The sequence below is a fragment of the Motacilla alba genome, chromosome 5 (genome assembly GCF_015832195.1).
Source record: "Motacilla alba alba isolate MOTALB_02 chromosome 5, Motacilla_alba_V1.0_pri, whole genome shotgun sequence".
Classification (NCBI taxonomy): domain Eukaryota; kingdom Metazoa; phylum Chordata; class Aves; order Passeriformes; family Motacillidae; genus Motacilla; species Motacilla alba.
In genome coordinates this window covers 6233837-6373704 of record NC_052020.1, presented here as the reverse complement: position 1 = coordinate 6373704, position 139868 = coordinate 6233837, and the positions used below count along the sequence as shown (strand labels likewise).

Here is a 139868-nt window from a genome sequence, read left to right as displayed (position 1 = left end):
ACTATACAGTTATGCCAGGTTACAGGCATTGTAAAAAGATGTTTATCCAAACACAGCAAGTTTTCTTAATAGTATCCAATATAGAATGGTCTTTCAATTGAATTTTAAAAGCCCCTTTTTGAGATTTGTGCTTACCTATTTTGGAATGTCCCGATGCTTCACGCGCTCTGATTTCCATTCTCTTCCCTTTCATAGCTGCTTGTAATATTAACTATACACCCATAAATAAAAAATAAAAAAAATCTCTTGCCTGAAGGAAGTTTACTGTGTTTTCTGTAAAAGATTGGTTCAGGGAGTTGAATTCCACTGGACCACACACGCTTGCAGGAGCAGTCATAAATTTTGCAATTGCAAGCATGGTTAAATCTTTTATTTATAAGTTGGCGTACCTTTTATTCTGTCAGAAAAGAGTGAGGAGAATGTACTTCTGGTGCATCTGTCTTAATGTCAGGAATGACTGCCAGTTTACAATTTTCAAACAGTTTGTTGTAATCTCAAACACCAGTCTCCAGCGTGAGCTCCTGGGTACTTAAAGAAGCAAACGGAAACCCTGTCTTGCTATAAATAGAAGGCAAACATGTTTTGATAAACTAATTTTAAAAGAACCTTCATTGTATGCAAAATATTGTGGAGAAAATACAGATTTTGAAGGTCTATTTAATTACAACTGGCGAACAGAGGGAGCTGGACAGATTGTGGCTTTTAATTCTCAGCACTGCCCACGGGGGCTGAGGAAGCTCAGCTCTCCCAGAACTGATTATAATCCATCTGACGTAGCGCTGCCATCTCCGAGATTTCTGAAATATGGGAATTCTGCAGTACAGCAGCAACAAAAAAGATTAAATCTGCTCACAGGTCCAGGTTCTGTGGCTTTTAAACTCTGTCTGCTTGGCCTGTGTGCACGTATGTGCATGCAGGCTGATAATTCAGAATTAAGCTCTGTGTCTTCATGTTTTTTTTAGGTTTTTTTTTTTCCAGCTGCATCCCTTGATGTAATAAAAGGTATCATGTCTCCCAATAAATCTTGCCTGGCTTATATCCTCAGGCTATTGTAACTACAGCAATGTTAGCTAATTTGCCAGCTCTTGCATGTGTATTTCAGCCAGGCTGTGGAGAAATATAAAGTATTTGATGCATTATGTGATTCACTACATGTTAGTATTTCGATTATTTTCAGTGTGGCTTCTGTAAAGAGTTGGTAGCCAGGACAAAGTAGGAGTAGCTGGGGAAGCTGCACAGCAGAGGTCATGAGTAGCAGGGCTACTTGTTTGTATCTCAGGGAAAAAAAGTGCACTTTTGCAATTTCATTTTACATTCTGCACATGAAACAATCAAATTTAAAAAAGCTGTCTCTTCACAGCTTTCTGCATTGAGTAGCTTTCAAATTATTAATTAATAGAATAGGAAATGTTTCTGGAAGACTTAATTTGAATAATAAATAAGCAGAATAATTTACTAGTCACTCTTTGCTAAATACATACTCAACAATTCCAGTTAAAAGCTATGTTCTGCTGCTGTTCGGTGGAAGTTGTATGTGAAGTTTTGACAGTAAAAATTACCAGCAGGAAATGCAAAAGGCATTCAGTAGCTCCATTTTTATATTACATACAAAGCATTTTTCTACTAGTAGTCTTCCTAGTGAAATAACATGGGAGTCCACCCAGGTATTAGGCATAATTTAATTCTTTCATTTATTGCAATGTTTATAATATCAGTTCTTTACTGGCTGAAGTGAGCCAGGAAGAATAGCTGCTTTCTTCTCTTGCTTTTTAAAATGTTACCACAAATCTCCAAACTCTTTTCTCTTTTTCTCCAATGTTCAGAGAATGCCACAGATAAATCAGAGTAGAGTATCCATTATGGGATGTATCTTGATGATCATTTACCTCTCAGATGTCCTTCAAACCAATTTGGGCTGAAATAAACACTGGAATTTTCTGTCCTGAGTGCTTCAGCTATGATTTCTCACTGGCTAACTCAAATGAATATCTTCTCATTTGGCTTCTTCAAGTCAGGAGGATAAAAAATGAGCACTGTCAATTGAAAGCACTCTAAATAGCTTAACAGCCATTTCCTTAGGCACTACCTTTTACTCTTCATTTTGTCTTGATTCCAAATATGACCTTATCTTTATCATTTGTTGACTACTTTCTCAGATTTGCAGCCTCAGAAGATGAAGGTGCCTTCCTGTACCCAGAACGGCTCCCACAAAACTGCCTAAAATAGGATTTTGGAAATGCATCACTATAAATCATTAAATATTTGCACCACGGGGGGCAGATATAATCACCCATTAGGTGAGTGGTGCTTTTCACTGCCTGGCCTGGAGAAAAAAGGAGTGTATTGATGCTGCTGAGTGAAGCACTGATCTTTGGTTTTGGTTTTTTTTCACTGTTCTAGGTACAAACACAATCCACTCCTTGAGAAGATGAAGGCATAACAATGTTCTCAATAGTAATTAATACCAGAAAATGTTGTTTTCTCAGATTCTCATATGGTCTTTAATAACCACAATAGGCTGTACATAAATGCACATGTGATTGTCATTTATAGCCAGGGACCTCAAACTATTTTATGGATGTTAATTGTGAACCACATCCAGTAACACATGTAGGGGAAGAAAATTTATTTTAGTTTCATTTCATCTTTCTCTGAGTTTAAAAGTCCTTTTGTTTTTTCACAAGCACCTGGGGGTATTATGAGCAATTTAGGGATATTTCTTAAAATCACTTTTAATTTGAAAATTAGAGCCCAACACTTAACCCTCAAATCCCATTTCATAAACCAAGAATATAAAAACCTGAATTCCTAATTTGAGGTGATTTGTCAAAGATCCTAGAGTTTAAATAAATCCACAAAATTTTACAATGTAATGTTCTATTTTTGTTTATACTTTCTTGGCAAAAACCACGAGCATTTAAGCGTCCTTGTAGAAATGCTTCAAAATTACAGGAATTACAGCTGCAGTTTAGAGATAGAAATTGCTTTTGGGAGATGCACTGGACAGGAATGGCTTCTGTTTGTCTGGAAGTTCTCAGCTACACTGGCAGAATTTTGGGGGAATTGCCCCGTGCGGGTGCCCAAGGTCATCCAAGGCACCCGGATTTTTACTGGCGGACTGTGAGAGCTTGGTGCTCCTTCTCTGCAGAAAAATAATAGAAATGGCATGGCTGGCTGAAGAAAAAGGAATCAGGATAGCAGAGACAGAAAATCCTTAGCAGAGGGTTGGGGTCAGCCAAGCTTAAAGAATGTGAGGGTTTTTTTTTGTTTGTTCCTTGTGGTTTGAGGGAGCAGTAGTGCCAGCTCTGAAAAGGCAAAAATTGAGTGTGGGGGGAGATTTTGTTGAAGGTTGCACTGATTTACACATGCAAACAAGGACAGAACTGGTTTCCTGCACCAAGGCCAGGAAGGTTTTTTTTCTGGAAATCCCCTAAAATGCACACTGAGTGCAGGACCAACATTATTTGCACCGTTCCCATCTTTTATGACCTGTACACTCCATTAGAGGGGTAAGCGATTGCTGCTGTGTATGACCAGATGTTTGATTTGAAGACCATTCATCAAGTTTCCCAAGGCAAAAGAAACATTAAGCAATTAATTAAGATACAATACTAGACTCGTAAGAGAGTTCTGACTGCACTAATTAATCAAACCACGTAGGAAAATTTTGTTTAAGGAGCTCTGAAGCACTTTCTGACATACTTCAGAGAAGGAGCTGGAAGTATTGCAGAGGAGAGCTGAACTATTCAATACACCCATCTTGTACTCACATCTGCTGCCAATATGATGGATTTTGTGTTTTAAAGTCATGGTGAAATCAAGATATTTTTTGTAGTCACAAAGACCTTTGTAAAAAGCTGCACTTTGGTGAGGCAAGAGAAGCCCACCTTCCCCTCTGCTGAAGCTGAAGATAACTGCTTTGAATTTTGAAGGTGAAGCCAGGCTACTGTTTTAAGTGTTAATTTGTAAAGAATATGTTAAAGGGGAAATATGTAAAGAATATGCAGTTAGGAAAAGCTACATCATGATTATGCTCATAATTTTTAATGCTTAATGCAAGAGCATCTAGGATCCATGGTTTAAAGGCCCTCTCTTGGGGACACTGTACACTTCCTGATGAAGGAAATGTTCCTGTGCCACTAGCAGAATTTTAAAACTGCAGAAGATTTCTTCATATTTTCTCATGATGGGCACAGGCAGACTCTTTGAGATCCTTCAGATTTATATAAACAGGATAGCAACTTTCATTTGGCACTGGAGGCAACAAGGACTGGTCTGTTAGCTGATTCTCATTTGAAAGCCTCTTCAAACCAGCTCTAATTTCAGGACTCCTGTTTTTGGGTCTGTTGTATGAAGGTCCTGGACAAAGACCTGCTGTGGTCAGTCATGCAGGAAATAAAGTAATGGAAATCAGATCAGATGATTCCAAGACTTTATTTAAGAAGTGTAACCATTAGGTATGGACATACGTGAGAAAATATCTCTCTTGACACATTAGCAACTCTAGCAAACAGGAAAATTATAAAATATTGGGGTAAATTTTCAGACTAACAGTTAAAAAGTGAATGGATGTATTTGGTTCTTGGTTATTGGAACACATTTTGATTGGTATGTCAAGAGACTTCCACAAACTCACCTGACTTTTCGGGATAGGTATTGGCTGGAGAATATGCCTATGTAGAAGACTGAGAAAAAATTCATTAATCAAAAAGATGGGTAGCACTTGAAATTGAAAATCGAGCGCCTGCAGTTATTAAAAATTAAGAAGTACAAAGTTTCAATGTCCTGGAAGATCTTTGACAACCGAGGCAGCAAAATGGATGGGGTTTTGTCAGGCTGAGTCAGATGGGAGGGCAGGAACTGAATTGTGTGGGCTCTGTGTGATGCACTGTGGCTGTCAGCCAGGGGCAGATCTGCAAACTCAATCAAAGCTGAACCAACACCAGCCAGCACTAACAGGCAAGTGGTGGCTGCAGCAGAATTCCTCCAAAACAGGTGAGCATGAGAGTAAAATGTCTTTACAATGGTTAAGAGCAAGAGAAAAGAAAGGAACATGACTGGGAGGCTGGCTTGGCTATCAGCTTGGGAAAGCAGCCAGATGTATGTTTCCATAGAAACAAAAATGACAGATTTGTTTAAATGATTGCTTCAGGGCCAGAGTCTTCCCTCAGTGCCCAGAGAGGGCTCCCTGGCAGTGGATGGAACAGACAGGTGCCAAACTGATGAAATCATCACTGCTAATGAAACCATTAACTGGGAGGGAAATCTTGCAGGGGAAGCTGATACGTTTGGAGAAATAAACAAGCAATGCTCATCCATCTCTGCCAGGCTCTCCTTTTGAACTTTGCTAATTGGTCTAATAAAAGGTATTACCTCTGACCACAAAGGTTATCTTTTTGCCATTGATAGATTATCATGGACCAAACATTACCATTAACAACAACAAAAATAAAAGGTTACTATCTAGTTTCAGCTGCTATTTATAACACTCTTTTTTTCCCCCTGAGATCTTTAGATCTCTTAGGAAAACTTTGGACACCAATAATCATGAGCCAACTCAAACTGTGACCTGGCTATAGGAGGGCTGTTATAGTTTGTTAGGATACGATTAAAAAAAAAAACAACCAAACAACAAACCTCCAAACTTTTTATGCAGAAAGATCTCATGCTACCCTTATTCTCTTTAATATTTAATGGTTTCAGATTTCCAGTCTCAAGCAATTTTTTTTGTCTCTTAAGTCACAGATCTCAGAGAAATGTTGTATGAGACTGATAGCTGAGAGGGCAGATAATTTTGTGATCATTGTTCAAATTAAATAATGTTGGGTTTTTTAATCACTTATTTCTGCAGTATTTCAAACTTAGAAACATGATAGTGCCACATTTGAGGAAGGATTAGGGCATATCCCAAGACATGAAAGTGTGAAATGAGGGAATATTGCATCAGGAGATGGTTGGGAAGGTTATTTTCACCATAGCAGACATACACGTCTATACAGCTTACCCCAATTGGTATTAATAAGTTGATTTTTTAAAGGTCATGCATGTTGCATTCTCCTGAAGTTAAATCTTAGATAACATGTATTGGATGGAGCTACAGTGTTCATTATTTCATGTTGAGGTATTCAATTTTTTATATTTTTAATTTAAAGTCTGTGTCGCTGGAGAACATTAGTTCTGCTCCAGAATATTTATCAGGCTAAAAGGGCAATATTGTCATATGCTTAAATAGTTTTATTTTTACACTTCCAAAAATTTTACTTTTTTTTTGGATGAAGTAAAAAAAAAAATTCCTTGTAGCACATCTTCAGTAGATATTTATTTCTTTGAAGTGCATGCCATCAAGGAATTATTTCTCTTTCGGGGTAAAAGGTGGGATTGAAGGGGAGGAGAAAGAAAACAGGGAAAATCAAATCTGGACTCAGCAAAGTTTGCAGCAAAACTTTCAGTGACGTGGTTGGGACCAAAATTTCATGAAAGTTTCTAGGAACATTATGAGTAACTGAATATTATGCCTTTTCATACTGTTTCTATGCTAAATCTGCTATGCCACCTTGATCCTGTAAGGTTTTTTCTCTTGTCTTTGATACTACAATGATTTATGTAACACAGTTGACTTTATATTCCTGTACAGTCAAGTTGAATTAATTGATTTTGCTTATAAGATTAGTAAGCTTTCCCCTCTTACCCTTGCAACATGAAATATTTGTGGCTTTTATGTGTGCACAGCCAATACAAAATCCACATAAAACCAAAAAAAAAATTCTGATACAAGAAAAAGCTGTTCAGTATAAAGGTTTTGTAAATTTCAGAATGAACATAAAAAAATAAAATCTGATTTATGATTAAAGATTGAGATGATTAAGCCAGGACTACTCTCCTGCTATTTTAAAATCCTCTTTCAGTAAGCCTCTTCCATCCTTCTGCAGATATCTTTGTGTGGTCCTCACTTCAGTACAAATGGAGATGAAATTCAGTCATATGAAGTTTCTTTCCTTTCATTTTCTCTGATGGCACCGTTGGCACAATTTGCTTGCTGTCTTTTGTTATTCTGCCTCCCTTCCCAGCTTTGATGTAAATGAGTGCAGCAGCAGCTGCCGCTCAGGTTGGCCCTTCCAGAGTGGAGTGTGTAAAGAGAGAGTGCTGGGAGAGTGCTGGGAGCCTGGGATGTGAACTGCCCAAATCCCAGTCTTCTCTGGAGCCCTATCTTATCAGTCAGATCTCCACCAGCACACTGACATGTCTAGCAAGGCAGCAGATAAATCTGAAATCTCTTCCCTTGTCTCAGCTGAGAGCTCCGTGCCCCACGCAGCAGCGCAGCCTTCCCAGCAGGCTGCAGGAGAAACCATAAACCCAAGGAATTTGCATTCCAATCACGGTTTGCACAATCACTGGCTTTCTTACGATTTTGGCGCACGCCAGTCCATTCTGACCTCTCACCACCTTTCACAAATCCCCGCATGCATCGCATGCATGATTCCAGAGCAGGAAATCTCTGGCAGATTCCAGAGCAGGAAATGCATCAGGGCCTTGGCTGGGAAAGGCACGTGCTTTGTTGTGGCAGATCTCTTTGTGGCCCCTGACATCCAGTACAAGTTATTCTGGAGCAAACGAGGCTCCTCTTGGCTCAGTCTGTTGGTTCTGTTGTTTGGATCTTTATCCCAATGAATTCCAGCTGATCTTTTCACGAGGGCGAGCAGAAGTCCCCTCTGTTCTCTGCTGGAGCAGAGCACTGGGCTCTGCTTTCCGAGGGCACTGGAGTGTGTGCAGGAAACCTCCCAAGATGAGGAAATTCCGAAGTCACTCCCAGCATTCTGTCACTGCAGAAAAAGGAAGCAGTGATAGCCTATGATTTGTCACAAGACAAGAAATAACCTTTGAATATTGGTCTCATTAGGCACAGGCTTGTTGTTATGGAAATGTTATCATCTCAGCTGATGCAGAGAACTGAACAGGGTCACAGAACAGTAATTAGATGACATGCCAGAATGAAAGACTTGGGTAAGAAATAGTCTTTCAGGAAGAGATTGCTGGCAGGTTTCCCAGGAAACTTCTAACACAGAGTTGCCTGATGCACCCAGCTCCTTGATGCAGTCCACAGAGCACAGCAATAATGTGTAATAATAATAACAATAACAATAACAATAATAATAATAATAATAAATTAAATAAGAATATAAAATTTTATTTTAAAGTCTAATTCATTTAATAAAAATTATTTTATTTTATAAAAATATAAATAAGCAAATTAAATTAATAAAAGTAAAATTAATAATAATAAAAAAATTTCCTGCTTTCTGAAGGAGGATCTTGGGATCAGTACCATTCACCAGATCCTGAATGCACCACATTCAGCTAGGAGATTCTATTCTCTACCTGTCCCATTTAGGAACAGGTAGACTTTATCCTGCAGGCTCTTGGGGCTCCAATTACGATACAGAAACCTTTCAAAATGTTCAGAGTTTGTGAATGAGGTGATCACACTGTGTGTATTCAGTGTTCAATACATGCAGAAAGATGGTTGCAGAAGGGAAGATTTTGAAGTTGGTGCTTTTGAAAAGCTCAACAGAAGGCATTGAAAAGCAGAAAATAGTTTCTAAAGAGATGGAAGATTAGGGTTGTTAGCATGGGAAAAATCCTTTGCTGTGCTAAGAAGAGCTTTGTTGAATGAGGAAATTTTTTAACCTCATTTAATGAGCAAAGAGAGCGTTTAATTAAAACAAACAGCAAGATTTGATTGTTGAGAGTAACATTTATCTGAAAGTTAAATAATATCAGTGGGCTGAAATTTGCTGAATGGTCCTGCTCCAGCTCTGTTAGGAGCTGTTTTGTCTGCTGCTGCAAGAGGCTGTAATAGAATCAGATCTAAGAGTTGTGTGAGAGTTTAGAGACCCTTACAGGTACTTGTTTCAAAGGCAGAGGTGAAGAAGCATTCAATGGTTGTGAGGATGCATTCAATGGTTGTGAGGATGCATTCAATGGTTGTGAGGATGTCTCATAAAGCACAGTGCGTTGATTTTGAAAGTCTGCAGCTGGGTCCTGGTTAGGTTTGTAGGTAGCCAAAATGAAGAAGCAGCATCCTGTTCTCTTCCTGTCCAGTTCAGTCTTTCTTCCTTAGAGCAGGCACAAGCAGCATTCACAGCTTCCAGAGGGCTAAATGCTGCCTTAACTATTTTCCTGACCTTCAGTGAACAAGGAAAATGTTTCTATAGTTTAAAAACAGGCTTAGCTCAACTTTAAGACTTTCTTCTGAGGTTAAAAGAGCTTTGTGCCTTGTCTTTCATGCCATTCAAAAGACACAATGATTTGCACCAACAGAACAGCAATTTTGGTGCTCTTAGCAGACTGTTTCCTCATTTCCTTAAAAATGCCTTCATAAAACTCTTATGTGAGGAAACCAGGTAGGAGAACTTCTGTGTTGCCACTGTCCCTTTTCCAAGCCTTCCTCATGGCACAGGATGTTTAAAATGAAATTTTTAAGCCTCTGGAGTCCCAAACTGACTGAGTCAGTGGTTCCTGTGCAACTTCTATTTCAACTAGCAGTGCTTAAATACGTGTAGAACACCTGGTAGTAGTGTGCCAAGTATAGGTATTTATCTACAAAGAGCCATTTTTTTTTCAGTTTACAAGCAACCAGAATATGTTGATTCTTATAAATTAAACAGTGCCAGGGAACTTCAGTGTTTATCAGAATATTATTTTCTCTATTGTCACACTTTTCAAAAGGTCTCCTGCTGCCTTTTGGCCTGAGCTCACTGACATTTTCCCAAATAGGAGCTAAGCAGGATTCAGGCATCGGTGTTGGTCAGGAGCCTTTCCAATCTGCCATCTGAACGGAGCCTGCTTTGGCAGGGATGGGAGTTTGTTGGTGTGACATGAGCCATTCCGTGCCAGGTGGCCTGTGGGCCAACCAGCAGGCTTGTGCATATTAATTTATTAGCATAGCAAAGACATAAAGTTGGGTTTTTTTTCATTTTCTTGTTTTTCTTCTATTTTTAAAAATTAATTACAATAAAATTCAGTTTCAAATTTTCATTAAAAAAAAATGTCAAGGCCTTCGGTTTCAAAATGCCAAAATTGAAAGTTGCAGCATTAATACACAGCATCTGTCTGTTTTGTGTTGAAATCACTCAAGAATTCACTTGTGTGCAAATAAAAACTCATTTCCTCTGAAATGGCTTGGAAAAAGTTTTAGTGCTCAAAATTCTTCCGAAGCATGGAAGTGCTTTAGCTCCCACAATCCTTCATGTTCATAATTTGTTGTATGGAACAAGAAAAAGAACAGAACTTTTCCATGATTTTCTGTGACATTGACCCTTGGTAAAATGACAAATTCAGAAAGATGTGAAAGGATAAAATAACAGACATGTTGCAGGGGGTAGCAGAAAAACCAGGTCTGCTGAAAGAACATGAGAGAAGCAAAGGCTGCACGTGGTTAAACCAATGTCTGTGATGGGGAATGACACTGAAAAGCCTGGAATTCTGCCAGCCCTGCTCAGGATGCCCGGGGATGGAGTCCCTGCAATTGGAATGTGCTGGAGATGGAAGATAAGCCACGCTTGAAGCACAGCATCAGCATGTACACAAGCATGTGCAGACATCCAGGTGCTGTAACTTGACCCTGCTTTTGGGGAGCCAGGAGGAAAAGTCCATGTTAGCCCAAAAAATGCTCTTATCTGTCAGGCAAGGGTATCGATGCAGGGAGCCCCCAGCCAGGGAGCCCCCAGCCAGGGAATAACGTGCAGTGACTCCATGATTCAGAAGGCTGAACAAATGCTTTATTAAGCATTTTTAATATAACATGTAATATACTAAACATATCTATTATATGACATTCTACACTAAAACTGTATCATACTATCGTGACCCTTACCAGACAGCCAGGGCACAGCTTTGACCCAACTGGCCAGTCAATCCAAACAACCCTCAGCAGAATCCAATTAATGAATCCCTTCTGGTAAACAATCTCCATAACACACTCCACATGTGCCAAACAACAGGAACGGCAAATAAGAAATGTTTTCTCTTCTTTCTCTGAGCTTTCTCACTGCCTTCCCCAGGAAAAATCCTGGAAGAGAGAATCATGTCCCTCTCCGTTCAAAGAGTATGTGAATAACACCGGTTGATGTTTCTTACACAGAAAGATGTGATGGGTTAGGTAAGGTGAAACTCATTAATTTGCATTTTTTTATTACAACAGCCAGTGAGTCCCTTTGCTCTTCGAATTTGAGGATCTTTAGTGAGCCAGCTCCTAGAGTGTGGCAGAACCTCCCTCTCCAGGGAGTAGAGCAGAGTCCTAAATATAGCTGAGTCTGGAAAGTGTTTGGATGTCACTGGGGTAGGGAATGTTTTATGAGGTTTCCATGTATAAATAAAAGATGAATGCAATTAGTCCTCACCATAGGATATTTCCTTCTATGTGACCCATATTTATTTTTTCCATGGCTTTCAGCAGGAGATGTGCCGTCAAATGCCTTTTGAATATCAAAAGGTTTGAATGAGCTGCCATAAGCAGCTCCATAACCTTTTATAACCATCTTTGTGCAGAAAAAATTTCCCTTTGAAATCCATATTGCCATTCTCTTTCAGGTTATTACTTCAAATATGCTCTGTAACCCTCTGCTAATTAGTGATTCTAGCTTTTTGGGTAAGCTGCAGATGAACATGTAAGTCAGGGCTATTTTGGTCCCTCCAGGTCAGGGCTGCAGGCACATTACAAACACTGTGGCCTCATCTTTTGGACTCTCCACACTTCATTTGTGCCAGTGATGCTCTCATGATGATTGTCACAGCCTCTGAATTCATGCTGGTTTGAATCTGGACCACGAGGTTAATTCAGAGCCTAAGATTTTCATGAAGCTCCTGGTAGCCAGATCTGCTCAATCCCTCCAGTGTCCACACCTCATTTTCTGCCAAACTAGAATAGGATCAGCAGAGTTTTAACAGTATTAAACTACTGGTGTAAATTCCTGCTTTTACTGCTGCTTAATCATGAAATCACTGGCATTAATTAGAAATGCTTAGAGTCCAAGTGCAAGCCAAATGTTTTCTCTAGGAGGTAACAATTGGAATGAACACCGAAGGATAATGAGAGCAGTTTGGGGCATGTTCTTACAATTGTGCTCCTCTGTGACCAACCAGTTTTAGTAAAATTGTGCACCATCACCCTTCCAGAAGTTCCAAAAACCCCAGTAATGGTGTTATTGTGCACGAAGTAAAGGACAGTTGCTGGTACCAGAAGGGACAGTGACTTCCCTGAAAAGAGCTGGCCTTCCCACTCAATTGCAGAGCTCTGAAATCCATCTTTCTTTGGAATTTCTCTCCTCCTGATCCTAATTCCTTACTTGAAACAATAATTGCCTGTTTCTGATATCACCACCTCTGAAGCCTTAAGTAATTATGAGTAAGAAATCTAGAGGCAAGGGAACATCACATTAGGGAATAATTTCTTTTCTCTGGATTTATATTCCCCTATAACAGATTGAAGACAGAAATAGCAAGTCACAACTCCAGCTATCACATGAAAAACAAAGTGGGACATGAATGATAAAGATCCAAAATTCTAGGCATTTCAGTGAAAGAGAGTTTGAATGAGAGCTTTGAAGGAAAATGATGATGCTGGGTACTGCTGACCCTAGGTGTGGATTTTGGAGTGCCATTATTCAATTTTACAGAGGAAACCAGAGTTTCATGCCATTTTTTGATAAGAAGCAATCTCCATAGAAGCATTACCTAGTGAGGCTGTGCAGTGCAATACAAATGCATCACACTGTTTCAGATTTCCAGTAATTGTGCTGCAGCAGTGGAGCAGCCCAGTCTTCATGTCTGTAAATAGTGTTGTCCAATTAATAACCTCAGTGGTTGTGATCCTCCAAAATCCCTCAGGCTGATGGAGAATGAAGCAGAAAAGAATTCCTTCTGTAGTGCTGAATAAAAGAGACTTAAATGGGGGAAATGAAAAAGACTTTATATAATGTGGAATCATCATCAAGTGCAGCGAGAGCATTTGTCACAATGGAAAAATTTGTGTGTGCTGAAGCTTTCAGCCTGTTTCACTCATTGTGCCTCACCAGTGCTACAAACCCTTAGATACTGCTGAGTAAATTATGAATTTTTATTTGATTTTGCATTTGATTACCATGCATTACATTGTGTATCTCAGTCACCACAATAAAAGTGTTTCTGGGTATCCCCTGAGTCTTCATGTTTTTGAGAAAAGGCAAGAGAGTTTTAGGCTGGCACCACTGAACACAGATGGAAAAGTCCAAGTATTTAGACAGGATGGAAACCAGATCAGGATATGCCTTGTGCTTTTTGTGGAAAAAAAGAAGAGAAATTGATTATGCAGTCTATGACTTGCTGAGACAAACTAGTGCTTGTAGCAGAAATAAACAACAAATAAGCCCAAAAACATGCAAATTGTAAAGATTCTTTGGAGGTAAAATCAATTGACCTTCCATAATACCAGCGCTAACTTGGAAGCACTTGTAGATGACTGAATTTCAATTATCTAACAGAGTAGTAAAATATTTGTATCCTGGTTTTTCAGAAGTAAAATGGGGCTATATTGAGACAAGAATTCTCAGCTGAGTGAGATTTTTAGCTCAGCTTTGTAGCACAAAGTGTTAACAATTCCACAATCACTTATTATCTTCATAGAATGTTGTATCACTAATTTAATACCATTTATCCAATTTATCTGTATCACCTTGAGTTACGGTCCTGTCACAGCAGGGCTTGAGATTCTGTTTTGTTTCATTAGAACATGTTGGCAGCTTTTGAGAAAAGGTTTGTTTGGAGCGAAGGGAAAGCTTTTTCTTTTTTTGACAAATCCTTTGTGAAATGCTGTCAGGCATTTGCTCTTCACTCTCTTGTGGATGAAGCTGGAATTTTGCACAAGGGATTCCCACTGTCTTTTTTTCCCCCCCCCCCCCCCTTTTTAAAATCAGTGTAAAGCATTAAATACCTGGGAGCTTCTGGCTTTTTAAATAAACTGCTGATTCAAAATTAATTTCTCCTTACCTGCTCTGGGTTCAGATTTCAGATTTCCCATGGACTCTGATACAGAGATTGCTTTTGCATTTGACTCTGCTTGAAAAAGCTGTGTCCAGAGCTGCTGGGTAGGACTCCCAGCATTTTTACAGATGTCTGTAATCACTGTATGTTTATGGTACTTCTTGCAAAATAACCCACCATCAAAACGAAAACACTTTTACATAAAATGTTCATGTATTTTCCTTTTTTTGGATTTTGAAATGAGTGATTGCAATAAGGCCTGTTTAACAGTGGTGAAATTTGTGTCATCATTCCAGTCATTAAAATTGCCATTCCAGCTGGTAGGAATTTGATGTTTTTTTCAGGGCAGAACCAGTAAAAACTTTAGTGCTCTTTGACGAGCAGAGACCCAGGCAGACTGAGCAATATGGCTTTCAGGAATTCTTTCATGGCTTTCAGGATTTCCTCTAAAGAACCACAGAGGTGGATGTGGGGATGCTCTGAGCATCTGTGTCCCTTTGTTCTTCCAGCATCCCATGGAGCTCTCTGGAGTGAGCTGGGATCCTGAGGCTGGGTGGTGCAGCTGAAGGGGCATTGGAGATGCTGATTTGGCAGTGCACCAATCTGGTGCACTTCTGCAAGTTTTCTTCTGCGAGTGACTTCCCAAATTCAATTCCCCTCCCACATAAACTCCACAGTCTCCTTACAGAATAATTTCTTGTGAGCTTTTAAGAGAACTACTCCACAGCAGCATTAAACTCTATTCCCACTTTTATTTAAATTAATCCTGATAAATCTAGCTATAATTCCTTCCTGCATCAAGGGGTTTTCTTTCCATTCAATTTATGGCAATTGCAAATTTATATAATTAACTGTATTTCTCTCCCTTAAGACTATACCGGTGTTATTGCTGTGTTGTAGTCAAATAATTTTGTAGTGCTTTAAATACAAGTCAGCAAGCACTGCGCATCCCTGATTTCCCTCCTTTTTTCTTTTAATTCTGCTTTCTCATTTGCTCTTTCTCTGCTTTTCAATTTGGGAAGATTCATCACTACCATCATGAGGTACCTGCCTTGTTTTTCTGGGTTTTTTGGTTTTTTTTTTTTTTTGTTTTTTTTTTTTTTTTTGTTTTTTGTTTTTTTTTTTCAGTAACAAGTTCCAGAATAATTTGGTAGTTGCTGAGCAAGTTGTGTGTTTTACATGCATTAAATTTCTCTGAGCAATGGTGTGACCATTCTCATTTTGCAAGGCAATGTGCAGCTGAATGGAAGCATCACGTTTTGGGAATTCCTGCAGGGGGAGATGATTCTGTGTTTGACTGATTGGTACAATCCTGCACATCTACAGAGAAGCTTTCTAAACAATCTGGAAAACCTTTTTCTGCCATTCACCAACACAGAATTTCTACTGCCTGATCACACTACTGAACTTGAACTGGTAGATTGAGTGATGTAAATGTGAAAATGAAACCACAGTGAGATCATGCTATCATATAATAAACTGCTATCACATATATATATATATATATATATATATATATATATATGGCACACATCTTGAGATATATTACCAAAGCACTGTGTTTCTTCATCTGGCATAACTCTGCCACTGCCTTTGCTTTCCTGGACTATTTCTAGTATCAACTGCAGTTAATATGCCTTCCACCACCCCTAGATTCCACCAGTGTTCGTTCACTTCTGGCACAAAAAAAAAAAAAACAAACCTGAAGAGAGGAAGTGCACTAAGAATCAGAAGTGAAATTAATTGAAATTCATGTAAGTTAAAAAAGTTAGAAAGGTTCTTAACAACTTTTTATCTAAGAGGCAGAAATAAATGTTTTAAGTTCTGTTCACCAGCGAGAACAGGAATATAGTTAGCATTCTCCTGTTCTAGCTGTTCTTGATGCTGTCATAAATTATGGGGGCTTTTTTGGGTCTTTTAAGTGTAAATTATAAAACAAGACAGAGGAGGTTATGCAAGTTAAGTAGCAGAAAGGCTGCTAGCTGTAAAAATCCTGGCACAGAAACTCCCAGGGATTTCAGAGTCAGAGGGGCCATGAACACCAAATATTTGAGTTAGAAACTCACAGATTTTGGGGCACAAAATCAATAGCTTGAAGGCCAAGGTGTGGTCAGAGCAGTTGTGTAAAAATCACAGGTGAGCAGCTTCATCTCTGAAATTCCTCACAACTCCATCACACCTGACAGCATTCATGTGTCCATAAACCTTGCTGTGCATAGTTCTTCAGCATGGAACCCAAACCCAGCCATACAGCTTAACTTGAAGGGTTTCCTTCAACTCATTTTAATGCCAAAGATGATCTGTGAAGTAACCAGAGAGCACAAATGGAATCCCCTATTTGCCATAAACGGAAAAATTGAAATGATTGGAGGCTGCATTCTGCTTTCATTGAGAGCAACAGAGGAAAGAGGTCAAAATCAAAGGGTTCTGTGAGAAACCAATGAGCATGTGCCTGTGTGAGTTACTCTCTGCCTGCGCACATCCTTTGGGATAGCCTGCCTCTGGGCACAAAAGAATAGCTGCCTTTGTGGCAGGGACCCGAGAAAAGATTCCCCATTTAAAAATTCATCAGCTGAAAGTAAAAGAACATTACACAATTGGATTATTTTCATAAACTCTTGATAGCTTAGTGATTATTTAGCTTTTAATGCTGGCTGGCTTTTGTTTACCAAAAATCTGTTAGAAATGCATAGTTCACACCAACTTCTTTAGTGGCCACAATGATCTTCCCCATTCTTTATATTCTGTCTCAATGATGATTAGTAAATGTGTTCTCAGTAATGAGTTTTTTCTGAAGACTGAGATATCACAGAAGAATCTTCTGCAATTCTGGGTGATGATCTCAGCATTTTCAGAACTGTGAATTCCTTGTCTTTCCCTGCACAACTGTGCTGTTATCTCTGTTCTGGTGAGATAAGAGGAAAAACCAAAGAACATGTCAATCGAGAGACAGGAAAACTGGGAGCTAACGAGCTTCTTCCCATGGGCCTTTTTACCTCAAGACCACTTTTCCACCTGACTTCCCCAACATTCACCCGCATCCCTGCCTGCAGGGCTCTGAGACGCTGCACACATCTGTTTTCACATTATCTCAGAAGGAGAAGGTGCAGGTTGGCAAATTTTATGTCAATCGCTGAGAGCTTCATGGTGTCTAAGCAGGAACCTGTGCAGAACATCACCAGTGGGGAGGCTGGCATCACTGACAAAGTGTTCTAGACACATGAGGTCTTCCGGGGGAATGGATCCAAGGGCAGGTGTGCTGCTGCAAACACTCAAAAACTGATCAGGCTTTTTTTGTGGGTGGCCAGAGCAAAGAGAGCAGTGGTATTTCCTCTGCCTGAGCTTGGCTCTGTGTTGCAGAAAACAGGTAATTAAATTATGGGACTGTTCAGCACGCTGGGTTTCTCAGATGTCCTGGAAGAGATTGGTGGCAGATTGCTATTAGGAGAGCTGCTCCTAAAAATCAATTAGCTGGTCACTGAAAGTGATAGTAAGAGAATGTGAGCTTTTTTTTTTCCCGGAGGCTGTGGATGAAACAGCTTGGGAACAGCTATGTTTCTGCAGGTGTCCACCTGTGCAAAGCTAAGGGAAATTGAATTTGGAATTGAGTGCAGGAAACAAGGTCTGGGGTTCAATGTGCTTTCTGAGTATTTTGCAGAAAAGCTAACAAATAGTGGCTTTTAGAGACCTCCCTGAGATCAGATGGAAGGTGACAGCTGCGGTTAGGAGGTGTGATAGATGGTCCCTGTGGAGTCTGAGCCTGAGCACCTTCAGAGAGCACTGAGGTTTTTGTTCAACACGTGCCTGTGAGGCCTGAGGCAGCTGCAGCTGGGCTTGCAGACGTGGTCTGAGCTCCACCAGAGTTGCAGGAGCAGCTGAAGTGAGCCAAACTTATGTGACTAAGAAAAGTGGTATCTGAAATAATAAAGTGCTCTCCAAAAGTGCTCTCATGGTTAGATGATGAAGCCAACACAGCCAATTCCTCTGGAACGTTTCTTGCACTCAATGGGAATTTATATCCCATTGATACTCCAGGCGTAAGTGCCCAGACGATTTTGATTCCAAATTTAAAGAATGCTTTATGTAATCACTGGAATTGATATGGCATCTCAATATTTTGGAGGCTATAAAATGCTGGGATATTCAGCTTTACAAGTACTATTGAAGCTGTTGCAATCAATAGCAATGATTTTTAGCTTGGTGTTTGTTGTCCCTGTCTAAATGTGTCAGAAATGCATATCACAAAAAAATTAAACTGAACAAACATTTTATAATGCATGTTTTTGGTGTGGCCAGACTCTCCTGGAACTTTTGTTGGATCAGGACCAGCCAGCACCTTCCAGGATCAGCCTGTGAGTTTGCACAGAGCCTTCGTGAGCAACTAAAGCAACAAAAAAACCATTGATGACAGCCTGCAGCAAGTAAATGAATGATAGCCATAAACAGTCACATCTATTCATATGTCCTGTCTTCTAAAGGTTTCTGGTACCATTTTGATTAGGACAAGAGAATGAGAGCCATGCCCATGCGAATGCTGCACTCCTGGTGTGCTGCAGGTTTTAATGCTGCAGCTCTGAATCACAGTGAAATAAAAAACCCACTTTCAAGAAGACAGTGAGGTACTTGGAGTCTCCTGTTCCTGTGCCTTTGAGCCTCTTCCCCTCTGTCAAAGTACTTAGCAAATGACCCCATAAAGGTTGGTGAGGTGCTCAGAAACCATTGTAATAAGGATTATCTAAGTACACCCTCTGAAAACACTCCAGATCAAACCACATGGAATATGGGGATGATTTAGATACACACACAAAAAGTTTCATGTTGCTGCAATATGAACTGAAGGGTCCAAGGTTTGGCTGGCTCAAAGCTGCTGTCTGCTCTGAAGTTTCCTGTAGTTTGTGTTTTATCTACTTAGAGGCTCAGAAGATCTTTCCATCCTCTGGACCACGAGGGCTAGTTCATACACAGCCCTGACTTTTGCTGCTGAACACACAGAGCAAAATCTGCTTTTCAAAATCTCGTTGAGAGGGAACGTGTGGATGGAAACAGTGAGAAATTAACCACATGGGAAGCTTATTTTAAAGAGAAGGGAATGTGTACCTGACTAAATACAGAGTGTAAATAATTAATGCTATATCTGTAGAATAAACAATAATAATGTACATCAGACTGAGACTGCCTGGGGGTCCTGTAAGAGCTGTGCTCTGTGTGTGTGCCCCATGGGAACGGGAGACACCAGCAGAGGTTCTGCATTTCATTAGAGCTTTTAACTATTTTGTAGATCTCAGGCCTGCTGGGATAAGAGATTGGCCTTACATGACTTTCTCAGATGAGATGTGGTGTAAACAGGTTTCTTTGGCTGGAGTTTCCTCAGTGTTTTCCATGATACTGGATGTTCCTGTGTGGATGAGCAGGCAGCTGGCAGCTCGTGTGTGCTCTGGGCAAATGCAATGCGAGGCATCCTCAGCCCTGCTGTAAACTGATATAGGTCAGGTGTAACAGTGTGGCTGGGTTTGAAAAGACAGGTGTCTGCTAAGGAAGGCAGGAGCCTCCCTTGAAGTGGAGAATGCAAACCCCCTCCTGCTGAATTATTATAATTTTGAAATTAAGGGGCTCTCAGGCAAAGATATGGGAATAGGAATAACAGTTCTTTACTAGAAAAATATATTTAAAGAAAAGAAAATAAAAATGCAGTAATACAAAACAGCACTGCCAGAGTCAGCAGAGGAGCTGACCCGCTGTGGGTCAGGGTGGTGGCAGCAGTGCCATTCCATGGTGGCTCAGCCCTCCTGCAGGGCCAGCTGTGGCTCTGCTGGAGCAGGGATCCTGGACAAGGGGGGAGTTTTCCTCTGGAGCTCCAGGGCTGCTGGACATGGGCCTGCTTTTCCTCTGGGAATGCAGTGGGGAAGAAAGCTGCTCCTCTGGGAATGCAGTGGAGAAGAAAGCTGGTCCTCTGGGAATGCAGGGCAGAAGAAAGCTGCTCCTCTGGGAATGCAGTGGGCAAAGGCTGCTGTGCTGTTCCCAGGGTCAGATTGTATCCAGGTAGGAATGCTTGGCTCCTCCCCTGGGCAGAGCATCTCCCATGGGATGGTGGAATTTTCTCAGCCATGCAGGGACACTCCGTGGCCATGAACAGCAGAGATCTCCTGGAGGGAGGATTGGCTGTGGGAGAGATAAAGAAAAAACTGCCCAATGAACAGCAGAGAACTGCCCCAGCTCTGACAGATGGGGTCAGAATACACAGCCCCAGCCACATCTTCCAACCTAAGACACCATGGTAATATTCTGAGAGAAGTGGATAGAAACTTTCTTGTTTGTTTTTTTTTTTTGTTTATTTCTATCCACCCAGGACGTTACAGAGATTATGCCCTGCATTTAGGCAGCTGATGAAATATTTCATTTAACAGATGTTCTGAATACCTATCAAGCATTGCAGGATCCAGAATCTAGAGCATTTCCTTTGCTCTCTTTTACTTACCCGTGCATCGAATCACTAGAACTTGATACATTTTTCCTTGTCCTGTGTTAGCAGGACCTGCTGTGCTAAGAAGAGCTGGTCAAGATCAGAAAGTCAGGATTAGTTTAGCTAATTTCTCTGATTATTTCATATAGTAATTAAAACCAACTTTTTTTTCCCAGCAGCAAGAGGAATACAGTGTCATCTCCTATCAGCATTTCATTTTTATAGTGGACAGAGGTAGAGGAGACTTTGCTGCAGCTGCTGAACATGTTTAATCTAAAATCTTTGGTTATCTCCTTTTTTTAGTTTTCACTCACTCAAAGCCATGACGTGGAAGTTTCCACCACTGAGGATGTCCACACCGTTAATGTATTCAGCACTGAATAAAGCTAAAATCCTCTTTATGTCTCTCTTTTAGGTGTCTGTAGCTGCTTTTTTCGTTCAGAGGGAAAGATTCTATAATTAGGAAATAAATTTTTCATTCTGCTGGTACACTTTCTTTGGGTTTCTTATTCCTCAAAAGTAAGGAATTGCTTGGAAATGTTTTTAAATGCTTGTAAGTATCACCACCCCCCCCCTTTTTTTTTCCTTTTTTAAAGAGGTGGTAATAGAAGAATAATTTAAAATACATTCATGTATATAAATAACACAATTTTAGGCGTTACAACATTCCTTTAAACTTTCTGCCAGTGACATACATTTTGGCTTTATTGCTCTGCTCCTTCCTCTATGAATTCCCCATGCTTTCAAGGTTCAGAGGGTGGAATTATGCTCCAACAGTGCTCAAGGGGCCCCTGCTAGTCTTTGATTATCTTCTTTTCTGGGTCAGATTAATAATTCATACAATATTTCTCTTGAAAAGAAATATGTTGCCTGTCATCTCCTGTCACCTTTTTAAGGTTTGTTTCAAGCCTCTAACATGACTGAGGCCGGTATAAGTTCACTAGAGGATTAAATTTCAGGAAAAGGATAATTACTAGGTTATACAAGCAGGCACCAAGTAAAGAGCATTCTTAAGTTGGATTTGTTTTCTGGATCCTCAGCTTTTAGACTGAGAAGCATCTTCTCATGGAAAGTGATGGAATATCCATTACATGAGGCACTTAAAATGCAATTGATAACTTCTGATGAGGAAAAAAAAATATCACTGTGGGGAATAAATTTGTTCCATGAGAGAGCTGTAGAGACAAATAAAATTTGCAACATATTTGAGGGAAGCAATGAATTTTTCATGCATCCTTTATCTGGCTGCTTTAGGCCATTTCATTACTCACAAGATCTTGTTCATGTTCTTTGGGGTACAAAAGCTATTTGATGTAGATCCTATATGTTTTAGTTTTAAAAGACGGTGTTTGATTTAAGAAAAAATAATTTCAGTTTACCCCAATTTGTGACTAAGTGAGGAAATCCATTTTCAGGAGGGAATGTAATGCCATAAGCATGGATTTGAACTGAACACTTTAAATCAGAAAATGATGCCCAGGGATCCTGGTTAGCTTTACATTGGTTCATGGGGTTTTTGGGGGTTTGGGGGTTTTTTTGTTTAGTTTTGCCCCAGTTATGCTCAGTTTGCCTGCAGTACTTGGGACAAAGTGTTTGCTGAGCCCTTGCCTGTTGCCTTCTTCCACAAGCAGAAGAGGCCAAGTGTGGCTTGGCAGTTTCATTGGGCTCGTCATCCTCTGAAAGTGATGCTCAAGGAGAGAGCTCTGGCCAGGGATGAGACAATCTTGTGTGGGTAACATCCATGGCTAGAGATTATCTTGTGTAGACAACATCCATGGCTAGAGATTATCTTGTCTAGACAACATCCATGGCTAGAGATTATCTTGTGTAGACAACATCCATGGCTAGAGATTATCTTGTGTAGACAACATCCATGGCTAGAGTTTATCTTGTGTAGACAACATCCATGGCTAGAGTTTATCTTGTGTAGATAACATCCATGGCTAGAGATTATCTTGTGTAGGTAACATCCATGGCTAGAGATTATCTTGTGTAGGTAACATCCATGGCTGAAGGAACCATCCCTGCAGGGAACAGAGGAAGAAAAAGGGTTGTCCAGCCCCAGACGTGGCAATGCTTGCTGAAATCCTTGTCAAATCATGGGATTTTTATGACTCTGGGAAAGTCAACACTGTTCTGTATCCCTGCCTATGTTTTTTATATCCCTAACCTGTTAATCTGATTTATAACACATTAAAAAACCTATTAATCTTTCTTAACATAAAGAAATAAAATATTCAAATTAATATCAAACAGAAGCCTCCATACCAAAATAAACAGATGTTAAAATCACTGGGATCCTATGAGAAGTTTAAACAGAAAAAAAAAGTAGTGAAAATCCTATACCTCATAAAAAAAAAAAGTAAAAAAATCTCTATTCCCAGAAATAAAGATAGTTTTAAAGATAAATAATAAAAACAGCTCATGTTTAAAACAATACCCCATAAGTTAAGGTAACCCATAAGAACAACTATGACTAAAACTTATAAAAAAAAAGAAAAACTTCACAATTAAAAATTTCCCCCAAACAACTACTATGCAAAAAAATTTAAAAAACACATGAAAACTAATTTTTTTCCTTGGAGATAAGTCTCCATAACATTAACAAGAGAGACTTCTCTCCCTAAATAAATTGAAGAAAAACTATTCTAAAAATAGTAAACTGACTAAAATTTTAAGTTTTGTTTTTTACATTGTCATTAAGAAAACAAATTATAAAGAGAAAAACAGTATTCTAAAAATTTTATTCTAATTCTTATTACTCTTTCTTTTAGTTACTGTTTATAAAGTTTTCTTTATACCCTTTTAACATTTTAAACCTACTTTAACTTTCTCCTAATCCTACCTCACAACAAAGAATAAACACAATCATAATTAACCAAAACTAAACCCACCACACTCATAAATACATGAAGCAAAAAACCTCAAAATTAACAAAATCTCAAATTAACAAACCAAAACCACAACAACTCTGTACTAGAAAAATTGGACTGTTGGTGTTCTTCTTCTCCTAGAACCATGGCCCTGACATGGAAGAAGGCTTCTGCTTCAATGCAGTCATGCTTCACTCTTTAGCCAAAGAAAATGGTAATTTAACATCACCTTAAATCTCAATATCCACATCTAAAATGATTTGGAGCACTTTACATCAAATTGAATCAAATAACTGGAGTATGAATAACAATGCAGTGCCGAGAGAAAGTCTTGCTGTCTCTTGTTTCAAAGAGAAATGAATGTATGGAGGGTAATAATGTTAATATTTTCTGCATAGATAGTTGATGAGAACTGGGCTTTTCTTTCACATTCCAACAGCCTGGGAGAGATTAATTTCTAAAATATCAGCAGAGATATCAGCATAAAAAATACTGACGTGGGAGGGGCATAGAATTCCTCTCTTTTTAAATGGTATGGATATGGTTAAATTGCAGATGAGGGACTGAAACCTTTTAATTTAGCAGTGAGGAAAGGTAGATGGGGCTAAATTACTCTTTGAGGCACAGATTTGAATAGCACTGCACAATCACACTGGGAGAATGGCAACAGGACTTGCAAGGGAAGTATTAAGCACAAAGAAATTTCTGTGGCAACAGAAAGGCCTAATCATATATGTAAGAACTTAATCTGTGGCAGAGCTTGAGACAGCTCAGACTGCATCTGGAGGAAAAGGAAGTGGCTTTGAGATTACCTGTGCTTCATTTTCTAAGGAGAGCCCAGGAGTTTTTTTGAGCACTAAAAGCGGGAGCACCTGGTTGGCATGAGCTGGGATTAAAGGTGTCCCTAACCACAGCCTCCAAAGGACTGATCTGGGTAGAAGTGCCAGTGTTTGCTGTGATCCTGGCTCCAAATACTTCCCCTGTTCTTAAATTCTTACTGTGCTAGGAGGGTGAGGAACAACTGCCAGGAGATTTGTTCTGCCAGTGTTGTATCCTCTGAGGATCTCTCTGAGCTGGGAGAATCCCATTTTCAGACAGGTTTGAGAGCTTTCTGGAGATGTTTAACCCAACACACCTTTGCCTCACACCAAGTAAAACTCCACCTTGCTGTTCCTTGCTGGACCAGATGCAGAAGGAAGGTTCGTGTTGGAAACAGTAAAGGATGCTGTGGATGAAATCTCCGGTGATTCATTAAAATGCATGTGTGGGATGGAAAAATGAGAGTTTTTTTCACTATGACCCCCCTGTGTCTCTGATAATTCCTTAATTTCCTGTATAGAACTGCAATTATCATCATTTTAAAGTCAGCAAACACACTGGAAAAGGACAAAACTCTCCCTCTCCCTCCTGTTCTTGGTTCTCCCTTATACAAGTATTTTGTGTTTTGTACCAGATATTCTAACATTCTTTAGAGGACAGCAACCCAATGATGATTACATGGCTCTCTTGCAGCCAGTAAATCTCCTGAATAGATTAGTACAATATTTCCTATAAAAATGCAACAGGAGCAAAATAAAGTCAAGCCTTTTTACTTTTCTCATATGACAGCCAGTATATTACTGAAATCAGGAACCTTGACACTACATAAAAGAGGCAGCTTAGATCACAACTTTCTCCAGTGCATTTTATTCAAAGCAGAATATTTCAATGAAATACACAAAAGTATTTACCAGAACTGCAATTTGAGCATGTAAAGCTGTATTGTCAAAAAGCTCTCAGCTCACAAATCAATCTTAGGTGCAACGGCTGAGAGGCCTTCACTCTTTGGAATGCAGAATCCATTTTCAGGAGAGTTCTAATGGTGATCACTACAGCACCAATACACGTTTCAGGAGGAAAATTAAAACCACAGGATTTCTACCCTGCTGCAATTTTTTTCTGACCTATGCATTTGCTATGCTTCAAGAAGGTTTTCCCATGTGGCTAATACGTAATTTCAGGGTTTCACAGAGTAATCCCCAAGGCTCAAATGGTAAATTCACCCCTTGAGTTATTGTAATGTAGTTTCTCTGGAAGAAGCTGCCTTGCTGAGTTTAACAAAACTCAGACCATAGAAACAAACAAGCCAAAAGAGGTAAAAAAAAAAAAAAAGGAAAGAGGGGTTGGAGGTGGTTAGAGTTATTTCACAGGAGACCTATCATTTGTGGTTTTGAATGTAGGCTCAAAAGGTTTCTCTGTTTTCAGTCTTTCGTTGGTGGCAGTTCAAAAGCAGGTATCTTTTATGAGAGAATATGATTTCATTTCTAATTCTAAAGACTCAAACCATGGCTTGTTTCATTCTAAAATCTATTCTCAGCTTTCACCTGCCTGAAAATGTGAAAATAAATAAAACAGAAGAGATGTTCATACCCAATCTTTTTTTGCAGTTATTTGTGCTTCTGCTTTAGGCTGAGATTCTGGGGTGAGTTTTTTTTTTTGGTAAAGGAATAAACTCTGTGTCTGCAGCCTTGCAGGACAGGGAGAGGCCTAATGGATGGCAGAATTAATTACAGGTAGACCTTCTGTGTTGTATGATATTTTGCTTAGTAAAGGCATGTTGTTCAAGATCAGTGGGTATTACCCACTATGTAGAAGAGGAAAAAACAGAATTATTGACTCTCAACTCTGTCTATTCTTTGATAAAACTATTCTTTGCACATGTTTATGCTTATACATAAACAGGTTTCCTCACCACTCATGATTCAAAAATTTGTGAAGTTTAGGTTCTATTTACAAAATTTGATATGATCCTACCAAAAGAGAAAGTTAAGAGAATCCTAGAATAATTAAAAAATCAAGAAGCAATGTGCACTTGATTTATTTGCAAGGAGTACATTTGACAGGTGATGTGCAGTCATAGGTGAAAAAGGAATGCTATTTATTTGGTTGATATTGCTATACTGTAAGGACTGGGCTATGCTCAAAAATTAATTCCTGCTTGAATTTACAGGTTTTGGGTTTTATTTCACTTTGTTTAGGGTGTTGTTTTGTGAAATTAATTATATTTAATGCTTGCTTTCTATGTTTGCACACTATTTTTTTGCACACAATTTTCTGTTTGGAATCACAAGTTGTCTTCTCAAAATTTCACAGCTGTAAATTTGGGATCAATGATTTAATAGACTTAGACACATGAAAATAAGATATGAATACCTTAAATGCACTTTTAAATTATCTGACACTCTTCATTTCTCCTGGTTTCGTTGATGACTAGGTCTGAAAATTTAGTAGATACATCTTAAAAAGGATTTGAAAATGCCTTTTAGTTCACATTCTAAAATGATCAGAACATTTTCTGGTTTTGTGAAGAGCATGCTCAAATGGCAGCAAATTGTAAACAAATTTTAATTATACATTTAAAAAATTGAACTAACCAATAAAGTAAAACAAAATAAGTTCAGTAGACTAAGGGGGAAGACAGCTCTCTTGTCTAAGTGCTAAGAGATGAAAATGTGTATTTTAAAATGCTGGATATAATTTATCTTGGAACATATGTCAGTCGAGACGGGATGACACATCCGTTAAAGAGAATATCCAAATTGCTGCTCACAATATTAAAGTCACAGTTCTGTTCCAGCAGATCTGTTTAATAATTTCCACGAATCATATTTCAATAAATGTTATGCCCTTATTGATGGTGAATGTTCTGGTGTACAGCTCTGGTCTCCAGGCACTTGGCTTTCATTGACAAAATTTGTTTTGATCAGGTCTTTCCCGTCAAAGAGGAAAATATTTGGTCTCTGACTTCCTGCATATGGATAGGCAAGAAGAAAGTGGTGATCACAACGTTGCATATTTTTATTCTTTACTGAATTTTTCATAAACTTCTATTTTTCTGCCTTCCTGAGCTGCTTATTACCTATTTGAAACCATTCTGAAACTTTCTTCAGCTTCTGCTGGTGAGTAGAATAATGTTTAAATTGCAGATTTTGGCATGATTGTGATTGTCAGCACTGAGAGCTGCACTTCAGTGCTGTTTGAGGTACCAGAAGTGGGTAAGTCACAGCAGCAAAGACAGACTGTTTGATCATGAAGTAACACACTCTCTGATGTGTGTGGTGAACTGTTTTCTGGTTGTTTAATAATCCTTGCTGTTAAACAAACACTGTTAATCATCTTCTGAGTATCTATTTGCCTTTCACAATTAACTGTAGTAAAATCAGGGCTGTTTTTCTGCACAGGATCTAAAAACATTTTGTTACGTGACATTTTTTGCGGTGTGCAAATAGAAAGTTTATCTGTATTTGTCCTAATTAGAATTATTTCTGGAGACCTGTTCTTTGAGCATTGAAATCACAGCAATATGACCTACTAGCCTATTTTAAAGAAAAGAAAACGAGGTGGAGTTGCCATTACAGTAAAAACCTATCAAGAAATAGGGTTTCTTTTATTCATGTGCAATGATATGCAAAGATGCATTGAAGCTAATTGGCTTCCTTTGAGAAGCAGGCTCAGACGATTAAAGGAAGGTGTAAATTATCAGAAATACAAAGGCTTTTGGTAGATCTGACAATCAGGAATAGCTCATTTCATCTGGAGTGTCAAAAGCCCACAACAGCTTTTAGCCTGAGTGATTAATCCCTTGAGGTTTCTGTTGGGAATTACAGATCCTTTCCTTTCACAGATCCTTTCCAAAGACCTTGCTAATAACAACAACACGCCCTTCCATCCACACCTCAGCACAGGGATGGGGGTTCAAAAGTTATTAGAATTATTTCCCTTCACCCCTTAAAGAGTGCAAGGTGCACAGATAGAAGGCACAGAAGGCTTCAGAAATTCAGAATTCAGCTTCAGCCTGTATAATCAAGCAGAGAGTAGTGTCAAATCAGAAGCAGAGTGTTTATCTGATGAAACGCACTCCTCTCCACAAATCGTTGATTACTCTTTTCTAATGAGAGCTGACTTGGGATATTAGCCAAGAAAAACCCCTGTTTCCTTCACTGGAAGTTTAAAGAAAAGCAAATGTCTTTATTCAAACCCATTTGCGGTGCAAGAAAAACGAATTTTTATCGTTGCAAAATCAGAAAGGTTTGAGGAGAAAAAAAGAGATTTCTGCACTAACTGATGGTGTTTTTTAATCTAGTGATAAAAAGTCAAAGCCGAAGATTTCCCTTCTATACATTCAATTTAAAATATCCGAATGAGAGCTATTCCTCCATAATCTTTACTTTTAGACACACAGCAATATGCATTGGCTGAAAAAAATGCAGACAACATGAAGAATTATTTCACCAGATCACTACATTGCTGAAACTCCAAAAGGTTCAAACTGAAGTGTTTGAAAACCATCCTGTAGGCTAATTGTGTTTCCTCAGGCCCCAAGGGAACACATGATGTCTCCATGGCAACTGCTCCTTACTTTTTTTATTTAGAAAAGTGTTTGTGTATGATACTTCACATATTGTCAGGTATAGGGAAAACGCAATACTGGAGGATTTTAATAGTCAGCAGCTTTTCCTTTTCCAGTATTGCCCTTAGTGTGGATGTTACAGTTGTGTTTTCTGACCCTAAATGCCTTTTCTTAATGAACTATTCATTGCATTTTATTTTCGCCTTGCAAAACACTTACCTGATAACAGCAGAAAAAAAAAAACCAGATGTCTCATTTCCTTGCATCATTGCAGTGACAATTCAGCAGGTTTGAGCTGCCCCTCCTGTGTGGGCAAGGCTCCTGTTCATTTAGCAGAGGTACCAGAGCTGAGGCAGGGATTGGCACGGGCACCAGATCCTTGCATGACGAGCCAGAGTCTTTCTGATTTTTTAATCCATGCCTTGTGATTGGTACCTGGCTACTTCACCGGCTACAAACTGCTGCAGAATTAGGTCTGACCTACTGAAAAGGGAACCCGTGCTCCTGGGAGTGAACGGGAACCTGCTCTCTCTGATGTTCAGGCTGGCACATTCAGGAGATGAACACCCAGAGTCTGTATTTGCCTTTCAAATGAACTCTCAAAATGACTGCAAACAGCTCATTTTACCCCTGCAACTCAGCTCCTGCATCCACAGGTGGCATTAATGATTTGTTTTTCCAAAACACTGCAACATCTGCACTTTTGCAAGGAGATGAATTACAGCTCAAGGCTTTTGCCTCTTGCTGAACACGAGCCCACTGGCTTTCTGGAAATATTTTGCCATCCTCAGTCCTTGCCTGCTAATGTTTATTTACACTGGTGATGGCAGGGCTCTGTGGCCATTTCAGTCACCTGCACAGCTCTTGTAGTTGCAGTCATTCCAGAGACTTACTCAGCAGTTTCAGTTTTAGCTGCTCACTTTTGTCAACCCCCTCCTTTTGCTGCAGCTACAGAACTGTAGCAGAATTGCATTTCTTTGTATTTGACTCAGACCAGGTTGAAGAGTTCCACTACCTGGGCTTTAACTCACAGCTAAACTTGTGCCAGGACAGGCAAGAGATCTATTTAACCTGTTGATGTTCCCTCCAAACCTATTTCTACAGCTTTCTGATACTTCTCAATAATGATATTTTTAATTTTTTTTAGTTTTTATTTTTAAATTCTTACCTTACTGACAAAAATTTTTCCCTTCTAACATTTGACTCTGAAGTTTGTGTGCATATACTCAACATAATGGCAGGCCTTAAAGCAAGAATTGATTTAGATCCTTTATGGAATTGAAGTCTGTCCTCTCAGTGTCCCATTCTGACTCTTCCCCCTCTCCTTGAGGAATATGATCCCAGAATGTTGATGTCTACACTGCTGCTGTTGTAGTGGTGGTGTTTGGATGCATCAGTGAGGAATATTTTTAAGAACATTTCCTATTCTTTCAGTCATGCTTCAATAAATCAAGGAACTGCAAAACTGCTGTGTGGCCTTGACCAAAAATAACACACTTCAAGGACCTAACACAGAGAAAGCAGGTCCCAGACAGTTTGGACAGTATAAAATGCTGGTCCAGATTAATCACCCAGTAATGACCACATCTATAAAGAATTTATAATTGGTTTTATATGGAAAATATACAAACAACACCCTTGCCCCAACTATGCAAGAGTAATAATTACTTCATAATTGGCATCTGTACAATAGCAAGCTGCCAGTCTAAGTTCTAGCTTGTCTTGAGAAGAACTTTCAGTCTCTTGTGCTAGAGGAAATATTGGAAGGCAGATTTAGCCATGCATTTTGTGCCAGCTGATCCAGGCATTTAAGCTGCCTCCATTCAAACAGGTAAACAAGTTGCTTGTGGTTTTTATTTGCACAAAAAGCGCAGCCACAAATCTGTACCTTGCCATGAAACTGAACACCAGCTACTTGTTACCAGCTGGCAGGAGAGAAAAGTATTGGCTTCAAACATGTTTAGTGTAGTATTTTGGATTCATTTTCCCCCAACAGCAGTAATAAGGAGGAAGGTGCTGTAGAGTGACTGCATCCATTCATAATGGCATTGCTTCTCCCAAGACCTAACAGCAACAGCACTGCTGGCACTTATTGAATGTTTACCTTTGATATCACCAAAGAGATGAGCTATAATTTCCCAGGAATATTACAAACACATAGTAACAGTCCCTGCTTGAGACTCTCAGACCTTTTACATCTAATTTTGATCCGTTCATATGCCTGACTTATTGCAGAAGACATTTCTTAATATTTGACATCTCCATTTATGAAGTCTTCCTTCAGATCAGGAGCATTCAGAGCTAAGGCTTCAGCTTTTGTTTTTTTTTTTATAAAAAAAATAAAGTATGACCTGCTGTAGGAGCTTTTGGTGCTCCTAAAGAAGCCCAAAGAGAACAGGGGAGTTGCACATTATTTGTCAGATGGGTAATTGTAAAAACCCTAACACTGACCACACATCTCCTAAAGGCTTGTGTCTGCAGGCAGAAAACCTGGTAGGGAAAATCTGGCTTTCTTCTGGTGCATTCTCAGTGCAGAATAACAATAGTGCAAGGTAATAATAGAGAATCTGCTTTCAGAATTAATAGTCATATCTACTTCAGGTATTTTTAGTGATCCTGATTGGTTCAAGGTCTACAGAAATGCTGGGGCTTGTCCCTTATATTATAGAGGATGTTTCCAAAATGAAAGAAAAAAATTAAATTGTGTAGAAAAGAAGTGAAAATGTGAAGCATTCCAGAATGAATAATCCTTTCCCAGTAGCAATTTTAACTCTTTTGGTGAAAATCCAGTCCCAGAAGCACAAACTTGACTTCAGCAAGCATTTCAAGCATGGCTCTTACACTGTGCTGAGCCCTCTAGGCTTAACCTGAAACAAAAAGAAGTTGAGTAGTCGATGGAAATCTCTCCTTCTTGAGTAATATTTGTATCAGGCAGGATTTTTCAAGTTAAGAATTCAGATACCAATCAAAACATTAGTGTGCAAGGTACAAGGAGGAACGGTCATTAATGTAGGTATGAATTGAAGGGATGTGAGTTAGAGATACTGAAAAAATCAAAATTATAATAAATAGGAATATAACCATTTTTTCTAAGCAAAAACTTCTGTGGATTGCAAACAAACAGCACTAAACTTTGGGGCAGTCATTGTGGGAGAGTTGTGATAGATGGTGGCAGGAAAATGCAGAAAATGGAGAAGAAAGGGTTAAATACAGTTTCTTTTCTCCATCACTTTATTAGTTTTCCATTCCTTTTGTCCAGGTACCCAAAATGATAAGTTGATTTCTATGATTTCCATTAATTGACAAATAGCCCTAAAGAGGCTTGTTAATGTTAGGTTTAAGAGGAGGTTTATGGAAGAAATGTAATTATGTGGTGACATCTGGATCTTAGCTTGGAAACAACACCTGAAGGACCTTCACTATTCCTGCCATTATCCCACACAATTCATGGGTACAGAAATACCAGGGATTGCAACCAAAGACATTTACTCATAAGAAAAAAAAAAAATGTTTTCCATAAATAGACATTCATTTAAAAAAAATGGCAGGAAAGAAAACACAGAACTCAGAGAAACAGATTGCTTTTATGGCTGTATTTTTAGCACTTTTCATGAGTGACAATGGCTGTGGAAAAACAGCTTCTCTAGCACACTTTTTCTCAATATTATGTGTCTGTGAGTACAAATTTACATACAGGGCTAATAGGGAAAGATTTTTAGGGTGGCATCAGTCATTTAGTGCATACATTAATTCCCATTTAAACTTTATTTGATCATGTCTTTTAAAGCTACATTTCTCTAGAAAGGTAATGAAAGATTGTTTTTTTCACTAGTCACAAATATCATCTGCTAATTTAAACCCACCTGGGGTTGTTTATTCTGTACCATGGAGGCACATAAAAGCTGATATTTCCCATTCTCTTTTTTGGGAAAGAAAGAAGCATATTTCTCCTGGTGTGCCTGGAGATGAAATGGAGAATCAGAAGATCCAATTGATCCCACATTCCTTTCAAGGTGTCACAACATCCTGGATGGCAGGTCAGGGTTTAGGGAGCACAGCAGAGTCCTCAGTGCATGATTTGCACTTTTCACTTCTGAAATGTTCTCCTTTGCTATTGTAGATATATTGATTAAACTGAGAACATTAAGAAAACTCCTTCCTCCTGTTTACCAGCCCAGGAAGAAGCCACTCACATGCTCACTCATAAATTGTGTGCATTCCAGTTAAGCCAAGTGAATAATGGATTGAATCAAGGACCACGGATACCATAACATTATGGTTCCTTAGCATCAGAGACCATGGAAGCTAAGGGAATTTTCCAGGAGAAACAGACTGGAGGTTTTGATGCAGGTTAATCTTTAGAACCAGTACAGGCTGCATATGTCATAAACTAAAGCAGCATTTCATAAACAGCAATTTTAGTTTATTAGGTAGAGTAGTTTAATTTTGGCATCCTGAAATAACAGATGAGACACTTTCCTCCATTTCATTTTTATATGAATTTATACGACTCTGCTTTTTTTTTGTTTCATTTATTTTGGAGGATTTGCAGATCTTCTTTGACAACCCATTAAAGCTGTCAGGAATTTTTCTACATCATTGCCTTTAATTCCAGTCCTGTCTCATTTTTTCCCATCACATTTTCCTCTCCTCTCCTCTCCATCTCTCTTGCTGTTGTCTACTTTTTTTCCTTTACGGCTCTCTCGCTGCTTTGCTTTCTGATTCATTATTTGAAGTAAAACTTTCTCCATATGATGAAGAATCACAGGCATGAATAACACGATATATTCTTTCCTCCAATACAGGCATTTATCCCAAATGGCAGCCAGGAGCTTCTGAGTAATGTGTTCTCAGAGTATCTGTTGAATCCCTGTAGCTTCAGCAGAACACTGATTACTTCTCTGATAATGTTGTTCAAACTCAAAAGGACTGTCAGTAATGTAGGAAAGATAAGATAAGTGGAAGGCCACTCTGAATTTGATGTGAGGAGAGAGTGCACTGGAACAAAATAAAATCCCTTAAAAGCAAAGCCTCATAAAAATAAACAAGGCTAAAACTGGGGGTGTATTTATTATGGAATGTGCTGCAGAGGCTCAAAACTTTGATATTTTTACTCATGCTCTCTTGAATAGCTGGGAAATACATCAAATAAATGCTGTTTATATCTGACAGAGACAGGCAGATAAATAGATTTCAAATGTCTGGAGCGATGGGAGCTGTTTGCAATCACGCCCCTGAATTTGTTGCACTTAGATGGGACAAGATTTTCGGAAGTAATGGGTAGCCTTGAGTGCCTACATTCTGATGTCACAAGGGGACCTGCTCTAAGATCTTGCTGTAAATTGCCTCTTTCCCTACACGTATTCCCAGCTAGGCACCAAAAATAGAAGCCAGCTGAATCAGTAACACCTGTTAATTTGGCTTTAGAAGGAATTCTCATGGAGAAAAGTCTCAATCTGCTCACCTGGGGATTTCTGATGGGGAAGGGTCAGGATAAAGGGTTTGATAACAAAACAATGGGGCTGGAGAGAAGAACCAGCAGCAGTATTAATTATTATTCCTTCAGTGGTGTCCCTGTGCTGCTTTGGCAGGAGAGGGGCAAAATGTTTCCATTTCATAACATGTTCTCAGGGAATAAAGGGACAGAACATTGTGCAGTGCAGTTTCTACAGGTATTATTGTTGTTTTTAAGGAAGGAATGGGATCATTGCTGGCTTAAGCATGATTTATTGCTTAGATAAACATTAGTTTTAGAGGCTGTGAGATTTTAAAGGAGTAAGTTGTTGGTTATAGTTTAAAGTAGTTGTAAGTTTTTTTGTTATAAGATAATATATAACTTTCTGGTTTAATGGATAGATGTTACAAAGTTTGTTTTGTTTTCTTAATTTATCACTTTTACTTAATTTTGCTGTATTGCAGATACTTTTATTTCATAGGTTGTTGTTGAACATATACATGTATATTTCTATTATAACTTTTTAACTCTTAGCTTACTTTATATAATTACACTTCTACATCATAAACTTTTCACTGTCTTAATATAGTTTTTAACTTACTTAAGGTATAATTACAACTATAGAGGCATAAGTTTAAATTTTTTTTACTGAATGTTTGTGTATTTTCTTTTCACATCCAGACTCCAGGGAGACCTTCCAGCAGCCCTCTGGTGCCCAAAGGGGCTACAAGAAAGGTGGAGAGGGGCTCTTTGCAAGGGTTCATAGTGACAGGACAAGCAGCAATGGCTTTAAACTGACAGAGGGCAAGGTGAGATGGGATATTAGGAAGAAATTTTTACTGTGGGGGTGGTGAGGCCCTGGCACAGGTTGCCCAGAGAAGCTGTGGCTGCTCCTTCCATCCCTGGAAGGGTCCAAGGCCAGGCTGGATGGGGCTGTGAGCAGCCTGGTCTGGTGGAACCATGACAGGGGGGTTGGACCTGGTTGATCTTTCAGGCCCCTTCCAACACAAACCATGCTGTAATTCTGTGAATTCTGTGATTCCATGACTCTGATGCAGAGGTTGAAAGGTTAAAATTGTGAGGTGGCAGAGATTCCCTGTGGCTCATAACAGACCTGACAGAAAACATTGATTCTTTGCTGCCATCCATTCACTCTACTTCTTCCCATGACTGTGGCATATCCCTCCAACAAGGATGATTCACACAACCTAATAATGTCTTTAAATGAGGATTTAGTTTTTTAATACTGAACAAAAAGAAGCACTGCAGTCCTTTGTTGATTTCCTATGTGCTCTGGACCTTGTATTTTAGGTATGAAAATAAACAAACAGGTTAAGCAAAACCATGTTAAGCAACTTGTTGAGCTATTATTTTATAAGCTGAAGCATATATTAAACCAGGTTTTATTTTTGCTCGTTGTAGTAAATGGCAATATTCCCAGCAGTGTTATTAAACACAAGAACAGGCCAGAAAGCTGATTATGCCTGAATTAAAAGAGGGCAGAATAGATTATTCTTTCATGAACTTGGAGCTTATTTAAAACATTTTTTTTTTTATTTGGGATTTTGTGGTTGGTTTCTGATTTTGTTTTGTTTTTACTGAGGTAGCCCCGTGCTGCCACTCTTTGCATGAAAAGTGCACTAAAACTCGATTAAAATATTTTAATGAGTCGCTGAGGGACTGCACTGATGCCTTCCTGTGTTAGATTATATGCAAAAGGAGGGACTGTGCCCTGCAAACTCGGTGCTTAAATCACAGTGTAGAGCTGCAACAGGAATTGTTTGCTGCAATTAGGGAGCAGCAACAGTTTGAAGGGCAGAAACTCCAGGTTAGCCTGGACTAAGAACCTTCCAGCAAACCCCATGGAAATCTTCCCTCAGAGACTGGATGGAGTCAGCAGCACTTTGTGCTTTCTCAGCAGATGGCCAGAAGGTCTCCAAAAATTAGATCTGAAGGAAGGGCTCTAATTCTGCCATCTCAAAGTCGTGGCTGTGACCAGGTCACAGCACTGCCCATGGAATCTGCCACGAGAGCTCCACCAGACGCCCAAAACTGCAGAACATTCAAAATGTACCAACAGAAAGGGCAAAGTTTATTAGAAGTCACAAATTCAAAAATCATAGATCACGTCAAGGCCACATGAAAAATCTCCTGAAGTCTAAACACAACTAATATGGATGAGTTAATTTACTCTCTCATCCTGAATATTCTGATTTTTCCAGATACTTTCTCAGAAACAAAGTGAAAGCTGAGATGCTCACCCAGTGTCTTGGTTCTGCCTTGACTGTAAGGAAAAATTCTGAACACATAACACTGATGAGAAAAAAAAAAAGCTAATTTTTGTGTCATTAAAAACCAGAATGCATTTAAAGGCATAACAAAAGCATTTGGATGGAATTTAGGTGCCCAAATCCATAGCTGCTGTTTTGAATCTTTCAGTGCTGATGATACATTGTTGTGAGATTTGGGAAAGGATTAGATCTGTGAGATGACAAGGATTTAAGTAACTCTTCAGAACTGGATGAGGAGAATCAGTGTCTGAAGAAGACCTGGATACCCAGTTATATTTTACATGAAAAAGATAATGAACAAAATACAGAAAAAGCCTTGGACTGCAGCTGACCAGATGTCTGCTGGAAATACAAGAGAGAGGAAACAGTCCTGGATGGTCCTGACTGCACACTGGCAGGTCTTGCTCAAATAATAACAAGTTATGCAGGAAATATCATAAAATTACACAAATTCTCTAAAAAACCATTGCCTTTAGTTTTATAAGTTTCCAAGTATTTTTAGGATTTTTTTTTATTACTGTTCTTAGACATTGTCAGTAATTTAGATAATCATACTTGTACAAAATTTTGAAGATTATAACTTCTTAAATGATGTTTATTGTGTTATGTAAATGTTCCCTTTTCAAATTTTATAGTGGCTTATTTACAATTGGGCAAACATAATGATGGGTTATTGGAAATATCTCAATTTTCTCTGAATTTGTTTCAAGAGTAATTTAGATTAATGAGGCAAAAGCAGCCTTTTTAAAATCAGTTATAAAAGTTTCTTTACTTTTCAGTTTCAGTTTCTTTACCGTTGCTGGCACCCTCTCCACTTTACCATCTTGACAGAAAAAAAAACCATCTGATGGGATTCCAGCTGAAGGTGTGGGCATCACTTTACACCTGTGAGGCAGCACAGGGTCTGAGCTCAGTATCAACACCTTTCATGGAACTTTCATGGGCAGGCTTGGAGCTGGAGCTAAGCTTTTTGCATCTAAAGTCCATTTTCAGGGGTAGGAAGCACTAGACACAGACTCTGAGCTGCGCCACTTGGAAATGATCTCTCCTTGATCTTCTGTTCCCTGGTTTTGTTGAAGGCTTAGAGCTTCCAAGCCAGTCGTGTGAATTTGTATGAAAACTCTCATTTGCATGTGTGAGCCATGCAAAATTCATGCTGCACAGGTGTCATCCCGGGGGACATTTCCTGATGCATTGGGCAGGATGCTTCTTGCTCAGAAGATGAAATAAATGGTTGATCCTTTGAAATACACTTTTCTAGGGGAGATATGATTAGTGGGACACATTTTGCATAAATTCTGTGTGTCTGAAGGAGAAATACACTTCCAATGAAAAGTATAAATACCCAGGGAAAACCTTCTATGTACGTGCAGCCAAAGGAGTTACAGGAAGGCAGAGGAAGGAGGAAATTACTTGCAAAAGGATGTGTGAAGTAAGATTATTTTGGAGATGAGAAATAGACCTGTACTTTGGAGATGAGAAATACACTGTACTTTTCTCAGCACTTCCCAGGACATGTCCTGTGTTTTTCATTTTATTGGCTTAGGGGAAATGCTTTTATTTCCAGAACACAAACCAAGGCACACAAGAGGAATGCCCAGAGTAGGCAGTGCAGAAGGAAATGTCAGGGACTGAAGGCAAAATACTCATATCAGATTGCATTCTTTTGTCCACACTGATACTGGAATTCATTCATCCAGTTCAGTAAAACCCAAACCCTCATCTTTCTAAAGCCACCACGGGGCTTTTTCCAGAGACACAGTGAATGATGTGAGGACTCATGATAGAAGAAGGTCATCTTCCTTGACTGGGCTTGTTCAGCTTCCTCCACATAATCAGGAGTGATGCCCACCACTCCTGACACCAGGATGTAGGAAAACATGTTTCTGACTTTATTTAATGAAAAAATATAACATGAAGGAGAATTTGTTTAGAGGATTACCCGGGCTGTGATTTATAGTTAAAGATAGATCAAAGGAAATACTGCAAAGCTCACTTCATTTTTTAAAGATAATATTTCTTGGTCAGGTAGCCTCAAATTAAATATTGCAAAGTCTCACCATTTTCTTGTGTAGAAGATGCCACTATAGATGGATTTCTATTTTGTCTGGATTTCCCACCCTTCCATTTCTGATGTGTTGACATTAGGGTATTTTTAGGACTTCATATTTTCCTGGTTTAGTAGCATCAGAGTGCTGTGAATAGCTTAACAATTCACTGGAACTTTACAGTGTCTTAACCTGAGAGAACAGACTCCTAATTATAAGCTAATTACCAACTGAGCCCTGCTGGTTCTCACTGGAAATGGGGCATTCCTTTACATCCCTGCCTGACATTACTCACAATTACTGTAACACAAGCACAGCCATCAGTAGGGGGATGCAGAAATCTTTACATTGGAGGAAAAGAAGTCTTTGTGCCAGAGATGATCTGCATGAAGGACAGATAAGGGAAATTTTACCAGCAGCAGAAGGGAAAACACTAGAAACTCAAGGTCCCACACAGCTTGTCCATCAGCTTGCAGGCACTGGTGATGCTGTGAAGGCTCCAAAGGCCCATCAGGGGAGGGTGGGTGCCTCCTGCTCTCACTCTGCTGGTTCTTTCCCCAGGAGCCCCGAAAGGGAACGCTGAGTTCTCCCTGCAGAGCATCCCTGGCACAGGGCTGCTTCAGAGCTGTCACACTTGGCACAGGAATCGTGTCAGGAGGTGGAAGGAGATCAAGAGGGTAGCAAGCATTTGTTTTAAGCTTTTGAAATACCAGTCCTTTGATTTTGCACACCTTTTACACACCAGTCCTTCGATTTTGCCTGACACACAGCCCTGGGCAGCACGAAAATGTGTGTTTATGCACCCCCTCTCCTGTCCTGTTCCTTCGGTAAGCAGATCAGAACGAAGAAAGCTCAAAAGTTTTATGAGTGTCTGATGTGTCTGTTTGGTTGTAGGAAAAAAATTTAAAAAAAAATGAAAGTCAAAATTGGGATGTCTGGGCAAAATTCTGGAGCAAAAAGGCTGTGCTGCCAGGCTGAAGTTGTGATGGCAGATGCAGATTGGTGCCCAGAAAATAGGTTTGGGATCAATTAGCTTTTATCCCACGTACCTGCAGTGGATAAACCAGACTTGATTTCACCCCTCAATGAACAACTTGGTGATTGTATAGCCCTCCATGAAGAACAGAGATAAAAGGCTCTGCTTGGAGCTCCAATCTCCATAGAGGAATTATGCTTTCCCTTAGTTATTCAATAAGCATGGTGATTTTTCACTTGGAAACAAATTTTTGTAGGTTCAGGAATTTGGGAATCTGTGCAGTTCCATTTATGGGCAGGATTAGATGGTAATGATTTAATTGATGGTTGAGCATGCAGACAAACCATGTGCAAAAGATCTTTTCAATAATTATATCTTTTCATGGAGCAACAGGTTTTTGTAATTTAGGTTCCAGACAGTAATTACAAAGCAGATGCTATTTTAGGCACAGTCTGCAGCACACCCTTGGTACTTACTAGGAAATTCAAAACAAACCCAAAGCCACTGCTGGAACACTTGAGGCAGAAAGGTGAATTAAACAGAGGTAATGTGGAATCACACATGAATTGTTATGAGTATCGTGTGTATTATTATGATAACCTCCATCTGGGGTCACTGTCATGGAGCATGAATGGTTTGGGTGGAATGATTTATTTTTTTTAATGTATTGCATCAAATCTTCTGTGTCAAAAACTCAGGTTTTGTTTGCAGGCATTGGATGTGGAAAAGAAAGGATGAATTGTTTCCTGGTGTGGAGGTTTGACCCACAGGAGCTGCTCCCTGCATCTACCAACACCTTACAATGCAAACAGAGTACACAGATTAAAACTGAGGCTTGTTAGCAAACTGGGAAAGCCATTCATGTGACAGGATGTTAGGGGAGTGGGGTGAGAGAAATAATGCAGTTTTGGAACAAGATAATGCCATACTCTGAGAAACATGAGGCATTTTACTTCTGTGAGGAGCCAGGAATTGTCAGCACTGAATACAGGGTGTTTTGCCCACTGAAGCGCTGCTGACTCCTCTTAAACCCTGAAATGTGGGGTTTACTCAGGTGATTTACAGCTTTCTTTTTTTTTTTTTTTTTTCTTTGTCACAAGTAATTACCCTTCTTGAAACTGTTCACAGCAGGTGCCAAAGGGGGAAGGAAATTAATACAGAGCTGTAAGTGCAAATCCCCTTTCTTTAGAGTCCCTTTTTCTTAAGGACAGCAGCATTAGAGTTTGCTGTGCCTTTGGATTAAATAAAAATTCCAGAAGATATTTCTCATTTAATTGTTGTCATTTGGACAGCTGGATGGTTGTGTCTGTTCCCCTGAATCTTCTGGTAACTCCTTTTATAAACACAGCTCTCTCACTTGTCTCTTTGCTCTCTGTGTGGCTGAACATTACATCAGACAGGTGTCAGAATGTTCTGACATCTCAGGCTGTGTTATGGCCTCAAACATTTTATTAAGATACTTATTCAAACACCTGGAGACACCAAATGTTTGATGTCTTCAGGAACAGACATAAGTAGCTATTGATTTTGTGATTTGCTGTCACCTTGGATTTTGCAGCATTCATCAAAAGTGTTTCAGGCCTGGCCATTACTATTAACTCATTAAATTGAAAACTGGCAACTTAATTCTGTCGTGTCCTCACATCCTGCAGCAGTCCTGACATCCCTACAATTTTGGAGTGTTACCTGAAGAGCAAACACACGCCTTTGTAATGAAGATGTTATTGCTGTGAGGTGAGTGGCAGATGAAATGTGAGTGAAGGCTGAAGCAGCTCATTACCAGCCCTGTCTGCTGGACCTGGGCTCACTGGGAGAACTCACATGTGAAGAATGAGAACAGCCGAACCCATCTGTCCAGGAAAAATCACTGAGGATGAGGGAAAGGTTTTGAGGATAGGAGGAGGCAAACCAGCAGGTATCAGAAGTAAAAAAAAAACCCCAAATAATAGTAGTAGTAATAACAACAACAACAACAAGAATAATAATACCAGCTGACAGTTAAAATGAAAATCTGTCAGGCATATATCTAGATACAGCTTGGAAGTTATTTCTGCTGGCAGTGGGATTTCCAAGGCAAGTGGTCTCAGATCTTCTGAAAAGCCACAGAACCTTTGAAGGTGCAGCTGAAATGTGCTGCTCTGCCTTGGCAGGGCAGGGGCAGAAAAGGGAGTGGGGCAGAGTGGGGCTCCAGTTCTCAGGCAGATTGGAGGAAATGGAAAAGCAGTTCAGCAGAGCCCCACACCAAATCTTAAACATGCTCCTGATGAAAGGAAGGATTTTTTTTTTTGAGAATTCTCAACCTATTATTTGGAACAATAAATTTTTATTTAAGATGGATTTATAGTAAGATTAGGAGGAATTAACTTCCTGTCCTTCCTCATCAAGAGATGATGCAGCTCCAATGTCATATTGGAAATTGCTCCTTCTGTTTCAATCCACTTTAACTTTTCAAGTAGTTTAAGTAGTGTAGAAAGGGAAGAAGTCTTGGGGCATTTACAAACAATTGGGTAAAGAGGCAAGAAATGAATTAATTTGGGGAAATCTGACAGAAAGCCTTAGCTCCTGATAAGAATAGCAAAACTTATTTTATTTATTGTCCAAAATTGTATTTCTAATTGGTTCAGGGCCAGACTTAAAAAGATGTTCTGAGGACTTACTGTTCTTTTCCTGAAATGTGGTCTATATTAAACCCACTTGAACTGAAAGGAAAATGCCAACATGTTTGGAGAGCTGAGGTTTTGAAGTGAGGAAATACCAATATCAAAGGTTATCTTCTGGCAGATGTAAGAGATATTTCCACCAGGACAGCAAATATTTGGACTTGAGTTTCACTAAAATACAAAAACTGATTGGTGAGTTTGGAATTTTTTCTAAGCTATGTGACTATTCTTCAGATGCTATCTGTTTTTTTTTTTAACTATTATTTTATGTTGGGAACGATATATTATTTTTTTTAGGAAGGTAAAAGTTATTGAAAAGGATCCAAACTGTTACATTTTGAAAAGATGGTTATTAAAATTATATTCCATTTTCAGGATGGAATGGCTACCTAATGTAGCTGAACTCTATTTAATATATTGCTTTAAAACTTCTTTTGTGTCAGTTACCAGAATATAAATGATAGGATTAGAGTAACCTTCTTGAAGCAGAATTTTGCCTGCTAAATTGAAAATGACAAGATAAAGGTTCAGTATAGAATTTGTTGTTGTTATTATTAAGAATGGTCACTCCAACAAAATATTTTTATTGACAGTTTTATCTTTGGGTGAGGATCTAACACTAGTTAGCTTATTGACATTTCTGATGCTTCTAAATGGTTTTTTAATATGAGACAGCTTCATTCAAGCTTTTTGAACCAGACTGTGCAGGCACTTCTGATGTCCTGGAACATTTACAGATTTTCCTACATGTGCTGGTATTGGAACATGAATTCACTGAATGTTTTTTGGCAAGTTATGAAGTGGTTTAAAGCCCTGACCTTTTGGATGGTGTGGTGGGCTAGCTTGAAGTGTGTGGTTAATTAATATGGGAATGATAAATGCATAAGTGCACCCAGAGAATTATGTGATTCTATTTAAATGGCAATATAAGAACACCAATCAGGGAGAAAAAACATGCGCTGCTTACATGAGAAACCTCTGCTAGGGCCCACTGTGACAAATTTCAGTGACAATATTGTCAGAGGTGACAGGAATTCGTTCTCAGAACAAGACACTCTGATTTCCTTCCCCAGAAAGGTTACTTTTGGAGTCCCCAGGTTTCCTGACAGGATCCTGTCTTTAGGAGCAGAGCTTGCAGCCCTGTTCTGTGCCTCTGCTCCTTGCTGAGGCACTGATTTCTCTGTAGCAGCTCGTGTCCTCAGCTCTTGGGGGACATCCCTGCACTCCCGCTGCTGTCACTTCTGGCACTTCTCAGGCTTGCTGTGTCCTCACCAGGCATTCCCCCTGCGGGAAGTCACAGGCAGCAGCCAGCAGAGCTCCTCACTAACCAGCAGAGCTCCTCACTAACCAGGCGCCTCCCCTAATTTCCATCTCACCGCTGATCAGCTGGGCGGGATCACAGGGTTTCTCAGGTTCAAGGCTATGTGGGATGTCCTGCTATTGATCAGGCTTTTCCAGGGAGGATTCTCAAACTTTGGCTTGCAGTCATGAGCAGGCTGTTGCAACCACTGTCCCGTTTCTTTTCAAGTCTGTAGGCTACATATGAAGACTTAAAGGATGATTCTGCTGGAAAAGTGTCTCAGAAGGAGAAATGTGTGGGCCTGTTTTGACAGAGGAAGAGGCTTTTGCTTGCTTATTAACAAAGAGACAGAGACGTGCAAACCAGTATTACTGAAAGACATTAAAAACAATTTTGAAGTTCATACACCTCCTCTGCTGAGGTGTATTTTATAGCAACATATGGGACAGAGAGGGATAATTAACACTGCATTCACTGCCAGGGACAAAATTCCTATGGATGTGTCCCTTGCCAATCTTCCACCTCCCAGTACCCCAGCAGGAGTCTACCCAAGGCCTGAAGGTGTTCCCACTGTTAAGGACAGCACCCAGTTCAAAACTACAGGCTTGTTCTCATCTCTTTCCCATGCATCTGGGATATCAGATGTTCCCAAGAAGAGAGCAGAACGGAATTAATTTCTTAGTGGCACGGAATATTGTTTTGTGTCTTATCCCACGTGTCAGCAGCCCTGCATTAATGTGGCGTGTGCAAGCAGGCCAGATCTGCCAAATGAGGAGAGACTGAACTTATCCCTAAAGACACAAAGAGGTTCTTAATTAGAAGTCATGTACAGGCAGGGATCTTGCTGGTGGATATGTAAGTTCAGTAGGTGTAAAAGAGAAGGAAAAGGGACAGGAGTGCTACCTTTTTGGGCGCAGTTTGTGTGGTCATACAAGATATATTTTTGCTCTTTTCCATTTGTTTCTGGGCTCTGCCAGGGAGCCTCTCAGAATTTCCTGGAGCTACATGTCAGGTGTTGACAGGGGGACTGCTAATTTTGCCAGCATGCCATGCTAATTACTAATTTTGGTAATTTAACACAATGTCACTTGATAGATGCACTTCTGTAGCTTCTTGATTTTCTTCTTAATATGAAACATAGATAAGATTCACCACTGGCTGTCAAATAATTTTTCTGCCATGATGATTGTGGACATGGGATGAAACATGAGGAGGTTTCAGTATCCAAACTCCTAAATTATGTGTGAGTGCTGTAAAATTAAAAGCTTTTTCTCTCTGGCCTCATGTACTTTATCAAAAAATGTTATCTGTGGAGAAAAACTGAGCAAAAACATTTCCAAAGTGTTTTCTGGCTTTCTGAATAATGAATTGAACTTTAATATTTATTAAATACAAAATAGTAATAAATTACAATTGCACAATTTCTTACAGTTTTTATTAAGATCAAAACTTATTTGTTCAGACTAGATTTATATAAATAAATCACAGTACATTTTTACTTGTGTTCAGAAGATTGTAATACATATTACAAAATTAAGAATTTCTTTGTCCCTCAAACCATCACTGCGAAAAGAATCATGCATTATTTCTACTAAACAAACAAAATGCCCACCTAATTGAGAGAGCCTTGATACAGGTACGGCCCTGCTCTCCAAAAGTAGACATGAAACATAGAGATACCAGGACTACTTATTGAACAAGAAATAATAAAGTATAGTACAATGTTGATGTGTTATCAAAACCAAAAGTATACCAAAACAACACACCTCTCTTCACGCACCTTTGCAATGGGTATCGAGGATGGCAGCTGGCCGGCATGCAACCGAGTAAAACACCTCAGTTTTACAATGTCTACGTTGGAGCAGAAAGGAGGAGGAACTAAAGAGCCCAGACAAAACAAAGGAACAAATGAAGAGCCCAGATGTTTGCAAGTCCTCCCACCACCTCCCCCTCTGTGCGCCACCTTCGCTCCGCGGGTGACGCCTTCCCCGGGCAGCGCCGCCACCGCCCTCTGTGCTCCTCCAAGGAGATGGATGTGCTCCCAGAGAGCTGCAGGGCCCTGGAGAACTTCCAGCTGTGGTTCCTTGCCCAACCCACTGGATTAGAAAAGAACTGTGAACACAACTCCTGCAACTAGCCGGCCTTGGGTGCCGCTGGAATAGAGCTGGCACCTGGCACAGCTAGGCTCACGCGCTGCCAGGCTGTCACTTCAGCACCGAATTGTGGTGGCACTAATTGCAGCAAGATTCAAGGTGCTGCTGTCACCAAGTCTGTCCTGCTGCCCTTTTCTGCAGCACAGGGGGCTTCTATTAAATTCTACAGTATTGTGGATTACTTTCACTATATGATTTTTTTTTTCTACTAGATAAGAGAACCATTGTTTTCTTTCTTGATACTGAGATGCTTTTTTTTTGGCAATGAACTGTTCTAAGGGGGAAAAAAGCATTTCATCAATGACGCTTCAGATGGAGTCACCTGATCAGCTTTCTTCACTTCCTTCTGTTCAAACAAAATGTATTAACAACAAAGTCATTTCAGATGGATTTCTAGCTGGGTCAAACACTTGAAAAATATTTTTCAACTGAATTTCCTGGTCCCCATTTATTGTTTGTTACTTTTAAACCAAAAGAGTTTTCAGCTATTTTTTATTTCAGTTTTAGACACGTTCCCTCAGTGCTGGAATGTTGCTAGGTGATAAGCACGTAAATCAATACATCTCTTGTGTCTCTGGCTTTGGGTGCTCATGTTAATATAACTACATACCATGCTTGGCGTTTAAAACATATGAACTAAACCAAAGTAAACCAAATCAAACCAAACCAAACCAAAGAATAAAAACAACCCAAAACCCCCCTCAGCAACTATCCCTCAAGCCAAGAAGGGTGGACTAAAGCAACCTCTTTTTTTTTCATTCTTTTGCATTGGCCTTTGCTGTTGTTTCATTTTATATTGATCCAGGAGTTCCCCTATGAGTAGTTAAATTGTACCTCTACGTAACAAGTGTCTCACACATGCTGCTTTTGTGTTTTATGGATCTGCTGGCATGGAAAACGGAGCCATGCAATGGCTGGTAAGAACAGTTTAAACACTGGGTCTTCTATGCTACATATTGGTTTTCTGTTCTGGTAGTCCCTGCTTCCCCAGATTGAGATGAATGTTTGCTTATCCACTGCCAGGGCAATTTGCAGGGAAAAGTGAAACAAAATAAACAGCAGTGCTTTTAATGTCTTGTGATTTCGGTGGAAGCAGATAAAGAGATATCTGAGCACTCAGCTGCAGAGGAGATGTGCTGTGAGGGTTTTGTCATGGGAATATCAGGCCACTGTCCATGGTACTCGGCCTCACTGTCAGTAACTCTGAAAGTTTTCCCATTGCCACTCATTGCTTTTTCACAGAACAGCACCTGACATGGAGGCTTGTTATGGAAAACTAGAGGTAACAATTTAATAGCACGTTGTTAAAGAGCAAAATGGGATTAAAATCTTGCTGAGATGCATTTCTAAGCGATTTTCTTTTCTATTTTCGGGTTACGATACTTGTCATACAGTGTGATAATGCATTCACAGCAAATAAGAAAATAAATTAGGGTTTCAGCTTTGAAATCATTCCTGTGAGTCTACTGGTAATTACCAATGAGAATCATAGTTAAGAGAAAAAAAGACTGAGCAGCATTGGGACCATAGCTTTTCCTGGGTTTCCAGCTGAGTTTGTAGCAGAATTATCTATCCTCTGGTCCTTCCAGCAGGCTGTGGTATTATTGTAATACAGTCCAAAGACAGCAGCAGTCCACTGGCCAACCAGAACCAGAACAAAAAAACATTTAGGGTCTAGGGAATATCACTGGTTAAGTGGAGTATAAAGGTGAAGAGTGAAGTATCCAAATATAGAAAATATCTATCACTCCATAGATGCACTACTATGATAAGGCAGGTGTTTGTAAAAAGCACATAGTAATGCCACAGCCTGAGTAACAGTTTGCAAGTCATGAGCAAAAATTAGGAGAATTCAATAAATTTAGGAGGTTTTCCTCATCTCTAAGCCTTTGAAGTCTGCTGGATTCCACTTTAAATGCTCACTGTCACAGAGATTTCTTTCCCTGTTTTAGTAGAACTCCATTCAAAATAATTCTTTTGATGCCAGACTCTTGAGCGTTAAATAAACTGAGCATCGTGATAAAATAGAAGAACTGCAACCCACTGGCAATTATTTTTTCAGCTGATGTCCCTTTGAGCTGCTGGGGACAAATCCTAGAAAGGCTCCTGCACTTTTCCATGGACACAAATTGAGCCTGCTGTGTAGGTGTTTTCCCTTTTCCCAGCAGTTTCTGTTGCTAATATTGCAGTGGGAAGCGTGCCCACTCTGCGTTCCAGGCAGAGATGCAATGTAGAGTGATTTGTCCAGGAAATCAGAGAACTCCACTCCAAGGAAGAGCTCCTCCTCCTTTGCTCAAGCCCACCTCCCCTTGGTGTCTCCTGGGTAAAGAGCACAGGATTCTGCCTGGGGGGAGGCTGATGCATGGACAGATACGCACATTGTCATGTACCACTGGCCCCCTGATAGAAAGCTGGAGGTGCACTGAAACAGTTTTGCCATGGCAACATTATTTTCATTCTTTTGGAAATGCCCAGTGGTTGCCCTCCTGAAATTGTGCTTGGGCAGGTTTGGAAGTGCTGTTTAGTTTGCCAGGTATACCCTTGCCTGTGGTAGATGTATTCTCCATGGCGTGTCATGAGATTTTTGAGAACCACTGTGCTTACAGGAACTCTCATTTATACCTGCAGCATACATTTACAGCAGATCCAAGATCTCCTGCAAGTTCCATGATATTCTTTACCCACAAGTAATTCTGATTTTGTGGAAGATCCTCATTGGTAGGTTATAAAACTAATTTTTTAGACTTGAGATCAAAATGTTAGATATTTCTTTAAATCTATGCATGCATATTTGTTTCAGCACAGTTGCAGGTCCAAAATGCTTGGTGAGCACTCATCACATACAAGATGTGAAGCAATGTGTGTGCACATAAACTCATCTGAACTCTATCTAATGACCAGGGCTCCCTCTCTGTAAGTACACAGCAGACAGCTGTATCGTATAAAACATCCATACTTTGCATTTTCATCTTTTAAAGAAGAAATTCCCATGTAATGACCGGAGTCAAGTTCTCTGAAGAAGACACTGGAGGATGAGAGAACTCCATGCATGGCTGAATGAGTGGTGAAAAACTTATTCCAGGGTCTCCTGCTTTGGGGTACAAATTTCATTACGTGACAAAATGCAGTGCTTTGATTCATTTTCTTTTAATGGTCAGAATTTGTCAGAATTTACAATATACCATCATGTAAAACAGCCCTGCTAACTCTACCACAAATAATAAAGGAAGTCTTCACAGGCACTATATATTTGGAACAGCATTTTCAGACGACATGGGGTGTGTGTGTTTGTTTGTATGATCCAGCATTGCCACCTGGGACACGCTTCCAACAGTTTGCAGCGTCGTGGACACGACTCTGAAAAGGTTAACTGGAAAATCATCCACAAAGGTTGAGGACTAACAACCTCCATGTTATACAGATGGTTATCTCCCTTCTCAAAGAACACACTGTCATTACAAATACCATATGCATCTTGTTCTCACCCAGCAGAACTTTTTTTAGAGTTTTTCAGATTTGAAGGATTTCTGCAAGGAACCATCAGGTGAAAGGAGGCACCAGCTGAGACTGAGGACACAACTTGTCATTAAAAAAAAAAGTATCAGATGGCAATCATTCTTAAAAAAAAAATACTTAGAAAGCTAATCATTCACAATACTGCACCTTTTTTGCAAATACAAGGACAATATTTGTTGCTGCTTCCCATATTTGTTGGTTTACATTGCTATCATTTTGCTTGTAAACCTGGGTTATTCTACTGAACAGAAATGATGACTCGAATTTGGGTAATGCTTACGACCATACAAATAATCTATCAGTAGCAGTAGTGTCAGCTGGAGAATTAATGCTACAAGTGGATAACATCACGCTATTTGAAACCAATAGCTCTTCACACAGTAGAAGACTGAGGGTCCTATTCAGCAAATACTCAGGGTCCTATGGCTGTGGCCACAGAGGTTCCAGAAGCTCTCGCTGAGTCTAATCCTGATTCAGGAACCAAAATGATATGCTGTGTATGTATTTCTCTGCACAGCCTGGATGCGCTGGACACCCTCCCCCACTTGATTCCTGGGAAGGAAAGAAATATGTCTCTGTTTAGCTTTCATTGACATGAAAAGCAATCCACAGTAATGAAATCTAAAGAAGTTAGCCAGGCATGTATGAAAAGAACAGGATGCCTGTGAAAAGGGAAGAGCTGTCAAAACCTAATTGTGGGCTCTGGCTGCAATGAAATTTATCAAAGAGGGAAGACAGGTTGGATATAAGGATGTAGACAACTTCTGCTAAGAGACACTTGTTGTGCTCTGGGCAATAGTAACCCTTACACCACACCTCGTGTGCTGTGTCAGGACATTCCTGTCAACACCAGGCTGCAGCTGAGAGCTCCCAAAAGCCCAGGTCAGCATTTCAAGCGTGGCACTTCAGCCAGCATCTACCCTGTCACTGGGGGCACAAACACGTGGGCAGAGCTGCCCCACTGCTGGCAGCAGCTGTGCTGAGAAGGCATCGAGCCTTCCTCCTGCCACACAGCCTGTGGGCACTCCCTGCTCAGACTGTGCCACTGTGGCACCAGGAAACACCATTCCTTATGGACACAGGACAAGACTGTGGGATTCTTCCCAGCTTGCAGCATCTTCATAATGCCTGACAATCTTTTCTGGAGCTGCCTATGGCCAGTGCTCAGAACCAAGCAGGGAAATCCTCAGTGGCACTGTGGTAACACAGCTGCACTCTGGTGCACAAAGTAAGCTCAGAGGGGCTGTGAACTGCCTGCCTCCAAGTATTAGTGCCCACAGCATCGTTCCTGGCTTCATATGGGTACTGTGCTCTTTCCTGTCTTTCAACATTGAGACCCATGACTCTGGGTCTGTTCATGAACAAGATACTTCCCTTTGACTGGGAGCACTGCCTGACTCAGCCAGTGAGAGCAACAATGGCAGCAAGTCATGGTAACTTTAGGAAGCAATTTAGTTTGATCTTTGATGAACTTCTGTGTCTCATGAATCAGGATTAGTGTTCCCTGTATTGGGGAGAGGATTAGACAGAGGGATTAAAAGGACATCTTTACCCCACTGGACTCTGTGGAATAGCCCCTGAGGATATGGCTAAGAAAGAGTTCAACAGGAATGCCAAATTTCTGCTGAATAGGTTAAAAGGGTGAGGAAGCCTCTTCGGCAGCCATCCAAGCGCAGAAGACCTGCATAACATTCCTGCTGAATAGGGCCCTAAAGACAAAAAACAAAACAAAACAAAACAAAAAAAAAGCCATAGGAACCTTGAAAAGCTTTTCTGATTTTGTCGCTTTTTATGAGCGCCTCAGATCTCCAAAGACACTTAAACATATTTTTGTCAGTGCAGTTAGGCATCCTTTGAGATGTGCTAGTGCCATGGATGATATATTCTTACAAGAAAAGAAGTCAAATGAGGTTGTTGTATATAAAAAAAATAAGCCCTGATTGTTCTGTAAACAAGGTCCATTGCTTTATATCAATTAATGGTGAGAGCTACACAAGATCTTATTTCAAAAGCAAAACCAAACCCTCGAGTGTGTAATGTTTGGTGTTTTCCTGTCCGTCTATTATAGACAACAATTACCTTCTGTCTCCCTAAAATTGAAAGGACCAGACTTAACTTGTGCGTCACACCTCAACTTTAAAGCCTTTCCAAACCCCTTTCTAGGATTTACCTCATGCACGCGGATCTTGGCTTTGCTCATAAAATTTTATCCAACTTCTAAAGCCGTGTGGGAGAACATTCAAGATCATTGCAAGGGGGAAGCAATGAATCAGAGCCTTACCTCCACAAGAGGATGCCAGTGAGCGATGGGCTTCCGAGGGTACGAGAGCATTTCGTTCCAGTGGTCGCGACCTAGACTCTCTGCGTTGTTGCCTACTTGACAGACTCCAATGACCTCATTGTGACCTACACTGTGAAAATGGTCCATAATATTTTTTTCTTAAAATTTTACCTTTGGAACCACACCAGTTGCATATTTCATCAGAAACCTTACCCGTGGGTTTTTAGGATTAATTCTTGCCTGGAGAACACAAAGCACTAGGAAATACGTAGGCTTGCTCTTTGTGTTTCCCACTGCTCAGAACAATTTGATATTTCCCCCCCTGTAGCACACAAAAGGTTCTTTGCCTGTGTTCTGTAATTAGCTGCAAAGGCAAACAGGCTCTAAGATACAGCTTTATAAACGGAGCATGTGTATGTAAAGGCTTAGCATAAACAAACTGAACATCAGTGCTTAAATGCCCAGTTACCTCAGTTCTGCCAAACACATCTGCAGCTTACTGATGTCAGTTATGGATGCAAATCTCTATTTTAAAACTTAGTAAGGAAGTTCTGCCTGGCAAAACAAAAAATTTGGAGACTTCTACCAAGCTCAACCTGACATTAATTCCCCGCTAATAGGGAAAAAAAAGTAACAACTTTCTTTCTGGGTGCAAATCCAGCGTGCAAGACTTTATCAGCCAATATTTGACAGCTACAGGCATCTCACCGGTCATAATCCATAACAGCTATCGACAAGTTAATTTGGTCAATGTTTTCTGGAGGGACGTCAAAGACTATGGCTTCATTGTAAACGGGATTTAGGGTGTTCCTCTTGGTGGAAGTTTTCCTTTTTTTCAGCCGCCTTCCTTCACACATTAAAGAAACCTTCACGTAGGGATCTGTGTGGGTCATAAGAACAATGCAGATATTTGACAAATGCAAATGGAAAGTGAAGGGAGACTTCTTGTGTGCCCATACCTGCTTGCAGGATTAATCTCCTGGACCTGACAGGAATTTGAGCTTCTCTGTCCCCATGGAATACACGGGAGGCAGTGCAGCTTTGAAAGCTTTACCTGGCTGACTGCTTATAATGAACTTTTTAGGTTCAAGAAGCAACTTGTTGTGTACCAACTTCTCAAAGGGTATTAAAATATCCACTGAAGCATGTTATACATGACTATTTTATACAACAGCCTGTGTATTCAGCCTATTTATAGCAGCCTAATTACTTGTTAGATTTGTAGGACAGACAGAAGATGACAATGTTTTTCACAATGGGATTTACTGATGTATGGTTAAATACAATTCAAAGTGCAACAATTAGTGGCTTATATTTCTCAAGAGAATTATAATTATTTTTAAACTCCTGAATATAGCAAAAAAAAAAAGCTATTTCTTTGTAGCTCCTTTCTGAGCTCTACAACTCCCTGCTAGTATTTAAAAGTAATCTATGAAATCTTATTTATGTTTATACTTTTTAGTGTGGGCTTTTGAAAGGGTTGCTGAAAGGATTCTGGGATGATCACCATTTTCTCCACATGCCAGCAACAGCAGAACTGGCTCAGTGGCTCTTGGGGACTGTCAGAGAGGGCCAGTCTGCCTCTGTGTCATAGCTGTAAAAGTCTCCTGCACAAATTCCCAGTGTTGGGAGTGTATTTTGGCCAGCTTGTTTTACTCTGAATTGCAGTGGCATTAGAAATAATAATCTTGCACTCCTTTTGAGAGAGCAACTTGTTTTAAGCTGTTGCTTGGATCTAAGCAAACTAAAATGTGTTATTTATTTCTCATCAACTCCTGTACTCAAGTAGAGCTCACAGTATAACCACCCCCCTCACAAAGAACATTCTGGGATTTGACAGTGTTGAATTCTGTGTCTTGGGACGGAAATGGGACTGAAATCCTGACTGAGCATCAAATTCATTCCTACCTGATGCTCCTGTGATATCCATTGCCTTTAGATTTCTTGCCTTTATTATTGTAATAGTTAGTCTACCAGCTGTTGGAAGGTAGCAGAGCGAAAACATAAGGTCACCAAGATCCACGTTATCCTGTTCCAAGAAAAGAAAGATAATGTGAAGCAATAATAACAATTTTTCTACTCCTAGCAGGTTTTAAAGATAAAAATATACCTTTGTGGATCTACAGTTATGCGGTAAAAGCTGAATTCTCATTCTGAAACATATCTGAAAAAACCAGCCATCCATGTGCATACAAAATTCAAGTCACTCTGTTGCTAGACCACCAGAGTTCTCCAGGGTAAATGAGGTTATAGTTTCTAGCAGTCCTTGGAGATGACAAACATTTAAACGATGAGGCACCCTGTGAGGGACTGGGAAACCTTTGTTCTATTTTATGTATTTCAGTGATTTGCCTGTTTCACAGACAAGCAGCCACAAATGTCTGCGCCTTTCTCTGTGGTCTGCAGGAGGAAACCCACAGAGACAGTCAGAAAAAAACCCCATGGTTTGGGCAGGACGAAGCTTTTTCCAACTCTTAAGTTTGCATGAACTCTGGTGTGACAGGTCTGAAGTGTCTATGGCAATGGGACAGTCCCCACCAGAAGAAGTGTAGGAGTTATTATTAATTGTTGATCATAATAATTACAACAATAACTTCCTGTGCCTCACACAGACAAGCTCCCTTAAGTAGATTTATCCATCTCTTTCATTGATAGAGTAATTTGCAACCCTTTCCTGTGTTGATGACATCAGGATTCCAGAAAAGTACTAGAAAATTTGCAAACCCTGTTTGTAGTTACAAAGCATCACTGTTTTTTTTTAAGAGGAAAATCCAGCTCTTTCATTTAAAAAATAGCAAAGGAAGGATTGCATCAAATGATTTCTTTGATTTGATTTGCATTTTTTGACTGAGCCGTGAATTCAGACTTTCACAGACCTGCTTCCTGTAACTTAATAATTCATTCTTGACTGAAAAAAAATAATTACCTGATCCTTGAAATTAGCAATTTCAAGGCCACATTCCAGGGTTTATAGGGAAGGGAAATGCAGCTGTTCTGGAGTATGTTCATCTTGCTTACTTGGCTTTGTGCAATAGCTTCTCTTCATCTTTCCCAAGCTGGTTCCTTCTCTGTCAGTCACCAAAAGCTGAAGGGTGGTGGATGACATAGAAGGAGAGGGAAAATACCTGGAAGGAGCCCCTAGCACAGGTTTGTGTCCGAGGCAGCTGCTGCCCACACTGATGCCCAGAGCCTGCGCAGTCACTTTGTGTCCCTCCATGAGTTCGCAGGGGACATAAGCAGGACAGAAAGCCTTGCTGGCACACAGCTGCAGAAAAATGTTGTGTCAGAAGGTAATTCTGCTCGGTCCAACCCCTTGCTCAAGAGAGGCACCTTTGCTTTAGCTCACAGCTCACTCAAAGGAAAAATCAAACAGGTACAGTCACTCAAAAGTGAGTTCTTTCCTTGTGCTGTCATTTAAGAGATGCAGTCAAAGAAGGAAAAGGCTGATATTATGGGCCATTTGTCAGGAATAACCAGCTTTTAACCCTATCACCTTTTCCATTCTGAAGATCAGTGCTTCAGGGTGGCTGAGAAGTTAATAAAGGCTGGGACAATATCGAGGTGGCTGCTATGACTCAGGCTGTTTAGTGCCTCTTGATAGCTCCCTTGGAAGCAAACCTGCTGCAACAAATTGTGCCTCAGACTCACTTGGTGAGAGGATCAAAGTGCTGCTTGGGATGCTGTGAGAAGTCCTGCAGGTTAAAGAGGTGTCAGCACATCCAGGAGAAATTTCTCTTGGCTAACACCTGCCCTGATCATTACAGGAAAATAACTGACCTCTGAAATTTTACCAGTGACCAGCTGGAGCTTGATGCCTACAACCAGGGAAACAGGAAGCAAAGTTTTCACTTGTCCTTCCCAGTGTGAGGGCAACTTCCATCACGTAAATGTACTTCCCCAGCTCGGAGGGGCTGAGCTTCACAGCTGTGAAATTCTCTCTTGTGCTGCAACTCTGAGGGGACCAGAATTTCATAAGCCATTTAAAGATGTTATTGACTGAAGCCATCTTTTGGGAGTTTGTCACTCTTGCAAATATTGATAGGTTGTTTTTCCTGAGTTGTTGAATCAGTCAGGTTTTCCCTGACCACAAAGAAGCCCATCAGGCATCTGTTGTTTTAACTGTGTATTTTGGCATAGTTCAATATTGTCAGCTGTGACATATTTATATGTATAAATATGGACAGTTATTGATTGGGGGTTTTACATAACTTTTTTGTAATTTATTTCTGTATTGTAGAATATCCTTCTTACATATTTTGTACTACATTATGTTAGACACTCAGTACATTATTACTTGATGCAGATATGTTTTGTTTATCTGAATACAAAATTCAGAGCCATACTCCATATTCAACTCCAGTGCTCCACGTGGTGACTAGGAATTCATTCTGTGAGTACTGTAAATTTACTGCCACTACCAAATACAGAAGTTTCCACTCCAGACTTGATCATCCTGAATGAACATCTAAAAAAAAATATTATCCAATTTTTATCAAGAAGTTTATGGGTAAATGAATTATTATACAGTTGTTTTAGGAATTGAATTCAAATGCTAAGAAAAACCAGAGAATCATAGAATGTCCTAATTTGGAAGGGACCCATAAGGATCACAGAGTCCCACTCCCATCCCTACACAGAACAGCCTGAAGAGTCATACCCTGCATATATAACTGCACAAATGAACTGCACAAATGAACTGCTTAGGAAAAGAATGGATCACTTGTGTTGAATACAGTATTAGGAACTAGGCCATAACATGCTTACCCACAAGCTTTGCCTTACAACTGAAAAATAATTGTCACCTGCACAGTGATGGGTTTTGGTTTTTTTAGCAAATGCTGTGATATATATAATATATGTGTGTGAGATATCTATATCATCTATATCTATATCTATATCTATCTATCTATCTATCTATCTATCTAATATATAATAATACTTTATTAGCTTCTTGAAAAACTACACTGGACAATATATGGGAAAAAACCGAGTTATACTGGAAACAGAGCCTGTGATTTCTTTAGTCTTTTCCAGTTGTAGAAGTTGTAGGTGTTGCAGCAATAGACCACAGATGATTGTGAGACTGTCTGTTCACAAGCCAATGCCTGAGAATGTGACTGGGCATTCTGACACACTGAGAAGCTGAAGGGCAGCTTCCAGGCAGCAGCAGGGAAGAGACACCTTTTGCCATGTAAATCCTTCTCTCAGTCTGAAAAAGAGGCCCTATCTTCTCATACTTTCATTTTAAATTGTAGGAAATTAATGGCTCCTCCATCATACTGGCTACTTGGAAAGGTTTTCTAAAGTTTGGAAAGGATTTTTATAACAGAGAGAGCCTTGCCCCATGCCCTGGCTGTTCCTCCCTGTCTTACCCCTATTTTCTCTCATCAAAGGGCAACACTGAAAATTGTTACAAGCAATGGGTCCTCAAGGTTCAGTTAGAAAGGTTTAATGAGGGGATGTTCTTCAGAGAGTCCCACCAACTTTGACTGCCCCCTGTGGTGGTGGACCAGCAGCCAAAGGCCTAAAAGCCGAAAAACAGAATCCTGACTCGAGCCGACAGAAGCCATGAGAAAACTGACAGCTCTTCCTTAGCATTATCTCTGGCTGACTGAGGTATTATTTGTTCTTTGGCTTCTTTATTTACTATTTGCTTTTCTAATGCATCTTGCAATCGCTCCATGAACTGCAAGTATGGCTCTGTAGCTCCTGGTTTATGGCCGCGTGGCTTTGAGCTGGTGTGGACATGTCAGCCGCTTTCAATATCACCTGCAATCCCAGACCTTTGGCCTGCTGTTTCACTGCCACAGCCCCCAGAATCTGCACGGGTGTGTTCATCTCTCGGGGGGATACAGGCACCATGCTCTGGCTGGAGAGCAGCCCTGTCACAGGCATGACCCTCACATCCAGCAAACACAGCTCTTTCCTGCAAATGCAGCTTTCTGACAGAACCAAAGTGAATGTATCAGAGCACAGAGAGGATTAGTGCACACCTTCACAAGTTTAGAGTCACTGAGCTACACAGCTTAAGCCACGGATGTCACTAAAGGTGTGCTGTATTTGCAAGAAATCACTTTGAGGAACAGAATTAGCAAGCGTAGAGGGCAGGATCTTCTGCAAGGATTAGTTCCTGTTTGAATTGAGTGCTTAGGCATTACTGTGTACGCTCCACAAAACTACAGGCACCACAGGCATTACACTGCCAGAGGCATTTTGGAATTCCTGCTTAGGAGAAGATTTCATAAATAGTGTAGGTTATCAAGTCATGCACGCTGTACTTTCCAAATTTGTGCCTAACCTCATGCAGTGTGGTTGTAATACCACACTGGACGTGTTACAGTGCAACTGTGACAGCTCTAATATAACCAGACCTAAAGGCTGGTCACTTTTATGAGTAACTCAAAAGAAAATAATCAGAAGATAATTAAAATGAAATTCTAATTTACTTATATGTACATGCTGTGTATGATTTTTCTTTTGGTCCCATTCAGCAGGAAGCATAACTAAATAAATATCCTCTAACAAACATACCACTCTCCCATTGTCCTCAAAACCTGCCCAGGTTCAGAGGTAGAAGCACAGCCTTTATTTTTAATCTGGAATCTGCCTGTTCCTGTATTCTAAAAAAAGGGAAACAAGATTGGGATCAGCTTTGCTTTTGCACCTGGGGTGAGGGCTGAGTGCCTTGATGTCGTGAGCTGTACCTTACAGGGAGACTCTGATAATCCCACCTGGATTTGTCTCTGAGCCCTTGCTGTGTTCCTGTACTTCTTTATTCAATGGAGCAAGGGCATGAAGCTTCTTCCTTGAAAATGTCCCAGTCTTACCTGGGAGAGTTCAAACCAGAGGTGTAAATCACAAGGTTTGCCAGAAAACTGCAAACGGGATGAATCCCATAATCCATGAAACCTCAAGGTCAGTAAGATTGCTGTTAGGAGCATGGAGACATGCCCCTCTCTCATATTATGCCTCCTCCTTGCTCTGTTCCTGGTGGAAATACTTGATACATTATAAAAGTCATATTTTTTTTACCAATTTTCAGTGGCTTCTACTGAAAGGGTTATCGTTCCTGCTTTTCCCAGAAAACATTTCAGTTTTTCCCCCTTGTAAAACTAACCCAAAATAAATACACCTTTGAAAATGCTGAACTGTAACAGTAACTCTAACAGTAGGCTTTTAGTCTATAATCACACATGATTTATAGTTTTTAAAATGATTCAATTTTGCTGGAGATTAGCCTGCAGGATTAATCCCTCCCCAGTACTGTGTCAGCAGCTCCATGCTGTTGCTTAGTGAGTACAACTCAGCATTTTAAACAGGGAGATGTGTAACCTCAAAGAGGATGGTGACTGAGGGCCCTGAAATGGCCTCACCTTTGATGCCTTTGAGGCTGCATTAAGCAGCTCAGGCTGGATCAAACCTCCCCAGTGAAACCTCCAAGTCACCTGGTTGTTAGGGATATTCTGACAAATGGGAATGGCATTTGGGATCAGAGCTCTCCTCTGCCTTCTCATAAATACAGCAGAGTGCAGAAAATGGGTATGGTAAAGCAGGCAGCAGGGGATGGAAGAAAACAAGACAATTTATATAATTCTGCTTCTGCCTCGGATCTGGAAGGAGATTTGCTGTCCCCGAGTTAGGCATTCATAAGGTTTGTGCTCATTTCTTTGGCAACTTGAGTTTAGTATTTCGGGAGCAGAGAAGCTGTGATGGGCCTGCACCACGCAGTGCCTGTGCCACTCTAATTAAAGCATATGTCTCAATTATACCAGGTTCCTCCCTTCTCCAGCTATAAAAAGACAGACACTACTTTTTCACTTTTCTGCTATGTTGCAAAACTAATTATGGGTTGTGAGGTGCCCACATGTATTTTTATGCATCTCACCAAGCTAACATTAACTGGAGCACTTAGCAGGCACTGGTGCCCTTGCTTATTTCCTATTAAGTCAGTAACTCTGGAGAGAGGTTTTCGAGGCAGAAGTGGTTTTGGAGATTTGCTAAATTCCTGCTGCTGTGTCAGAGCTGTCCAGCTCAGGTCATGGAAGCTCTGCACGCTGCCTCCTGTAGCAGTTGGACATGTCTCTGCAGAGGACACAGGAAAAGAGGAGGAGAGCAGAGGTGTCATGGAATGAGAAGGTGTGATTTGAATTCCACAGAAAGGACAGATTGCCCCTATTTTATTCAAGTCTCTCCTTCTTCTCCCCTCCAAGCTGAGGAGCATTAGTTGCATTTTAAACAACAATAAAAAAAATATTCCTAGTTATTTCCAAATCTTTCCTGGAATTAAGGGAATTATAATGTTCCAGTGCAAGATAAGTTTCACTGTACATCATTCTAATATTTGCTAATGAGGGGATTTGAATTTTGCAAGGATTTATTTCAGAGGAGGTTCACTCAGCTAAGGCAAGGATGAGTTAAGTACACTAGGTATATGTGTTAAGCCCAAATGACTTACACATGCTTTAAGTAGTGTTATCTGCTTTTTGGGATATACATTTATTAAATTACTTATCTGTGTTGAGAAGCCTGGGATAAGATTTGAGTGATAAGATACTAATTCTGCTGAGGAACATGTCCAGGACATAATTATTATACAAATCCCATAGACAATAATTTGCTTGGGAATGACAGTAAAGCTGAAGTATCTAACATGAAGAATTTGTGAAGTTAGCTCTACTTTTTTTATAATTTCATCAGAGTCATTTTGAGTTATATCTATGAGAAATATATACCGATAAAAACTCTTTTGAAATGTTGGATTTTAATTGAATTTGCATGTGACTAGAAGAGTGCCAGTTGCTTCTCATTACACATTTTGAGATGAATAGAAAAGATATGACTGGAAAATTCTATTTTCATGACATCTTAAATCAAAGAAATGAACCCTAGCAGAGGAGATATTTATTAATGCCTGAATCAATCCATATCTACAGAGATGTGATTAAGTAAAGTAAGTGGAAAATGGGAATGGCCTATCTTTTAGAATTATTCTTTCAATACATCAATGTCAGGCTATATTTCATGTTTTAGGTTAATTTTCAAGGGGTACCATTTTCTCACTGTGATTTCATTCTTTCAAAATTTTATTTCATTGTCTCTATTTCTTTTCTTTATGCTTTTCTTAAAAATGAAAGCAAATAGGCAAAGGAGCCTTTTGAGCTTGGTATGTCTGATTTCACTTGCTGGGAAAGAACATGAATAAACAATTCAGGAGCTTGTTTTCACTGCAGTGAAGGAATATGAGAAAGCTAAAGTGTTTGCATGTAATTCACTCTGGATTTTGCACTCACAGTTTCCTGAGCATTTTGGCAACTTCTCTATAAAGACAGCATCAAAAACAAAGTCAATACCATATCCTCTGTCTTCAGAGTGTGAAGACCTTTAACATGGATTTTTAGAGTTTGTGTTTTGGGGTTTTTTGGGTTTTTTTCCTCTCCTGATTCCATTATCCTTGTGTCATGACTACTTTTCTTTAATCTAGGCCACATAAGGAGGATTCTCCAGCCACAACTTTGTGCTGTGCCAGTCATTCAAGATGCCTCAGAAATGAGGCATGTGGGAGCCAAAGTAGGAGCCTTTCACTTCACGAAAACTCCAGAACAAATCCAGTCAGTGCCCTTGAGGAGAACATACTCCTAACTTTCTCCTGCCACCATGTCCTCAGCAGAATCAAGGACAGAGGCCTTTTCTTGTAGGTAATCAATGTACTTATCTCTCTAAAGACCCAACAACTCCACTGTCATCATTTATATCGTACAAATAAGGTGGCAGTGATTAAGTGAAACTTTCCAATTGGTGAGCTGCATATGATCCTTGGGATGCATTTACAGGATATATTTGTCCTTAGAGTCATTTAAGATTTTATTGATAAATTATGCTGTATTAAGATCCTTTTATAAAAGCCTCCATTCCATGGGATAAACTTTATCCCATACCTGTTCTTAAACATCTAAATATATATATGTTCTTAAACATATATAAAAACATGTATATATATATAAACATATATATGTTCTTAAATCCTATAGATTTTTACTGGTTTTGAATCCTTTATGCAGATTTGCAGCTCACAACAACTACAGTGGTTTGCTGAATCTGGGCCCAACAGTGAATCTAATGAATTATCCTGTAGCTATTGAGATAGAAATAATGTCTTAATTTGTTCCAAACTAAATTGATGAATGGCAGAGATAGTCTGAATTGAGCTAATTTAAATTAGCAGAGACATGACTGCAAAAGCTGGAGTACTTGTCCAGTTTGTGTGTGTGTGTGTGCCTGTGTCAGAAATTGATTTCATGGGGAAAGCAGAAATGAGGCCTTCTGAAAGTGAAACTTCTGTAGAAAGTTAATAGACATCATTTTTAACTCCCTTATCAGTTATTAAGGAAAGAGTCTAGAATTGGTTCTAAAGTCTTGCTAGTTGGCATTGTTGGCCAGAGAGAAAAGCTAATTGAAGTTTAAGTTTCTCCTTGCAAATTAAACTATTCCTCCGAAAGTTATGTTAGTTTCTTGAATTGTTACTGCCTTTTTAAAAATTATTCTGTGACTTGCCACTTTCTAGAAAATGAAAAGTTCAGTATAGATTTAATAATACAAAAATTTCTGCCCTGGCTCTTGTTTTCCAGGCTGCCTTGGATAATTTTGGCTGGTGCTGGGAGGCAGAGTGTGTTTATGGGTGGGTGTAGGACAGGGAAGGCTTGAAAAGTAGAGGCAGTAACTGTGCCTTGATGATGGAATGTACAAAAATGTCACAACCTGTGAGACATGAGTTCACAAGCTGGGTGTTGTGGAGAAACTGGCTTCTCCTTTTCTCCCTCCTTGAGGTTTCCCCACCTCATCAGTGCTCACACCTTTGGGATGACACTTCCAGAGCCTCCTGAGGGTGGGTTTGCTTTCCCACTGCTAAAGCTTTAAGGGGAGCACTCTGGCACAGAGCTGAGTCAGACCTTTCCCTCTGCAGGGAAGGCAGAAACGTTGACAAGCTTGGGAATAGCAATGAAATGCAAATTGCCCTAGACAGGAATACGTGTTTGGAGGGCATGTGCTTTCTCAAAAGGAAATGAGGAGGGAGCTTCCACTGGGAAAAATAAAGAGTTTTGACGTCAGGTGAAGGTGGTAGAAATGGAAGGACAGGTAGGTCAGGCAGACAGGGAATGTTCCACAGAGGGCAGTGTCACAAACTAGTAGAACGCTGCAGTCTGGAAAACTGGGACACTGACTGGATTTGTTCTGAAGCATTCATTGCCTAAATTAAGGACAAAAGTTTTTATCAATGTCCACCAGCATCTGTCATGCGAAAACCAGTAATTCTTCCACAGGCTGTTACTCATTTGGATTAGACCTCTATTTTTTGTGAAAGAGTGGGACTGAAATGACTAAAGTGAAGCAGAGGTTAATGGCACTGTAGGATGCATTACCTTAAACCAGTTTAACCTGGGGGGGCCAACCTTGCAGATTAAAAAGAAAACTTCTAGTGAACATCACAGAGATGGAAAGAGATGAGACAATAAACTCCCATAGTTTCAAGGCTAAAGGCTGGTTTGTTGTATGAAGGAGAGGCTAAATTATGTGTTAAGTGTTCAGTATCTCTAGGCAAACATGAGCTTGAAGAAAATGAAGCAGCAAATCCATTCTAATGCATAAAATTATTTCTACCACGAATTATTTGCCAGTTACCCTTTGCTTCCATTCTGACATAAGCTGAAAGATATGTTCAATTATCTCCATATACCACTAATAATGAAAATTTCAAATACATCCAAGAAAAATTGCAAGGGAGAAAGCTGGTTTTAAAAGGAAGTTAACTAATCAAAATGTTTTAATCCAAAACGTCTTGCCTGTTAATTTTTTTTCCCCCTAGTGTGTTAAAATGAAAATGTCAATTTAAACTGGATCTGTATGCAAATGAATGGATTGGCCTTTCACTCTACCTTGAGTTACAATGGCTGCACGTGAACTTACAGCTCCACTAAAATATGAATTTCATTCTCAGTGCAGGCATTTTGTGTTGTGCAAAGCAGCTGTCTGTTACATCGTGTATTCTGAGCACATCACTCTGAGGAGAGAAACTAAGTACCTGGGTAATGCTGCAAAAAGATGGAGAATGTCAAAGTATCAGGGAAAAAAAAGTTCTCTTCAGTTCTTTTCAGTTGTGGATGTACACACGTTCATTACCCTCACATTTTATGTTCTGTACTGACTTTGCTCCTCAGGCTTAGCAAACAGAGTTCACAAAATGGATAATAAGGAAAGGCCATTTTCACAAATCTGAATCTACTATTAGTCTACGTTTTCTCTACAATTTTCCAGAAATCGATACAGAAAAAGAGAGTAGTGCAAATAGCACTGTGCTTGAAAAACAGAAAGCTAATGTCAAACTCTGTGCTGCAGTAGCCTGCCATTTCTAGACATTTTCTCTGAGATATGTTTATTTTTTTTTAAATTTAATCAGAAGTCTCTTCATAGATTTTTTCCATCTGCAGTGGAATTCCACTCCAGGTGTGATTTCAGGGGGAAGATGTGGTGGCCCGTGTAAAGAATGCAGAAGCTGGAGGAGCACATGTGCCTTGGCCCCTGCAAACAGGCAGCAAAGCAGCCCTTATACCCTGGCCCCTTGGATACCCCCTTCACAGACCACAAAAATAACTTCATTGCCATTAATCCAAACCCTGTCTGACCATTTAAGAATTCTTCTGAGTGGAACAGGCTGCCTAGGGAAGCGGTGGGGTCACCAACCCCTGGAAGGATTTAGAAGACATGGGGGTGTGGCACTCAGAGACAGGGTTTAGTGGTGGCCTTGGCACTGCTGGGTTAATGGCTGGACTACTTGATCTGCAGGGTCTTTTCCAACCTAAACGATTCTGTGATATCAGGATATCAAATCCACATTCAATGAAATCCCTGGTGCACCTTTTCTCTGTCTCCCTCTGATCCTTTTTGACTTCTCATCCCACTAAAAAAAAGTAATACAAGTGTTATTATCTAAGTTGGACTTTACAAAAGCAGTATTTTCTGTGAGTAGCTCCTTTTAAGTTCAGTGCCAATTCAGCATGTGGGGAAAGCAGCATCAGCTTATGAATCTCTTTCTCCTGCTTTTTATTTCCTATGATTTACAAAGGGATTTTCTTCATTGCTATTAAAACTTTGTTGTTGTTTGTTTTTTGGTTTTTTTTTTTATTTTTTCACTTTTCCTAGGCATCCTTGTGATTCTAAGGCCAATAATCAAGTGTCTTTCTGCTGAAATTTCTCCATGTGTTTTGTTTCTCTGGACACAATTTTGTCGCGTTGTGCCATGCATGCCCTCAGGTCAGGCAACACTGAGGATACTTCACATGAAAAAAGTATTTTTTGCTGCCAAAAAGCAACTTCATTTGCAGAGTTCCCTGATGCTGAAATTCTGCTACCTTTGACTTGGTTGCTATTAAGTGGTGCCACTGAATACGAAAAAAAATACATTTTCTGGTCTGTCACCTGTGTAACAGTAACGTAAATAACAGTAATAGCTGTGTAACACTAACAGAGCCAGACTCCAATGCACCATCCACAGAAAGCTTCCCCCACCTGAGAAAAGGGTGAAAAGGGATCATTATGACTCAAAACCACCTCTGAGAGCATTCCATGTCACCTTCCATTGGAACAAATGCACAACTAAATTTCACAACATGCACTGCACTGGTAACACTGCTATATGAAACTGACCTCTTTCAAAGACAGACAAAACAATTTCCATGGAAGTTTCATTTACTTCTTCATATGGGTAATATAGAAAAGAGAATATCTGCAAATTTCAAACTGAAGCAGCCAAGGTAAAGAGAATACTGCACTGCTGGCAGTATTCTACTAATAGATGGGGTGCAAAGGTGTGCAGTTGTAGGGCTTTGATTGTCCTTGCACAGCCATTCCATCTTAATTGCAGCTTAAATGGAAAGATAGATTCATGGGCTTTAAACCTATAAAACTCAGTTATTAAATATGTCAATATGGATGAAACTCCTACATCTTCAACACTGCAAAATTATCCCATTTTAAAACTTAGAACCTCTCTGGTTTCCAAATACAAAAGGAATTAAAGCAGTAGCGGGAGGAAGAAAGAGGATGACAAGAAAATTAATGATAACCAGACAGCATCATTCCAGAAGTGTGGACAAGAGGACAGTCTTCATCCTTTGGTTCTCAAACCATGCTAAAAAGAAAATTACACATTTGAATCAGGAGAGATGTTGGGGTTTTGGTGATGGCTTTTTTGAGGCATGGGGAGGAAACATGGGAGACAATGCTCTTCTGTTTCCTCCTGGAGGTGCTACAGAGGAGTTCCTAAGTCTGCAAAACCTGCTGACTGCATGTCATGCTGAGATGCTGTGGGTATCTAACCCTGCCAGGGCAAACCTCCCTGCCTCACCTCCCAAACCAATGCCATGGGATCCAGGGTGAGCCACTTCCCTCAGGTAGTACCAGGAACATTTCACTGCTTCTCGTTATCTTCACTGCTGGTGCTGCCCAGAAGTTCATGCAAACCCAGCTGCCTGCTTTTCTTCAGAGACAGCTCTGGACTATTGTCATTAGGACACAAATTGACACACATTGAGATTTATGGATCTGGTCGTGGAGAATTTATGTTGTGTATCATCCCCCTACCTTACAAATAAACAGAATATTTTAATCATGAAGCTGCTAAGCAGTTTACCAACCCAGCACTACATCTACTTAGCAGTGTACAGAAAAAAAAATGAACTTTAAAGCAAAACAAAAGTATGTGAGGGAGCTGAAGGAAGGTGAAGAGAGAAGACAAGAATCCATTTTAGAAAATGCAGACTATGAAATTGAGTGTATCATCCATCCAGGTGTCTAGAGCATGAGCAGGGGAAGATGTGATTGTGCAGAGTGTGATAACAGCTCTTTTTCTGTAACACTTGTTCTCTATCAGATGTGTTCCTGCCTCCCCATTATATTTAGACGTGCACTGGAGGCAATTTTAGGGCCACTTCAGTGAGCATGTTTTTTCTCCTAAAGAATGCACAGAGGATAGTGTAAGATGTGAGATAAAGAGAGCACTAAATATAGAAGTGCTTTAGTGCTTTAAGTCCATAAAGATGAGTCAACAGAACCGTCTCCTCTTAGCAGATTTTTCTTCTAACTTGTTTTACCTTACACATGCTACATGTGAAACATACCTAGAGAGGAAATTTACTGTTTTCTGCAGTTTGTTCTGCTCTTCCTCATGGAATTATGAGTGTGGTGAGATGCCCAGACTTAGAGCTGGCTAAGACTTTATTCAGAATAAATGGTATTATTCAGTACATTCTCACTTATGGGTAGGGGAAAAAAAGTAGCACTGTTAGGCAGCTTGTGACTTAAAATCTCAGGGTCACTTAAATGCCATCTCAAGTTTTCAGTTTATTTGAATCAGTTTGATTTGTTTTGTAATTTAAATAATGTGATGTTTTTAGATGAGAGTTGTAAACTGGCTTGTCCTAAATTATGAGTATACTTAAGAACTTTGTTCATCTGATTTTGGGTACTTGATCTGATACCTTAAAAGGGCAAAACTTCATTTTTTTTGGAAGTATGATTTTGAAAGAATTTAGTGTGCTTATCTCTGACCGTCCTGACTCAAAACTGTCAGAAAAGAAGGATGTGTGTGCTGATTTTGCACTGACATGTTTCCCAAAATAAGTAACTTTTGAGAAGAACATGATGATGGGGATGAAGACAGTGAGCATCTAATGAGATAGACACATTTTTTTGTTTTAAATATCTGTATTTTGAAAATAGCATTGAAATGCTATTTCAATGAAAAAAGCATTGCTGTTACAGATGGGATGAGAAGCTTTTTATATGTTCTTTTGGGATAAAATCTTGTGCCAAATGAAGTGTTTTTCATGGCTTTCCCAAGACTGTTGATGCTCTATACATTAAGTAAAGAGAAGGATTTGGAAAAGGAGTTGGAAAATGAGAAACAATGCTGAGCTACCAAAAGAGATGGGTCAGGATGCTCACAGCAGAAACTTTGGGGGAAAATAATCTGTCTTCATTCCATCAGGATGGCTGCAGCCAGTCAGAAATGAAGAAGCAGATGTTGAACTCAGGTAATTTCTGATGGAGAGAACCCTATCTGCTTTCTTCAAAACCAAAGTTGAGATCTCGCTCACATTTTAATCATCAGATATTGGGGGAGGAGGACTACCTTCAAATCTTTGTTGAGTAGGTCACAGTCAGATGTTTCTTTTGTGGAGAGGATCAGAAGGCTGGTAATTTGCTTATTCTTCAGTTCTATTGCATTTCCTGATGCATAGCTCAGGCTACTTGTTTACATGATTTAATTTGTCTTTTTGTACTGTTTACAAGATACTATTTCCAGACTACAGCAGGAGGATGTGCATGAAATTTGAGCTTCAGTGGGAATTCTTTCCCTGACTTTGCAGTAGAGTCAGGATCTAATCCTGAGCACTGCTCATTTCTACCTGCATAAAGTGTGGTGGTCCCAACAGAGTGAAGTTTATAGTTAAATTAGCATTTACTGTAAGATTCTGGGCTCAGTCAAGAGCAGCTATTGAAAGGTTTTCATTATTTTAAAGTGATTCCTTTCTTCCTGATGATCACAAATATCTCTCTAGGGTGCTTGAAACCAAAGTCTGCTGGTTTTTTCTATAATTTTTGTACACACTTTTGTTTCACTTTACTGCATACATATTTATTTTATTGTTGGGGTTATTCAGAAGAGTTTCAATGCAGATCAGATGGTTGATTAAATCACAGCTGGCTTTTAAAAATACTTATAAAACCCCAGCATGCTTTTAAAGAGAAAACACTTATAGAGTTCAATGAATTCTGAAAACAGATGTACAAAATACAGTATGGAGAATTGTTCTTTTGTTATTTGGAGTTAACCTTCAAAGTGGTTCTCCTATTCACTGCTCCTTTCCAAATAATCCCACTAATTTTACTGCAGGAAAGAGGAGATGTTAGGTAGGGGGGGCAATGACTTTAGACACAGTCTGAGGATGTCGGTAATTGGTTGCCTGCAAGAAAGGGGATGTTTTCTGATGTTGTGATAAAATGCTTTTTTTTAGATGTCAGGTTTGTCCCAAGTATCTCAACTTCTATTTTTTTTAGATGTCAGGTTTGTCCCAAATAACTAAGTGGGGGATTTTTCCCCAATAGTTCATATAATCACTGTGAAAACCTCCAGCTGTCAGTTGTTTTCTGCTTCCCTGCCCATCACAAGCAAGATCCTACCACTAGTCAGGAATCCTCTTCCAGATGGTGTATGTAGCTTTAATTTGAAGATTGCCTGGTGAAGGGAGTAGTGAATGATTGAGCACTCACTAAGGTAAGAGGTAGCTTGTGACTCCTGTTTTCTTGAGTAAATAGAGCAAGGTGTTTAATCAAGCAATGAAGGGCCAGGAGAATGTAGCTACACAAATCTCAAATGTCATGATAGCACAGACATTGCTAATGCATTCCCATCATTTGAGCCTGTCACTTCTCCACAGTACATGGTGTGAAATGCTCACTCTAAATCTCTGTTAGGGAGCCACAGGAAGGCTCAGACACTGCAAAAGCCTCTCTGCCTCATTTACCCCTGTGAATACTTCCAGTAACTTCAGCAAGACTAGCTACAGGGGTCATAATATCCATGATTTTAGAATTGGAGTGTGCACTGAGCATGCATTGCCTTTGTGAGAACCAGTGCAGAATTCAGAGATTTGTGTGTCTGTCATTTAATCTTCCCCAGGCAAGCACAAAGCGATGTTGCCATAGCCTGTTGGATTTTTTGCAGGGAACACCACACTTTTCATGTTGTTCCTGATACACATATATTCAGAATGCTTAGAGAAATGAGCGCACATGACAGGAAATGAAATGAAACAGTGAATAAAAATGAAGTTCTCTGCTGCAAAGGCGTCATAAAGCTGGGGCTGATAAATCTCGAAGAAAAAGCTTTCAGTCAGGTCCTCAGTTCTGCTGTTGTTTCTTTAGCTCAGCTCCCAGAAAAATAGCTCACTTAGCATGAAAGAGTGATGCCTTCTGCCCCTCTTCCCCTGGGTGGTTTGGCTGCCTATTTTTCACAAAGTGAAAGAATGGAGGAGCAGAGCTGTGGATCTTCCTGCAATGACCTGAGCAAGGTTGTCTGCAGAGAGAGCCCTCGTGCTCTGAGGGGCTGTGACTGAACATAGCAAAGCTGCCACAAACCTCGTCCTCCATGGCCACCCAGGGACAAACAGGGCCTCCACAATATCTGGAATTCTACTTCTCACAGCATGACAGAATATTCTGAGTTGGAAGGAACTCACAAGCATCACCCAGCCCAACCCTTCAGAGAACAGCCCATACAAGGACTGAATCCACAACCTCATCGTTATCAGCACCAGTGCAACCAATCTTGCACTAAATCTTAGGAAAAATGGTTTGTGTGTCCTTTGAAATTCCTACTGTCATTTGTGGCAGTTCAAAGTTTCCTGGATGAGGAGAAAAGCTAGAGAATCTATAGATACATATATACATACATACTGTGGGAATAATATGTCCTTCTCCTCAGGTCAGCTCCCACTTCAGCTGCAGCTTCTAATGTTTTCCCCCCACAAGGGCAGTGGAGAGGTCTGAAGACAGTCCTTGTGTGGTTATTTAGCAAATGGTATAGCCTTATCTTAATTTTGGCAAGATCCATAATTTATTCTCATGCCTCCTAGCGCTAGTTACAATCCAGCAATCCCTCCCTTCTGTACAGTTGATATTTTGTCCTCTGTTACAGATCCTGGAATCCTGAGAGGTTAAAGTGTGACACAGCTGACATCCTCTACCAAGACTTAGAAAGGGGCCAGACAAATCTTTTGGTGAGAGAAGAGCCTGTGTGTAGTGGCATTTTCTCTCTCACCTGTTTACCTGGGCCACAGGTGTACTAGAGGAGATGAAGCCAGGACTGTGCCCTGGCACATCCACATTTCAGGCTGTGTTAGCATGCCAGCTTGTTGGATCTGGTGCTTCCCAAACAGCTCTGCTGTCCCCTGCCCCAACGCCCAGGACATCCTGCCATGATTCTGGGCACACTTACAGTGAACCCCTGAGGAAATTGTAACAGAAAAAGTCCACTTACTCTTGAATAAAAAGCCCTGCCAAAATAACATGAGGACTGGGTAAACAGACTGCACAGAGAGGGAACTGTAAAACTCTGAAATACCCTGTTTGGTGGAGAAAGATGCCTGATGGCTGTGATATCTAGTGGGGATTAAAGGCTAAAAATGGCTTGAGGCTTTTCACATAAGCACAGTATGTTCAGAAGGAAGAATACTTTCAAGTTTGGCTCCAAATATTGAAACTTAATTTAAAGAGTAGGATTTTGCAGAAATTTTGATAAATCCATAAGCTATTGAAATGCTTTTTGTGACCTCTGCTAGAAAAAAAAAGATGGAGTAAGCATTCCCAAAACTGTTCAATAATTAAATGTGTGTTTGAAGCGATTTTTTTCCCCTGCCTGGCTAAATACATGTTTAAATTGAAAGTTATATAACCCTGTAGAAAAAAGGGCTATGGCACAGTCTAATCCTGAATTATGTGCAGAATGGTTACAACCAAGATCCCTTTAATACAGCTATTTTAGTCCCAGCACTGTGCAAATGCTCTTTGCTCGTCTTCAAGAATTGCTGCCTATGAATTGTAAAACACTGGAGCGAGATTTTTGGGTATTTGCAGCTCCCACTGACAATTTTGGATGGTATAATTGAAGGACAGGCTTGGCTGACCGGGATCACATTCTGGCTTTGTTTTATGTGCAGTCAGTGTTGCTGTGAGCTTTTTCTCTCCCAGAGCCTTGCTTGAGAGAGATTTCTGGGGGAAAAGAAGGACTGGCAGAGGAGGGTGAGAAGAAAGGAGAAGGGGGACGTGTGGAACAGGGACACTCAGAGACACTTCCACTTACAAGGAAGCAGGAATTTAGGATGGTGTCTGACCTTTTTCAGCATGCAGCTAATGTGTGGAGGAAATTATTCTTCATACACCACTGCTGTTCTGGGGCTGTTGTACCAGGGAAACATGGAGGATACAGGGACCACGGAGAACTCAAGAAGATGCAGCACTGATGGGCAGGGAGAGTATCAGTTTAGAAAGCAGTATTCTCATCTGATAAGGAATTTTGAGTTATTCCCATGTTGAAGCAGAATACCCATCACTTCACTTGAAACGATTTGCTTTCAAATGATTTTAAAATATAGTTGTAGGAGGGCATTCCAAATGAGAAATCAAAAGATCTTATTTTGAAATTTGTTTTCTCAAAATACTAACTTTGAAACACCTTTTTTCTATTAATTTTTTTGACTGGAATGATGCCACTTCTACTACACAGGTTTTGGGTTTATTCTTTTGACTGCTTTAGTTTCTTTTGTTTGCTTGATTTTTTGTACGTAGGGGTTCTTGTAGATAAATATCCATCTTGAAAAAGCTCCCTTGGAAATTCTGATGGCCACGCTCCTGGGCTCTGTAAACTTCACATGGTGCATACACGTGGACACAACACTCTGAATTATTATTTCCTTAAACTGCTCCCAAACCCCCAATAAATGGTAGCTGAAGCCTCAGTGATATTACAGGATCCATTCTGTTTCTGGCCATGCCGGTGGAATTACAAGGCTGTTGAGAAAGCCCTTGCATGAAACAGTCTTCCTTTTAGAGCCAAGTTTGCAATGTTTGTACCACTGACTCAGGAACAACAGAAAAAAATTCCTTACCAAACCACTGCTCTCCAAGGCAGTTGGCTTTTTCTTTTTTAACTCCTGACCTTCCCCAAGTTTTACTGTTTAATATTCTCACCATTACCCAGTTGCTCCAGTAGAATTATGCACATGCTGCCTGTAACTTTCTGAAAACCTGTGAATATTTGATCTCTACCCTGTGTGATTATACATAACTATGTCTGTCCTTTGTTTAGCCATGCTGAGTGCTAGCCCCTAATCATTTAAATGCAAGGCATTCCTGACAAATCTTCTCCTACAAAGTAATTATTTGTAATTGTAATTTGTAATCATTAAATTGGTAAAGAAAAAGCCCCCAAAAGACAAAAGGAAATGCCCAGTTTTGAAAATAATGCATATAAATCGTAGTTTAAAAGGTATTTGAAAAGAAAAACACTGTCTGCAGCTGTTCTCTACTGTACACTGAGTACTGTACCTGTTGTGCTGATGCTGAAGCCTAATTAATTTCTACTTCCTCCTTACTGTGGTGACCCTTAGGAATTGGAAGGATTAAAGATCTATGACTTTCCAGCATCTTTTGGCTATGAAATGATTCATTACACATGCACTTTCATTTTTTTTTCTGTACAGCTGATTAAGAATAGACAGAAAAAATCATGCAACAAAGGGTGACCTTGTGACTCAGAAGATGAAAATCCACCGATCTGCCTCTCAAAGGCAATCATGCTTTCTGGTTTTGGAGTTTTTTGAGTACTTCTGGTTTTGATTGTGGTTTTTTGTTTTAGTTTTTTTTTTTTTTGTTTTGTTTTGGTTTTTTTTTAATTAAAAAAAAATCATTAAAGAAGGTGAATCTTATCCCTTGTGTTTACTGCCTTAAAATAGCCATGAAATAGTTGTTGTTGCTGCTAAGCTTTTGCCATGTTTTTAAACAGGGAAGATTCATGCGTTTGCAAATGTGTCTCTTCTAAAGAGACTTGCATTTGTAAATCAATTAAATAGTTACATCTCCACAACCGTAACTGGTTGCTTCCCTGATGCCAAAGGCTAAAGAAACAGAACACCAGGTTAATACAGGATTTCTGTATAAAAAAAAAAAAAAAATCAACTTTTGTTTCTCATTTATTGACACAAAAAAAGTAGATATGGCACTTGACATTGATGGGTTGGATTTGAATTCATAAACTGAGACTTGGTTTGTTTTTGTTCCTCCTCAAATTCAAAAGTTTTGTTAACCACTGTAAATATTTTAAAGGCTTTTCTGAGCTCTTGCTCGCTGCCATCACTTCTCCAAACCCTGCAAGTTGCCAGAACAGGGATTTCAGAAACACTAGCTAAAACATCTTGACAAGCTAAACAGTTTTTAGAACTGGAGTAGGTGGACTTAGCTGACTTCCTGCCAGCTCCAGAGTCTGCACACTGTCGAGGGAGATAAGCAGAGCAAGCAGAGTGGATTAAGGCTGGTGCCAGGAATCTGCAGATCCTGGACCTGCTCTCATCTCTGCCATTAGCAGCGCCGTGTCCTGAGCAAGCCCTGTCCTTGTTGGCCAAGCCTCTTCCTCTGTAGGAGAGCTAGGGGCAGGATTTACCCATTTCTTTCAAAGAATGTTTATTTTCCTTGATTTTGAGGGTTTAAGCCCTCAGCCTTATGACCTGCACCTACCCATGTGCATTTGGCAGATGCTGAACTGCTCACAGCTCTTAGCAGGAATGGACCTGAGCAATGCAGCCTTTGAGGAACATTTTTTCAGTTCAGGTTTCAGCATTTTATACTTTTATTATGCTTTCCATGAACAACTGACTGAAAAATTTAGCCTCTTTTCGTCTCTCTTCCGCACATACTGCGGTTGGCATTAACATCTCCAAAACAGGGAACTTGAGACTTCCTTCTGGTGATGTTATGATTCCAGTTGCATCTCAGTTATAGAACATAAATGCTTAAAAATACAAATTCTCAAATCTTTATTGCTTGGGCAAACTCAGGAACAGCAGCAGTGAACAATTAGCATTTTTAGAATGCAGAATTTGAAATACTTATAGACACCCTAATTTGTAACTCTCTCCTTGCCAAAACACTAACATGCATTTCAACATGCATCTTAAATTAATTTTTTTTAATATGCTTATTATTTCCTGAATGTATGCAAAAGGAATTCAGCATTGTCTGATATACTGTTGTATTTTTGACCCAGACCCTAATATAGCTTGAAGATTCTTACAAACAGATTAAATCAATTTCTTGGCTTTGAAATTTCTGGCATACACTGGTTCTTTCTGGATGTCAAAGGGAACAGCTTGATATACAGCTCATGCCTCTTCATGGCTTTGAACTATCCCTAACTCTCTTTTGAGTTTTAGTAAACACATTCCTTAAAGTCTGTGGCATGTTACTTCTCAAATTCTAGCATCTGTATTACCCAGGGTCATGTTTCTGTACTCTCTTCCCTCTTAGATTCAGAAATATTTCCCAGTGTTTCCATTTCTATTTGCACCTTGATGTGTTGGGGTTTTCTGAGATGAGAGAAAGCTGCCAATGGGGTGTTAAGAATAGGATTTTTTTGAAGTGTGTACATGAACTTAAATATTCAGAAAAAAGAGCAGTTTGTGTTCCTTGCCTAGATATTAAACATAACTATATTTGACAACTGAAAAAATAGCATCAGTGGCAGAAGCTATTACATTCTAAGACCAAAGCCACAAATTTACCTGCTAAAATGACTTCCATATTCCAGTTATCCCCCTCATCTAAGTTGAGAAAACTTCCCAAGGAAGTTCACCTGCTTAACAAGTGCTGAGCACTTTGAGAATGCCAAGAGCCAGGAGGAGCCAGAGCTGTGTTTCCAGCTGGCTCTCTGTGCCCTGCATTGGCTAGTGATGTTTAACAAGCAACTTTTGACAAAGGATTTTTCTTTCTAGGGGCACAGCAAGTTATGAAAGAGGACACTTGGCACCTTTTGAAAGAGAAGGTTTTTCTTTATCTGAAATGGACCATCTGACACCTTCCTGCTTCATATCTGACACCTTCTTCTTTCATGGTTTTCCATTCTATCTTGTGACAAAGCCATGTGTTTTTGCTTGATCCCACTTGAGTTTGAAGATGGCAACCAAGGAAATATCAACCACTTGTTTTTTCTCTTCAAACATGCCATCAGTCTGTGAACAAATACAACCAAAAACCCCACCCCTAACCCTGACTATGCTTTAGATGCTACTAAACAAAACATGCCAACAAGAGAAACCCAGGCTAAAAATAAAAAGTATCTTTTTTTTCTTGATAAACCAGAAACCAGTGTAATCTGACTGGTAGATATTAAAAAAATAATAATAAAAGCTTATCTAGTTCATTTCATGCTCATGGTTAAGTTGATCCACTTAATTATTTCTACCATTATACAGCCCACTGCTGGTTTTTTTCTGCTTGGAAAAAGTGTCAGTGTTACAGAAGAGAGAATTTATGCTCAGAGGGCCTTGGATTAGAAGAACAGTCATTCTGATATTGGAGATTCATCTTTGGCACCAGACTGCTTTTAAGCATGTGAAAAATTTTTATGCTGACATGTGTCTGTGTTACAAAATAATTCCAAACACTGGGATGGTAACAGATGTTATAGGCCAAAGAATGAAAACTGCTGGTTTAGGATAAAAAAAAAAATCTTCCAGTGTTATTAGAAAACAGAAGAAAGCACATGGCATAATAGGTCAGTTTAATGGCATTGTTTGCAGTAAAGCTGACATTTCAGGCATAATCTGCAGTGCTCACTTGAAGTAGGATATTTTGCTGGGCAGAGAAGGATTTGATACATTCTTTTATATTGCCGTGTCAAATTGGATTAGAACACAATAAAATGGAGAATGTAAAATAAAGGCCTTTGGGCTCGCTGGTTAGGCAGAGTAATAAGATGCACAAGGAATTAAAATGAATTGTACTCTTCAGAACTATGACAAACCTGTCATGTGCAGTCTGTGAGGAGCTTCCCTTTTTCTCATTCATTTCCTAGGAATATCCTTCCTGTGTGCACTTTCTGCTGACCTACATAAAGTGAATTCCCTTCAGTGACTTTGCCCAGCATTCTTCTGTTCTCTTTATTATTATTTGAAACAAGACGACGTTCAAATATGAATTATTGAAAACTTGTTACAGTTGATACAGTTTTGGTTTGCAACCATAAACTTCCCAATGGGGCTCAAAACTTTGCCAAAATTTCTTCCTGAGTTTCACTAAAGCTGCCTGCTGGCCTGGAGAGCAGCCACAGGAGGATTCACTGCAGCAGCCTCACCGAGTAGCCCTGGATCAGGATCCAGCTTCTGCTGTCAGGCTGAGAGATATCTCAGCTACACAGACAAGAAAATGGGCTGAAACTTGGTTTCTTAAATGATGTGTGGAGTATTTCTCATAACCTCATGGAATGAATTCTAACCTTTGAAATTTCGGAAATGTTAATTGGTAAGCCGGGTACTCCACACTTCCATTTATCTGCTACTCTTATCTCAGAACTCACAATACCCAAAATTGGATGTGTCTCCTATGTGCCATGAGTCACTTGCTTTGAAAAGGCCTCTGTTAGCTGGAAAGCCAGTGACAAGTCTAGATGGCAGGTCGTGTGTTCTGTTTGGATAAACAGGGTTCCACTTCATGGGAGAATTGGTATCAGGAGGAATTAATAAATGACTCATGTTGCAGTCCTGAATTTCATTTCATTTCAGATGTTACAGAAAATCTGAATATAAATGATATGCTGCATCACTTTTGAAATTTGGAAGAAGTGATTCAAAAGAAAATACCAGATCCAATCTTCTGCCTAAGTTAAAGCAGGGGAAAATGACCCGTTCATATCAAAGCAGCCCCAGTGTGCGTGCACATTCAGCTTTCAGTTGACTGTGAAAAATGAAGTTGATCTTTGGACACTTAATGCTGTTTGAAGGCAGCCTTTCACTTGCAATGACTGTCATCTGCTCTGTCACATCCTTACTCTTCCCTTGCAGCTGAAAAGCAGTAACTTCTCCTACAAAAGCCAGATTTATCCTTCCTGTCACCAAGTGTCCGTGCCCCTGCTCTGTACACCCCACCGAGCTTGTGCTGCTGCTGCACTTCCATCCTCTTGTGGGACAGGATTGTGCACAGAACTCTCCTTAAAGCTTGGAAAATATCCATTTTCATAAAGAATTTTTCAAGGGAAAAAACAACTAATCAATTTGGCCTTTATTATGGGCATGTTACCAGACCACCGAGGTATAAGGTGAGGGTCTGAATTCAGGCAAGTTATTTGTCTCAGAACATCCTGTACTTTTCAATGACTTCTTATCCCCAGCTAAGCAGATGTTTCAGTGCTTTCCTGAACCGAGGTCTAACAAACTTACCCTTTGATCTTACTGCTAATGATGTCTGGTTTATTTGACTCTAAAATGTGCACTCCACTGGAATGTGGCTTGACACAGCAAATGAAATGTTTCCTGACACTTGGCACTGGTGCCTTCACCCCTGTGGATTTCGGCAATGTATCATTCTCACTGAGGGTCTGTCCTCCTGAGGATGCGTGGGATTCATCTCTAATGGCATTACAAGGAGGTTGGCTCCTGCTCTGAGTAGAAAGTTCCTTCTTTTTTGGAAGAAATTTCCATGATTTTATACCATATCCCTGTTTGGATTCCTGCACAGAACTTGATAACAGAGACTTAGGGATAACTGAAATCCAGACTTCTAAAATTCATTCCTCATTTCCCTGGGAATACAGAGATGCCAAACAAAGAGTTAAACCAATTCAGTGTGTTAAACCATTCAGGGCTTTCATGGAACAGCAATGTCTGAACTCTGTTTGGCTGGATTGTAGCTCTGGGGTTTTCTGACTTTATGAGAATAAAGTCTTCAGTCTTTTGAAGAACTGAAGATTGCTACATAAGAAATGTTGAATCTGCAGTTCTGGCTCATTAGTGTGCTGTAAGTTACATAAAAAATCATGCAAAGTAGGAAGACAGGCAAAATAAGAAAAGTAATATTTCCTTAAGTAAGTTTCAGATTAAGTAAGATTAAAACATTTTCCAGCATTTCTGCCCTATCAGCAGGGCAGTGACTAAACCCACTGTCTCCTACATAAAACATTGTTTAATATATTCAAAGAACAAGAAATGAGGACTGAAAATGTACTGTCAATTTCCCTGGATTAAGGTCAAAGCTTGAGAAAGAGAGAGAATAGAGTATTTTCCTTCAGAAATTCAACAGACAATTTCAGTTTTAATCAGATTAGGGAAAGAAAGCCAGAAACAAATAAAATTCAAAAAGAAGAATTATAATACTTACATTGGTGACATATTCAATATCCTTCCAAATATTACATTCCCTGGGAAAATCTGCCAAATCTAAAAAATTATCCACTACCACTTGGCCAATCAAGTCGTGCCTGGAGAATCTGTCAAAGTCATACACAGAGAAATGGAGTTTCCTTGTGTTGAGATCATTGTAGGGGACAGTAAATAAAAAAACTTCATCAAATACTGGATTTAGGGTCTTTCTGTGCACTTTAGTCTGGTGTTTTGTTTTCCTGTCGGGGAGCAGATATATCTTCACGTACGGATCTGAAGTTCCAGAGAAGTCCTTTGCCGGCAGGTTGACGGCCTTGTGGATCTTCACTATCAGCTGCTCTAGATCACAGTCATACTTGAGGATGAAGTTGAGTTTTCCACAGGCCTTGCTGTTACTCCTCCGGCCCTCGTCCGTGTCCAGCGATCTCTGCTTGTACAGCTCTGGCTTGATGCGGCCGATGCCCGTCAGCTGCTCCTGCTTCTGCACCTGCTGGATGTTGAAGTCAGGGTTGGACAGGTTGAGCTGTCTCCGGAGCGAGTTGTGCCTTAAAGCCAAAAAGAAAGAATTGAAACAGGTTGTGCATACACGCTGAGGATCCTGCTCACTTCTGGCGTTTCCGTGAGGTACGACGGGGTCGGGTTTTTAACAAAGGGATAAACTCTGAGACCCAGCGTTTGTGAGAGCTGAACTTCAGCACCAGACTGCTAATGCCACATCAGTGTCTGCTACCATGTCTCAAGCTGGGCTGAAATGGTTTGCTGATCACCCCAACAATTGTTTTCCTTTTTCTCTCATACCTGATGTAATAAACTCTGCAGTACTTAGGCTGAAAAGCTCCTTTACTTTCATTAGCTGAGGATAAGAAAGTTGCTTTTAGCTTTGGTCCAGTGAAATTTAATAATTCACACTTACTGTGACTGAAATTTTTTCCTTCATGGATGGTAAAAAAAAATCAAATTTGCAACCCCTGTTGAGGTAGGGAGAGGTGAAAGTGAAAGTTGAATTAGGTAAAAGCCTAATCTTCTATGAGTTCATTTTATTGTCCTATTCATATGCAGCAATCACTCAGTGTATAGGAGCACCAGGAGCTCAGGTTGAACACAGAAAGAGCATGTGGAAAATGCTAGCACAGGATTAATCCAAAGCTATCTATATTGAATGTAATCAGCAAGAGTTCCTCTGCTATAATTGTTCATTCATTCCTGGTAAATATCTGTTTACCCATGCTTAAAGCAGGAACAGCCTCTTATGTGCTATCCTAATTTTTTTTTCTCTTGTTGCATAATAAATACATAATCTTACGGCTCTACATTAGTCATTTCCAGGATAAAATATTATCATGTCACCAAAGAAAAAAAAGATTCAACCCTTAAGCTCCTCACGGCAGTGAGAGGCACAGAATATCCTGAGGAGGAATAAAAAGAAGAGGCTAGCAAAGAGCCACTGGGCTAGTGCTGTACCTTCTCCAACTGAAGTGCATGTGCTTTGACTCAGATATTTACTGGCTCTTCACATGCCGATCCTTATTCTTGCTGTATGAAACATAACCCTTTTTTCACCTGCCCCTGCACACACTCTCAGCCTCCCCCTTTCCTCTTCCCTCGTGTACTGGTTTTCCAATTTCCCTGGAGATTCCACTGGCTCGTGTTCCGTCACTCTTCCCCCGAAAATCATGATTGTGGCTAAAATCTATGATTTTTTTAATCCTATTTCTAACTCTTGCAGGAGTTTCATTAGCTTGCCCTACTTTTCTTTGGAAAAATCTTTGAGGAGATATTACTGAATGTTCAGCACCAGCGCTAAGTGCAAATGAACATGCTCTACAAGCTAAATCTAGGCTGTACTGGTGCTTTTAAGGGATGCAGAGCTCTGTGTTATCCAGCTCCTGAGGGAAAAGCACCAATGAGACAGTAGTTGTGATGTCTTAGGATTTTAGCTTTTACAGTTATATTTTATATATAGACATATTATATATATCCATATATTTGTTACCCTGCAATTCTTCAGTGTGTAACCCTAAACTCCATATAGTGTTAGCTACTGTTCTCCCAGTTTGGTCAGGCAGAACAATTCCTCTCCAGGCCTGGCAATCAAGGACTCCTCACTGTCTCAGGCACCGAGAGACGGAAACAAAAGTGAGTTGGGGGCAGCAAACTGGGGGTAAATTACTTCATAACCTGAAGCTGTAATTGGAAGATTAACCCCCAATAGGCAAATGGACCAAACTTATCAAAGTATGAAAACCTGTGACCCGTCGTCCATTTTGGGTATAGTCCCTGGGGTGGCTTTGTCTGCCCAAAATGTACCTGAAGGCCTTTCAATAAATACAACTGCATTTTATTCCCTTAATTTTGTCTGGCCTTTGTTTTTAGGTAGTCCCAAAAAGGCATCAGTTGCAAGAAAAGTGGAATAGGATTGTGATCCTGTCGCTTCGACCCACAAGGTTTGTGCACCTCAGTGAACAACTTCTGTATATATGTATTTTTAAAGGAACGTGGTGAGAAAATTATACCCTTTTTTTAGATCAGCGTGCCATGCTTTTTGGGCTGTATTCACGAATAACAGAGACAAATGGGAGTTACTGACCGGGCAGACGAGGTGGGCTCGGTGGTCTGGCGCTGCATCCGCACATTTGGCACGCAGTTCTCCTTGGCTCCTGCCTGGGTGTCCAGCGGCAGGTCCGGGGAGGTGTGGCTGATCTTCATGGAGGCCTCGGGGTAGGCGGCGGGCTGCCCCAGGTACTCCTCGCTGTAGTCGCGCTCATTGGCGTCCGCGTCCGCGTAGTGCAGCGGCTCCTGCTTGCTGTCCTTGTTCCCGAAGGGCAAACCCCGCTCCCGCCACGGGATCCAGCACAGCTTCCAGGACACGAACAGGGACACGCCAAACAGAGCCAGGCCACAGGCCGTGACAACCAGGGACAGCAGGCTTATGGAGATATCTGCAAACGACAGAAGCGCATCCCTGTCACGCCTCGGCGCTCCGCGGAGCTCGGCGTCTCCAGAGTGCCAACAGGGCGCCCAACACCTCTGGACTGCAAATTAAATTCTGGTCCCTGCAACAGTCATAAAATTATTAAAAGTTCTAATTTCTTTCCCCCCCAAGGGGGAAAAAAAAAGTTTGGAATTCAGTATAAGACTTGAACCTAGCTTAAAATTATCGTCCAAAAGGTGGGTGGGATTAAAGGTCATTTTAAATCTGAAAAGGGTTGTTCACTTGCTCACTCAACTTCCTGTTGATGAAAAAGCTGTGCCTGCAGTATATTTTATGCTTTTGGGGTTTTTTTTCTTTCCATATAGTGCAGTTTCCTCCACCTGTTTTGCCAGTTCTTGCTAGCTTCTCTTCCAGAGCCTGTATTAGGCTTAAACACCATGAAAATATGCACACAAGCACCTCCGTGACATGAATTTTTAAAGTATTTCACTGCTGTATCTTGGTTTATTATTTTAATTCCATTCCATATAATTTTAGACTCATTCCTATATTTGCAAATTATTTCTGACTATCAATGCATGGCTTGCTCTTCGTAATTTAATTAGGATGCCAATATCTCTTCAAAACTGATGTTTTACTGGATTTTTTAACTCCAAAGGCCCTTTCTTTTCTTTTTCCAAACTTCTGATATAAAAAGGAATGTGCAGATGAGTTTTCTGTTGTTTTTCCCCACATTTCCAGCATTATCCCACTCCATCAACAGAAATAAGTTACTGGGAGTGGGTTTTGCTATGTTTTGCTTCAAGTTGCAGGTTGGGAAAATGACTCAGTGGAACAGCTGTTTTTGTGGTTACAATGTTTTTGAAATGAATCTCTCTGTGGATTACACAATACATCATGCCTTGAACACAATTAGTGAGGATTCTATTTTACTGCCTTAAATTATAAACACAAGCTGATCAAAGCAATTTTTCACACTGCGTGTAGGTTCAGAGTGTCAGGCTGCATCTCTCTAAGCAAACAGCTAGCCTGAATTCTCAAAGGATGGCAGAAGGTTGAAACGTACTGCTTCTACTAAGACAATTATTTAAAAATGACAATTCAGATGAAACAGCCCTGGTCCATTCCAAAATAAAAATAACATTTTTTTAAAAAGTGGAAAAGTCAATACCTTCTGCCCCTGCTGTGAGTCTCATTCTCACCAGCCAGACAGATTAAATTTCCACAGTGGGGGGAGTGACACTGCAATCCATTTCACACAGGAGCTGTCCAGTTTATTCTGCATGCTGCAAACCAATTTCAAACAATTTTAGCCAGCATGGCCCTTTCTGTCCTTCTCCGGGTCATATCAAGACAAAGCTCATTAACAGTGGGGACAGCACAGCAGCTGCTTGGAATTACAGCAAAGAGTTTTTCAGGGCTAAAATTAATTAAAGAAATTCCTCCCATGCATAAAAGGGAATTTGGGAGAGAGTGGAATGGTAGTTCTTGATAATTTTTGAATATTTATTGGTAAACAAATCTGGCCGTGGAGGCAGAGCACAAACTCCTTTTGATTAAAAAGCTGAGGATCAAGGATGAAGAAGTGAAAAAAGGCCTTTAGAATAAAGTAATTTGTCTTGGATTCCCTGGAGAAGAAGCAAGAAATACATGAGAGGTCTGCAAAAAGGCCATTTTTTTTCAAAGAACTGATTCAAGTAAATGACCCAGCATTGAAAGAAATGAGAAACGTGGAGTTATCAGAAGCAGACAGAAGATTACAAGGTGAGAACAGAAGACTGCCCAATGATAAGGGTGTGCGAATATGAAGGTGAGGAACATTTTGAAAAGTAGACCAGCAGTCCCCTACCCCACCTTGAAGATGACTTCAGCAGAGGAAGTTTTCTAGAGAACAGACACTGTGAGAAGAAACACATGAGGGAAATATGAACTGTTTTTCATTTGGAGAGTCTGGGGGGCTTTAATGACATCTGTAACACCATCATCTCACAGCTTGCTTGCAGAGAAGCTGGGCAGTAAACAGTGCAGGTCACAGCAGGAGAGAGGAGTGTTTATCCATCATCTTGGTTTCACTTCTTCCTGACTCCTTTGTGTCAGGAAGAAGTTTTTGTATAAGATTTTTGTCTCTGTGGGTGGAAAAGAGACCAGCACGTATCCGTCTTGCTCCTGTGGAAGACAGCAGACTAAAGGGTAGTGCTCTAAGCTTTTCCCTTTCATCAGACAGTAATTTTCACATCCTGTGTGCCTGGCAGGCAATTTTCAACAGCAGTGCAGATCCATGGTGAACATCTGAGGTGAGCACAGTCCCACGTGAAGAGATTTTTGGCTGCATCCCTGAGCTGCTTTTCTATTAGCCACTTGTACTGCTCCATACTGTATTTTCCATGTAATTTTTACTCCATCTTTCCAGATGTCTCAGTTTTTCTAAGCCTGTTTATCTGTATTCTCCTGTGGTAGCAGTACTCATCTGATGCCAGTGATTTCCTCTGCTTTGTAATGAGAGCAGGGTAAGTCTTTACTACTTTGTCCTCACAGAAATGAAATCTGCAGCACAGAAAGTGTTCCTCAGAAATCCAGCTGCTTCTGAACTCCCTCTGTGAATGCCATGATGCCAGCCAAGCATCTTGATATGAATCCAAGTCAAAATTTCATAGTTCTACCTCAAATTCCAGCATGTCAGAATACTTGGATTATAGCATATTGATCATGGCATGTTCCTGCTGGACAATGTGCTCCCCTCTAGCAAAGGAGGCCTTTGGATAGACAGAAAACAAGAGAACAGACCTTTAGGGTGGCCCCAGATGAAATATTCTTGAAACTTGGTAGCTGTCTCTAATTCTTTGTCTATTGAGACTGTGACTCAGGAGAGGCACTGCCACTATTTCCATGCAGCTCCAACAACCAGGAAATTCATCTATGGTTTCCAGGAAGGACAGAGGCTCTCTGAATATCTTACTCATGGCATTGTCTTACAGATATTCTGATGCAATAATCAATTTTTGACCAGGCGTCCATGTTTCAATCCCTTTTATTCTACTGACTTCCACCTCATTTATCTACTATGTTTATCAGCATCATTTTTTCTGTTGTTGTTTTTTTGGTTTTTTGGGTTTTTTTTTTTTTTGGTTGGTTGGTTGGTTTTTCTTGTTGTTTGTTTGGTTTTGGTTTGGTTTTTTTGGTAGCAATCACAAGGTTAAAAATGATGTGGAAATAGCAAATGAAATGGAGTTTTCTACCTGTGGATCTCACTGTGAGCTGTTACCACAGACTGGAGAGATGAACGTGGCCTTTCTGTCTGTGACAGATTTTATTACAGTCAGTGAGATAAAAAATCCTCAGCCCTTTTATCAAAAAGACACAGTTTGGGCATTCCTGAATGCTGAATCTTTTTACATTTTTTTACTTACATTTTAAAGTAGATCTGTTACACAGAAAAGAAAAATCCCACTTTTTATGTCAAGGAATGTATGATAGGAATATAAATTGTCTTGTCTTCAGATTCTCCTATTAAAGAGAATCACAGAACCTTTGGAGAAGGGACCCTGCAGATCATTTAGTTCACCTCTCTGCCCAAGCAAGGTCACCTCACACAGAATAAGCCCAGATGTAATTTCTCCAAAGATGGAGAGCTCCCCAGCCACTGTGGGCAACCTATTCCAAAGCCTGCGAGCCACCAAGCAGGTTCATAGCATAATCTCACTTTTGCATGGATGAAATACTAAGTGGGTAACATTTTTTAGATCCCAATAACCAAAATTTCAGTAATGTTGTAAGACATGGCTGCACTTTGTAGATTATCTAGGAAAAAAGGAAATTAAATTATGCTTCTATTTATATTTCAAAGGTTTTTAGTATAGATCCAGTGAACATAAACTTTTATATTGAATTTGAATAAAATCATAGATTGTTCTAGAAGAATTTGAATTGTCTTGAACTTTAACATACATGGTGCATGAGTGTTGTTCAGATGGGAGGCTGCAGGACCAGAGATAAATGTGTAATGATTCCATTCAAATACTGACGGTACCACATTGCAAGCCTGTGACTTGTTTTTTTTTCTGGAATAAATGGTTGTGCTTTACCCTCTAAAACTCTGATGCTGAAAAGTCTCACCAAAACATCAGACAAGCAAAACACAGAAATGTGGTGGCTTTGTCTTTTCATATGTGAAACGAGGATTGAAGTAATTTTTTTCTCCTTCTTGTATTTATTAAGTTACCATTTGGATTACTAAATTTTATACAAAATAAAATATCTAAATTAGCCAACAATGGGAAAGGTCAATAGCTAATGCAGATCAATTTATGTGTCTAGACATGCAATTGGAGTTGTGGAGCCAAAAAGCACAAATTAAGCTGTTTGGATTTGTCTGGCTCCAAAAGATTCAAATAAGAGCCAACATATGATAAATAAAAAACAACTGAACGGGCAATTTCTCATCATCCAGGCACAGAGAGGACATTTAATCAAAGGAACTGCCGATCAATAATGTAATTATTTAGACAATCAAGTTGTAGGTTGCCTGGATGTGACCGGTGTTGTACCAAATGAACTCCTTTCCCAACAAACTGGCTGTAATTTGGTTTAACTTGAAGCTGAATGAGTTTTACTAGAAATCCTAACTGGGAGAGCTCTTTACACATTCTTGTCAAAGTACAACAGGCTTTCTTTTCTCTGCTGATTTACTCTCCTGTTTTTTATTAAAATGACTATCCCAATATTCCAGAAGTATTGTAATATACAATTGATCTGTTGGGTGAAGTTTGGCTAGCAAGTGGTGAAACAAATCTTAGCAATTCTAAATCTTGCAATACAGATGTTTTTAGTCCAAGAGAAGCAATCTTTCCCTATTTATACCCAACGAATTGCAAAAGGCATTCAAATAAAATAATGAAGTAAATTTTTTTCCTGAATAATCATATTACTAGAATATAGGATATATTGGGACAGATCAATCTTTGCAAATATTATTCTGTCCAAATTCAGTGGAAATTTCAAGCTGTCATTTCCTGAGGGGAAAAAATATTACTCTTTTCATTACTTTTTTTGTTGTTTGGGGGGAGGTATTAAGGAATATGTTTAGAAGTCTGGTTTCTGGAAAAACAATGAAAACATCAGTGCCTATTTCTGAAATCTTAGCTGTGCTTCCGACCATCTAAATTGTTCTTCTTTTGTGCAAATACATCCATGGAGGATTAGCAGCCATCATTCAGCTCAGTAGTTGTACTGCAAGAGCAACTGTTTTTTTTTTTTAACCTTAAACCCTAAAACCTTAAATTTTTAAACCTAAAACGTAAGTTTTTAAACCCCTAAGTTTTTACACCTAAAACCCTAAGTTTTGCAGAGGAGAAGTGTTAGGATCAAGTACCTGAAGCAGTTTTAGCCTGGCATTGCACTGTAGTTTCCTCTGTGCTTCACAAGTTTCCTTAATTAACATAACTGGCACTTGTTCAGGATGGAAGGTGTCCCTTGGCAAAGACTCCTGGGACAGAGGAATAATTCTCAGCTAATCTATTCTTCTCTGAAATGCTGTTAATTATCCTTAATACTCTGTTTAGAAACTTTCAGTGCAATTCTTTGAAGGGAGGCAGCTGAAAAGCAAGGGAATGAATCTCAGGTTAAATTCATTTTATAACACGTACATGCTCCAGCTGTGCCTGACCCTGACATTTATGAGTGTGGACCAACAAACCAGGCCTAAATGAGATCAGTGTCAGGGCTTCACATGGTAGTAACATTCTCCATGCTCTGAAAATGTATTTGTACCTGCGTCTCACTGCTATTTCAGGCTGTTATTAGCTTTTAGTGATTTTTTTTTATTCCCTGGTTGTGTGTTCTACATCTTCTAGGTAGGCTTTAGGGTATGTAAAGCTCTTGTGTTGGTTAAGTCACTGTTCTAATCCTCTGAGTGACTTGCATGTCTTTTTATTCCTGAAAAGTGTTACAAGTTCCAGTTTATCAGTGTGTGTTTTCTCTTCACCTGCTCTGCTATGGTTACAAATTTGTTTAATGTTTTTTCCAGGTACTGTTTAACATTAACTAAGTCTCATAAATATAATCCTAGGACTTCACCAACGTACTTATCAATTCGTTTAAATCTACATAAATTTCACAGCACAATTACAATATGAAATCAGAATTACTAAATGGCCATAAAGATATTCACAATAACAAAGCAAAAACAGTAAGAGACTTGTTTGTGCAGAGTATTTTTCTAACAGGAATCGCTGTGATACAACTCAAAACTGACATAAGATTGACACAATAGTTTATTGATAAGGTCAGAAGACTAAAGTTTTAAGCAAAAAAACCCCAAAAAACCAAAACCAAAACAAACAAACCAACAAAACCTAAAGCAAATTGTTCATGGACATTAAATAACAAGAAAAAAGTACTCAAAACACAGTAAATTACACCTTTTTTGTTTCGCAAAAAGGAAGTTTTGCTCATTAAGATGAAAAGTTATGTAAGCAGAATGTCTTGTTTGTAATTCAGGTAAGGTCATTTCATACTTAGATTGTTGATTAATTACAATTGAGATTGTATGTGAACTTGTTCTAAGAAGAATTTATTACTGTTTGCACAGCGGATCTCTAATATATTTAGTCTGCATTAATGTGAATATCTTTGACAACTTAGCTGACACATAATACTGTGCTACAGTTTGTAAGTGACAAAAAAGCCTTCACTAATCAGACAGCAGGCTGCATGAGCAGTGAATTTTAAAGACAGAGTTGAGAGGAGTCGTATGTCCAAGGGCTTGCATTCTTCCCTGCCATCCTGCAGCAGTATCTACTGACAAAGAATGATGCTGTTCCTCTGGTGGAAATGAAATCTTCTGCTCCACGTGTGACATGGCCACAAAGTGCAGTAGAAAAAACAATTATTTATGTCTGCATATACACGGCTGCAGTAAGATTTTCCCAGGTTCCCCTGCCTCATTCTTGCTTCTTTTTGCTTAGTATTGATTTCTCTTTCAATACACACTCCACACAACTGATAAAATGTGCAAAATTACTGTATACCTGTGGATTTCTAACACCGAGTGTAAAAAATTATAAACTGGGGAAAAAAAATCCATAAATTAAAATATAACAGAAGAGAGGACAGCAGTTCTAAAGACACCAGGTCAGATTTTCAAGTCCTCTGTGTATGGAGATGGCTTTAATGGCTCTATTTTACTCTGCTAGGAAGAATCATGGGGAGTGATACATCTGCAGGACAGGAAAAGTAGCTGAAGCAAAGGAACACGAAATCTTCTAAAAGCCATTTGGCATTTGAGGCATGCTTGTGTCTTAGCTAAAAGGGAAAGGTGGTGATATTACTAGTGGAAAGGAAATTTTGGGGGTACACACCCACACTGCAAATTCCTGTGTTCATCAGTCCCGTGAGGTCCTTCACAGTGAGCAGTTGTGCTCTGCAGGATTAAAGTTCCTGTGACTTGTTCTGCTTATTCTTTGCATGTGTTAAATCACAGAATCAGGTTATTTATTACAAGAAAACAATTAATATGCTACACTTTGACTTTCTTTTTTCTTGCAGGACCCTTCACAAAGTGAGCAGAGCTGTTAATTAATGTTTTGCAAGTGTTTACCCTGGCTTTTTTTTACAGTATGCAAAGTAGAAGTTGATACAGTAATTGAAGAATTTAACTTCTCATCTAGTTGAACAAAATGACTAGTCACTTTTGGCAAATACTGTGTATGCTCCCTCATTAGCAGAGTGAAAGGTTTTAATAGCAAAATGAATGATGGAGAATGAATAAGGAATAACCTAAGAGAAATTTTCCAGCAGAAATTTTTTTGGACAAATTGCGTGTGTTAAAAATTATGAAACCGTCAAGATTTGTGAATATTTTAATGACTAAGCCATCCGAGCACACATTAATCTTGAATATTATGACCCTATGAATAATAATGAAGAGAAATTGCCATTTATTTCTGCACTATATAGCCAGCAGCAGGAAGCCCCCAGGTTATGGAAGAGCAAACAGCTCGTTTGAACAGTGCCAAAAAGCTCCAAGTTCCATTATAGTCCTTGAAAGCCCAGTAAGATGCAATAATAGTAAAGTGTTTTAGAGTACGAGAGGAAATGACAGAGCAGCATTTCATTTCCCATTTGTACGAAACTGTACAGTAATATTCTCCCAAAGTGCTCAAAACAACAGCTAGAGAGATCATAAAATCATAGGATGGTTTGGGTTGGGAGGGACCTTAAAGATCCAACTCCTCTGCCACGGGCAGGGCCATCTTCCAAAATTTGTGAAATTAAACTAATACAAAGGACTGGGAGACGTGGACAGGGCACTAAAGAGTATGAAGGGCTGCTTGAGCTTCAACAACAACATTTAAGTTTCACATTAATACCTAAAGACTAAATAGATATACACAAATCTATAACCTGATGAATATGATTAACAGATACTTTCACAGAGGCAGACAAATGGTTAATAGGAGTTGTGTTGCTCATATAGTTCTAGTCAAAAATCTGTATTTTCCTTTCCAACTTCCAACCTTTTTCCTTCTAGAAGCAGTGAATTTAACATGCCAGTGGTCTCTCCTTCTCTATAACCTTATTAAGTCTAGTGGAAACCCTTAGCCTTTCTGATTCTGAATAACCTAAAAAAAAATCTATTTTTGAACCTTTCTTAATTTTTAGTTGTATTTTTGGTTTGGTTTTTTTTTTAATAAATATGTAAGAAATAAGATAGTATTACTTTTCTGGACAATTTACATAGAGTAGAAGTGCAAGTTTCTCTTGAAAGTCAGATTGCTTGCAATGGAAACGAGGTCAATTATTTCATTAGCTTCCTTTTCAGAATCAACGACCCTAAGCCTACATTATGGGAGTCTGGCACTTCACAGTGGTTCAATATTTACAATACTTGCTTTACATTTAAGGAAGAGCCAAAATTCATTTGCTTTCTCTATACTGGCAGATCAGAAAAAGGCTGTCACAAGTGTTGAAACCTCACAAGGGACTTCAAGAAAGTTGCCTGCATAGACTGAGATGGATGAAGAGGAACTTTATCGCTTATTACCATCACAAATCACTAACATCTTAAGCTGATTAAATAGCCTGATTTTTCTTTTAAGAGGGGGTTGCTGGCACAAAGGGAAATAAAGGCAGCCTTGAAAGCATTTATCTTTCTCAGATGAGGAGCCAGATGCACTGCAACACTCAGATTGACTCCTGTTACAAATATTTCAGCCACAGATAATGTATTCTGGGTCTGTTGTTCTTTGTGAACTTAGGGTTCCCACTTTATAAAAGGAAGATTTTTGGGCTGATCCATAAGTATTAGAGTGTGATGAAAGCCTTACTGGCAGGGATATTTACTACTAGGAAAGATAATGAATTAATAATTTACCATGAAATCATGTCTACTATGAATTCACTGTTAGGAAAAAAAATATGGAATATTTTTTTTTCAATTTGTACTCCACTGATGGAGAGCAAAAGAAATAGCTTAAGACTTTCAGAATTATGAGTGGATAATTCTGGAAGTCATAAAATCATAGAATCATTTGGCTTGGAAAAGATCCTTAAGATCAAGTCCAAATGTCTTGTCTGTCAACAGCACTGTCTAAGAGAAAACTGCAGAACAGATATGAAAACAGAGAAAATCAAGAGAAATCTGAAGTGAAACATCTTAGGAATGCAGGAGCTAAAGAACAGAACTGAGAAACAGATTTGATAATATTATCATTCAGACTGCTCTTCTGCTTTTTCATTCCTAGACATGGATTATTTTAAAGCTGAGATGCTCTTGGAAGCCTTCCTAATTTTGGAAAATCTGAATATGGAAAAGAACTTCAACTTGCTTATTTTTGCAAAGCATATACTAAAGAATGTATGCTTTGAGTAAGATTTGAATAGATCTGGATTGCTGTTTTCTTGGGTTTAATTGTACAGCCATGCAAGACATTTTATTTAAAAGCAATCTGTAGAAAGAACAAGTAGCAACAACTCTTGTAAACAGAACAATTTTTTATGAACTGAATCATTTCGTGTTGTATTTAGTTGTGAATGTGAAATTGAAACTGGACAGCTTGAGGGGTTTTTCTTCTTGTATTTCTCACTCCACAGTGGGCAGGAGGCATCCAATTCTGCAGCTTTCTCAGGGAACACCAAACTGCAGGTAGTGTAGTTCACTGAGGGATGAATTCAGGGCTTTACTCTCTACAGCTGCTGATTTAAGCACTTTGATTGAGCTGTGATAGATTAAAAAGAGGAAAAAAAATCGCGATGATAATAAAGCTGAACCATGCATCAGTGAAGCAACCATGGGATTGCTGCTCTCCAACATAAATGGCAGAGTTCACGGATGGGATGCAAAACTTCTGTCAGTGACTCAGGAAGATTAGTGTATTAACATGCCCTTAAATTTTCTGAGTCAAGCTGGGCACCTATACCTGGAGAAACATGGCCCTGCCACGCAGCCAAAGGGGCACACTCAACAAATCACTTACTGTGAAAAGGTCAGGAGCTGCTGAGAACCTGCTGGATTCATAAGGAAAACACATCTTTAGAAGGAGACAGGTGGGGGACAAGGGACAAAGATGAGACTTTGTTTAACCCTACATGCTGCCAACCCTGATCCCTCTGGTACCTCCCTGTTAACAACACCCATAGCTTTGCACCCATAGAAAAATAAACCAGAAATGCCACAGAACAGTATCAATAACTAATTCTTTAAGGCTAGAAATTCTGGCAACCATCAAGACGAAGACATTTCAGCATTTATGAAAAACAGCCTATTTTTGCCCTTCTGCCTCTATGTAAAACCAGACAGTTTCCAACAAATGCAGTTCTGCAGAAGGGCCTGCTGTCCTAAAAGTTAATTTATTTTTCATTCATCTCGACATAAAGGTCAAGATAGTAATGCTTCAGCATTTCAGGGTTTTAAGGCTGATGGTAACTTCACCAAACACATTAGCCTTGCATCTCTCTGGGGGTTTCAAAAGCTGCAAAGGGCCTGGTAGATTTTGTAACTAAGAAAAACAGGAGGCGTTTTTATTTTAGTTATTTAAAATCACTGTGAGCTACAAGTCAAGAAACCTCTGAACACCAGGCTCTAAGGCCACAGAAAGGATCAGAAGCTCTTATGCTCATACAAAAAGTCATTTAGCAATGGCTACATGTTGAACCCTATTTAAGAGTATCAACCACTTTAAAGAAGTGTGTTAATTTGATGCATGTAAAAATATCCAGCAATTAAAATATGAATGGTTAATATCTTAAAACTGTCCTGAAGATTTTAATCTATTTCCCTCTGTGACAATGAATGAACAGGCACACTTCATACACTCCATCTTTCCAACACTGCAGATGGATCCACACCCATTTACTTTGGTTTGTGTTTTCAGAGGTTTCTCCTTTCTGTTCTTCTCCCTCTCTATATCCCTCCCCTCTGACATACACACTCACACAAGGCCATCCCAAGTCTAAGATACATCAGCATGGTGGAAAGATTAGATTCTGAAGTATATATTAAATACATAAAAAATTACCACTGACATAAGCTTAATAAATTCTATTTATCAATATAAGCCTGTAGGGCTTTGGTGGCCTAAAAAATGACTAATGCTGAGTAGGATAAATGTGTATGGCTGGAGCCACAGGTCCTTGCTCTGTTTTGATGGCGCTGAGAGAGAAAGCCAAAGGCAAACTTCCCTCCTTACCTTACAGGGGCCAAATCTCCCTCCCTGGAGGTGTTTAAAAGGTGTCTAGATGTGGCACCTTGGCACTCAGGGCCTGGTTTTTGTGCAATTCCCAGTGTTGGCTTAAGAGTTGGACTCGATCCTAAAGGGGCTTTTCCACCCTCAAAGATTCTATGCTGTGATTCAATGAAGATGTCATCAGTCATCAGTGAGCTCAGAATTACAAAGCTAAACCATCCATGCACCTATGAACCCCAATTTAAGGACTCATTCAATTACTCTTCAGGAGTGATGAAGAGGAGTTGACACTTTCTTGTCCAAGTCTCCAGACCACCTCTCTGCTGCACAGTTACTTCATTAATGTCCATCAATTTACAATATTGACCTCCTGGATTATGACATGAAGGTCCATTAAAAATATTTTTCTCCTGTGCTTTCAAATATCATACTAATAGGAAAAGATACAAAAATTCAGATTTTTAATTGGAAAGATGTAATTTATACTGTTTTAAAGAGCAATTTGCAAGCTATTTTTTTCAGTCTTTATTTAAGTTTAATGACCTCTGCTATATATCTGAGACATAAGTGACAGCCTTCTGTCCTTATTTAGATAATCAGTGAATCTGCCATTGTTGATAGGGTAATTGTTTTTGTTTGTTTTTTTTTTTAATCAAGATTTACTCATGAAAGCTGTGAGAAAGCATTAAAATGTGTCTGGACAGACACAGTTAAAATCACTGTGAGTAAATGTGATCAGTAGAATGTTAATGGAATGTAAACAGCACAGAAATGTGTTCAGAAACCCTAGTGGATATTTGAAGAATTGTTTGTTTTTCTAGTCACAATACCACATAGACCATAGAACAAAGCTGTTAAATTATCTCAGTGATTAAACTGTTAATCACTAAGTAGCTTTTCCATTTATAATTGTCAAAGTTACTTAAATGTCTTTTTAGAAATAGGCAAATCAAGAGACAGAATAGAAACCCAAGATGCAGCACAGTTCTCAAGGTGAGCCTTTGGAAAACAGTTTGAAAAGTTAAAAATGGAACCTGGATCTTCTCACTCCTCACTGTGAGTCTAGCAGCTTTCCAGTTGCCTCTAGAGAAGCGTGATGCAACTGAAGAGGAGGGAAGCAGGGAGTTTGACAAGCATTGCTCAGCACACAAGCAAGGCATTGACCGCCAGACAGTTGGGATAGCTTTTTCAAATAATCCAGGTAAAAACGAGTTAATTAAATAACTGAGTCCTGAGAAAGCTGTCATTTCTCCAAATGCACCTGCTTTCAGCAGGCACACGGCCAACATGTGAAGGGCGGAGAGGATGAACAGATTTTGGAGAAGGAAAGCCATACAGGCAGCTGAAAAGTCACGTCACCAACCCTGCAGAGTAAAAAAACTCATGCTGAGAATCAGTTCTTAGGTTGTAAAGCAGAAGGATTTCTTTTTTTTTTTCCAGAGTAGATTCTAGGAAGACTGAAATACCATGAATCACTGATATCACTGAATCATGAAGACTGAAATATCATGAATAGAATGGTTTGGGTTGGAAGGGACCTTAAAAATCATCTACTTCCAAACCATCTGCCAAGGGCAGGGACACTTTCCAATAGACCAGGTTGCTCAGAGCTCCATCCAACCTGGCCTGGGACAATTCCAGGGATGAGTCACCCACAACTTCTCTGGGCCTCACCACCCTCACAGCGAAGAAATTTTTCCTAATATCTAATCTAAACCCACAATCCTTCAGTGTGGAGCCATTTCCCTTTGTCCTGTCACCACAGGCACTTGTAAAAAGTCCCTCTCCCTCTTTCTTGTGGGCTCCCTTCAGGTACTGGAAGGCCACATTTAGGTCACCTTCTCTTTTCTGGGCTGAACAAACCCATTTTTCTCAGCTTTTCCTTGTAGGAGAGATGCTCCATCTCTCTAATAATCTTGTTGGCCTTTCTCTGGTTCACGTCCTTCCTTGTGCAACTACAAAATTCCAAATCAGTTATAATCAACCACTGTAATAAAAAAAAAATATGAAACAGAGGTTTTGATAAATGTAGCAATTCTGGAATATCTGAGCAGAAAATGCAAGGAATGGTATTTATCTACAATCTTTAATGATTCCTACAGTAAAGATTTGTAGTTGTCTTCCATGCCCCAAGTGATGCAGCCCATTTTCTAGTGGAATATGCAACTGTAATGGTACATGCAATTGCTATCAAAGTTAATAGCCTCTTTCAAGTTGGAATTCTGCAGATTTCAATCTTGCTGCGCCTTCTTCTGAAGCAAACTCTGCAGCATTTCTTTTATAATCTTTTGTTATCAAAAGATCACTTTACAAATTACATAAGAACCTTAATCTGATAATTATTGAATGGAGAATGGCAAAATAATTAACTGGATGAAAAGTAAGATCTAAACTAGTTTGAATATCCTGGAAATCAGTTCATGGTATTTAGGCTTGTTTTTTTGAATTTGCAAGAGTTGGGGAAAAAATTCCTTTTTTCATCCAGCTTCTGATAAAAAATATTTTTAATGTCTTACATGTACAATTATTGCCACTATTTGTCAAATCCAGACTCTTGGAGATATTTTGTGCTTGCAGCAAGCAGAATTTACACTCCCTACTAGAAAATGTATTAGACTGGATTGGCATTTTCTTTAATTAAGTTAATTTAGCTGGATCTGTATCTTACCTCCTGAAATTATTTTCTCAAAAAAAAATTAGAACAGCTAGTTTCTTAATACGAGGAACTGAAGAGTATCCTCTGCTTTAGCAAGGATAGCAACGAAATGTCTGATTAGGTCTTCCTTGACCAATCCACTACCATGTGAAAAGAGCAGGTGCCCTCACCCTAAATTTGAGAACCAGACCTCCTGTCCTCCAGCATCCAGCCCTTGGATGACAGCAGGAGACAATGCAGCTCTTCATTCCTGGGAAGGAAAATTTTGCAGATTTCTGTTGTTGATCTGTGAGAAGGGCTTCACTTTTTTTTTTTTTTTTTCTGTCCTAGACTGTTTCTTGGCAAAGCTCTTAGTTTTTATTGAGGTTTCTAGACAGTCCATGCTAATTCTGGAGCCTTGGCTGTTTAAATAGAAAATATTGCCAGGATAAACTGGCAGAGGAATTCATGTGAGCCATTCAGTGCTGCTTCTACCTTGTGACCTAGAGGATGTGGAGCAAATTCATGGCTTTAAAGAACTCCTGTCCAGTTCCACATGCAGAAGGAATTGCTCTGTCTTACAGACAGCACAAGAACTTGTTAACTTTGGTCCTGGTGTGCACAGAATCCAGCTCTTCTTGCTGTGTCCCACAGTTTGGTAATGGAGATTGACTTGTCATGCCTTAATGCACAAGGTCCTGTCCCTGAAGCCAGGGAGATTTCAAGTACAGGAGGGCCATGAGTTTGGAACATGGATGATGTTAAAGTCTCCATAATTTTCTACTCTGAAGAAAAGTCCCTCACCACAAAAGTCCCCTTATTTTGAGCTGTGTTTTTGTAAGCAATTAACTCACCATTTTTGAGAACCAAACAACAAACCAGCAATGTGCTGTGTGCCTCAGAATAAATACAGTATTGCAATTATGGTTAATTGCATATGAGATTCTCAATGAGACTGGGGATGAAACAAGGGTGACAAGCAATTTACCAGACTGCACTTTCAGTGCCAAAATCAATTACAACATTGCAAATCCTGTAAACATTAATAGCAAACTATGTGTCATTGTGCATCTTTGACTGATGTCCAGCATGTACTGTCTGCTTGTGTCTAGCTGTAGGGAAGATGCAGTAAAAGCTCCTTTGAAAAACAGTCTACAGCACATATTTATAGAGGGAGAACAAAATATCTGCACGTACATAAACATATCTGCATGTACATATATTGCTGCTGCTGCTGCCAGCAGCTCCAGAGTGTTTTAGGCCAGCCTCTGGATGTCATTGATAGCATAAATGCAGAGTAATAATTAATTAATTTCTAAGCAATGCTAACCAATGCAGAATGAGGCTGAGTATGAGGCTGAATTCATAGCACCGAGCTCATTATTCAATTTGGCTCACTATTGGATGATAGTACCAGGGGATTACAAATCCCTCTGGGGGTTATTCTGCAGTGAAATACCACCAGTTGCACAGTATCCTACTTCTAAAACAGAATTTCAAATGTGCTAGCTTCACTCAAGCAATAAACAAGAAAGAGAAGATAAACAACCTTACCAGAGAGAGAAATTATAATCACAGGGTATGGCACAGGTTTTTTAAGATGAGTTCAATTATAATCAGTGATACACTTTTCACATGATGCACGCACCAGGCTCTCCAGGTGGATGCACACAAACAAATGGGATGTAGAGAAGGGACCATCAGCCCTGAAACCTTCTTCCTGCAGACTCCTGGCTGCTCTTCCTTGGGCGTATCCCAAGGGGAGAACCACTGCTCTCCTCATCTCCCTCCCAGAATTACAAGGAAGATGTTGGTGTCAGCCCTTTGTTCCTAAAACCCAGAACACCCCTGCTGTGGGAGACTTAAGAGAACAGAAGTGGAAACACTGAGCTTTCATGTCTTCTCTCCTCCTCCAAGACTTGCTCAGCTGGATTGCTCTCAAATCTAGGGTTTTCCTTGGCTTTGAAGAACTTAAAAAGTTCTGCTACTTCTAAGGGAAAAACAAACACAGTGGATGGTAAATGTATAGCCACCGTTTTTTCATCTTCTGGTCTCTAAAAATGGGGGTTCTCATTTCTCCAGGGACAGCTACACCCCACTTTTCTTGCTAGCTGGAATACACTGATGGGATTTACTAACTTTTCAGCCACTTCAGTGGAATGATTTTAGTATAATTTTTGAGAACTTGGTACTTTTTTCTTTGTCATCCAACACAGGTAGATAAGGCACCTACCAATATCTACTTCTTCTCTTGGTTCTACATGGCCCCTCAAAATAAATAAAGAAATGAGGTTGAAAGAAGAAAATAAAATCACTCGTCTGATAGCTTGAGTATATTAGGGAAAAAAATACCTAAAACTGAATTACATGAACAGTACTTTAAATATTTTCTTTAGACTCAGGTGCTTGTACACATCCTTTTCTCAGGAAGTCCTTGTGATCCTATGTCCTTAAAATCAAAACAATTCCCACCATTGGGCTGACGCAGATGATTATAGGAAAAAAAGGATAATTTTTAGAATGACTAAATGTGAATGTTAAGAACTTTTCACTTGTAGGCATGACATTACATTCATTAAGAAAAAAACTGACAAAAAAGAAGAAGGGAAAAAGACCAAGCACTTCCGGGAACTGCATGTTCCAAACCTCCAGACTTGTGAAAGTTATGCTGTTAGTGGGTTGTTGAGTAGAGTTACCCACTGTAATTTCTCTAGAGGACGTTCATGTAAGGGGTGGGTAATTAATTCTGTAAGTTTCCTAAACGTGAGCACAACATCCATTGAGGCACAATGAAATGAATAAACAAATAGATATCCTTAAGAACAAGTAAATAGAGCCAGTAAAAAGACACTCTTTAATCCCAAATGTGAAGGGGAACTGGAAATGGGGCATATTAGAAACGTGTCCCTCTCCAAGAAAAAGATGTTTTATTCTGCATTTCTACATTTGCTACAATAATGTGAACAGGATTACCATGACCATATTCCTTTCAGTTTCAGTCTCAAATGGTGTCACACCAAGATGTGTATTTGCAATCCAAGCCAGGCCATGAAAGCAAACACTCAGAAGTCTGAAATTATGCTGAAAATGGGGCAGTAAACAGCAAAACGCTGGGATATGCAAAAGATTACCTGAAGTTACCCTGTTAGAGCTGTTGCTGTGTCAGATACGGGCTGTAGTGAGTGGCATGATTTGAGTCTGAGAATGTAAATCCAAGCTTGCAAAAAGGTATCATGAATAAATTCCATGGCTGAACATGTGAAACCCAGCACAGAAATAGAAGTTTTGAAATCCTCCTCATGCTTTTATTTAGTCCCATTTGAATGTGCATCCCACAAAATCACTGCCTCTCAATTATGGCTTCCTTGCTGATAACAGAGGCACATTTCTATTTGCTAACCCACACAGGAGGAAAATGTATTCTGTTTATTATTTATAAGAGTAAAGTGCTGAGAGGCCCCAGCAAAGCCCAGGCTCTTATTTTGCGTTTGCTATGAAAATAGAGTGAGCCATATTCAGGCTGGCTACTTTCCACCTAAATCCTTGGGCCTACAGTTTTCTCTTGGCTGTTTTTAGGCTGTTTTCTGCTCAACGCTTTACTGACATCACACTTGAGACATGCCCTGCTTTCTCTGCTGATTACAGACAGGGCATTAGATGGAATTTTTACTGCACATCACTACTGAAAGAAGCAGCTGAAAGGGTAGGGAAAACCAACACTGACAGATTTCTACAAGATCACATCTCAAATGCACAATTCCAAAAAAACAGCCTTCGTTTTCACAGTCTCCAACCAGTAATCTATGGCAGTCAACTACAGCATGACTCCTGTCTCTAAAAAACATCCCTGAGTCAAACACATTTGTATTAACGGATTGTTGAGTAATACTTGATTAGCAGGATTTTCAGGCAGGCACCTCCTGTGCTGTTTTGTGTGTTCATAGCTCTCCTCAGCTGGGGTGAAGTCCTTCCATTACCTTGAACCAAGTGCGTCAGCATCGTTCCTCCCATTCAACTGCTGAGTCAGGAAATACTCTGTCAAAGCTTGCTTTTTCCCCTTATTTTTTTTTTCCAGAGGCTAACAGGTAAAAGAATAAGCAATATTTGAGTTTTTGAAAACAGTGGTATTAATATTTATCTCAGGATGACCTAGGGATTTAGGATCTATTTGCTGTCATTTACTGGGAACAGTACTTCTTGAATGCTGCAGAAGGGGAGCTTCCCTGCTCCTCAAGGCTGGTTATGCAACACTTCTGTATCTAATGTTTTTTCTATTCCTGTCCTAATAAAACTATTTTTATTTATTAGAGTGACATCTGCAAATTTAACAGCCCCAGCACGTGCTATACTACGTACAAGGAATCCAAGATCTTATGTGAATACCCACTGTGAGGTGATGTTTCTTTTAATGTCAGTGACTCCATGATTGCAATTATTAGTTGCCAACTACGTCTCAAACCACTGGGACTGCCACAAAAGAGAATGAATTGCTCTTCTTTTACAGCTTGGGAAGTTTTATACAGCTGGAGTCCAAGGACTTACATATTTCCCAGATGCAGCTGGCTGTTCTTGCTGTCATGGAACCCACTACACTCCTTTACTGATTGTTTTATCACAGCCAGTTTGCTCACATATCTTTGAGATAGCATTTTAAGGCACTGATTTTTCAGCTTTCTGATCTGCTGTGCTTGGTGAGAAAATAAAAAGGGATTTTTCACTGGCCTTGATGCAGCAGTGAAGACTTGAGAAAGGAAAAGAGAAGAGGATGGAGGGACTGCACAGTTTCTTTGCCTCTCCATCCCCTGTACAGCATATGTCATAGCAGATAATGTCAACAGGGATGGGGGAAAGAAGCAGACAATGGAGAAAGAAAAGCAAAGGGAAGAGAGCTGTTAAATTTACCCTTGGCAAAACACCTCACAAAGGCAGCAAGACCATCCTGAGAGGAAATCCAGTGCAGGAGAAAATTTGGCATGCTGCTCAAAGAGAACAGGACCTGGTGAAATAAAAGGCAGTCCTGATTTGGGGTTTTGAATTCCCTAATTCCCCTCCTCCCTGGCTCTCATGATTTTGAATGAAACATTAATACTGCTTCAGATGCTTCTTCCCTCCAAGGCCAATCAGCTGCTCGGCAGGGCGTGAAGCGGTTGTTCATTTGAACAGCTAACGAGGGAGTGGAAGGACAGAGCTGATTCTGAGGCTTTTCCAGCACTGCTGAAGCTCACATTTGTCTTGACACACAAGGAATGACCTGAAGAGCCTCTCTCCACTTTGGAAGAAGAGGAGTGGTGTGTTAATTCTGTGTAAACAACCCCAAGTTGTCAGAAGGGATAATTTTTCATGATACGGCCGTAAACATCCAGTTTTGAGACTGGAGTAGACACCTCGTCCTGCTTAGTGCCATGGCAACAACTACCACTGTAAATCTTCCACACAGAGAGGGGTGCAGAAAAAAGGGAGGGAAAGCTGCCAAATGACCAAAAAATGTTAGATTCCAAGCCTTCCATTTTAACAAAATTACTGCTTCATCTCTCAATGCGCTGAGCCTTCAGGATAAGAAGTGAATCCCGAGACTGAATTTTGGATGTTCCTGAGGTGAAAAACTGCTTCCCCTTAATCTGGGAAGGAAAGAAAAGTTGAAGTGGCTGAAGATGCTGCTGGTCCTGTTGCAATTAAGGTCTGTTCTGGTTTCCAGCTCCCAAGAAAAGGAGAAAAAAAAGGAAGAAAAATCCATCAAAGGAACAAAGAGCAGTTTTTGTTCACAGTGCTGGGTCTGACTTGTAACACTACAGAAGGACCTATAGAGTAATCACCTTCCAATCTCTCTGGCAAACCTATACCTGTGCACTGCTATTTTGGGAACTGCTTTTAGCTATTTTATCATCACTGGCTCCTAGCAGCAGCAGGAAAGAAATCATCTTGACTAGTCAATTTGCTCTTTATAACACAATGACAACAGAACAAGAGACAGGTACAGAACGAATAAGGTAGGCAGGAACAAGACATTAACTTGAGAATGAGAGCAGATATAAAAATGTTACACCTTCTGCAGCTAAGAGAAGCTGGCAGGAAGAGTGATGCTGCTGCACAGGGAAGAGTCAAGGTGACACCTTTTCCAGAATAGGGGAAGCCACAATGGCCAAGCCTTCTCTTTCCTCATTAGCCACAGCCCAAACGTCAGCAGCAAATCCTGATTCCTCAGGCTGCCTTAGAAAGCTACTGAACCCACAAAAACCCCACCAGCCAACAAAAAAAAAAACAGTGAGAGGACCCCAAGGCAGACAAGTAATTTGGACAAGATCTGCTTTATCAATTTTTTTCCTACATCAAACTCCACAAAGAAGCTCAAAAACTTCAAAAATCAGGACAAAAAAAGGCAAGTTTTAGTGTAATATAAAACAGAAATAGAAATTTGTACAACAGAGGCATAACACAGTATATCCACAGCCTGTCCTGTCCACTATGTCACCACTGGCAGGTCCTCAGAACCCCAGGCTTCAACTCTGCTAACTCTAATTTCCAGGTGACAGCAAGTCTGCTTGGTGCTCTTTGTTCCCTTAGGAATATGAGATTTATCTCTCTCTTCAGAGGCCTTGGCTGCCTCTTCTGCTCCTCAAGTCCATCTCCTGAGCAGAACAGATGACAGGCACCATGCCCATGCCTGCTGCACCTCGAGGTTTCCCCACTCCTTGTTTGTGAAACACCCCTGAACTTAGAAAAAAAACAACAAATGGACAAAACTGGGCCAGCCCCTCACCTTCTGTTTACCTGCTAAGCCTAATTTCTCACCTCTGTGTTTTTGGGTTTTTTTAACTCATTAGTCGTCTTTAATGTTTGTCAACTTAAAACAAAAACAAAAAGGAAGAAAAGTTTACATTAGACTTTTGTTATCATGAATGCCTTAGTGGCATCTGGAGAAATAATACCCTTTCTTGATGCATGATCTACTGCAGGAGAGAGCACAACCTCAGAAGAAAACAAAATTTGAGCAACTGGTTTGGATTTGTGTCTTGTATTACCCCGAGTAAACTGGTATAGCTTAAAAAAAACCAGAATTGTACTGATAAGAGAATTTTCTCTTTAGAGTTTTACATATTTTTGAAGCAATACCAGATCTGTTTTCTCTTGTATTTAGTTGCTAATGGACCTAAAATCTCTTTACAGCAGGTAATGCCACAGCTACACATATCCTACACCAGCCCTACTAGAGGGAATAGGAGAGCACTCAGCGAGAACAACTCAATACCTGCTGCATTTCCCTGCAGCCAGGCTCAGGAAACTCACTTTTCCTTTCTGCTGTGCAGAGAGAACTTAGCATAATGAACACTTGAGATCAGCCTATTCAGGGTAGGCTTCCCAAAAAGAGATGGAATAACTAGGCATCAATCTCATCCATTTCACTTCTCCAGGGGGAAAAAAACAAACTCCTCTTTTAAATGGGTAAAACATCTGCTACAAATGGAAACAGAAGATCATAAGACTGTTGGTCTCATTGATCATTTCCTAATTTGCATTGTGCATTCCCTTCTGTAATAGTGGGATAATTTGTACGGAATTACAAGTTGCAATTATTTATAAAATTGGATAGATGTGAGAAACAGCTTTTGGAATGCCTTAATCTGTACTGGTGAAACCACGAACTCCATAGCCATGAACCTCCTGCAAACAACAAAAGAAGCAGAAAGTTTTAAAAAGGAGCTCTAAAGGAATTTTATATAGCTGCAGACAGATGCCCAGTGAGACAAAAAGTGTGTAAGATGGGTCAAACTTTATGTACTGACTGATTACACAGCTACTGAAACTCTCACTGCATTCTGAAATTTCACTAAATGTGAGAAGAAAAACAAACTATATTGCTGAAGTCAGACAACGAAAACAGAGAAGAATTAAAGAGATTAAAAATAGGGCAGTAAAAAAAATGAGATGCTGTTTGAGAAAAAGAGTGGGAACACCCCAAGGGAACACATGGAACACTGGTGTGTATACACAAATGATTTAGAACAGGGATGGAGAAACCAGGCACAAAGTAACCTGGATGGGAGTGATGAAGACTGGTTTGCCAGAAGAAATTTTCAAAGATAAATATTAAGTGTTTTGTATACACACAGGAAAGGTCCATCACACCTGGAAAGGAAATATTCAGGGAGTTTCACAGACTGCAAGATAGAATTAGGATATTCCAAACAAACTCCCTGATGAACATGCAATGAACTGAAGAAACTTATATCCAAGCGAAGTCAGCAAGGCTTTCTTCTTGTGTGCATTTGAAACTCAACAGGAACAAAAAGAAAGTCAGAAAGTAGCCTGGCAGGAATTATCCTATTTCAAATCCTCATTATTCTTATTTTAAAAAGAAATCTGGAAGGTTTTTGAAAAAGCCTTTTGAAAGTTTTAACTCCAAAATCATTAGTGCCTGACTTTTTTTTTTTTTTTTTTTTTGTCAGCATGGTGGATTTACAGCAATAATCTGGAAGCTTTTTCTGACAGATTACAGACTCTTCCAACCTTTAGCTTTGGCAGACACATATCAACTGTAAATTAGCTTAAAACATACACGCACACACATGCCAGTTTTGACTTCATCTCCGGCATTTCTGAATTCCAGCTAACCTTGGGAGATGCACAGGATCAAATCCTGCAGTGTTCACGCCAGCCAAAGGAACACAAACTGATCTCACTGGGCTAATGAATGCCTAAATCCAAAAAAAAGAGAGGCAGCTGAACGCCTTGAGCAGCTTAAGCCACACAATACCCACTGTGACCACAATAGCAAATGTAAGAAATGTGCAAACCACCACCTGCTATGCACAACACTTTATTTCTGTACTCTCCAAATAAATGGATCAAGTACTCCCTACTTAACAATACTACAAGGCATGCAAAAAAAGATTGATCTTGTAAAATGATGAACTTTAAAAACTGCAGTTGCAGCTGACAGCATCTGTAATTAATTATTCTAAATTTTTATCCCTTGGACTAAAATTTTGTTAGCAATATGAAAGAGACATAAAGCTTTAGGTCAAAATAATCTCTCTTTATCTCTTTGGTCTAAATAAAGCCACAGAAGAGCTTAAATGAATGACAAAATATAGCAAAAAAATGTCCAGTGCAATGTTCTTAAGTACAGCTTTGCACTACATCAACAATGATCATTCTTTTCAGTGGGGGAAGAGCTAAACCCTAGAAATGTGGTTTTAAACAAAAATACATAAATTGCTGCTTGTGCTCAGCCTTTACATATTGCACATCAAAGCTGCACAGCCTCGAGACTGAGTTTAAGCAGATCTGCTGTTATGACAGCAATAATTTTGGACTTACATTTCTAGGTCTCTGAATTGTCAGTGTAATTAAACTCACACAAATTAGTTTGGAAAGGAATTTTCCAGAAAACTATCTGGGGCAACATGTGGCTGATCATTTGTACTTGGGTCACTAAATGTGTGGATCACACAAATACCTAAAATTCCAGTATTCTACCATAATAAAATTCTAAAAATGTCATTATTGTAACAAAAGTTGATGGGTTTTTTAGGAATTAATAACCCATAAATCTCTTACAGCAGCACCTCTGCTTAAGCAATCAGAGCTTTTGGTGACAAATGTAAACTGTGGCCTGTACAAAGATTTTGGGTAACTCCAAGGAAAGCATAATTAGAAAATTATTTCCCCCTCCCCCCATCTAGGAGAAATCTGCAAACCCCACTGAAATAGGAGGAGCTGTGACAAATGCAACGATCAAGATTTAGTGGCAAAACTAGTTTGTATGTACAAGGGCTAAGATAACCTATTGCTCTTCATCAGCAAAACTGGCACTTGGGACAAGAATTCAGGTGTAAGACAGACTGTATGCTATCTAGGCATCCTAATTTTCCAAGGTCATTACTCTTCAGGCTGTTTTCAGTGAGGGATATTTTTGTTACTCACAGTTGAAAATAACCCGTTTTCCTTAACGTTCACTGCACGCTTGGAAGAGACTGGCATAAACTGTGTGGCTGCAGAGATAACTGATTCCTGATTCAGTTAGCATGTTATTCTAACTTGCAGTATTACCTCACAAATGGGCTTGCAATGACTTCAGGAAATAAGTATTGTTTTTATTTACGGGTTGTATACGAGTAAACACATTTTTATATATGTGTCGTATATGAGTAAACACATTTTTATATATAATGTCATATTTGAGTAAACACAACTTTTTCTGTTAAATACAAAGAGGTGTAGTTGCCATCTACTTTAACACAGTGTTACACGCTGTTGTAGTTTCAGGGTATAAGGCAGACCGTAAACAACAAACATTTGGTGAAATCCCCATATAAGTGAGGACTAAAACCAAAATGGAAACGGCAGCCCCTACTTTCCACACCTGCACTGAATCTGGATGCAGAGGCCAAAAAGGGCTGGAAACCACCTTCCTCTTGCCTTTTTCTCATAGGCTTGAAACATTTCTGCTTCCCACAGCGTTCAGGAGCAGCTGTGGGACAGCAGTGGAGTGAGGTTTGGTCACAGGGACTACAGAAAACCTCCTGATGTTTGGTTCTGAAGGTAAAGTGCAGCTGCTCTGCACGTCTGGAAAATAGAAAGTGATCTCAGTAGAGCAGGGCTCTTTCATATCTGAAGAGTATTTAACATGACTGTGTTCCAGCCTGATCAAAGCTCGGTTTTATCATGAGGAAAATCTTTGTAGTCGTCCTTTTCTCTGGTTCTGAAGAGTAAGTCATAACTTAAACACCTATAATTCTTTAGGTTAGATGCAAAAGTACAAAAATGCATTCCAGGAAAATGTTTTATGCGGTTACAATAAATTAAAATCTTTACTTTTATTTTAACTGATTTACCTTAATTATAGTTTCAAGTCATTATTAAGCACACAGGTAGTCCCTTTACTTTGAACATGATTTGCTCTTTTCTACAATTTGTTTCAAAATTAAGCTATCTGTTTAAAACAGATTTCCAAGGAGAAAACCAATATTAAACTCCTACAGTGTGACAGGAAAATCTCTGAGAGCCTCTTTGTTTAGAGGGAATTAAACTAGCAGAGCATTTTAGAATTCAAGCAACAGGAAGTAATTGTTTTTACCTTCTTCAGACTCGTTCCTGACTTTCCAAAAGAGAAAATGAATACCTATTTTTAGTCTTAAATACATAACATCCCTGTATTTTTTTTCAACTCTTGAAAGAGCACTTTGGTTCTCAAAACCCAAAGGAACTTGGGCCTCAGACGTGCTCATTCATTTGACCTCAAGAGAGGAAATATGATTTACACTTGTCCTCCATCCTTCAAAGTCTTGCACTAGGGGGACACATTGAATACTATCAGGAAAAGAAAATTTAAAAACATGGAGAGCAACAGCTCACAGTGAGGAAAATAAAATGTTAAAACGTACTGGAAGTTATTTCACCCACTCAAATGTTTTTCATGTCTTTAAAACTTGCAAATGCTCTTTGATTTTATCTAGATAAATCTAGATGTATTTAATGTCTTGACGAAACTCCACAGCTTGTTATGCTCCTGGAAAATTTGGGGGTGAGGTGGGAATAAATCAGGAAGCAATTTAGGGTATAAAAAATTTAAAATACCTTTTTAAGGAACCAAACTACTTTCTGAAGACAGGTTTTGTTTTTAAACTCAGTTCTGAATTAAAGGGAAACTTTCTGACGTGCAATTTAATTGCAAGTATTAGTTTTCTAGGGAATGAGCAGTCTACTGGAACAACCCTCTCCACAGAAAACCTGGGCTCTCACATTCCACCAGAGGGCTGGGAGGCCACGGTTATGCCTCTTTGGCTTTCTTTTCTTTGTGCTTTTCTCTGTCCTGAAGCTGAAAGTAGACATTAAAAAGTAAACTACTGATTCATAAAATGCTTAAATTCTACTGCAAGACCAAAACTGTAGTTTTTCATACATTTTGTCTTCAATATCCATCCCATTTCCACTCCCAGATTTTTTGATTTCTTGTCTGTCAACTATCTTTACCTCCATCAAAATCTGGCTTTCTGTCACTGTGAAATAATTATCTCATACTCATGACCTGTAGAACACTTTATGCCATCACTATGTTCACAATATTCATCATGTATTCTGTTTTAGTATCTCTTAGTCAATTTTAAAAAACGTAATTAAGAGTATTATAAGACCTTGATGGCTCATCCTCAAGATGTACAACCAAAGCAACAGAACACTTTACTTTTTATTTATATTTATATATTTTTTCTACTACAGAATTAATGAAAAATTCACTATGACTAGTGGCCTGGACTTTGTCAGAACCCTTATTTCATAAATGTCTTTTTTTTCCTAATTCTTCTTCTAATGGTCAGTCTCTCTATCAAGATTTTCTGCTTTCATTATTTTGTTGTTGTTGTTTTCGTTTACTGGATTTCTCCTTTTTGACACATTCAAGGAATTCTTCTGCTCATTCCTGCTCTACAATATTTGCTTTATCATGTATCATGGGGTGATATTCCATGATCTTGAGTGATTGTTTTCAAATGCCCACATGACAAATGTTGTATTTACTTGAATATCTTTGAGAGGCCCATCTGACTCTTCTTTATGAATGTATTACATACCCGATGTGTTCAGACTTTGCAATTTACCCTCATGAAGCCCTTCAGTGATACAGAAATATTATTGACATTTTTCAATGGAACAGAAAACGAGTCAGCTTATTAAGGTATCTAAATGCTTAAGGATGCCTTTTGGGGATTTTCAAGGTTGCTCTGACATATAACTCTTATTGAACTAATTGAAGATTTTTTCACTAAATGCCTAATTTGCATTTTTAGTTTTCTGAAAAGCTTTAAAATCTGACTCACTTGTGTCACCCTTGAAATCCAGTGGACCAGCATGTTAAACCCAGATCTCATTAGCCCTTAAACTCATGCTCGAAGCACGTGCAGCGCTCCCCACAACAGGGGAAAACCGCCTGAAAACTGAAAAATAGAGATGTGGCACACACCACAAGCATGCAGTCCCCTCCTGGCCTGAGTCACACAGCCAAGTGCATCAGACGTCAGGCAAGAGAGGAGTGGATCTCCAGGGATCTGGCTGCTCCGTGCTGGGGCTGAGGGGCGCCGGGAGGCTGAGCTTGGACACAGACGCTGGCACCAGGCTCAGCAGCCTCTCAGCTCCCTCCCTCCCTCCCCCAGTTAGGTCTGGGTTTTTCCAACAAGTCCTGACAGGGGACAGAGCCAACATCCATGAACAGCTTCAGCCAAAGGTGCTGCAGAATTGTCTGTAGCCACCATGGATTTAGGCAAGTGTCTGCTTCATTTCAGAAACACTTTTCAAAGCATGTCGCCATGCTCTAATTCCTGCACAATACCTAGTCACGTACCTCATCAGCTACTTAATCATACACTTTTCTGATGCTGTAGATCTTTTTAGATTGCTGTTTTGGGTGGCCTAAGAGCCAGTTACTCAGTCTGACTCAGGGACATCACCTTCAGAGCTCGGGGGCAGGAAGCTGGAGCAAGGACAGCTTCATCCTTTGCCCAGCTCTGCTGAGGAGACGCTGTCCTTCAGCACCGCTTTTCTCCACATCCCCATTCAGGCCTCTAGCGGCTGGAAAGGGAATGGATCAGCTCTTAGGAGTTTTTAAGGCCATTTTGCCCTTGTTAAGTCAATGAAACTCACTCCATGAAGCAAGCTGGGTTTGGTCAGTGTATTTGCTGCCCTTTCACTGTGAGTCGTATTGCTTCATTTTGGAAGTCATGTCCACAGCCTTCTTACAGCCCACAGCACCACAACTAAGGACCGGCTAAGCAAACCACGTGGACAGCCATACTGGGGTAAGAAACACATTCTAATGAAAGAAATATGAGATTAGGTGAATTAACAAATTCCCAACATGACCACCTCACAGAACTATTTTCCAAGTCAGGGTTTGTGGGTAGCATGTTGCCTGCTAGACCCTCTGAGACTGGCTGCAGCTGCGAAAAAATAAAGACGTTCAGATTGAGGCCAATGGGAAGATGCTGCCTGCAGCATAATTGCTCAGTGTTGTTGCACACTGGCTGGCGAAGGTTAGGGACTGCTGCTCTGTGTAATCGAGCAGGTTCACAACAACACCGGAAGGCTGTTGTGTAATAACAGCTCAAGCAAAACAGGTAGAAATAAACACACTTTTTTTTCCTCTTTTTTTTTTTTTCATTTTTAGGTAGAGGTGATAAATTTTTACTGAGCACACCGTATTTTCAAAATCACTCCCAAACAGATGCCAGGTATTCTTTTTGCCTGGGGCTGATGAAAAAAATAAAAAAAAAAAAGCAGGTAGCTTCTGAAAGAAATCTGAAAAGCTGTTATCCAAGTGGCGGAGGTTAAAGTCTCCATATGCATTTCAAGTAGTTTCGTATCCAAAGCGAGCACTGATCTAAGCAGGCGGCTTTGGAATCATGACCTGATATACAAATACATGACTGATCCTTTAGTAAATGAAAATTACAGAAAATCACAGGTGTCTTGTCCTAAAATTACTGCTTATATGAACAAAGTAATTAAATCTGCCTATATGAACCAAACAATTAAATTTGTCTACTTTTAAAGAAACCCTATCACACATTGCATGAATCACTCCAATTTGAATATTTTAAGTAGTGAAAAGCCAGAATGGCTGCAAATAGCTTTGGATACAAGCAAACTGAATGATGGAAAATTCCTCATTCATTTATTGTGACAGCGCATCTTTTTCCTCCCTCGAGTATTTTTTTATTTAGTTTTACTTGTTTTCTCCAGGCCTCCAGCATATCCAAGGATTTCTCAGGAAGTTGCACTCTGAGTGTTACTTCAGGCTACTAAATTACAGAAAAGAGTGTCATTAGACTGCCCTGTGCTAAATGGACTGATTTATTTCAGAGAATAATGAAGCAATGAACACTGTGCTGTGATGACTTGCTGATCTAACAGCAAGGCTTCACAGTACTGCAAACGTTTATCAACTTCTGTCTTAACTCACTAAATTTCTCCCCATACTGAGCGACCTCAACTTGATGATGTAAAAATAAACATAATAAGCTCCTAATCTAAACTGCAATTTGCCCTTCCCTTGCATCCAGAGACAAATCCTCAGTCTTTTCAGCTTTTGTGCAGCCGGAGCTCAGCTTCCTTATGAGAAAGCTTCCTTAAGTTAAAGTTTTTAAGTAAGAGTGTTATGCCACGATGTGGAAGCCATAACCCTGACAAACACACAGAAACCGACCCAGCGTACATCCTGCCAGACCCACACCCCCACATCTGCTACAGGAAAGCGAGGGGCACTCTTGTTAGCTCGTCTCACGGAACCGGGGAGTTGCGTTAAGCCGCGTTCCAGTCAAACCGAGCTGCGAAGCGCCTGGCCGCTTCACCCGGAGCGCCGGGAGGGAGCGGCGGGGCAGCCCGAGCCTCCGGCACTGCAGCAGAGCGGCGCCGGCCAGGGCGGCTCCGACCCGCTCCGGGCGGCAGCGCCCGCGCAAAGTTGCGCTCCCGCCCCCCGCGCTGCCGCACCCGCCGCGGGCTCGGGGAGCGCTGCGGGCTCGGGCTCGCATCTCCCCCAGCGCCGGCCGCCAAAACCGAGCCTGGCGGCACCGAGCCCCGAGCGGCGTCCTCCCCCGGCCGGGCCGGGCAAACCCGCCCGGCCCCGCGGCCCCGGAGCATCCCCCCGCCGCCTCCATCCCTGCGCGGCCGCCCGCTGCCGGGCAGCCCCCGCCGCGCCGGCAGGCCTCTCCCCGCGGCTCCCGGCCGCCCGGGGATGCTCGGGGGAGCTCGCCCTCCTCCCGCAGCCGGGGCCGGAGGGAGGCCGCCGCTGCCCGCGCCCCCGAGGGCGGCGGCCGTACCTGAGTCGCTGAGGCGGGGCCGGGCTCTGTCCCGCAGGTAGTAGATGAAATCCCGGCAGTTCTCGTTCTCCACCGCCCCGACGGAGCACAGCTCGGCCAGCAGCTGCAGCGCTTTCTGGCAGATCTCGTCCTCCCTGTCGCCGGGCATCGCCCCGCAGCATCCTCGGGAGCGGAGCGGAGCCCTGCGGTCAGGCGCCGCGCCGCTGCCCGCCGCCCGCCTGCGGCCGCCGCGCCGCCGCCCGCATCCTCCTCAGCCGGCGGCGCCCGCCCCGCCGGGCCGAGCCGGGCCGGGCCGGGCCGGGCCGCCCGCCGCTCCCCGCGGTGCCGCGGCCGGGGGCGCACGGGGGTCCCACCAGTTGAACGCGAGGGCGGGGAGCGCCGGCGCCGCGGCCGCCCAGCCGCGCTGGCGCAGCGCTGCCGGCGGGGGAGCGGGCGGGCGCCGCCGCGCCCCTCTCCGCCCCGGGGGCAGGACCGGCCCGCGGCCCCGGGCGCACACGCTGCTCGCGGGAAACTTCAGAGGCGGCGCCGGGGCTGGCGGAGCGCGGAGCTGGGCGCGGGTCCTGACGGACAGCGCCCCGTCGCCCGCCTCCCCATGGCGGGCAGGCCCGGCCTCCGCCGGCTCGTCCCGGGCCGGGCGCCCTTGCGGCTCGGTGCCCGCTCCGGCTCTGGAGCGAGCCCCGTCGCTCGGCTGGCGGACTGCGGACGCCTCGCTATCCGGAACGCGCGCCCTCGCAGTCGGGAGGGGAAAGTGTTAGAGGTGTAGCCCGGGCGGAGCGGCGATCTTCATTCAGCGGGTTCATATTGACGGGTTAAAAAGAGTTAAAGCGCGGCTGAGAAAGCTCGGGCACCTGAGACCCAGCCGCAGCCGGAGGGGAGGGCAGGAGAGCCTTGGCGGAGGAGGAGGGGGCTGAGGAGATGTCTGCCATTAGGCATGTTTATCCTGACAAGTAGGAGATTCGTAAGGTGCTGCTTCGCTTTCTGGGTTTGTAGGCTGGGAGGCTGGTGGGTGTCATGAGGGGAAAAGCTGAGAACTGGCTGCTCCATTTAACTTCATTTTTTTTTTCTCTCTCTCTCCCTTTTGTAATACTTCAGGCAAATATCAAAGGCCACGGTAAGCTCAGGAAGTTCAGACTGGTGTGGATGTTCAGCCTCCTGTTTAAAGACTGCTGATAACGGTTCTAGAAATAGCATCATCTTCTAGTAGACACTTTTTCTTCTTAAAGAAAAAAGTGTATCATCGAAATGAGACTGTTCGGGAAAGGAGAGGGTATTAATAAGAAAAGTTGTTTACTAATATAACTTGCCTCCTAATGCTTTGGCAACATTGCTTAGGTCTGAAAGGCATTCCCCCCTCGCCCCCCCCCCCCCCCTTTTTTAATACAAAAATGATATCTGTAAAACATGATTGTATAAGCCAGGCATAATTCCACCAGTAATCAGGCGACTCGCTCAGCCTGGCTTGTCCTTGTTACGAACTAATAATAGATAATAAAATAGTGTGTAGCTGTTACAGTTGTTACCATTGTAATCATATTTTTGAGGGCCAGAGATTTTGGTGGCGTCAGTTACAGGTTTTGACATCTAACCGTGTGAAACTCTCTGCTAGTCTCAATAAATGCTGCGCAGATGCTCATCTTGGTGCTGGAAAAACCAATGTCATTTGTTTGTTTCTCCAAGCATGCAGGGAGAAAGACAATTCATAACAGATACTGTCAGTCACAACTCTTCCTCTGAAACTTAGGATCAGGCTCCAGCAGTCCTGCTGCTTAACCCAGTGCAGTGAAGAAGGGGCAAATTTTATGGAACTTCGTAGACCTAGAGGCACCAGAATGTCTTTTAGGGAAAAACAGGTTCAAGAGGGCTATCAGATTATTCATATGTGTGTAAACTCTCAAAGCTGTCAAAGCTATCAGACATATTTGTATACAAAGCCCAGTGATCGTGTGTGACCAGATTTTGAATCACTGTATACAATTTGCCTATAATTTTGATATTTTTCATATTATTTAGCTATAATTTGGCAGTTTGGCATTGACCAAGACAGCTGTGCTGTTCTATAGCTTGACCTCTCTCCAGGACAGACAAATATATCAACTGCAAAGTGATATTAATGCCAGAGTGTGGTTTTTATCCTCTGGGACCGCATTGCTAGCTTGGGATTCAGGCTTGCTGCAGAGTGAGCTCTGGACAGCCTGGTCATCAAGCTGTAATTTCTTTATCCTTCTCCTGTAACAAAAACCTTGCTTCATTTTTTTGAATAGCAGCAATTTGAAGGTGCTGAGATGTTTGTAATAGAGGTGCTTGGAGATGGAAATTTTTCAGTCTGGTGGAGGAGAGAAACTATTTGGACATCACTGCTTGTAAACAAAGGCATCTATTCTCCAAAGCTCTGAGCTCTAAGTGCACTGTGTGAGCAAATGCCCATGTCTCTGGAGATAACAGCAGTAAATGTAATCAGCTGTGTCTCAAAGCCAGGGTAACATTTCCTTCCTGATCTTGCCTCTCTGCCATTTTGTTATCATTGATTGCACGTTTGTCTTCTTGCAGGCGCTCCTGGTTTGCTCCTGTGTCAGCAGCAGATTCCCCCAGTCAAGGGGACCATGTTACATTTGAGATCCCTAATGAATGCTGCACTAATTAACTTTGGTCCTAGAAGGTCACTGAATGATGCAGTGGGATGCTCTTATTAACCTTACCCTGAGAGTTACAATCTGGACTGACACAGTAAGTCTATTTTTTTTTTTCTGTTTAGCTCAAGCTGCCCTCACACAACACAGTGTACTCAGAAAAAAAATCCCCAAGCCTGCTACACGTGGAGTCAGAATGAGTTTAACTGTTTGACCTACAACAGTTCTGTCATCATCAATTGACACGTTCGTCTTTCTTTTCTTGAAATAAAGCTTTTCCCCAGTGTTCTGGCAGCATCACAAGGATTGCTGGCAATGAAGTCACCTTCAAAGCTGAGGCATTCGTGAAGCAAATGCATTTCTGGAAGCAAGTAAGGCAGTTTGCATCAGAATTTTTGTTATGGCAATGCTGCAACCAGAACTTATCAAGTATTTGTGTTGAGTATTTGTAATTGATTGACTTATATTTGCCCGTCTGGGCACAGCTCATCATGGGAGTACCTTTTTCTTTAAAAAAGGGAGGAAGGGAGGCCAGGGTTGTTTCAGGAAATCGAGAAAGCGTGTAGAACAACTAAGTCACTAATGGAACGCATCAAGCAAGACTTTTTTTTTTCACCCCAAGAATTCAAAGTTTGTAGTTAAATAGAAGGACAAAATGGCTGAAAACAAGGAGAACATTGCTGTGGTTAAAGGAGGCCATTTCACCAAAGGCAGTCAGCTGTAGTCCAGGCTGGAGATGGGAAATGCCGTTGTAGGCCCAAGGATTAATACATCTATCAAAAATGTTTCTGTTATTGGCTGTGCCAGACTTTCTGCCTCACTACCCCTTTTATATACATGCAGTCACCCTTCTGTTTTTAATGGATATATCTTCTGCTGCTGCTGAAAAGTAGAAAATGCTTAGGTAAACATACAAGAGAATGGAAATCTGAATAACTATAACTGGGTTTTTTGGGGTTTTTTTGAGATGATGTTTTCTGAGCAGTGTCATTCTTGAGATGAGTTAGTTAGTCTTCACAGAAGGTTTTAGGAATGCTTTTAAGAGGAGGTTAGTTAGAAAATAGGTATGTCCCCCATATGGGCTTTCCCTCATCATTGACTTCTAGTGGTCACATGGAAACAAGTTAGTGTTACCTAAAGGGAAGGTGGTATCATCACTTTGATGATGTTAACATGAAAAAAATAGCTGTCCTTGAGTATAATGGAGTCATTTGAAGATTTTGAGATCAGAATTACATACTCTGATGAAAGAAGGGATAGTAGTGTATTTTCCTTATGGTTTTTATAAAATCTTAGGGCTTTTTATTTGAACTCACATGTCATTTCTTGACGTGTGCTCAGACTCTTAAAACCTAATGCATGAACCCAGTGTTAAATGCTAGGATAGTACCGATCTTTGTACTTTCCTCTGCAGGAGGCCTGTGAGCTGTTCCCATGTCAGAACAAGTAAAACGTCATTCTGGGGTTTTCTGAGTGATGGTAGGGAGCTTTCTCACAGCAGGTCCTGAAGGAAGAGCCAAGTGTGCCTCCTGAGCAGAGGAAAAGTGTGTCAAACGTCTGAGATGCCATCAAGTGTCACTAGAAGCTGTGCTGTACCAGAGGATTAGGAGTGTACATCTGACAGCCAGTGTCCTGGTACAACTGGGACTCAGATACGTTTTACAGAGTGAGCTGAAGGGGTGTGGATAAAGAATGAGTTGTCTGAATGGCAGTTATGAGCAAAAACAAGAGTGCAGCTCATCAGTAGGATTTTTTTATGGTTCCTTTTTTTTTTTTTGTTCAGTTGTTCTTTTCCCCATGCTGCCATTGGACTAAACTTTACTGCCTGAGGAAAAGTTGCAAGCTCAAAGGAGGAGACACTGCACTGAAGACAGTAAACAGCTCAACATGAACACAAGCTCTTTGGTATGATGGACCACTTTCATGACCTCTTTATAACAGATTACCATTTTTTTCTTGATCTTTATACAATTCACATTGTTAATAGAGAGTACTCTGGGTGCTGTAGCATGTCACATGCAATTTTAATCTATCTTAAGGAAGCTTCCTTAAAACTTGAGAAAGAGGGAGGAAAACACATCTCTTCTGATTTGCCTTCTAATTTGACAATCTCTTCCTTGACAGCTTTTGCAAACTCTGCTGGGAGAACAAAAAGAAGTGTACTGAATAATTCAGCCTTGAGAGTGAATTGAGCTTGAGGAGAATTGTTGAATTCCCAAGTCTGTGGTTTGTGGTTTTTGTTATTGACTGCTCACATGGATTGAAAGTCTTGTCTCTGCAGTTGGTGGTTTTTATCTCCCCTTCGGATTCTGCAATTTTATCTGGCTTTCCATCCCTGAACACCAGCTCTCTGTTCTTCAAATAAACACACAAGAACCATTGAAGCACCTTTCTGCTTCCAAGGGGAGCCATAGATAGCCTGCTACACTAATAAATCAAAATTGAACTTCGGACCTGAATGCTGAAGATAGTCCTATGAAAGTTGATGGAGTCATCATGCTAAGTATGAGGCACTCTTCCTACTATCCTCCCCTCATGTGCTGGAATATCCAAATTCTCAAGGAAGGCGAAAGTTTGATGTCAGAAAAGAACCTCCTGAGAATGGGGTGTCTTAACTCACCCTGAAATTTGTTATTTATATTAACATGCTGATGGAACAATAGGAGCTGGTCCTGCATTTTATGCACTGGCAGCCAATAAGTAAAAAAAAACACCCAAGTTAATATCATTTGAGAATTTGTAAATGAACAAAATATAGAGCCCATTTTCTGCAAGGTGGAATGATGATGCAATACCTGTCACTGAAAGTAGCTTGCCCAGAAAAATGTTGTGAGAGCCTAGCCAGTAGTCAGGACTCTGTATAAAACCTGAACCATGCTCATCATTTCTTAAAGCCACTGAATAAAGTAAATGTTATTACCTCTAAACCATTTTTCCCTAGCTCAAAAAGCAGAATCAAGTGCAGAAAAAAAAAATATAGCCTGAAAATTGTTATCACACTGTCTAGTAGAACTTTTATTTAATTAACTCTTATTGACAATCTCACTGAGTAGTATAGTTCATATAAGTAAATATCTGAGCTCAGTCATAATGTGGACTGCAGGAAAGCTCTGTTAATGTATTTCCACTGAGCTGCTTGCAGCTATAAATTGACATTTCCTAACCAAAAGAAAGAAAAAAAAAAAGTTTGGCAGTTTTGTGATGAATTTTTAAGAGAATGCTAAGGAAGTGACTTTGAGTGAGGAGGATATGGTCCCTTATCCTTGAACTTGAAGAGATAACAGAACCTTAACCTAAAAAAGGAAAAATACCAAACCAAACCAAACCACAGCCCAAACCAAATTCTTACTACCCAAGGAAAAAACCCTCATTTTTGATTCATGGTAAATTAATGCTTTGTAACTTAGAGATATCACTAGTGTTTCTGTAGTCATGGACTTCTTTGAAAGACAGCTAAATCTAGAAAACTTTCTAAATTAAGTGACAGGTCAGATGGGATCTGCTTGCAAGTGAAACAAATCCACAAGTCTCCTTGTGGAAGGATGAAAATTTTTATTCCTTTTAGATCTATCTTTAGTTCTGATTAACATATAATCAAATAAACTGGAGTCCATCCAGAAGGCAGTTTTGGTTAAAAATAGTCAGTTAACTGCATCAAGAATATGCTTTCTGCAAGGCATTCTTGAGTAGGAAATGTAGAAATGGTGTCTGTTCTGGGCTAAAAATCCCTTTCGCCACAAGCAGGAATTCAAATCAGAGTTGCAGCACATGCATGCACACTGTTTCAATTGCCAGAACACTTCTGGTTTTAGTTAAAGGGAACAACCCATGTCCCTAAAGGCTGGTGCTTCCCAGTGTGAACCAGGGCTGCCCCTGGAGGGGTCCTGGAATGCTGGTGTGAGGATCCTGAGGCAGAATCCATTCCTTAAATCTCTGGCTAAGGATGAAAACCTTACCTTGAAACTGCCCAGCTTTTATAACAGCTGACTTGGGCACAGCCTTGTTTCTGGGCAAGGGAATGACAGGAATAACAAATCCCTCTTATCCAGGTGAAGGAGGAGAGGAAGGAATCCCAGGGGAACAATAACAAGTCCCTCTTATCCAGGTGAAGGAGGAGAGGAAGGAATCCCAGGGGAACAATAACAAGTCCCTCTTATCCAGGTGAAGGAGGAGAGGAAGGAATCCCAGGGGAACAGGGTGCTTTGGCCACACTGTAACTGGTGGTACCTCGGTGCCATGTGTGCCAGCCTCCTGTTCTTGTGCAGCCACAGCACCCAGAGCCGGGCATCAATCAGCACAGGACAGGGAGAGTTGTATGGGATCTTGGGCATCTCCCTTCCCAACAGACTAGCAAACAGCTCCTCTGCCCTATTGCAGTTGAAACACTGGGGGAATAAATGAGCTGTGCTGCTGTGTGAGATACTTTTGAGGGAGAAGCAGGTAAGCTGTTTCTTTGGCAGAGGCATAATTTAAACTTGTGACTGAGTCCCTTGTGTAAATGAGTTTTTCCAACACAATATAAACACTTCCATCAGCAGAATCGTGTTTTTTAGAAATGTATCTCTTTGTGATGCTGAGGCAAAGGACATTGCAAGACTGCTTTATTTGTTGTAATAATTATAACCTATCCCTTAGAATAGTTTTTTTCCCACCCTGTGATCACCTCCCCAAACAGCTAGGAGCTATTTTTCCTTCTCTGAGGATGTTCTGATGAAGCTGATGCTGTGTGGTCGGTCCTGGCCACCTGCTTTACTTGGTCATGTGAATGTTTTCCTGAGTCATACTCCCAAAATACATTGTTGCCTAAATCTAGGGAAAACTGACAATCGGTAGCAGTTGAACTTTCATGTTACAGCAGAACTTATGTTAAAAATAAATTCTCACAAACGATTACTTTCTGGAATACATTAATTGCTTGCTAAGAAACTAGGTAAGCACCTAGTTCACCATGTGAGAAGGGCTTCTCTTGCCATTAATTACTCCAGGAACTAAAGTCCACACCAAAACACTACATAGGAAATTGAGATTAATGTTCCATACTTTTCTGGCTAAATATTGAAGCTGTCACAGAAATGTTCTCCAGCCTATGTCAGCTGCTGCTAGCTTTCAGAGCTCATTCTTCTTTAGGCGCTGAGATTTTCAGCTCTTTTCAACCCAGGAATATCTCTGCAGCCAGAAGAGTTAAGGTTGCTTTAGCAAGGCAGAGGGCACAGGCCTCATCTATAAGTTGTTCTCTGAGCCAGAACCTGTGGGAAAAAATGTTTTCTGTGATGAAATTACTCCTGGCCTCACCTTTTCCAATGTGATCTTTGTGAGGTGCTGTTTTACTGAAATCCTGCTGTTTTGGCTATTATGGATTTTGATTTTGGAACAGTGCCTGCCTTTGGGAGAGGATTCTGAACAGTATTCCAGGTGGCTGGTGGAGCCCACCTTGGAGTCTGGAGGAAAGAGGGGAAATGTAAAGTGGGGTGCTGGTCCCAGTATTCCCTAGGGCTGTCTCTGCAGAGCTGCTGGGAGTGGGTTGATGCCAGCAGTCCCCTTGGTCAGTAACAGAGCTAGTTTGAATTTTGCTGAGGTGTGTGCCTGACTCCATGGATTTTGTGTGAAAGCCAGTGGCCTCTTTCCCCCATACTTGAAAATAAAAGGTGAAGAATGCATAATCCACTCTGGACTTGTGCTGGCTGGAACAGGGTTTGGAACACAAACTTAGGCTTCTGGGGAGAAGCAAACAGAGTGAGTTGACAATGTGAAGCCATTGCAAAAAGAGACAAATGTGACTCTGCAGTTTATGGTGAGGAATATTGCATGAAAGACAAAGAACGTAATTGTTCTGATTTGAAATTGCCGATGCTTCATCTAACAAAAGTTTTGGATACTGCAATTTCAGATACAGACGAGTTGAAGAGTCTCCAGAAGAAAAGAAAGAAAAATAATCTTACAAAACAATGATTTGTAAGCATTTCCTGTGAGAAAAAGCTAAAAGAAATAGGTTTCATAAGCTTTTCTAAAAGAGAATGATGTTATGACTGTGGAAAAATTGTTGGTTTTGTAGCCAGGTTTTCTGGCTTCTTCAAATAGAAATTGAGTGTGATTACATGGAAAAATGGGGCAAAATATAATCAACACAACATATAGGGAAAGTAAATGCAGTTTTCTATTCAATAGAAGGGGATCTAACCAAAAAAGAAAAGAATTGAAGTGAGAATGCATTTTTGTCTCAAATGAAAATCGTGCAAAAGCATTTTACATTGATGTCTTAAAAGTGGTTTAGTTTAGCAAAACTTTCTTTTGATTTAAAATATTTTTCTTGAGTGAATAAGCGTGCCTTGCTGTTGAATGTGTATTAAGTTCAGAAAAAACATAAAAGGTTGTCCTAATTTTCCCAAATGCAGCCTATCTCGGGTCATTCAATATCCAGTGCAGCTCCCACCAAATTCCTTGTGAAGAAAGTGGTGACTTTTTCCACACTGTAAAACAGCCTTTACTCCCAAAGTTGGGTAAAAGCAAAGGGATCTGTGGGGGTGCCTGTGTTTGGGGTATTTCAGTGCGTGGTAGCAGTCAGTTCTGGGATTTGTTTCTCTGTGCGGGGTCTGGGGATTTTAGTTCAAGGTGGATCTCATCTTGTTCTCTACATCCTAAGTTCCCGCTGTAAATTGTGGGCTCACTTCAGCACTGCGGTGTTGCATAGAACCAAGGGATTAGAAGATGAAACCTTTACAGTTCTTTCTTTGAATCACACAGTGGACTTAACTTTTCACACTTTCTCTTTTTTCACCTTTACTCCAAAAATGGAAAATGATTAAACCAGACAGGTATGTCTACTTCTCAGTGTATACTTTATCAAAGTGCAGATGTGAGCAAACTAAGGAATATGTGATATGATTTTTTATTGGTAATTCTCTTTACTGAACTGTCAGTGGTGACTTAAATTTCTCTACATCACATAACAAAGACGTTATTGGTAATATCTTTGCTCTTCCTTGGCAGACATGCCAAATATCAAGCGTACAGAAATTTAATCTCATTATTGATAGCAACTAGACATTTTTAAGATATCCATCAAAAAGATCTTTGAACTTTTTGTTCTGTCCAACAACTTTATACTCAGAAAACAAGGAGAAATTATAATTAAATATGATCACCGTGTTTTTCCAAATGCTCATCTGTCTCTCACAGGAGATTTTAACCTTTGATCAAAGTATCTAAAACTACACAGTAAAGACCTTGATAATTAACAAGTCAAGATTTACACTCATTTCTCACAACATAAGCCATATTCGTGGGAATGTAGAAACAGTCTCTTCTGAGTGGATTTTCTGCTTTTCACATTGAAACCAACATTGATTAATAAATTTTAATTAACTTACTGTAGCCTTACATTATCAGAGTGTAATTTCTTAAGCTGAGAGTTTCTGACCTGAAAGTTACATTTACAGTTTGTATCTGAATTTAGACTTTCCTTTTGTTCATTATCATGCACGCAGAGATGTATGAGAAGTATTTTTCCGATTATTTGAAATTTGGAGGACTTTCATGATAGCTCCTGTTCTAGCATGGCCAGAAAACTTGCTTTTTTCAGAGTGTTTTGGGGCTTTTTGGTTTTGCTGATAAAAGTGGAACTGTCTTCATTGAACCAAAGACTGTCATCTTGGAAAGAGAGCACCCTGAAGCAAATGCCTGATACCTCCTTCTGTATGAGTTTCCTCCCATTGCCATATCCAGCTGGGAGGAAGGAACAGCGACTCACCTTTTAAATTCTCCTTGACTCTCTCAGAAAGTTTATTTTTCTCATTAGCATTCCTGAACCAAATGAAGACACCAGCATTTCCTTACAGGAACCTGTTCAGTTAAAGCCTTCCTGGCAGTTTGTGTTGCTGTCTCTCGAAGGCTTTGGCAGAGCAAGCGCTGAGTGGGACTTCTCTATTTTAGTCCCAGCATCTGGATTAGGGTTGGCTAACAAGATTCTTCTTTCTCCCTTGAGACCTCAGATGTCTTCCAATTTCTCTGTATCTTTTGTTGTTTTGTTGGGTTTTTTTTTTTTTTGCTGTGGTTGTTTTTTTTGTTCCCGTGGTTGTTTATTTTTTCTCTTGTGCAGCTCATAAAGTCTTTACTCACAGACATGAGGGGTTGGATTACCTGCTTTTCCCAGGAGTCCGAGCACTTCAGTCCAGACTCCTTGTTGCCATTAGGTCAGCAGACTGGTACCAGCCTGCTTATGGCAGATTGCCTTCACCCAGTGCAGCCAGCTATTTTTCCCTCAAACCATGTGGAAAAGGAGAAATGATCCATAGCCAGCCACAGTCTTTGTTTTTTCCCTGCTGTTCTGTTTCTGTTCATGTGCAGCTTTCAATTTCATGAAGCAGCTTTACGTGAAAGCCGAAATGTAATTGCATCCTCCTGAGTAAAATGGACAATTTCTGTGCTAACCATGTTTTTAAAGAATAAGATTACAGCATTCACTCTGCTGCATGCTTTCTCTGCAAGCGAATCCCTTTGCTGATGTAAAGGGATTAAATATTCTAAGACACCAGCCAGACCAATTCTTTATAATTCCATAAGTGTGAAGAAGATCACCTTCATTATTTTTGTCAGGGGAAGAAAGAAAACATAGCAGCAAGGCCTCTCTCAATACACCTTACTTTACTCTAGCAAATACAAGCGAGGATTCATTTCAGCCTACATCGTGCTTGCTGTTCCTCTCAGCTCTCCATGTTATCTTACACTATAATTTCCTTGTGGAGTTTTTGGCTTTCTGGTGTGCCTTGTAGAGCTAAGGCAACAAAATAAACATTGTGCAGTTTTCAGTTTTTGCTTCTTTGTTTTAAACTGAAGCCCTGGAGTATGATAACATATGTTACCCTAGGAAAAAAAAATAAAAGGGTGCAGGGTTGCAAATGAAACAATTTCAAATATCTTTTTATGCCCTACTTTTATAGTTTCTAGTACTCTTTGTCTTGCTCATAATATCTTTAAATGGCTGTAGGAAACGGGTGGTTTTCAGTATTTTGTTTTTCATTGATTGCACTGGGTAAGATTTCCAGGTTCTACTCGTGTATTTTATATTTGACTATGGACAGCCATAAAATAGTTTCCTTATAGTGCTGTTGTGAGCAGAACAGTGGCACTGTATCTCACTTTCTTGGAATAATGTACTTCTGTTCTCCCTGCCAGATGATGTTGCAGACTTACCAGAAAGAATACTTGATGTCAAGATTATGCAGTGTAGTTTTTGTTACCAAAATTGTGCTTCCCCATCTCAAATCTGCACCATCCTGCCCTTAACATTTATTCTCTCAAAGCCATCTCTGATATCTCCCAGAGTGGTGCCAACAGCCTAATGAGGAGAGATTAGGAAAGATAGCACTCTGGCTGTTTTAGGAGAGGCTGTATTTGCAAAGGTGGGAGAAGTTCCTAAACTCAGAACAACCTGAAGTCAAGAGAGGCTGGGCTATCTGGGGCAACACAGCTCCACTTTGGACACAGCAAAGATAATTGGAGGTATGGTTAAATTGTTAAGTCCTGTAGCCTCCTTCCAGGAGCTGCTGGAGGGCTAATTCCCATTGATGTACAGTCCAGCAGAGTCAGCAGATGTTCTGTGTCGTGGGGTGAAGGGGGTGACAAGCTGCTTCTCCTCTGGTCATTGTCATCACTCCTGCTGATTGCAGCTGCTGCAGGACAGAGCCCGTGGTGCCATCAGTGACTTTGGGAGCCCTGTGTGCTCATCCCAGGCAAACAGCAATAACCAGACAAACCCTAAGGAGCTGTTAGAGCCTATGCCTATAAAATAAGATTATGTTCTGAGAGATGCTGAGCATCAACTCTGAAGAAAACCAGTAAGAACAGAGAGTATGCAGGGTGACACAGAGAAACACAGAGGAGGCTCTCTGAGTCTTAGAGCATTGGAACCATGAAAGAAACTGTTATGAAATTAAAAACAGTGAGATGTTTTTAACTACAGTGCAGCAGACTGGATTATAAACCAATGATAACACTGCTACTTAGGGGCTTGGGGGAAGAGAGTTTGAGTGGACCATCAGAAGAACTGAAAATGCCAAGAGAAAGAACTAAAACATGCTAATAGTGTAATATCCTCATGTGATGTCAGATTAATGAATGAAACTTCAGGATGGGATTGTCATCATTGTGTGTCTGCTTCTGTATGTAGAAATTAATAATAAAGGGTTCTGACAGCCTTTTTTTAAAGGAAATTCTGTAATTCTTTCTTTTTCCCCATGAATAATCATAGAAATTTTCTTTCTGAAATGAAAGGTGCAACAAATGCCATGATTTTTTCTTTCTCATTGCAAAGCACAAAATTGTCAGCATTTTCAGAGAACAGCTGGCTATTACTGTGTGTTTGCTTACTGTTAACCTTACTAAATCATGAGAGAGGCGACCATGACTAACCTAATTTTAGCCAAATTGAAGCTAACTTACTCTTCAGTCTCTAACTGAACAAAAGCATGCATCAATCATCCTCATGAGTTCACAGAATCCTAAGATTACAGGCGACTCTAGTGTAACCACCTGCAGATCCTAATGCCAGACATCCTTTAACAGTGGCCCCTGCCTAAAATGAAAATGGTTCAAAGCTGTTGTATTTTCTGTTTTCCTTTCCAAGGCAAGCAGTTCCCTTCTTTCTTCTTAGTCCAAGACTGTAACTACTTCAACCTCACGAGGTCTGCCTTTCAAGAGATGCTTAAAAATTCCAGAGAGGTAGCTCTTGAAACCTGAAGCCAGTGATTTTCCACCATCTGCACTACTTATGATGTATGAAGACCTCTGTTAGCTGGTAAAAAAGAAGAGTACTTTATTGGAGGCTGCTGGTGATTACTTGCTCTTTTAGGAAGCACTGATTTTGTGTGATATTTGTGTGGACCATTACTTGAGTCTAAAGTTTAGTCTTCAGTGGCAGATATTCTGTCAGGCCTTTAGACCTTTCCCATTGCACTTGATTTTTGAGAAGGCAGAGCCTATGCTGTTGGACAAATGCAAACTGAATTGGCTGTGCTCAGCACTCAAAGAGCAATAGCAGCCTTCTGGGGGCTCTTATTTCTAAGCCCAGCCTTTTTTGCTGCCATAAATTGCTATCTGTCTTAAACAGAGTGATAGATAAATCCCCTCTCCTCCCTGCAGTCTTCATTTTTTTCCATGTGAGGTTTTAAAACATCACCATCAATTTCAGCTTCCCAGCTCTGCATTCCTAACTTTAAACCAGCCTAACCTCTCCTCTGGATTATTGCCAGAGGCTCTGTACCTGCTGTAGCAGGAGTAGTAATTCCTCTGTGGTTTCATTCCTGTGTCTTCCTTTCCCACCTTTGACAATCCATGGCTGTTTTCACCTCTGGAGTTTCTCTGTACCTGAGCAGCCACAGCCCAAGCTGCACCCACGAGTCTCATTCCAGCTTTAGAAGGAGTGACATGACATTGCTTCCTGCTTCTTCAAGCTCTTATTTTAGCTGTGCGAGCATGTCAAGCTCTATCACTCAGCTGCATATGCTCTCCTTTTCCAAGCTCTATCCTTAACCTAAATTCCATCTTTCAGCCTGGCAGTGGGGCTTGCTTGCCTACACCTCTGTCCACAGTCCCCAGGTCACCTGGAAGGCTCTCAGCCTGCAGCACTCTCTCACTCCTGCTTCTCTGCTCTCCTGAAAGCTGCCTCCCAGTGGAGTTGTAGGGCTGGCTGGTACTTGCCTGAATTGGAGTGACAGCTCATTTAGCCCTGCTTCCTCCAACTCTCATTTCAGGAGCATCTGCCAGCCTGAAAGTAGGGCTGAGTCTTGAAGGGTTCGTAGGGATGAAGTGAGTGCTGTGGACAGGACAGGAAGGCACAGTCCATTCTGCAGGGGCTGGGAGAGGCTCAAGTGCCTGCTGGATTTTTTTAAGACCCACAGAGCTAAAATGGGGCAGGTACAAGTCATATTTCAGGTGTAGCTTCTACCTTACTTACATATTTTTAACATAGTTTTACCTGTGGGTCCTGCTTGTCTTTTATGATTTAATGCCTATTTCAGCTTCATGACTTCTCCTTTCTTGAGCCATCCCTGACTACAGTTTCAGCTGTGACCATTTGTCTTCCCATGCTAGAAACTCTTTTAAGATCTAGTCCTGAAGATTTTTTTCCCTCTCATCCCTTAATATATCCCTGGCCATGTGACTTGCACTTCCCATCTAAATTATAAATCATTAATAAATAATTAACTTGTGCTTACACCATAATTGTCTCATATGGAAGATACATCTCATACTCAGGCTGAAACTGAGGAATTTGAGTTACATTTTGGAAAATCATCCTCTGTGAGATGTCCAGCTAGAGCAATGAGTCCAGATTAAATTCTCATATAAAGAGAGCTTTTTTTCTGATTTATCATAGCTAGAACCAAGCATCATCTTAGAGCTTTAGCCCCTGCTTTCCTGATCCCTGTTCATAGTCTGAGCTTTATTCCAAGTAATAAACCTAGCCAAGTGACACCAGCCTGATTCTCTAGGCAGCCAGTCAAGTAATTTTTGTCCAAAATAGAGGTCTAATCCAAAAACAATTCTAGGTTTACAGGCCTTCCTGTGGTGATCCTTAGTACTATTTAGTCCTCCTGCTCTTCTTCCCAGCCTTCAGGCAGTTGTGTCTGGATTACTGAATTTAGTTCTTAATTCTGTTTCCTGGACTTCAGACTTTCTGCTTGAGGTGCTTGACACCTCTAGCCTGGAGATACATGACTGTAAACTGTGTTTACTTTGGTGATAAATCGAGTTTATACCTGAGCAGGAGAAATCATAACTCAAATTTTGATTGAAAGCCTGTTGAAATAATGCATTTACATGAGCAACTCAGTATAGATACACACATTTTCACTCTCAGAGATGGCTATTATTCTACAGAAAGCTGTCCTGTTCGCTAATAGCACTAGCAGTGTTTATGTGTAGCTTTTCCTGTGCAATTGAATTGCATTTTCAGGGTGTAAGGAGAAAGGCTCAAGCTCCCCACCCACCCCCAGCCTTCCCTTTGGCTAGATTTTTCCAAGGAGAACCTCTCTCTAGGAGAAGCACAGGGAGTACTTTGTGTGCTGCGCTCTCTTGAAAAATGTGTCAACCTGCTATGATCTCTCCTGGCAGCAGATCTCTTGGAAAGGCTGGCTCCCATCCAAATCAGCCAGCATGGATGTGTGGGGTGAAACCTTCCTCACCATGGGACTATCAAAAAAGCTGTACACATGATTCTTCAGATAGATTAAACTCAGTCCAAGCACATTTTCACTGCTGCACTCCAATGCTTCTCAGGAAGGGACGTTTCTAGGCAGCTGCCAAAGTGTGTTTCTTCAACAATTTGAATGGTAGAATTTTTAAAATATTTATCCCTTTGATGATGAAAGATATTTATAAAATGTATTCTCTCTTGAAAAAAACGAAGTTTATCAATTTTACAAAGGAATCACTGTGACTTAAATGCAAGATCCTACCTGTAAATGGCAGAATTTAGGTTGGAAGGTTGATGTTGTCAAAGCAGATTGGGAGCAGAAAACACGGATTAGAATGAATCTATAAACACAGTTTGCTAATACAACATCAATAATGGAAAAATCAGTTTTCAGGTCTTGAATTTTAAGAATCAGTTTTAAGATCTTGAGTTTTCAGACTGAATGAGATCTTATCAGAATTGAATGAAAACTGTTGTTTTTTATTTGTTTTACTAAGAGATTTCAGGAAATGCTTTATATCAAGACTAGCTGCATGCACATAGTTATTGTGAGCTTTAAACTCTTTCCCAAAAGGTATGAGGAGAAGATTAAAAGAAGGCTGGCAACACCTAAGATTCCTGGAGTGCTCCAGATGTTCTGAGTGCGGAGGCCTTGCCAGCATCCTGTTGCCTGGAAAGATCAGCAGGCTGGTGGTTGAAAACAATGATGTTCCGTGATGTTAAGCTAAGTGCTTACACCCAGCAGCTGTGAGCCACTGGAAGGCTTTCTGCTGCAGGGACCCTGTGCTCTCCCATGATAAATTACAGAGAGAATAGCCAATTCCATAATAAGTTTACATTATGGCAGGTAAAGTAGATCCTTTACTTCCCTCGAATTAAGATTGAGCAACAGCAAACAAAAATCACCCGTTTATTGGTAAATCACAAAGAGCACAGACCTGAAGAGCTTTGATTGTAGTAAAAAAAAAAAAGAAACTCATACACTCAGCCAAATTATACTGCAGCTTTTTGATTTCTAGCTCTTTGACATACTTGTGGTTTTGAATCTGTTACTTTGCTTTTAGTTGAGGACTTTTGAACAGTCCAATGCTTTGTTGTTTGCCAGTGGGAGAGAGAAGACCTTTTGTAAAAGCAGCAGTTTTAGTGAGAATTCCAAGGCTAAGGTTCATAATAGTCAGACCTTTCTTTAAATTGTAAGCAGCAGTCTTTTTTTTTTCATTTCTGATGAAAAGAGAAGGTTTGATAACCCTGCTTAGCCTTTCTCCATGCTATGTGATTTACTTTAATAAAATACCACTTTGCCTTGGGCTTTCTGCTGACTGTGCTGTAAGACTTGTACCCCAAAATGTGTTTGTCAATCTCTGTCACATCTTTTCTCATCTACCTTCATCTCTCTGTCTATTTATGTAACCTTCTGTATTATCAGCATAGGAATTCTGGAAAATACCCTGCCCCAGAGCTCCCAGTGTCAGAGGCCTGTGTTTCTCATCTTGCTCCTGAAAGGATGCTGCACCGTGTCACGTTGTACCACACAGCTGGGAGTGCTGAGGGCCTTGTAATTAGGTGAGGCTGTGCTTCCAAGGAGGAGGAGGAGCAAGCACACGACTGTGAATGCTCAACACTTGATTTATGATTCATTTTTTTTTTTCTATCCCTGTAATGAGAGCTCGCAGCACTGGGGAGAGGCTCTATCAATGAGCTACGCAAATTTCTCAGAGAACCTCTGAGATGGGGAAGCTCAAAAGTGGTAACTTCAGCACTTTTTCTCTAAATATAAGTCTCTGTGAGTACTGTTTCTCTTTGCCCCATACAAAGTGAAGGACCATCCTTCATGCAAACCAGGAGAGAATTGCAAACCAAATGAGTGTAAGACACGCTTGACTGGTCAAGGGGTAGGATATGATAGAGCAGTATGGCAACAAAAGGATGTGAAAATGTATAAATCTGTAGAAGAAAGAAGCCTGGATTACAGCTGGTTACCTGTAAAACTCATCACAAGTAGCAGTGAGTAAAAAACCTGAGTGACAATTCTGCTGTGGAGTTGGTAGTGGATCAAAGCCCTGCACCTGAGCATTCACCAGGCCCTTGCCATGTGGCTTTTCCTCTGTTACTTTCTCTTCTGTGTATTTTTCCAACTGCAGGATCAAGGGGAATAGAACAGCTAGATCAATTCTCCAGCAAGGTACCCTTATCATTGTGTATGTTGGAATTTTCTGTGGTGGTGGGATTTTGCTGATTTTAAACTCTTTTCCTTATTTTGTTTTCTCTTATCACCAACTGTGCTCAATATCTGGTCTCTTAGTCTTCTTCGAAGATTAAACAAAACAGGTATTGAACGTGTTTGGGGAGTTTTGCATTTCCAATTTGTCTCATTGGAGAAATCCTGGATTTGTATTTGTCTATGTCTAGTTTTTTATGTTTCTTATTGCTATTTGTGTCTTCCCACAAACCCATTTCACAGTGCAACCCCCAATTCTGGCATTACACGGCGATGTTTTTTCCCCGTGTTTGTCGGCATTGCGCTTCATCTGATGCACCTGTGAGTTTGACCTAGAGCTGTCTTGCTCCTGTTCAGCTTTTCTCACTTCTTATTTTCTGCAGAATCATTGGCGCTGTCTCTCATGATCTCATTCAAAACACCTTCACACATTTATATTCCCAAACGCTTCATTAGTCAGGTCTAAAATAACAGTTTCTTCCACCTGATTTTTTTTTCTGTCTCCTGAATCAAAACTTTCCCTCATCATTTTTCCTGAGTTTTTGGTTAGCCTGTGCCCAGGTAGATGTTTAGGATGCAGGAACTCACCATCAAGAGTTGTGAATCTCTCAAGGGCACTTTCCCAGCCCTCTCCCACAAGCCATACAGGGCTCTAAAGCTGATCTTGGAATTACCACAGAGAACCCATTAATCTGCTGTGCAATTACAACGCAGAACTGCTGTCTAGGGTTTTCATCTATTTTAATGATTTTTTTTTTTTTTTTTTTACTTCCTTTTATTGCTGTCAGCTGAGCTAGGTCAGGACAGGTTGAAATTAGTCATAAGATTCCCCAGGCATGCTCTTTGCTCCCAGCAGCACCCTGAAGTCCTGCAGCTCACCGTCCCCATGTCAGCTCTACAGCATTCTGCCTGAAGTGAATACATGGAAGAACAACAGCAGGAAAATGAGGGTGAGCCACACAGAGAAGCCAAAATATGTGCAGGTACTTGGGGATGGACGGTAAACTTTAACTGGAGAAACTTGAAACAAATTCTCCAAGAAAAAGTTGGTTCAGTTGGTTTCCCTAGTGTGTTGAGAATGTGTGAGTGACAATAGGGACGCGGGGAAAGACAGGGAATCTCTTTAGCTGTGCACTTTGCCAAAACAAATCTGCTTTTTGTAGATTAGGAAGGCATTGAAAATGTGATTATACATCCTGTGGGGCTCCAGTAGGTTTCCTGAGCTTGGCTGAGGAAGAAAGCAGAATCCTCCAGAGATTCTGGAGCACTAAAATAGAGAATTGCTCATACAACATAAATGTTGGCTTCAAGGCGTTGCTGATGGGCTGTGAAAGGATGGATTTTGGGTCTCAGGAAGGTGTGCCCCATGAGTGCTAAAGTTAGGTTATTGCCCCTGCTGTTGGTTGTAATATACTGTCTGTGCTGCCATGCTGGGGCCTTTCCTGCCTGTTATTTTGCCTTGAAGTAAAGATTGGTAATATCTGTTACAGAGAATGCTCTGTTAAAAGGAATCTCAGGAAGTGACACCAACAGCGAAGCTGTGTTGGCAAACTACCCAAGCTGTTAAACTTCAGGTTTGAGCAGCAGATTTTCTCTGCATTGAGCTACTTTCTAATGGCTTTTATGGCTTTACTTGCTTTGATATGACTTTGATACACTTGTTAGGAGAAGTCTATAGAGGTCATTTGTCTCCTTGGAAACCAGAAGATAAAATTACTCTAGTCGTATCTGTATTTTGATATAAATAAGCTTTTTCTTCTCCAAAGGATAGCTATCTAGACACTGAAGCATTAACGATTTTGTAATGATTTTCTGTCTTTTGCAAGGTTGAGGGGGTCTTACAGTAGAAGAACAATCACAGCACTCTTAATTGACCATCTCAGTTGTACTATTTGCTTCAAGCACCTTGCATTCTAATTAGAAACCAAAGCATTGCAAGATGTTCCCTTCACCTCTTGCTCCTGACAGTTTTTGGAGTTTCTCTGTCTTTTTGTCCAGTCTTCAGTGCAAGGTTATTTCTGTGCAAATGCTTTAAAGAAAAGTTTTTTGGAATATGTTCTTTCTGTAAAACTTGTTGGTAAAGAGATCATTTATAATCCATGTCACTGAAGCAGCTGTTATTATGGAGTTACTAGTGCTGCCCTGCAAGGAGGAGGAGCATGGGAAGGTGCTAGGAGTCCACTAACTGTAGGTCAGAAACACTTTTAGCAGATAAAATAGAAGAAGTATATTTGCTTTAAAAGATAGATATAGTGTGACAAGTGATTTTTTTACCTAAGGGAGTTGTGGTAAAAAGCAGCAACTAGACAGATGTGCTCATAGGAGATTTAACCTCTAAGCATCTTTATTTACTAGACTATTTCTTGTACATTGCAGTACTTAATGCAGGGGAAAATGACCACCTGCAGGGAGTCTAATTGATCTGTAGCACAACTGTTGACCTTATGATTTGGCTTTAGGCGTTAGAAGGATGACAGTGTAATAGGAACTTTCTTCAGTGCAGTATGTACATATACATACAGTGTAATGCATGTGCTCTAAGGCACAGAATTGCTCCTCCCGTGCCAAAAATTCACTTTTTGGTCTTGTAATGCATCTCTGATTCCTCTCCAGATGACACTTATGGGGTGTCACGTAGGTTACAGCAAAAGCCTGAGCTTGTTAACTCCTCATTTCCTCTAAGCCCTACTTTCCTTATAGAGGGGAAACCACAAGGTTTGCTTCTGTACTTGACTATTACGACAGCTAGAACAAATCTATTTTGGGACTGAGCGGAGCAGTGCATTGAGTATGGATTTGACTTGAGAAGGTTCCAGGTGACCAAAAATCTAGTATCAAATTAATCTGCTCAGAGGAATCACATGCTAAGACAGTCTGAAATCCTCCCGTTGAACAAATTCACACAGAACCTGTGAATCTCTGTGAGAAAGGATATATTTTCTTTTTTTCTTCAGATGCATTGCTGAATGTTTTCTCCAGCAACAGCCAGTGTAATTGCCAGGAGTGTGTTGCACCATTCCAGAACAGCAGCTATGTTTTTGCTGTCCCATGTGCCTCTAGAGCTGACTCTTTCAGACATTGCACTTTACTGTGGGCTCAGGCTGTCCAACTGGCAGACTATTTCTCCACTACTAATAACAGTTTTGTAATTAGTGTAACATGCAATCCACATTGTCTCTTGTGAAAATTCAGTCTCCAGGGCTGCTCTGTTCTGTTAAATTTCAGAGCTGCTAAAAATTAGGAAGAATAGCCTGCCTGGTACAGCTTGTGTTTCCTTTCTGCTCTTGTTGTGTGCCCTCATTTTTCCTGGGCTCTTGGAGGCTGTTGGTGATGACAGAGTTGGAGACACACTGCTCCCAGCAGCGTTCTGATTCTCTTTTCCTGATTTTTCCTGGTCAGCAGGCTTTCTCCTGTCCCCATGCCCACCAACAGCAGTTCATCATCAAACATCTTGTGGCTGTGTCCGTTGAATTTCACAAGTTCTGTTGTGCTCTGCTTGGAGCAGGTTGCTGTAGAGATAGAAATGGTTCGATGGAAAAGTGGACCTGAAAGTGAATTTGGGTATTTGGGTGAGTTGTGTGGCACATGCTAGATGGCAAGTAATGGTTTTGGCACTGGAATAGTTTGCAGATGTGTTCTTTCTCTGACCTCCCAGCTCAGGACCTGATTTTTGGTAACTTTCGTGTGTCCCAATGAGTAATGGATAGAGCCCAACTTTCAGTGCTACACTGATTCTCCTGAAGGGAAGCTTTTTGTAATCTGAAACAAAAATATGAAATAACTACTTTGCGTCTTTTTGTGCAAAGCAGAGCTTGTTGAGGGATTTCTGTGTGTTCAGGTAAATTTATCCATGGAGAACTGGACATGAGTTTCTATTAGCATTTAATGTTCTGCAGTATTTTTCTGTGGTTAACCATTAGTGAGTTTCAAATGGGCATGATGATTAAATTATGCACAGGGGTGGTCTTTTATCATTTATGTGAAAAACTTACTACTGCTTCTTCTTCCTGACTTATAATATAACAAGGGATAACAAATTGAGTTGCACTAAATGTAAAAAGATACGCCTGTCTAAAACTTTTCTCAATTTTTATTCTCACAGAATATTCTGAATTGGAAGGGACCTACAAGTATCTCCAAAGAGCAACTCCTGGCCCTGCACAGGACACCCCAAGAGTCACGCCCTGTGCCTGAGAGCACTGTCCAAACATTTCTTGAGCACTGTCGGGCTTGGTGCTGTGACCACTGCCCTGGGGAGCCTGTTCCAGTGCCCAACCACCCTCTAGGGGAAGGACCTTTTCCTGACACCCAACCTAAACCTCCTGTGACACAACTTCAGGCCATTCCCTTGGCTCCTGTCACCTGAGACAGAGCAGAGATCAATGCCTGCCCCTCCTCTTCCACTTACAAGGAAGTTGTGATTGTGGTGAGCTCTGACCTCAGCCTCCTCCTCTCCAGGATGAGCAGATCCAGTGTTCTCAGCTAATCCTCACACAGCTTCCCTTCCCAAATCATCCCCATTCTCAAGGCCTCCTCTGGATGTTCTTCAGTACCTTTATAAATTTTTCCATTATGGTGCCCAAAACTGCCCCAGCACTCAGGGTGAGGCTGCCCCAGCTCAGAGCAGAGCAGGACAATCCCCTCCCTTGCCCAGCTGGTGATGCTGTGCCAGGACAGGGATGTCCCCAGCACAGGGATGTCCCTTCTGGCTCCAGGGTACTGCTGGCTCACATTTAGCTTGCCAAGGACCCCCAGGTCCCTCTCTGGTGCTGCCTTCCAGTGTCTCATTCCCCAGTCTATCTGTACATTCAGGGTTGCCCATCCCAGGTGCAGAATCCAGCACTTGTCCTTGTTAAAATTCACACCATTGGTGATTGCCCAGGCCTCTAATTTATCAAGGTCTCTAGGCAGGGCCCTTCTGGCTCAAGGAAGTCAACGGCTCCTCCCAATTTTTTATCAGCTCCTAACTTAATATCTCCCAAAATCCTGTGTCCAAGTCATTCAGGATGTTGCAGAGGATGGAGCTCTGGGGATCCCCATTAGGAGCAGGTAATGTGAATATTGGTAGATCTTCAGATCAGGTTTTGGTGCTCAACTCTGAGGAACTGTTGGGGAGATATTTTCAAAAGTAATGAATCGGAAGGCAGCCAAGTGCATGGCTGCTGGAAAATGCCATGGAAGCTTACAATGAAAAAGCAATAATAAGCAAAAGACTGCATGTAAATTGTACATGGTCCAAATAAAGTTGAAACTGCCACAGATGAAGTCTTACATGCAGAATTTACAAGGCCCAAGATTGAGTCTTATTTTTTTAGGCTACTCTGGAAAAGAAGATCAAAAGCCAAATTTTTTCACTAAATGCTACCCAAATAAAAAAGAAAACAAAATCTCTACAAACTACTATCACAGCACCTAGATGCCTGTATCAGTTGGATTTTTCTCTATGGAAACTGGAAAAGACTGTTGTAGGAAGTGGAGATTAGGGAATTTTTTCCTTTAAAAAGCACACAGCACTGACTTGTTTTTGCCCTTTTTGAACTAGACATATAACTCCATGTAATTTAATTTAGCTTGCATGGAAATCAATTGTGAATTGTCTCACTCTTTCCCAGTCAGTACTAAAGCATTTTAATGGTTCAGGATTGATCTAATGAGCCCTGGAATAACTTATATCAAAGTGATTTGGTAAAGACTAATTTAATTTTTCTGACTAATACTGTCAGGATTTCAGCCTATTGGGAATAATCCTGAAAGCTGAACGGGTGCACTAAGTGGAGCTGAGATGGGCTAATAAAGCCTTTACTGGCTGTAGGTGGTGTGATGTTCCTTCATTTCCAGATAAAACTTCAGCTTTATGCTTCTAAGTTTTTTAGCAAAATTTCCTGTTTGGCTCCATGGTTCTGGTTTCAACAGCAGAAAGAAAGCGGCCACAATACCAGAATTAAAAAGTGTTCTGTACTGGAAGAGTACTGAAATGATAATTTGAATTTCAGCTGAAGGTAAAGTTTGTGTGATGCTGCTCTGCTTTCATTTTGAAGTCAGCACTTTTTGACTGGTGATAGATGTTTGCTTTGCGGAGGATCTCTACAGCTAGATGTATTTTAATGAATCTGTTTTTCTTTGGTGTGCACAGTTATATTATTAACTAACTGCAGCTTGGCTTGAAATATTTTTATCCCACCCAGAGGGAACTGGGAAAAGAAGCTGAAAAATGAAAGCAAACATTTTGTTCTAATACTAATGAACAGTTTTCTTTGGAGTTTATAAAAACCCTGGAACTTTTAAACTATTTCCTGCATAATGCTGTGAATTATTGACATGAGTCAAGTTTACATGAAAAAATTTATCAGCAAGGTGGAATTTTCAACATGAAACCTTTTTGAATAGTTGGGATGCTTTGGGTGTTTTATTGGATTAGCCTAACACTTAGGTTTTGAGAGATTTTGCATATCTCTGAAAACGTTTTCCAGGAGATTGCAAGTGAGCTCGCTTTCCAAAATGCTCGAGGTGAACACAGTTGAAATTAATTAGAATGTAAAATGTGATGCAGAACTTCTCATGTTTCCTGTGTAATAGATAGAAGTGTGTAAGAAGGGCAGATTGGGAAGCCCCCGTTCTGGGGAAAGGTTTTTACTCTGTTAAAACTTGGTGACTTTGATAAACTATTAATAGATTAAAGGTCTCTTGAGCATATGTGCATTTTTAATATGACCCTAAGGGATAAGTATGAAGTTTTAATATTGTCTGAAAGAAATATGTTATTTCAGTCATCTCCTCTTACTCAATTTCATCACTTGATGCTGTAGAGTCTGTTAAACAAATTCTAAACCAACCAGTAGGTTCCAAAACTTCTGATTTTTTAAAACAATGTCTTTGTACAAACAGTATTTTGTTAGATTACTGGGGAAAACAGGACTCCATTGGGGTGGTTTTCCAAACAAAGCAACTAATTTCATAATTCTTTCTGTTTGTTGTTGCTACTGTAGTACCAGAAGATAATTTACTAACTGTTGCATGTCCTGTTGACCTATTGATTCTATAAGTTTTACAGAAACTTAGAAAATATTCTAGTTCTTAGAAATATTAGATTTATCTTTCTCATTGGTTTAAAAAGAGAAGTAAGAATGTTGGCTGCATTAGGATATTAGGGGCTGTTTGCTACAATCCATTTTTGGGTAATAGAAGTGCTAGATTAAGTTGCTGTGTAAGAGGCAATGGAAGTGCTGATTCTACTTGCATTTTTTAGGAGAAAGATACAACAGATGTTCAAGAGGATGTTGGGAAACAGCCAGTGCATTAACATAGCATCCAGCTTCTTCTTTTGCCTTGCCATGAGAAAATAAATGTGGCAACAAGGGCAGTTATTTTTGCTATTTAAAACAAATCTCCTAGAGTAAGTTTGTTTGCGACTTTTTGTAATTCATCACGACTAGTCAGGAATCATTACATGAGGAATGTTAGTTGGATAATGTTCTTTGGGTTTTACTGAGACCAAATCTGAGCAGTGCATTCCTGGAACATGATAGAAGACCTCCAGTAGAGCTGTTATATGCACATAAACCACCATTAGGCAAACATAAAAATTAAAAGTAATTAAATATTAGAGCATTTGCTGAACAGTCAGGAGAAATATGTAAAACACTTGGACAATTTCCTGGTTTTTAAGGAATTAAAAAAAGACCTTCCTAAGACATGCAGTAATATCAAGATCAAACCTCCCCATGCAGGCAGCTGGGTGCAGTGTGCAGTAAAGAGGTAGCAAAAGTTGAAAGTCATCAGAATTAAGTGCTGCTCTTCATTACAATGAAATTAGCCTCTTTTTTCTTTTTCTATTTTTTTTCTCCATTTCTTTAAGGCAATTTCTGAATCAAAAAGAAGTGGCTGCTCCCAGACATTAAGAAAGCAGGAATTAAAACATAGAATATGATAGCTATGTCGACTTCAATGTAGACAAAATCCTGGGAAAAAATTTCATCTTGCCCAACTCCCTCTTGAGCTGTTGGCACCAGCTGTGTGGGATGCAAGCTGAAAAACTCTACTGGGAGATAACTACTCAATGCTGACTGATTTTTTTTTTGTTTGTTTCTTTATATTGCTCTTAATTCTATCATTTTTAATATGTACTGCAATATGTTGAGCCATGGAATGAGGAACATTGCAAGGGTACTTAAAAGTTTTTAAGTGTGAAAGGGTTTGGTTTTTTTTAATACATCAGTGGTCTGTGCTGGACACTTATGTGTTTTAGAAATGCATAATTTGAGTGCATGTGGGAAAAAATACAATTAAAATTGAAAAAGACCATAACTTTTTGGCTCTAGCTACAAAACTTCTGTCTCTGGAATTAATAACTGGAGTTTTTTTTGTCTTCTGCACAAGGCTATGCTGAAGTAGTTCTGTATAGATGTGGAGTGTAAATATGGAACACAACCAAGCTTTGCCAGAATTCAGTGAGTGTCTGGACTTCTCTTAGTCTTGTGGCTCAGGTTTTTGTAGTCCTGAGAGCAGCAGGGACTTGGGCTTGATGATCCTTGTCAGACCTTTCTAATCTGAGATGTTCTATGTTAATTTATGATACTTTTAATTTTCGTTTGGCAATGCTGCTTTTCCTGGGGCTTTGGTATGAAATTCCTGGGCAATACTGTTGCCACAAAAATTTTGAGCTCTTGAGGACGTTTTGTTTTGATTTTCCTCTAAAATTGTTAGTTAAAAAGGGAGATTTACTTTTGTAGGATGCAATAGGGAACAAAACTTAACAGTTCAGAAAGAAAATTTGATGGAGTTATGGAGAAAAAAATCCCCAGGCTGATGTTCAAGAGGCTTCAAAACAGCAGATTGCCAGAAGCAAATTACCTTAGACATGAAAACCCACCTTGGTGTTTGTAATTTGTTTTTTGTTTCTCTAAGATGCTCTTGGTATCTGTTGGAGAGCATCTGATGATAATATGTAAGTCTGGGCTGAGGCATTTGCCTGTCCTTAACTGGACTGCCTGGCTGTGTCTAAATATCCTTTTTTCATACCTTAATCTTCTTAACACCTACTGGATTTGGATGTAGAAGGTGTAAAGAGAAAAGGATGGTGGGGGGAAGGAAATAGCAGTCACATGCCGTGCCTCCCAAGGCTGTCCTCTCTCCAGATGAAGCCATGGATCTGGCAGGCTCCAGACATCCTGCATCCTGCCATCTGCCACAACTGGTTGAGTTAGAACAGTTTGTCCATTGCTCTGTCTTATTTTGAAACATACTGACGTGTTTACGGGGTAATTTGCATAAAGTGACATCCCTGTGCAAAACCTGGTAACTCCGAGCCAGATGCTTTTCAAAATTATTTACACATCTGCTGGATAATTTTGGCAAGGGAAATTCTGTAACACCCACTTGTAAATAACTCGTTACAGTATTTCTCATTGCAAATTTGAGCTACCTGGACTAGAAAGGAATAAAATCGTGCAGTTCTCCTCCTTGATAGGATGAGGCATAACTCTTCACAATAGCAAGCAAAAGATGCTGCTGGTTTTTTTGGCCACCATTTTAAGACTGTTCCTTGCAAATGTGGGCAGCATCTCTGTCTTGTCGGTGGTGAATTCATGATTCCACATCCCTGACCTCAAAAATGCAGTGATACTAATGTTAATAATTCATCTTGGGAAAGAACACTGCAATAGCTATGGAAACACATTTTGCAATGTACTGCCTTTGTAATTTTGTTATCACTCTAAATACCTACATTTTTTCTGAGTAAATATAATTAGAAGTATGTAATGGAGTCTTGTTAGGGAAAAAAAAAAAAACAAACTACTGGGTTTGTTTTTTTTTCCTTCTATTCTACATTGAAAGCTGCTCTCTCTTCTTACCCTCACTATTTTCTCTTTCATGTGCAAGAAAGATTTGGCAAATGTATGCCTTTGAGGCTGACTTGCACAGGAATCTTCAGTGTCTAGAGTCCAACGATGGCCTGCTGGACCACCAGAAACCATCAAAACATGCCTGCAGGTGAGCAATGCTTTCTAATGTGACTAGGAATAATTTAGTAATTCATGTTTTCTGTACATTTTTCCTTGGCTTGTGAGCAGCCCACTTTTGGTACTGAAACTGGTGAGGACACTGGGCCCACGTGTCTCTAAAATATGAGTTTGTTGTGGTGGGGCAGAATGTTTTAATGGTCAGAAAATACCAAATGTTGTTAAACCACATTCTACACTGCTTCTGTCTTAAGGCAGTAAAATTTCCTCTGAGGTGTGTGTGAATTCCCATTAGGTTGGATAAGCATTGCAAAAATTACCATTGTGTTTCAAACCTCTTTGATTCAGTGTAAGAACATAAATCTGTTACCTGTATTAACACAGGCAGGGATTTCAACAGGGGAGGTGAGAGAATAATG

General features: G+C 40.3%; 1 protein-coding gene and 1 long non-coding RNA gene across 6 annotated transcripts; one reads left to right on the top strand and one right to left on the bottom strand.

The window, feature by feature from the left end:
- Nucleotides 1-44875: 44875 nt before the first annotated feature.
- On the bottom strand, nt 44876-111744 carry SYT9 (synaptotagmin 9). 3 transcript variants are annotated; one of them, XM_038138310.1, is made up of 8 exons: nt 111454-111744; nt 80984-81335; nt 78395-78941; nt 53327-53447; nt 52127-52298; nt 51419-51548; nt 50690-50846; nt 44876-49689 (listed from the first exon to the last, which is right to left on the bottom strand). In XM_038138310.1, the coding sequence occupies exons 1-7, from the start codon at nt 111599-111601 to the stop codon at nt 50739-50741; spliced, it is 1578 nt and encodes a 525-aa protein (XP_037994238.1). In that variant the 5' UTR covers nt 111602-111744; the 3' UTR covers nt 44876-49689; nt 50690-50738. The 3 variants fall into 3 exon arrangements, 2 of the variants coding, with proteins under 2 accessions (XP_037994238.1, XP_037994239.1); XM_038138311.1 differs by lacking the exon at nt 50690-50846; XR_005257086.1 differs by lacking the exon at nt 50690-50846 and having other exon boundaries at nt 49666-49689; nt 51419-51543.
- A 596-nt stretch (nt 111745-112340) lies between these two features.
- Nucleotides 112341-121489, top strand: LOC119701539. Of its 3 annotated transcripts, none has more exons than XR_005257088.1 (5): nt 112341-112416; nt 112546-114177; nt 114354-114451; nt 115864-115985; nt 116205-121489. It is a non-coding gene; the product is annotated as an uncharacterized LOC119701539 (long non-coding RNA). The 3 variants fall into 3 exon arrangements; XR_005257087.1 differs by lacking the exon at nt 112341-112416 and having other exon boundaries at nt 112590-112720; nt 114001-114177; XR_005257089.1 differs by lacking the exons at nt 112341-112416; nt 114354-114451 and having other exon boundaries at nt 112488-114177.
- The last annotated feature ends 18379 nt before the right edge of the window (nt 121490-139868 follow it).

Coding starts and splice junctions, on each gene's coding strand:
- SYT9 (XM_038138310.1), bottom strand. CDS start 111,601: ATGCCCGGCGACAGGGAGGACGAGATCTGCCAGAAAGCGCTGCAGCTG. Junction 81,336..111,453: donor GCCCCGCCTCAGCGACTCAG/GTACGGCCGCCG, acceptor TGTCGTTTGCAG/ATATCTCCATAAGCCTGCTG. Junction 52,299..53,326: donor GGATATCACAGGAGCATCAG/GTAGGAATGAAT, acceptor TGACCCACACAG/ATCCCTACGTGAAGGTTTCT.